At 44.6% G+C, this 144179-nt stretch overlaps 1 protein-coding gene across 1 annotated transcript; it reads right to left on the bottom strand.

Annotated features, from left to right (window-relative positions):
* Window positions 1-67156: 67156 nt before the first annotated feature.
* PYM1 (PYM homolog 1, exon junction complex associated factor) lies at window positions 67157-100722 on the bottom strand. The gene is made up of 3 exons (XM_073613939.1): window positions 100555-100722; window positions 81327-81420; window positions 67157-70941 (listed from the first exon to the last, which is right to left on the bottom strand). Exons 1-3 carry the CDS (start codon window positions 100583-100585, stop codon window positions 70488-70490), a joined length of 579 nt encoding a protein of 192 aa, XP_073470040.1. The 5' UTR covers window positions 100586-100722; the 3' UTR covers window positions 67157-70487.
* Window positions 100723-144179: the final 43457 nt, after the last annotated feature.

Raw genomic sequence — 144179 nt, 5'->3', positions numbered from 1 at the left:
AAAGGAATTGTCAAAAACTGCCTCCTGTCTTTATTTTTGACACTTTTTTTGGTGAATTGGTAGGCCTACAATGTACCCCATACTGATTCACATAGGGAAGGGGCCAGGAGCTGGGGCCCCCTTGTTAAAGGGGGCTTCCAGATTTCGATAAGCCCCCTGCCCGCAGACCCCTACAACCACAGCCCAGGGTTGTCGGGTAGAGGCAGAGGCCCCCAGCCCCAAAGCATCCCACCACTATGTTGAGGGCAGGTGGTTCAGGAAGAGGTGGCACTCGCTCGTCCCCCCCTTTCCCGACCTGAATGCTCGGATAAGGGTCAGGTATGGATTTTGGGGGGGACCCCACGCCATTGTTTTAAACATTTTTGTATTGCCGGTAATGGTATTGTATTGCCTGCAATTTAAATGCCATTTTTTTTCTTAATAAATGTCAGTTTTGCTGCAGCAGGTTCTATACACTATACAGATGCACCACTTTACAGGCAGACTAAGGGGATGTCCCAGGCACTATATTTAAAGGAATTTTTCATTTTTATTGTTTCACTTTAAGCATCATTAACCAGTTACCAACCGGCCCATAGCCAAATGATGGCTGCAGCCGAGAACATCCGTGACCGCCGGGCATCACGAATCACGGTAAACGGCCGCTGATTGTCAAATGACGGAGCGATCACATGTAAACAAACCGGCGTCATTTCATGACGCCGGTTCCTCCCTTCCCTCTCTGTACCGATCGGTACAGAGGGGGAGGGATCAGATGGCAGGATATGGGCTGGATGTGTAGTGCCCACAGCGCTGCTCTGTGACAATTGCTGTCACATCCATGGATCCATCCATCCATCCATGCTCAGCCATCCCTCCATGCTCAGCAGTAACCTGCAATGCTCTGCAATACCCTGCAATGCCCTGCAATACTCTGCAATACCCTGAAATACTCTGCAATTCCCTGAAATACTCTGCAATTCCCTGAAATACTCTGCAATACCCTGAAATACCCTGCAATACCCCGCAATACCCCGCAATACTCTGCAATACCCCACAATACCCCACAATACCCCGCAATACTCTGCAACACCCCGCAATACTCTTCAATACCCCGCCATACTCTGCCATACCCAGCCATACTCTGCCATACCCAGCCATACTCTGCAATACTCGGTGATACCCAGCCATACTCTGCCATACCCAGCAATACCCAGCCATACTCTGCCATATCCAGCAATACCCAGCCATACTCTGCCATACCCAGCCATACTCTGCAATACTCGGTGATATCCAGCCATACTCTGCCATACCCAGCAATACCCAGCCATACTCTGCAATACTCAGTGATACCCAGCCATACTCTGCCATACCCAGCCATACTCGGCCATACCCAGCCATACTAGGCCATGCTCAGCCATACTCAGCCATGCTCAGCCATACTCAGCCATGCTCAGCCATGCTCTGCAATACTCGGTGATACCCAGCCATACTCTGCCATACCCAGCAATACCCAGCCATACTCTGCCATACCCAGCAATACCCAGCCATACTCTGCCATACTCTGCAATACCCAGCCATACTCTGCAATACTCGGTGATACCCAGCCATACTCTGCCATACCCAGCAATACCCAGCCATACTCTGCCATACTCTGCAATACCCAGCCATACTCTGCAATACTCAGTGATACCCAGCCATACTCTGCTATACCCAGCCATACCCAGCCATGCTCAGCCATACCCAGCCATACTCGGCCATACCCAGCCATACTCGGCCATACCCAGCCATACTCAGCCATGCTCAGCCATACTCGACTGTACTCAGCCTCTGTATGTGGCCATGCTGTGTAAAAGTCTCACACATGTGGTATCGCCATACTTGGGAGTAATAGCAGAATGTGTTTTGGGGTGTAATTTGTGGTATGCATATGCTGTGTGTGAGAAATAACCTGCTAATATGACAATTTTGTGAAAAAAAATAAATAAAAAAAAAATCTTGATTTTGCAAAGAATTGTGGGAAAAAATGACAACTTCAAAAAACTCATCATGCATCTTTCTAAATACCTTGGAAAGTCTTCTTTACAAAAAGGGGTCATTTGGGGGGTATTTGTACTTTTCTGGCATGTTAGGGTCTCAAGAAATTAGATAGGCCGTCAGTACATCAGGTGTGATCAATTTTCAGATATTGGCACCATAGCTTTTGGACTCTATAACTTTCACAAAGACCAAATAATATACACCGATTTGGGGTATTTTTACCAACGATATGTAGCGGTATAAATTTTGGCCAAAATATATGAAAAAAAATTACTAATTTGTAAAATTTTATAACAGAAATGAAGAAAAATGCATTTTTTTTTTACAGAATTTTCGGTCTTTTTTCTTTTATAGCGCAAAAAATAAAGAACCCAGCAGTGATTAAATACCCCCAAAAGAAAGCTCTATTTGTGTGAAAAAAAGGACACAAATTCCATATACGTGCAGTGTTGCATGACTAGTAATTGTCATTCAAAATGTGAGAGCACTGAAAGCTGAAATTTGGTCTGGTTATTAAGGGGGTTTAAGTGCCCAGTGGTCAAGTGGTTAAAATCACTGCTCCTGTAAAAAAGTTATTTAAAAAAAATAGTTTGCATCGATACATGTCCCCCTTGGCAGTTACCAGGCCCCCATACCCTTTTTATGGCCAATAACTTGCATACGATGTTCGAGAGTTTTGGCGCAAACCGAACCGGGGGGGTGTTCAGCCCAACTCTAATGGCCACTAGGTGGTGCTGAGGACCATAGAAAATAAATACTAATCCTTCGCTCCACCATACTATAATGTGGTATCTTCCAGAACCATGAAGTAACATTTGACCTATAGTTTTGCTAGACGAATAGCTATGTGAACTTTTCTTATACATACACTCCTAAATTTCTGTCTGAGCTTTGTGCTTAGAAAATGGCTCTACTAGGCCTGGAGGCAGAGTCTGTGTGGACATGCACAGTTAGAGCTCCGTTCCGTATGGGAGAAGAGCCGCTGTCAAACTCGGGGGTCCGTTTTTGTGGGAAAATATGGTTCTGGGAGGCGGCCGTTCTAAGTTAAAGAATCCCCTCACCTCACAGGGGAAAGCAGCTGTTAAAATGGCGCTGCCCCCCTCTTCATACACTGCCTCAGTGCGCACTCACAGGCACAAAATGACACAGCCTGACTCCCCAGCTGATTCAGAAAGTGAATTTTTCACCTCACGAGATACCTCACAGAATTTACAAATAGCTCCAGCTATACTCTAACAATTTGAACATATGTTGCATAAAGCCCTAAAACAAACCTCTGAGCAAATTACAACCAACCTTACTAGAGAAATAAGAGAATTAGGCAACCGCACAGCTGCACTAGAACTTAAAATGGATGATTTGGAAAATGCCACACAAGAACATAACACTGCTATGGAAAATCTCAGAGAGGAAAACCTAATGCTCCAAACTAAATTGGAAGACCAGGAGAATAGAGCCAGAAGGTCCAATCTACGCATCAGGGGAATTCCTGAATCGATCATTGACCTACAATCCACCATATCGGCTCTATGTCATGAACTGCAACCAGATATCCCAACTGAAAGATTGGAGTTTGACAGAATACACCAAGCCCTTACAGCAAAAAAATTGGACAGTCCGCCACGTGATATAATAGTGAAATTTCACCATTATCGCACAAAGGAACAGCTCTTATCATCAGCCAGAGATAAAAAAGACCTAAATTTTCAAGGTAACAACTACCAACTATTCGCTGATTTATCGCAGGTCACTATATCAAAAAGGCGAGCAATGGAACCCCTTCTCATGGAATTGCAACGTCAGAGCATCATTTATCAATGGGGCTTCCCATTCTCTGTACGCTTTGCTTACAATGGAACGAAATACATCTGTAGATCTAATGAAGAACTTCAACAAACGCTCATAGACTTGCACCTAATGGATTCCTCACCACGAATTACTTCAACACGTAGAAGATCACCATCCTTATCATCCGCAGGCAACTCCTCTCAATCCACCTTGAGAAATGGAAACCATCCATCCCATAAGAGAGGTCGCTTTGCATCTCCCCCTCAGGAAAGAGATGATTCTATGGACTGAAGGAAGTAATTTAAGCAGAGCTTACTGTTCATTCTTCATCCTGATAATAGCTTTCATCACAGATGCACAATGCACTCTTGCCTTGAAACTAGTAATCTACTAATATAAAAACTCTATTTTACATTTCCTTTATTTAATTACCGCATGATTTATAATTCTCATTTATCTTTTTAGTCACAGCTGAAGATAACTATCTTTAAATGTATTTTTATTATTTTTTAACATTTTTTTTTTGTTTTTTTTGCTCTAAAACTACGGTCAATATCCTAAAATTAGAATATAGAACATTGCACATATAGTGTAGAAAATTTAAAATACTTTAATCCTCCTCAAAAGATACTTACAGATGGTCTAAAAGTATTTCTAATTTTTAGTCTGACCACAAGATTTAATTGATTTACTTATTATAGTTCTCAATCTTTAGTTGATTTTTAGTTTAATATTAGGAATTCTAATATGCTGTTAATATCATAGGAGTTTTTCACTCCAAACCCTTCAGGTTGACCTATTGTTTTACCCTTATTACTAGTTTAGGGACCCATTAATCCTATTCTATCCTCCAGTTCCCTTCTTCATTATTACAGCCTGATACACACTTTACCATGGGATCTTGAAAATGCTTAGTAACATTCTCAAATTTCCCACTTCCCCGATTTTCCCCTCCTTAATTTTGTTGGATCCCGTTTCCAAAATGTATCCTAGATTGTGTGGTGTATTGTTAGGAACATCTTGGTCATGTTCTCATTGGAGGGCTCTTCTCCCAGGTACGGGAGATCCGTGTGCCCTATTCTGCCTCCCTCATTCTTCCACTTATAATATGTGGAAGTCTGACGGTTGCACTTTTTTCCCTGAGGGGGATCTCTATCCCTTCTCACGGGAAGTCTCTGTACATTTCTTTATAATATCTTATATAAGATATTCTTTAACCACTTCTGTTTTCTTTCTCTTTCTCACCTCAGCATTTTATTCCTCTTCTCACTCTTCAAGTCCACGTGGATTGACCCATTTAACCGGAACAACACGCTATTTGGTAAGTCTCACTTCTCCATTCGGTTACCATGGCACCACTAAACATTCTATCCCTGAATGTTCAGGGAATTAATATACCCCAGAAACGAACCAAGGCTTTTCGTACATTTCATGCCCGAAAGGCTCACATAGTTTTTTTACAAGAAACACACTTCACAAAAAATTCTACTCCTAAATTTATGTCCCATTTTTATCCACAAATTTTTACAGCCTCGGCTACCTCTAAACAAAGAGGTACTCTCATAGCCTTTCATCGTTCTACTCCATTTATTCTCCAATCTCAAATTAATGACCCAGAAGGACGCTACATAATATTTACAGGACAAATAATGGATAAACCAGTTACTGTCATCTCATACTATGCGCCTAACAAAAAACCAAACCCGTTCTTATCACACTTACTACAAGTTGTGAATGATCATAAAATAGGAACAGTTATTTTGTGTGGAGACTCCAATCAGGTCCTCCTTCCATTTCTGGATAAAACCCCTTACACTCCATCGAATAAAACATTCAAAATGTCTTTTTCCCAATTGTTATCCAAATATAACTTAGTAGACACATGGAGAGAGTGTAATCCCACAAAATGTAGATACACATATTACTCTCATCCCCATCAAACTTTAACACGGATTGATCATATATTCCTAACAATTGGCATGATTCCAGAAATACTTACAGCCGACATAATTCCTATCCCATGGTCTGACCATAACGCAGTACTCACTTCAATTAATTATATTATACCCAAAGGCCATGACCCCACATGGTATCTCCCAGATATTATGCTCAAACACTCAAACCACCGTCAAATCATCAAACAAGCCCTAAAAGAATATATATCATTTGAATGAAAAACCCTTTCGTCTGAGTTTAATAATGCCTTTATAGCCCATCAAGACAATCCATCGCCCATCACAAAATCTCAATTAGATAAAACCCGTACTGCATTTGACTTATTTTTAACTGAGTCAGTCGAAAAATCTTTTAAACGCTCTAAATACAACTATTTTATGAAATCCAATAAACTGGGTACTTACTTAGCACGTACACTTAACTCAATAAACAAACCCTTTAAACCAATTCGCTTAAAATTAGCGAAAGACATATACACAAGTAACCCTATCAAAATTGTCCAGAAATTCCACTCCCACTTAACCTCATTATATTCATCTTCTAACAATTTTGACTCAAATTCAGAAGATGCTTTCTTTTCTAGCATAAAATTACCAGAGCTTTTCCTAAATCAAAAGAATCTACTAGAAGAAAGCATCTGTCCAGAAGATGTCTCTAATACCATTAAAGAACTAAAGATAAATAAGAGACCAGGCCCGGATGGTTACTCTGCCTTATATTATAGAACTTTTATAGATACCCTATCACCTATGTTAGCTGATGCTTTTAATGCGTTACTAGAGGGAAAATCTTTTAGACAAGAATCACTAACTGCCATAGTTTGCATGATCCCCAAACCTCTCACTGATGACACCTCTTGCACAAATTACCGTCCAATATCCCTTTTGAATCTAGATATCAAAATTCTAGCAAAAATTTTAGCAAAAAGACTAAACAAGATCATAGGCAATCTAATCCACAGGGACCAAGTAGGCTTCATGCCAACACGCCAAGCTGGCGACAATGTACGTCGAGCAGTTTTATTAGCACAAATAGCTAAAGCACGCCATATTCCTTCTTGTTTCATTTCACTCGATATAAAAGAAGGCCTTTGATTCTGTATCATGGCCTTATCTACGCTACACATTACAAAAATGGGGTTTTGGACCCCACTTTTTGACATGGATTGAAGCATTTTACAACAAACCCAAAGTATATATCAAATATGCGGGTTACAAATCTAATTCTTTTAATATAGAAAGGGGAACACGCCAAGGATGTCCACTTTCCCCTCTTATTTGCCCTCCTAATAGAACCTTTAGCTCAACAAATTCGATCAGACTCGACTATCACTGGTATAGAAACCGCTGGATACCAACACAAATTATGTTTATTTGCAGATGACATTTTACTATTTCTGTCATCTCCACAAATTTCTGGACCCAATCTCTTGCCCATTCTCAATCATTTTGCGATGATTTCAGGTATCTCAATAAATCCTAAAAAATCCATAGCCCTGGATAGATCTCTCTCCAAAGTGGAATTGGACTTGGTAAAACATGCACTTCCATTTATTTGGGCTGAAAGGTCAATTCCCTATCTAGGAATTCACTTAACAGCCTCTCACCATGACCTCTTCTCAGCAAACTACCCCCCAATCCTGAAACAGATTACAAAACTCCTAAAGCAATGGACACATCTTCCATTATCATGGATCGGCAAAATTAACGCAGTAAGAATGACAATTCTGCCAAAACTGCTTTACTTATTTAGAGTTTTGCCAATCTCAATCCCTCCTCACTATTTAAGAATAATACAAAAAAGATCAACAACTTTTATCTGGGGCTCCATCAAACCCCGCATATCTTTACACACATTACACCTGCCAAAATTCAAGGGAGGCCTTGGCTTTCCAAACTTTGCAAACTATTACAGAGCAGCACACATTGCCAGCCTCTCTAAATACCATGCAACACAAGAATTACCCTTATGGGTATTAATAGAAGCTTCAGAATGCGACCCACTCTCTATTTCAAATCTATTATGGCTCCACTCCAAAGATCGGAAGAATCTACGTAATCCTATCACCAAATACTTTAAACACAAATTACAATCTCCTCATAACCCTCTTTTATCCTTCCTCAAAAACCCTGCTTTTTATCCAGCATGGGTCTCCCCTAAATCATTCAAAGCCTGGACCTCTTTAGACATTACTCGGCTAAATAAACTGATTTCTTCCACATCCTTCCTCACCTTTCCTACCCTCTGTATAAGCTACTACACTCCGAACTATTTAGATACCTTCAAATTAAAAATTTCTATTCACCTTTGGTAAGCACAAATACCTCCATGTCCCAAATCACTAATTTTGAATCAGTATGGCTAAAAGACCCCCACTCAAGAGGTATGATTTCTTCCATATATTCACAAATTTCAACGAATCCTGGCCTCGAAAAACCACCTTATTCCCGGAAATGGGAGGAGGACTTGGAAAAATCGTTGGATATGGCTGATTGGTCTAAAATCTGGACTGCAACTAAATCTTCTTCACCAAACATTCTGGCGGTAGAAACTAACTATAAGGTTCTAACTCGTTAGTACCTTGTACCCTCCAGGTTGGCCAGATTTGCGCCAACCCAAGCAGCTCAATGCTTTCGGGGGTGTTCAGATCCAGGCACTCATATGCATATATGGTGGTCCTGTCCGACGGTACAAACGTTTTGGGGAAAAATATTTGAAATTGCCTCCAGAATGTTTGAATTAAATTGCAACCAGATCCTGTCATAGCCTTACTCAACTTAAAACCAGATTGTCTCACACATAATCAATTTAAACTCTTTACTCAACTCCTCACTGCTGCAAAACAGACGATTGAAAAGGCATGGAGGTCTGCCAACTTGGAAATACCCGAGACCAAACACAGATTAAACACTTTCATGTCACATGCCAAAATGCTGGCAATAGAAAGAGACCAAATTCCTCTATTTGAAAAAACTTGGAACCCTTGGATTAAGTATCATTTATCGCCAATATTTGATAATTCAATTCTGAAACCGTGGTAGCTAAGGAAACTCTTCACCCCATTATTATAATAATATAGCGTTCTTAATATCAACAAAATCATGCCATATTACCTGGATCAATCATGTGGACTCTTTCTCTTCTATTTCTATCTTTCCTACTATTCTTTCCTTTCCTCTTTCTTACATCTTAAACTCATTTTTACTATATTTTACCTATGTAATGATTTAATAAAACAATATCTCCAAAGCTCTGGTCCAACAAATAAGACAATTTATTTTAACATAAAATCTCCTTCATTCCATTGGTCAGACAGTAACCAAATGTTATATGGAAGATATTGTATTGATTACCTGGTTGTAATGAATTAATAAGCCAATGAGTTGTACCAGTTTTCATTTCTGTCATATTATATTATTAGTACTTATTGTACCTAATTGTATTACGCTTTTATGCTCAACTAATAAAAACCTTTTTGACAAGGAGAAAATGGCTCTACTACAAAATTACTGCTGGATCATATCTCAGTGACTATGGAACCTAGGCAATACGAATTGTGACTAGACAATTCCCCTTTTCCTGTCATGGCCCTCCAGATTTTAGCATTTAGACACGTATACTTATTTGAATCCCTGATTATGAGCTAACGTTAAGAACAAGTACTGTATATTCATGTAAAATGCATCATTTTAGGTGTTTATTTATTTTTTTTTTTTTGGAAGTTCAAATGTATGTTGTCTGCATAAAATGATCATTTGTAGCTAAATATGGAATTAGAAAGTGAAGCAGATGCATGATTAGTCATCATACTGTACACTGACCACTTCTCCCTTTTCTTGGTATTTTCTGTCTAATTAGCTGTATTTCTGATGATTAGAAAAGCCTTTTAAATAGTCATATGTTATCATATGTTATCAAAGTTAGGTAGTCAGACCTTAGCACGTAGACAATTGCACATAGAATCTGGTGCAACCAGGGCCCTAGATCATTTTTTCCCCGGGGGGTTCATCCTTGGGTACCAAGAGGGCAATAATTAGCAAGCCTGCCAAGCTGTGACAAATTGTGGGTGTGGCACCCTCTGCTGCAGTCCTTTCTCACCACCAAACTTCTCCTGCAATGCAGGCCAAATGGGCCATTTCCTGCTGCCCCAAATAATAACCTCTAATTGTTCAAACTGCCCCCCCCCCCCCCCCCCCCCACTTTCACCTTGTCATTTGACAAGATTTGCAACAACAAAATGTGTCTGTGACCAAACTCTTAACAGTGGGAGGGGCTTAAGGAGTGTGGTTAAACAAAACCTGGACAGGGGTCAGCTGAGTGGAGAGCAGGCATTATTGGGGCAGAAGACAGGGGTCAGCTGGGTGGAGAGCAGGGGTTATCGGGGCAGAAGACTGGGGTCAGCTGGGTGGAGAGCAAGGGTTATCAGGGCAGAAGACAGGGGTCAGCTGGGTGGAGTGCAGGGGTTATCAGGGCAGAAGACAGGGGTCAGCTGGGTGGAGAGCAGGGGTTATCAGGGCAGAAGACTAGGCTCAGCTGGGTGGAGAGCAGAAGACAAGGGTCAGCTGGGTGGAGAGCAGGGGTTATCAGGGTAGAAGAAAGGGATCAGCTGGGTGAAGGACAGGAATCAGCATGGCAGAGAAGGGTTTACAGGGCAGGTTTACGGGGGTCATCAGGGCAGAGAAGTGGGGTTACAAGGGCAGAGGACAGGGATCAGCAGGACAGAGGATAGGGGGTCAGTAGAGCAGTGTAAAGGAGTCAGCAGGATGGAAGACAGGGGGTCAGAAGGGCACGGTACAGAGGGCAGCAGGGCAGAAGGCAGGGGGTCAGTAAGGCAGGGTACGAGGGTCAGTAGGGCAGGGTACAGGGGTCAGCAGGACGGGAGACAGGGGTCAGTAGGGCAGGGTACAGGGGTCAGCAGGATGGAAGAGAGTGGGTCAGTAGGGTAGGGTACAGGGGTCATCAGGACGGAAGGCAGGGGGTCAGTAGGGCGGGGTACAGGGGTCAGCAGGATGGAAGACAGGGGGTCACTAGGGCAGGGTACAGGGGGGTCAGCAGGATGGAAGACAAGGGATCAGTAGGACAGGATACAGGGGTTAGCAGGATGGAGGACAGGGGGTCAGTAAGGCAGAGTACAGGGGTCAGCAGGACCATTCTTGTATATATATAAAAAACATTCTTATATATAAAAGTGACACTACTGCCAGAATATGCAAGAGGTATCCAGTGTTATGTAGTTAACCACTGTAAACATGACATCTAATATACAGTGCTTACTTACTTAGCCCTGTGGTTCGCCATAAGATATACTTGAGCTGCGGTGACAAGGAGAAAGCCATGCCAAATGCATGTGGTGATGTACCCGATGCCAGGTGTGCAGATGGTGATGCACAACCATGGCGGGTGCAGGTGGTGGTAAACCCAATGGTGTGGGGACCTGGATTGGTGAAGTAAAAATCCTGTTGGAACAATACCAGGGACAGCGTTCAGCCTGTATCCGAATGCCGGCGCCCCGAGTGTGACGTCATCCACTCAAAAGTTGCGCCAGCCGGAGCAAAGTCAGCCTGGAGTTGGAACGCAAGTCTGCACCACCCTCTGCAGCCTCCCCAGCCACTGGGTAGCTTAAGCTGCCTCAGTTCCTCCCACAAACATCACCCTGCACTATACCGAGTCCTGGCATGCCCACACAATAAACGAACAGGCCGGAACTCACATTTATTATACTCAGCAAAATTGTGACTGTGCGGCTCCCGTCCCGGTCCCGAAAATGAAAGACTACAATAGCCTAGCTGCAGCACCATGGATGGAGGCTCTGGGGGGTTTAGACCCCCCTAACCCCCTTATCTACACCCCCTGGGTGCAACTCTGCATAGTAACCAATCAGCTTCTAGGTTTTATTGGCAAAGCTTAATTGAACAAGCTGAAGTTAAAAGCTGATTGGTACTATGCACAGCTGCACCAGATTCTGAGTTCACCAGTTTTAGTAAATCTCTCCCTATGTCTCTTATGATTGAAGGAAATAAATATGCTTTAGAGGGGCTCCTGAGCACTATGATGCTTAAAGCAGTTCACATTTACCAGTATCATAGTGGTTGTAAACACTTACATATACCCAAACAATTCCTCAATAAATGAATGAATGAATGATTTGTAAAGCGCTGCAAATGCGAACTGAATCGCCTCAAGGCGCTGGATGCATTCTCTGTAGTCAGCCTCTAGAAAAGGAAGGTCTTTAGTTTTTTCCTGAAGGCCTGGTGGTTTTCTTCCATGCGGATGTTGGTTGGGAGAGCATTCCATAGTCGAGGTCCTTGGACTGTGAAACGTCGTTCTCCCTTAGCTTTGTAGCGGTATTTGGGAACGATAAGGAGGTTTTGGTTAGCTGGTTAGACTGCGATTCGGTGTGTAGTGTTTTATTTTCTCCCGGAGATATAGTGGAGCGTTTCCTTGTATGCATTTGTGGGTGAGGCAGAGGGTCTTGAATGTGATCCGATTCTTCACGGTTAGCCAATGAAGGCGCTTTAGGGATGGGGAGATGGATTCCCAGGGTTTTTTTCCTGTTAACAGTCTTGCCGCTGTGTTTTGGATGAGTTGCAAGCGCGCAAGCTGATATTGTGGTAGTCCTACGTAGAGCGAATTTGCGTAGTCGAGTCGGGAATTGATGATTGTTCCCACAACTGCCGCTCTGTCCTCTTCTGGGATGAAGGGGGTGAGTCTGCGTAGCAGGCGGAGGAGATGGTGGGATCCGCTCACCACTGAGCCTATTTGTGCAACCATTGTCATTCCTGAGTCAAAGATGACTCCGAGACTCTTGGTTTTGGAGCTAGGAGAGATGGTCTGTCCGAGGATGGTGGGAGGTGTCCACGGAGTCTTTATTTTGGAATTTTTGTTAGCTTGCAGGAGAAGAAGTTCTGTTTTTGATCCGTTGAGTTTGAGGGAGCTAGTGGTCATCCAGTCATCTATTAAAGTGAGGCATTTCTGTAATTGCTGATGAAGGTCTTTTTGTCCGTTGATGCAAAGGTAGAGTTGGGTGTCGTCAGCGTATGAGTGGAAGCAGAGATCGGTTTTCCTGATGATATTGAGAAGTGGGTGGATGTAGATGTTAAATAGCACTGGTGACAGGGGTGAGCCCTGAGGGACTCCACAGGAGACTGCCCGAGTTTCCGAGGTGAATGTTCCTGGTTTCACTGTCTGGGAGCGATTCTCTAAGAAGGATGTAAATCATTTTAGAGCAGAATCTGTAGCTCCTGCAACTTCTGCGAGGTGGACAAGTAAAGTATTGTGGTCCACTGTATCGAATGCTGCGCTGAGGTCTAACAGTACCAGGAGACTCGGTTCTCCGTCATCTGCTGCTTCAAGGGCGTCGTCCCATATTTTGAGAAGTGCTGTTTCTGTGCCATGGCCTGGGCGGAAGCCTGATTGCAGAGGGTCCAGGAGTTGGTGAGTGTCCAGGTGGCGTTGTAGCTGTTGTACTACTGCTTTCTCTATAATCTTGGAGATGGTGTTGAGGCTTATTATTGGTCTGCGGCAGTTAGGGTCCTTAGGGTCGAGATTGGGTTTCTTTAGCAGGGGTTTGACAATGCCTTGCTTGAGGGAGGTTGGCACAGTCCCTTCTTTGAATGACTGATTTATGAGATGTGTTAGGGTAGGGGCCAAGATGTCGGAACATTCTTTGAACAGTTTGGTGGGGATGATGTCGTTCGGTGATGTGCTGTCTCGCAGGCTTCTGATGATGTTTTTAGTGGTGTCCGTAGTGATTGGGGACAAAAAGAAATTTGGTGGTTGAGTGATGTTCGTGTCGCTATCCTCTTTTTGCTTTGGTTGAGTGAGGTTGGTTGTTATTTTCTGATGAATTGCTTTCCGAATGTTGTCGATTTTGTCGATGAAGAAATCTGATAACTCGTTGCAGAATTCTTGAGTATCGTTTGCTGGGGGCTCTAAGCAGGTCGGGTTCATTGACTGAGCAACTATTTTGAAAAGTTCCCGCGGGCGGTTTAAAGCGGATGAGATGGTGTCTGAAAAATGCTCTTTTTTGGCTTTGAAGATTGCCTTGTGGTATTTCACAGTGAGTGCTTTGTAGTTAGCATGGTTTTCCTTGGTGGGGTTTCTTCTCCATGCTCTCTCAGCTCTTCTACGTTCTTGCTTGAGTAGGGTGAGAGTGCCATTAAACCAACTCGAGTTTTTTTTTGCGGACGAGTGTTCTGCGTTTTGGCGCCACTGAGTCTGCTGTTTGTAGTAAAACATTGTCTAGGGAGTTGAGTGTTTGTTCCGTTGAGAGGTTTGAGTTTAGCAAAAGAATTTTGCTTGATAATGTAGTTTTGAAGAGTTCAGAGTGTAGTTTCTTCTGAGATCTATTCCAATGTGTTGCTGTTGCGCGTTTCTGTTTTTGGAGGATGGTGTTAGTGGTGATTTTAAATTTGATAGCATGGTGGTCTGTCCATGGTAGTGGAGTGTTGTCAAATACGTTGATGTCCATATTCTGTTTGAAGATGAGATCTAAAGTGTGTCCTGAACCATGCGTGGGAGAATTTCAGTTGTCGAAGGCCAAGTTCTTCCATTTGGTTGACGCAGGCGGTTGCAATAGAGTCTTGGGCAGAGTTTGCCCACAGGTTAAAATCCCCAAGTACCAGAAGGTTTTTGGTTTTCAAGGTGTGCATCGAGAAGAATTCAGTGAGCGGAGTAAGGAGATTGGTCTTTGGTCCAGGTGGTCTGTAGCATAGTAGTATGTGAATGGTGTCTTGAGGTGTTGTTTGAAGATGCAGTGAAAGTGTTTCCATGAAGGGCACTGAGTTCTGTACGTTTGGTTTGGTGAACCCAAGGTGTGATTTGAAAATCACTGCTAGGCCTCCTCCTTTTTTTCCTATTCTATGCTCGGATAGGATACTGTAGTTCTCGGGCACCAATTCAGTTAGGATGGTTTTGCAGTCGGATGTTAGCCAGCTTTCTGTAATGAAGAGGCAGTCTATGTTGTTTTCGATGATGAAGTCGTAGATTTCCAGCCTGTGCTTGACTGCAGATCTGGTGTTGATCAGGGCGCATGCTAGTTGTTGCTGTTGGATCGGTGTCTCCCTGCATTTGATGGTTGATTGTGGGTTGGTCCTTAGTAATTGTTCTTTTTTTAGTCTTTTTTGAGTGGTGGTCGGTAAAGTTGCAGCGGTGTTTCTTAGCCTGTGAAGGGTGTCTGCTGTGTATTTAAAGTTGCACATGATGAGGAAGACGGCGTTTCTTGAAGGCAGGGTGTTCTGATGATGGTACTGATGTGGGGATGATACACTTGCAGGGGGATGGAGGGATCAGATGGCTGACCACTGCTTCCGGAGTGGTGAGGGTGACGGGCTGAGTGTTTGGAGCGGAGGTGCTAGAGGAGGTGGGGCTGCCTACCCCCCTCTTGTTGATCCAGAGGAAGGCGAAAAACCCCTAGCTGTGAATGCCAATAGTGCAGCAGAGGAAAAAATTCCTTCCTGACCCCTCCGAGGGGCGATTGGACTTGGCCCCTGGATCAACTGCTAAGTGCCACCAGTGGCTTACCTGTGCGGATGGTCCAGGAGACGAATGGAGGGGGAGCTGCGCTACTTACAGTAGGTGGTGCGGTAGCTGCTTCTCGAGCAATTTGAGATGGACTAGCCTCCGGTGAATATCTAGTGCCCCTGCGGTGAGGTCCAGTAGCGGGAGGGGTGATTCCAGGTGTGGAGGGGCACGGGGCTCTGTTGAACAGTGGGAGGAGGTATGGGTGGCTGGCTGCTGGAGCTAGGCCGCAGCCGTGGTCTGTCCCACCGAATCTAGCATCTAGAATGAGGTGATTTAGACCGCGGCTGCGGTGGTGACCGGGGGGGGCAGGATGGAGGGACCTAGGGGATGGTGGGTCCAACCGGGTGGAGACACGGCTGGGGGATAGTGGCCTCAGGAGGGGTTCCTAGGCTGCTGCACCGTTCGGCACTGGGTGTGCCAATATGGCCGCCGGCTGGGCCCGAGCCGCAGGCTGGCCGGCGGTGGGAGTACCAAGATGGCTGCCGGCTAGGCCCGAGCCGTGGGCTTTCCTATGTTGTTATCTGGACCGTCCGATGATGGTGGGCGGGTAAGTCTGGTGAGGATGGTCGAGCAGGAGAGGGGGGGTGCGGCCCTGCTGGGCGAGCGACTGGTCAGTTGAGGGAGGAAGCGGAGAGGAAGCGGTGAAAGTGCTGCCGGCTAGCCACCGCAGCTAGGCCGGAGCCGCGGAGTGTCATGGGCGGCCGGCCGGCTGGCTGGAGGCGGCATCCAGATGGGTCAGAGTGCGGATAGGAGGGGGAGGGGGTACCCGTGTATTGCTGCAGGGGAAGCTGGGCCGGAGCCGCGGAGTGTCCTGAGCGGCCGGCCAACTGGTAGAACGGGCGTCCGGGTGTGGGTCAGTGTCAGTGTGCGGATAGGAGAGGGGAGGGTCCCGGTGTGCTGCTGCAGGGGGAGTCCGGGGGAGACAGGGATGGATCCAAGGATGGGTGGCCGGATGGCTGGAGCTGGGTGGCCGGCGGCCGGAGCTGCTTCACAGAGCCGCTTGACGGAGGTCTGCTCTCCACAGTGTCAGCACTCAGACTGACAATCACTTTCGCAGAAAGAAAAGTCCATTCACCGTGATCCAAAGAAAAGTGCAGGAACAAATTTATCTTTCAAATAGTGCTTCACCACAAATCGTGCATGAGAAATACAAACTCACCAGAACTTTAAAATAAATATGGCTTGTAGCAATTGGATTCTTTCAACCAGCAACATATATGGAAGTGATGACTCTAAACCACAAAGTGTCTCCTTGGCAATGGTCAACCATAAAGACTCGGGAGAAACATATTGAGAATCATAGTGCAATATGTTTATTGCAGATAAGTAAAAACAGGTAAAACAATGCGCACTTACATTTTGGAGTGCTGTAAGTCAGCACCAACATGTACAGCTTTAGGTAAATGTGTTCGCCATCTCACCAAAACGCCCAATTACTACAAGGCATATTTATTTTAAAGTTCTGTTGAGTTTGTGTTTGTAGTTTTGCTGCAGCGGGTTCTATACACTATACAGATGCGCCACTTTACAGGCAGACTATGGGGACCCCCCAGGCACTATATTTAAAAGAATTTTTCATTTTTATTGTTTCACTTTAAGCATCATTAAAATAACTGCTCCTGTAAAAAAGATATCTAAAAAAAAAATAGTTTGCATTGATACATGTCCCCCTGGGCAGTTACCACCAGGCCCCCATACCCTATTTTATGGCCAATAACTTGCATATAAGCCTTCAAAATGGAGACTTTTGATTTTTCAAATTCAGGTCCTATAGACTTCAATGGGGTTCGGGTCCAAACTTTTGCGATGTTCGAGAGTTTTGGAGCAAACCGAACCGGGGGGGTTTCCGGCCCAACTCTAATGGCCACTAGGTGGTGCTGAGGATCATAGAAAATAAATACTGATCCTTCGCTCCACCATACTATAATGTGGTATCTTCCAGAACCATGAAGTAACATTTGACCTATAGTTTTGCTAGACGAATAGCTATGTGAACTTTTCTTATACAAACACTCCTAAATTTCTGTCTGAGCTTTGTGCTTAGAAAATTGCTCTACTGCAAAATCACTGCTGGATCATATCTCAGTGACTATGGGACTAAGGCAATACGAATTGTGACTAACCAATTCCCTTTTTCCTGCCTGCCATGGCCCTCCAGATTTTAGTATTTAGACACTTATTTGAATCCCTGATTATGAGCTAACTTTAAGAACAAGTACTGTATATTCATGTAAAATGCATCATTTTAGGTGTTTAGTTTTTTATTTGGAAGCTCAAATGTATGTTGTCTACATAAAATGATCATTTGTAGCTAAATATGGAATTAGAAAGTGAAGCAGATGATTAGTCGTCATACTGTACACTGACCACTTCTCCCTTTTCTTAGTATTTTCTGTCTGCTTAGCTGTATTTCTGATGATTAGAAAAGTCTTTTAAATAGCCATATGTTATCATATCTTATCAAAGTTAGGTAGTCAGACCTTAGCACGTAGACAATTGCACACAGAATCTGGTGCACCCAGGGCCGTAGATCATTTTTTCTCCTGCGGGGGGGTTCAACCTTGGGTACCAAGAGGGCAATAATTAGCGAGCCTGCCAAGCTGTGATAAATTGTGGGTGTGGCACCCTCTGCTGCAGTCCTTTCTCACCACCCAACTTCTCCTGCAATGCAGGCCAAATGGGCCAGTTCCTGCTGGCCCATTAATAACCTCTACTTTCTCAAACCTCCCCTCCACTTTCACCTTGTCAGTGGGTGGCTGCTGATGCAATAAATCAGAGTTCTCCTCTCCCTCTACGCTCATACCTCCCAACTTTTGAACTTTTGAACTTTTTGAAGCCCCTCCCACTGTTAAGAGTTTGGTCACAGACACATTTTGCTAAATAAAGAATAAGGCGCTATACAAGTTCATATAAAAAAACTTTCACAAAGAAAACACTGTATCAAACTCAAATGTGCACATTAATGAGAAAATAAGCAAGCATAAAGTCCATAAGTGAATAAATCCCAACACCAAAACGGAATGCTCTAAGATAAAACTTCTAGATCTTCCACCACGAGTGCTCAATATAAAGATGGCCACTCACCAGAGCTGTTTGACCCCTTTTTACAGGATGGTAAAGAAACACTTTGGGAAACCCAAATTGGTTCCACTAATGGCATGAATCCACTCCAATGGCCACTCTGGAAGGAACTAGAATGTAAAAAATTACTCCACAGGAGACACAGATGAAAGTCTCATAGTGTAGTAATTTTTAATTGAATAAAAACAGCAGCAATAATAACAGTTAGAGTCACATGCGATAGGGCCTGGCCTGGCACTAGGTGTAAACAGCGTGTGTGAGTCAACTGATCTCTGGGGGTAGCGTGCGTTCCACGTCTCACTCCGAAGGTGCAAAGCCTGGTGTGGTGTATCAAAAAATGGACCCGGAAATGACGGATCCTCCGCTCCGATATATGTTTCGCCATGAATGGCTCTTCAGGAAGTGATGTTGCGCCACTTCCTGCTTGCTTTTATGTGAATGGAAAGGCTGCTATTGGTGGGGCTCCTCCAAAATGGAGGAGAAGACAAAAACATAATACAGAACCTGCCTCTAGGGAGCGTCGATGCCCACACTGCACATAAATAGCTAACCTTACAAAGGGATTAATGAATAAACTAATACATACAATGTATTTGTGGTCAACCAACACCCAAACAGTGATAAATGGACTATTTGGGTGCATGGATGCAATATATAGCTGAGTAAGGTCAAATGGGTGTATTGAGGCTTGAAGGAAAAAATTAGGACAGCACCATCTAGTGGTGAATATCCAGATGATTGAAATAACTATGCCTCTAATCTTCTATATGAAGGAGACAATTAGGACAGAACCATCTAGTGGTGAAAATCCATATGGCCGAAATTGCCAATACAACCATGCCTATACTAACAGATCAAACATTTTTTTTTTTTTTTTTTTTTTAATATAATACACAAAGACAGTTTATATAATATCAATAAAAAAATTCTGAAATTAAACTAAAAAAATAGATATTAAGATAGAAACCCTGAGAAACCAGGGCTCTAATCTAAAAGAAACAATCTTGCTACAAACAAATATGTTAATGCAATCAATAATCGGTTAAAAAACATTTTGAATCAATATCGATGTTTAATCCCAAAGGCTGGAGAGATTGAAGTCTATATATCCACTGCGTTTCCATCTGCGACACTTTTTTGGTCATGTTCCTCTCCAATGCTGGTGAACCTTCTCAATGCCCCAGAACCTGAGTAAGGAGGGGTCCTTATTGTGCATCAACCTGAAGTGGTTGGATACACTGTGGTGTTTGAACAGATTTTTTTTTATATTATCTATGTGTTCTCCCACTCTTTTGGCCATGGTTCTAGAAAAAGAAAATTCCTTGTGGAAGCCTTAGAAATGACAATGACTAATAATTTCTTCTGGCATGCAGGGGATTTTTTTAACCAAATAAAAGGGGTGGCTATGGGGCTAAATATGCACCAAGTATTGCTAATATTTTCTTAAACAAGTGGGAGGAGGAATGTATTTTTTCTGACCAGTGGCCCCAAATTCAAATGTACCAAAGGTATATAGATGATATTTTCATTGTGTGGGAGGGTCCAAAGGAAGAGTTGGATGGTTTTCAAGTCTATACGAACAACAATAAATAATAAACCATATAAAGTTCACCAGTACCTGGCATCAATCGTGCATCCAGTTTTCAGATCTCGAGATCTTTAAGATGGGTTCTGGTTTGGGGACCCGGACCCATTTTAAAGAACCTGATCGGAATGGGTATATTTCCACCCGTAGTTGCCATCACCCCAACTGGGTGAGAGCAATCCCAAAGGGTCAATTCCTGAGAATCAGAAGGAATTGTGCGGGTGAGATTTCATGGCCCAAACCAATATGCTCATTGATAGATTCATAGAAAAGAGGTACAATAAAAGAAAATTGGAGATTACGAGAGAACAAGTTAGGCAAATTGATCGCCTTACCCTTTTGAGACCAAAAGCCAGGGACTCAGCAGGGGACCAATTCAACCTGGCATTTGTTTCAGGTTTTAATCTCCAATATAAAGAGGTGGAAAGGATAATTAAAACCTACTGGCCAATATTACAAAAAGACCAAAACCTTAGAAAGATCCTTCCCAACAAACCTAAATTTATTTATAGAAGAGCCCCAGGGTTACGCAATATGTTGGCCAAAAACGTCATCCGGCCCCCTAAGAAACCCCCCACTTTTTTGGACCGTACTGGGTTCTATAAATATAAGAGATGCAAAGCATGCAGAATTACTAGGGACAAAACTAGGAAAGCAACTAGCATTCCATCAGTGGTTACAGGTGGGGAATATGACATTAGGCAGTTCATCACCTGTGACACTAGATATGTTACTTGATATGCTCATGTGTCCATGCAATTTCCAATATGTTGGCAGGACCACTAGAACCATGGCCAAAAGAGTGGGAGAACATATAGATAATATAAAAAAAAAATCTGTTCAAACACCACAGTGTATCCAACCACTTCAGGTTGATGCACAATAAGGACCCCTCCTTACTCAGGTTCTGGGGCATTGATAGGGTTCGCCAGCATTGGAGAGGAACTGACATGACCAAAAAAGTGTCGCAGATGGAAAAGCAGTGGATATATAGACTTCAGTCTCTCCAGCCTTTGGGATTAAACATCGATATTGATTCAAAATGCTTTTTTAACTGATTATTGATTGCATTAACATATTTGTTTGTAGCAAGATTGTTTCTTTTAGATTAGAGCCCTGGTTTCTCAGGGTTTCTATCTTAATATCCATTTTTTAGTTTAATGTACTTTCAGAAGTTTTTTATTGATACTATATAAACTGTCTTTGTGCATTATATTTAAAAAAAAAAACAAAAAAACTTTTTTTGATCTGTTAGTATAGGCATGGTTGTTTTGGCAATTTCGGCCATATGGCTTTTCACCACTAGATGGTGCTGTCCTAATTGTCGCCTTCATATAGAAGATTAGAGGCATGGTTATTTCGATCATCTGGATATTCACCACTAGATGGTGCTGTCCTAATTGTCTCTTTCATATAGAAGATTAGCGGCATGGTCATTTCAATCATCTGGATATTCACCACTAGATGGTGCTGTCCTAATTTTTTCCTTCAAGCCTCAATACACCTATTTGACCTTACTCAGCTATATATTGCATCCATGCACTCAAATAGTCCATTTATCACTGTTTGGGTGTTGGTTGACCACAAATACATTGTATGTATTAGTTTATTCATTAATCCCTTTGTAAGGTTAGCTATTTATGTGCAGTGTGGGCATCGACGCTCCCTAGAGGCAGGTTCTGTATTATGTTTTTGTCTTCTCCTCCATTTTGGAGGAGCCCCACCAATAGCAGCCTTTCCATTCACATAAAAGCAAGCAGGAAGTGGTGCAACATCACTTCCTGAAGAGCCATATGTTGGAGTGGAGGATCTGTCATTTCTGGGTTCATTTTTTGATACACCAGACCAGGCTTTGCACCTTCGGAGTGAGACGTGGAATGCACGCTACCCCTAGGGATTAGTTGACTCACACACGCTGTTTACACCTAGTGGCAGGCCAGGCACTAACGCATGTGAGTGTAACTGTTATTATTATTGCTGCTATGAGACTTTCATTTGTGTCTCCTGTGGAGTCATTTTTTACATTCTAGCTCCTTCCTGAGTGGCCATTGGAGTGGATTCATGCCATTAGTGGAACCAATATGGGTTTCCCAAAGTGTTTCTTGACCATCCTGTAAAAAGGGGTCAAACAGCTCTGGTGAGTGGCCATCTTTATATTAAGTACTAGTGGTGGAAGATCTAGAAGTTTTATCTCAAAGCATTCCGTGTTGGTGTTTTGGGATTTATTCACTTATGGACTTTATGCTTTGTTTTCTTTGTGACAGTTTTTTTATATGAACATGTATAGCTCCTTATTCTTTATTTAGCAAAATATGTCTGTGACCAAGCTCTTAACAGTGGGAGAAGCTTAAGGAGTGTGGTTAAACAAAACCCAAACAGGGGTCAGCTGAGTGGAGAGCAGAGGTTATCAGGGCAGAAGACAGGGGTCAGCTGAGTGGAGAGCCAGCATTATCAGGTCAGAAGACAGGGGAAAGCCTAGTGGAGAGCAGGTGTTATCAGGGCAGAAGACTGGGGTCAGCTGGGAGGAGAGCAGGAAATATCAGGGTAGAAGACAGGGATCAGCTGGGTGAAAGACAGGAATCAGCGTGGCAAAGGAGAAGGGTCTGCGGGGCAGTTTAACGGGGGTCATCGGGGCAGAGAAGAGGGGTTACAAGGGCAGAGGATAGGGGGTCAGTAGGGCAGTGTAAAGGAGTCAGCAGGATGGAAGACAGGGGGTCAGTAGGGCACGGTACAGAGGTCAGCAGGGCAGGGTACGAGGGTCAGTAGGGCATGGTACAGGGGTCAGCAGGGCGGAAGGCAGGGGGTCAGTAGGGCCGGGTACAAGGGTCAGTAGGGCAGGGTACAGGGGTCAGCAAGACGGAAGACAGCGGGTCAGTAGGGCAGGGTACAGGGGTCAGCAAGATGGAAGACAAGGGGTCAATAGGACAGGATACAGGGGTCAGCAGGATGGAGGACAGGGGGTCAGTAGGGCAGGGTACAGGGGTCAGCAGGACCATTCTTGTATACAGGCATACCCCACTTTTAAGTATACAATGGGGTTTATTTACTAAAGTTGGAAAGTGCAAAATCAGGCTCACTTCTGCATAGAAACCAATGAGCTTCCAGGTTTTATTACCAAAGCTTAATTGAACAAGCTGGGGTTAGAAGCTCATTGGTTTCTATGCAGAAGTGAGCCTGATTTTGCACTTTCCAGCTTTAGTAAATAAACACCATTGTGTACTTACAAGTGGGGTATGCCTGTATATATAAAAAACATTCTTATATATAAAAGTGACACTACTGCCACAATATGCAAGAGGTATCCAGTGTTATGCAGTTAACCACTGTAAACATGACATCTAATATGCAGTGCTTACTTAGCCCTGTGGTTCGCCATAAGATATACTTGAGTTGCGGTGACAAGGAGAAAGCCATGCCAAATGTATGTGGTGATGTACCCGATGCCAGGTGTGCAGATGGTGATGCACAACCATGGCAGATGCAGGTGGTGGTAAACCCAATGGTGTGGAGACCTAGCTCGGTGAAGTAAAAATCCCGCTGGAACAATACCAGGGACAGTGCGCAGCCTGTATCCGAATGCCGGTGCCCCGAGTCCACTCGGAAGTTGCGCCGGTTGGAGCAAAGTCAGCCTGGAGTTGGAACGCAAGCCTGCACCACCCTCTGCAGCCTCCTCAGCCAATGGGTAGCTTAAGCTGCCTCAGTTCCTCCCACAGACATCACCCTGTACTATACCGAGTCTCGGCATGCTTGCACAATAAACAAACAGGCCAGAACTCACATTTATTATACTCAGCAAAATTGTGATTGTGCGGCTCCCGTCCTGGTCCCACAGATGAAAGGCTACAATAGCCTAGCTGCGGCGCCATGGACAAAAGCTCTGGGGGGTTTCGACACCCGCTAACCTCCCCTTATCTATGCCCCTGCGTGCAACTCTGCATAGTAACCAATCAGCTTCTAGGTTTTATTGGCAAAGCTTAATTGAACAAGATGACGTTAGACGCTGATTGGTACTATGCACAGCTGCACCAGATTCTGAGTGCACCAGTTTTAGTAAATCTCCCCCTATGTCTCTTATGATTGAAGGAAACAAATATGCTTTAGAGGGGCTCCTGAGCACTATGATGCTTAAAGCAGTTCACATTTACCAGTATTATAGTGGTTGTAAACACTTACATATACCCAAACAATTCCTCAATAAATCTTCAAAGAAAAGTCCATTCACCGTGATCCAAAGAAAAGTGCAGGAACAAATTTCTAATGAGCCAGTAGAGGAAAAGGACTTGGAACCCCTTGCACACTGGGGCGGGGGTGCGTTAGCGATCGCTGCTAGTTTTAGTGGCGCTTTACCGCTGTCATATCGGCTCTTTGGCACAGATAGTGGGGCACTTTTAACCCCCTAGAAGGGGTCAAGCGCTTTTAAAGTGGTGCCCATTCATTTCAATGGAGGTGATGCTGCTTGCAGGACTTTTTTTCCTGTCCTGCAAGTGCACCGTCCCAGTGTGAAAGCACTCGGGCTTTCACACTGGGCCTGCAAAAGAGGTAGTTTACAGGTGCTATCTTTAGCGCAAAATGCCTGTAAAGCGTCTCAGTGTGAAAGGGGTCTTAGTGCTGTTGATTGGGGCAAGTAGACGCTAAGTATGCTGACCATGAAAGTTAGAAATCCTTATCTACATTCTGATTCAGAGACTAAACTGGAGGATCATCATGACAGCCAGGTAACTATAACTGCAATGGCAGTCCCAAATTTATCTCATGACAGGTTTACACATATTTTTCTTTAACACCCTATTCCAGGAATATAAAAAAAAAAAAAAAAAAAATCGCCCTTGAGTTACCCAAAAGGACTGGCCAAATTTCGATCCATCTATGGCTGTTCCCGCTCGAGAGAAGTTTATCTAATGAGCAGATTGCAACAAAATAACAAGAGGTGTGTTTGTGCAACAAAATAACAAGAGGTGTGTTTGTGGGGGTCTGTGGGCAGGGGGCTTATCGGAATCTGGAAGGGGGCCCCAGATCCCCCCCCCTCTATGTGAATGAATATGGAGGTACATTGCACCCCTACTCATTCACCAAAAAAATTTTGTAAAGTATATAAAAATACATTTTTTGACAAGTTTTTGACAAGATTTTGACAAAAAAAAATCAAAAAAATTAAAAAATCAAAAAACATTTCAAGTATTTTTTAACCTACCCCCCCATGCGCCCCCATATGTAGAGCATCTGCTAGATATTCTATAGTTAAAAGCAAGCTTCTTAGGAGGATATATGACTATGGGGACTGTTATGATTCTTCTTATAGGCATGCTTCAGTTGCCACATTCAAAGTTCTCCAGATTTCCCTAACATCTGTACCATACACTGTCATATTGGATTTGCTCAATTCACCTCCTGCTGTCTGAACTTTGATCATACTGTACCTCCCTTGTCTTCTCCCACTAAATCCCTATTGAATTGTCAAACCCCAGTTCTACCAAGCTGCTACAGTGTTACATGCTGCTGCTGTTGGACCAAGACAGGGTTCCTGGTGGGACCCATGACACATCAAAAGAGACTGCAGCTAGAGTGACAAAGCAGAGGCTCATCAGGCTGGCAGAGGTAAGGCACCTGAGGACACTATGATACTTAACTGATGCTAAGAAGAAATCCACCTGATACTTCTCAGTTTGTGCTTTGCAATGCGCCACCTTCTCAGAGTATACAGAACGCTTGAAATGTAATAGTGACCAAGCCTTAGTACACCATTACAGACAAGGTCACAGCTTAGTAAGGTTCATGAAAAAAAGGGGAGAAACGTGTAAGAGGGGGACCACATTATTCACAGAATATTGTTCTAGAGTACTTCAAATTTTTATTTGCTTTAACTTTTATTTTGGAATGATTGTAATTTCCTGAACAAAAACCACATACACTTTTAGAAATTTGAGTGAGAAAAAAAATTTCTATCCTGCTCCTTGGAATGTTCTCATCACTTTAGTCAAAAACAAATGTTGATATGACCCCACTTAAGAAAATATATATATATATATATATATATATATATATATATATATATATATATATATATATATATATATATATATATATATATATATATATATATATATATATATATATATATATATATTTTTTTTTTTTTTTGTCAGTGATTCAAGCCAGTCAGGAACTATATTTTAGGGCATGATAGCCCATTTTTATTAAAAAAGGCAAATAAAAGTCCATAACAAAGTTTTCCCACGCAGGGGTTCTTCTCCAGTAAATCCACAAACAGAAAAATGCAGTACCTCTGCTCTTTATCCTGGTCACACAGACCACCGGATTCTTCAATGTGGACGGCTTTACTTTAGCACTGACAGCTTCGCTCTGACCTCAGGCCTCACGCTGTTTACTGCTTCTTGCAGTCACACACGTTCTGGCTGCCTCCTGCAGCCCCTCTGACTCCTGGAGACCCCCTGTCTCTCTTGGTGTGGAGCAGTCTCCAGCTGGGAGCCATGAGGTTTTCCCATAACCTCATTATAAGGGCTGTGCTCACCTGAGCACACACCCTGCTGGTCAGCTACAAAATCTGGACACAGGGTTGGAGATCCCGTCCCACCCAAGACACTAAGGAAACTCCAAACTACAGAGCCCCATGACGGAATACCAAAACCTGGCGAAGTGACGTCGGTGATACCGGAAACTGCTTCAACGTTTCACCCTCCCACAGGGCGTCATCAAGGACACCCTGTAGGAGGGTGAAACGTTGACGCAATTACTGGTATTACTGACGTCACTTCCAGTCCCGTGGAACGCACGCCAGGAACGGCGTTTTTACACTTACAACTCCATGTTTGAGGCTTGTTTGATCTTTTTTTTTTTTTTTTTTTTTTTATTTATTTTTTTTTTTTTTGTAATTACCCACTCCCTTGTACAGTAAAACCTTTTTTAATGATACTTCACTATGAGTTCCATTCTTCTTTACTTCTGGGTACCTGTTTTGTTCAGCTGAGCAACTTTATAAAGGAATCCTGGATCTGATGACTTGACACCATATCCACCATCCCAGGATATCATTATCAAGCTTATAGTGACCCACCAGACAAAGGCTGGGGGGCCTTTTCAATCTGGTGAGTGGGGATACATGAGGGGGTTTTGTGCACCTGAACATTTCTGAAGCATCTTTTATTATATTCACTTCACTTTGGATTGGAGCACCTATAGTCACTTTCCTTGGACTTTGTTCATCCATTGTTTTTTCACCTATTGTGTTTTGCGAACGCTATATTTATATTTATAAGTTCTGTATCGTCAGCCTACTCCCTCTGTTCTTGGGGTTCCTGAGCTCACATTTCTTTTCTTGTGCCCCCTGCCTTTCCTGCTACTTCCTTTCAACTCAGTTTCCAGATTCTGCAGGGAAACTACGCCTGATGAGGAACCACCTTTTCCCTCATTTGTACCCGTTTTCCCCATCACAATAGGTTTCTTAGGTTTGCCAACTCCTTTGCCGTTACCATTGACCACCAACTCCCCAGAGCTCAAAATCCATTTATCATATTCATTTGCCAAGAAATCATTAATTTTCATATCCAGGCCATTATTTACATTGACATTCAGTAATAAGTCACCATTTCTCCATTTACGGATACTGTCAGTTCTTTCTTGCTCAGGATTTGTTCGGACCAGGCCCAAGGGGGGATAACACACAGGTGAGCAGCTAGCCCTTATGGGACCTTCACAAGGCTTCACTTCACCTGTTGTCCAAATCTCTGTGGGCAGTTGTCCTAACAACTGACATTGAGCAACGCATGACCTATTTTCAGCAGTACCAATGTTTGCCAGATCGCACTTTTTCATGTCACAATTTTTGTTCCTCTCCATACTATATTTGAGAGTCTTCGGGTACCTCAACTTGTACCTCTTTGCAGGTGACAGAATCACTGCTTTTGCCATGTCCATATCCAGCCCTTCCTTCTTAGGAGGTCTAGCGGGTGAGGCAGTATCCGTGCCATTTACTAATCCCTGCTCAGCACCTCGGACCGCACTAGTAGACATGTCCATCACCACAAAAGGCGGAGAGCCTTCCAATGTCTCCATCAGCTCTCCAGAGCTCTTTCCGTACTGAACCGTATTTGTAAGCACCCTCACAGGGAACCGGGAGATCACTTGCCACACTATTAGAGAGCACCGTACCAAGCAGTTCCACTGGTGATTAATTTTACCCGGCACAGCTTATACTACCTGGCTCCACCCATTGGTGCCACGCAGCACCGCCACATCCGATTGTAATGGAGGCACCCAGGTATGAGGAATGTGCTTTCACCAGTTCAAGCAGTTCCGCAAGCATATCTGTAATTTCTACAAGCTCCACATCTATATGCAAAACCTTTTTAGGGACCCCTCCTTATCAGAGACATGGAGGGGCTCATTCACTGCAGCTTGAGAGGCCAAGACATTTAAAGAGGCCTCCACCTCACTGGAGGTATCTATCACAGCCTTATGCTTCTCTGGAACACTGTCAGATGCATGTCTCCCACTCATCCCCTCCAACTCAACAATGAGCCTCTGCAAGTCAACATTCGTTACATTGTCACCTTGACACTTGACATTCAGTGGCTGGGCTGTGGACAAAACATCTGCCATGCATATGCCCTGATCTGGTCCTTCCGACTGGAGGGAAACAACCTTTGCAGGAACCATCGCACCCTTAACCATCAGCTGCTCTGCAATCTCCCTGTCCGGCATAGCAGTTGTTGTATCCACACCCCTGTCGCTCAACATAGCCTTGTCCAGCATGGCTAGCAATTGCCCAACTGTCCCAATCCATTGTGCTTCCATTATGAGTGCTCTGCAGCACCTTATCACTTGCTCTAGGAGGCACCTGGGATTCTGCAGCACAAACAGTGCCTTTGTTCATTTTATATAAATCTCATTTTGACAACATGCTTTCACTCTTAGATAAAGCATCATCAATCAAGGCAGGCTGCCTGCAATACACCATTTTGGCCAGCTTGCCCTGGGGCGCTAACACAATCAGTTGTGTACTTTCAGCTTTGAATAGGAAAATAATTATGAATCCACGCAATGGGGGCAGGTAAAAAAGTGGTTCAGAACTGCTGCCTCCACAAATGCCATCACCACCGAAGTGGAAAAAGCTGAACTGAGAAGAAATTAGGTGTGGGTGCGGCGCTGTTCTGGTTTTATGGCAAAGTGTTATGACACTGTGATAACATGTTAAGGTCACCTCTGATAGGTGAGTGAAAGTGTAAAAATGCTGGTTGATAAAAATTCTTGAAAAACTCTATCCCAAAAAAAGAAGTAACCACCAAAAGTGATTTTACATAAAATATATGTATATGTAATTTGCTTCAGACAGTGGCTGATCCTATGCAACTCATTGTCTACCATGTGATGCTGTTATATCAAAATATGCCCATGTATTCATACCGTGCATTGATATAAAGTGCTAAGGTGAGTGGAAGGGAAAAGGAAGGGGGGGGGGGGGGGGGGGGAGGGAAAGGGGGGAGGGGGAAAAATGCAGTCAATGGTAAAGTGACTTGTGCTCAATATAACAAGTGTTAATCAGAAAAAACAATGTTGCTTTGGATAGTCTTAATTATAGTGCACAGGTGATAGTTATGCTTGAAAGCTTGTTCTTCTTGGTAAACAGTATTACTCAATACAAGCTTCTTATTCCAGTGCTTATTAGTGACAGTGCTTGATATTCGTGCTCTTACTGTGCAAACACTCACCAGATACTTTCACCCCTGCAGGGGTATTGAGCAGTCACAGTTTATGCCACTGTGCAGCAGTTCCTGGCAATCCCGGATCGTGTTATGTTAACATAAAAGAGAAGGGGTGCCCATAGCGTAACCCCATTTTGGAAAGTAGACACCCCAAGGAAATTGCTGAGAGGCATGTTGATCCCATTGAATATTCATTTTTTTTTTTTTTTTTTTTTGTCCCAAGTGATTGAATAATGACAAAAAAAAAAAAAAATTTACAAAAAGTTGTTACTATATGATATATTGCTCACACAGGCCATGGGCATATGTGGAATTGCACCCCAAAATACATTCAGCTGCTTCTCCTGAGTACGGAGATACCACATGTGTGGGACTTTTTGGGAGCCTAGCCGCGTACAGAGCCCCGAAAACCAACCACCGCCTTCAGGATTTCTAAGGGTGTAAATTTTTTTATTTCACTCCTCGCTACCTATCACAGTTTTGAAGGCCATAAAATGCCAAGATGGCACAAACCCCCACCAAATGACCCAATTTTGGAAAGTAGACACTCCAAGCTATATGCTGAGAGGCATGTTGAGTCCATGGAATATTTTATATTTTGACACAAGTTGCGGAAAATTGACAATTTTTTTTTTTTTTTTTTTTGCACAAAGTTGTCACTAAATGATATATTGCTCAAACATGCCATGGGCATATGTGGAATTACACCCCAAAATACATTCTGCTGCTTCTCCCGAGTACGGGGATACCACATGTGTGGGACTTTTTAGGAGCCTAGCCGCGTACGGGGCCTCGAAACCAAGCACCGCCTTCAGGATTTCTAAGGGCGTAAATTTTTTATTTCATTCCTCACTACCTATCACAGTTTTGAAGGCCGTAAAATGCCAAGATGGCACAACCCCCCCCCCCCCCCCCCCAAATGACCCCATTTTGGAAAGTAGACACCCCAAGCTATTTGCTGAGAGGCATGGTGAGTATTTTGCAGCTCTCATTTATTTTGAAAATGAAGAAAGACAAGAAGATTTTTTTTTTTTTTTTCAGTTTTCAAAACTTTGTGACAAAGTGAGGTCTGCAAAATTTGTTTTATTTTTATTTTTTTGCTTTCTTATCTTATTTTTAAACTGTTCCTTTTCATTTTTTTATTTTTTTTTTTTTTATTTCAGGGAATGTAAATATCCCCTATGATAGCAATAGGTAAGGACAAGTACTCTTTTAAAAAAAAAAAAAAAAACTGGGGTCTATTAGACCCTAGATCTCTCCTCTGCCCTCAAAGCATCTGACCACACAAGATCGGTGTGATAAAATGCTTCCCTAATGGCGCTGTTTACATCCGGCGAAATCTAAGTCGTGAAATGCTCGTAGCTTCAGGTTTCTTAGGCCATAGAGATGTTTGGAGCCACTCTGGTCTCTGATCAGCTCTATGGTCAGCTGGCTAAATCAACGGCTGCATTCTCAGGTTCCCTGTTGGGACAGGAGAGCCAGAGAAAAACATGGAAGACGGTGGGGGTGGGCATTCCCTCCCACTGCTTGTAAAAGCAGTCTAGAGGCTAATTAGCCACTAGGATTGCTTTTACATGAAAGCCGACCGCTGGCTGAAAAGAATGATACCAAGATGATACCTAAACCTGCAGGCATCATTCTGGTATAACCACTCAAAGTCCAGCAACACACCAGTATGTTGCTGGTCCTTGTTGGGCATATATTTTAAACTTTTTTTTTTTTTCATGCAGCCTGTGGGCTGAACGAAAAAAGATTGATCGGTGGGTATGCCCACCATTAGAATACATCCCTTCATCCACCCACCCACTTCTAATGATGGGCATACTAGAGATAGAGATTTATTCGAAGCATGGGGGCATCCTCCCGCAAAAGTTAGGAGCAAATCGCTCCTCCGCCCTCTGCTGCCCCCACGCTTCGGCATATATGCTGAAGTATGTAACTGTGGTGGTGAAATCACCTCCTACAGCGCTGGAGTCACGGCTTTATGTATCGTGGGAGCAAACACTGTTGCTGTCAAGATAAATAAATCCGCGCTGCAACTGAATGGTGTATCTGCTAAGCAAATGATGGTTAACAATAAAACAAAGTAACATTACAGTATAACAGTAAGACTTCCAATACCTGCAAAGCAAATACAAAAAAAACATATTAAAAAATAAAACATTTAATGCAACCTGTACCTAAAATATCTATATCTATATCAAAGCATGGGGGCATCCTCCCGCAAAAGGTAGGAGCAAATCGCTCCTCCACCCATTGCTGCCCCCACGCTTCGGCATATATGCTGAAGTATGGAACTGTGGTGGTGAAATCACCTCCGACAGCGCTGGAGTCACGGCTTTATGTATCGTGGGAGCAAATGCTGTTGCTGTCAAGATAAATAAATCCGCTCTGCAGTTGAATGCTTACCTGAAAACAAAAAAATGGTTACCAATAAAACACAGTAAACAGTAAAGTATAAAAAAATTGCATATCTGAAAAGCAAACATGGTAAAACATAATAGCACTAAAACATTGCAGAATAGAATACAGTAAAAAAGAGCAGAACAATAAAACGACAACTATTTTTGTTTATTTTTTTTACACTTTTTTTTTTTTTTTTTTTGCAACTATAACTTTTGTAACTGGTACCAGGTTCGGGTCTCTCAAAATAGGAGACCCTGTGTTAGTGTGCCTAGTCTGTGCAGTGCTGTACCCTATGCTAATACTCAACTAGTGAATGGTAGCATTCAAAACATTCACCAATGCATAGACCAGGATTGTCAGGACAGGAGGGACAATAATACCAGATGTCACGCCTATATCCACGCTTGCTGCAGACACGACATCTTCTTTGGGGGGCTCGTTGGGTAGGGTTACTCGGGAGGACATAAGGAAAATGCCTCTCACGATCTCTTCCTGGAATTTAAGGAAGGATCCAGTCCGTCCTGAAGCTCTGTATAGCACATGAGCGTTCAGCAAAGCCAATTGAAATAAATAAACAGACACTTTCTTGTACCAGCGTCTGGCCTTACGGGCAACTAGGCACGGCGCCAACAACTGGTCGTTGAGGTCCACCCCTCCCATATTTTGGTTATATTCGTGGACACAGAGGGGTTTCTCCACAACACCCATCGCCGTAGTAATTTGGACCGTCGTGTCTGCATGAAGGGAGGTTTATTATCCCTCCACTTCATAGCGAGCAAGTTATTACACTGCAAGCAGGCTCTCTCCCCCAGCCTAAGATGGGAATCTACAAGCCGCTGGGGAAAGCCCCGGCGATTAGGTCGCACGGTGCCACATGCTCCAATCTGTTGATCAAAAAGGTGACTAAAGTGGCACGCTCGTGTAATAATTGTCCACGTACAAGTGGTACCCCTTTCCGAATAAGGGTGACACCAAGTCCCACACAATCTTGCCAGCGCTTCCTATGTAGTCAGGGCAGTTTGTCGGCTATACGTGACTATCTTTGCCCTCGTAAACCATAAAACTACATGTATAGCCTGTGGCCCTGTCACAGAGCTTATACATCTTGACCCTGTATCTGGCGTGCTTGCTGGGAAGGTACTGTTTGAATGACAAGCGGCCAGAAAATTTAATCAGGGACTCATCAATGCAGACAACTTGATGGGGAGTAAACAAGTCTGCAAAACGTTGGTTGAAGTGGTTTACGAGGGGCCGAATTTTGTAGAGCCGATCGTATTCAGGGTCTCCACGAGGAAGACAGAGTTCATTGTTGTTGAAGTGCATGAACCGCAAAATCTGCTCGTATCGTGCCCTGGTCATGGAGGCAGAGAACAAGGGCATATGGTGAGTTGGGTCAGTGGACCAATATGACTGCAACTCACTCTTAAGTTATGCCCATGTTGAGGGAAAGGCCCAGAAAGAGCTTAAATTCGGAGACCGTAATTGGTCTCCAATCTCTGGCAAGGGAGGACTAGGGAATAGTGGCGATGTGTTGACCAGTGTATAAATTGCTTTGGTCCACAATAGATCTATAGAGATCTTCGGTGAAAAACGGCGAATAAAAATCCAGTGGCGTAAAATCAACTGTTTCCACGCGAATGCCAGGTTGGGCAGTGAATGGGGGAAGTACGGGTGCTGCAGAAGTGGTGGGTTCCCAATTCGGATTGGCGAATGCAGCAGGAAGGGCACTAAAGGCACGACGGGCCGGTGTTCGTCTTCTTGGTGGCAGCGGAACACTACTTGTGCTTGCCACCTTGCCAGATTGAACTGCATTTATGGGACTCGCCACGTCACCAAGTTTTACTGCAGTGCTGGATGTATGACCAGGGTGTACTAGGCCGCTGGTGCTTGCCAGTTCACCAGGAGTAGCGGCGCTAGTACTGCTCTGCTCCATACGAGGGACCTGCGGTTCTTGCACATCAAGGACAGAAGAAGTTCGGGGTCTGGTACGCCTGACCTTGGCAGGGACCACAACTCCGTCGTCAGAGCTATCTGTCATGGAGCCACTGTCCTATACAGGATCGTATTCTGAGCCTGAATCTGACAGATGTGTGACTTCCTCTTCACTATCTGTCATGCTCAAACGTGTAGGCCTCTTCACTAATGTACCTTCGATTTGCCATTTTGGGCTCTAAATTTAGTGGTACACTAGTGAGACTCACAGGCAAAAAAGCTCCTGACTGTCAGCGACTGTATCAAAACGCTACCAAAAAATTGTTAGTGATCACAGGGATCAGGCCTGACTCTGCGAACGCTGCAGTTATGTGTGTTTAGTGTTTTGTAAGTGACAGTGATCGATCTATACTGCACTTGGGTGGGCTGGGCTGAGGGGCAAAACGCAGGTGCTAGCAGGTATCTGGGCTGATCCCGTTAACACTGTTTTTGGGAACCCTAAACTGCTGGGGATGCTAGTATAGATCTGATCGGATCAGATATTGATCCGTTCAGATACTATAGCACTAAGGGAGGTGTATGCTGCGTGCATGGGTGTTAGCGGGACTGGCGCTAACCTGACGCTGCCTGGGGCGATGCAGACCTTATCTGACCCTAAAAACTTAACTAATATCACCGCCGGGCATTTAGGGGGTTAAACCTTTATTAGGTAATAAACGGCGGGTGCCCTAAAACTATATGGTGATCACTGGTGACAGGGTTAACTAGGGGGCAATCAAGGAGTTAAAACCTTTATTAGGTAGTATATGGGGGTCCTTGTCGCTATAAAATGCTGACGGCGAACCTATATACTTACCTCCCTAACTAGCGTCACCTGTGACACTAATACAGCGATCAGAAAAAGATTGCTTAGTGATACTGGTGACGGGGGGTGATCAAGGGGTTAACCTTTATTAGGGGGGTTAGGGGGTATCCTAGACCTAAAGGGGGCTAATACTAACTGCCCTACCACTTATAAATGTCACAAACTGACACCAATGCAAAAAAAAAACTGCTATTGGTGTCACTGTGACAGGGGGTACAGGGGGGTGATCGGGGGGTGAAAAGTGTGCCTCGTGTGTTCTACTGAAAGTGTAGTGTTTGGTGCACTTACTTGATGTCTTCTCTCCTCGGCGCCGGAACGAAAAGACCGGCTCGAGGAGAGATTACTTCACTTCCTCTGGGGGGGGGGTACGTTACTTTGCCTGCCCGTGCCATTCTCCTGACGTATATCGTCGTGAGGCGGTCACCAACTGGTTAACTACCCGGAAATTGACTGGAGTAATGGCACTGCTGGGACAGTTAAAGGGCAAAAATTTATAAGCCTATTACATGAAAATTTTATGTACTTAAAATAGGAACAATCAGCGCAAGCTAAAAAGTATAGGTTTTCACCAAGCCCATAAATCAAACTAAAAAAAACAAATTTAGTGCAGTGCAAATGATAAATATATAAAGTCCATATGTTAAAAGAGAAATCTCTTATGGTAAAGCCAGTCCTTCTATATGAAACAGTGATCCTCTCCACTCAAAAACATGTAGTATGCTTACCAGATAGAATGGACCTCTTAAGTTGCAGGAGGTCACACGAGCATGGGTTCCATACAAACTGGACGTAGCACGGCCCCTCTGGTTGTCCTCTGTGGTTACCGACAGGCAGCTCTTCAATACGGCAATGAAGCATCTAAGCCTGTCACTGACTGATCCTCAGAATGAGATGATGCCTGAATAGTAAAGGCATCCATTACCTGGCCACTTGTGCTCTGTAAATAGAGCACCTGAGACAGACTCAGCCCTCTCACCTCTGTCCTGTCTGGACAGAGATTTCTCTTTTAACATATGGACTTTATATATTTATCATCATTTGCGCTGCATGAAAATTTTATGGTCCAGTTTGAGGCCCCAACTAGGAATGACGCTCTGCTGGACATGGTAATCTCAAACCATGCAGAGCTTATTACCAATATTCATATAAAAGAACATCTGGGTAGCAGTGACCATAACATGATTTCATTTAATGTTAGCTGTAAGCAACACATACGGGTAAGATAAAACACTTAACTTTTAAGAGAGCAAATTTTTCAAGGATGAGGGCTGCTCTCCAGGACTTGGACTGGAAGGGAATATTGGCATCAATGGACACAGAACAGAAATGGAAATGTCATGGTTATGCAGTAATCTTTGTCTGTCAGCTTAACTCTCCTCCATGTGTCACCTTTAGAGGCCAGCCACCCTCACCTGACTGCTTATATAATCTTCCCTCAGCATAGCTCCACCTTAGCCTCTATTTAGGAACACTATATTAACCTGTGCATTGCAAGCCAACCTGGCTGATCAATCATTGTGTATTTAGCTTTGGTGTGCAACTTGCTGTGTCTCCTACTTCTGATTCCAGTTACCGATCTTGGCCTGTTCTCAACTATGCCTGTCTGCTTGTGACCCTGACCTTTGGCATGTTTTATTTATTTTATTTATTTCAGGTACTCGTATAGCGCCGTCAATTTACGCAGTGCTTTACATATACATTATACATTCACATCAGTCCCTACACCCTCAAGGAGCTTACAATCTAAGGTCCCTAACTCGCATTCATACATACTAGGGCCAATTTAGACAGGATCCAATTAACCTACCAGCATGTCTTTGGAGTGTGGGAGGAAACCGGAGTACCCGGAGGAAACCCACGCAGGCACAGGGAGAACACGCAAACTCCAGGCAGGTAGTGCCGTGGTTGGGATTCGAACCAGCGACCCTTTTTACTGCTAGGCGAGAGTGCTACCCACTACACCACTGTGCCGCCCGTTCTATGTTTATCCTTGTCTGCTAGTCGCCCCAACCTTTGGCTTATCCCTTTACTATCCTTGTTGTTCCAGCCTGCTGCTTCCTTCCTCTTTCTCCTGTAGTCTAGCGTGAGCGTGAGCTGTGAGACCCTGGGGGCCGCGACCTGGAGCCAGACTGCAGCGCAGTCCATCCTCACCACTAGAGGCTCTGGTGAACACCTGCTGGCTCTTAGATTCTGCACCCTGGGGAATCTATGCTCTAGCTCCCAGTGGGATCTGTGTTGGTGCTCCAGTAGACCTGCTTCCTGAACCTCCCAGAGTTCAATCCACAGCAGTCTGCCGTAGGGTCCACTACCTTTGCGGTGCTCTCCTGATCCAACGGTGTGCATCTGTCACCTGGCCTCAGGTGACCTGAGAATTTTTCAAAAAGACTGTATTCGAACTCACTGCAAAGTATATTCCCATGGGCAATACCTTTAAAAGGCTAAAAATAAAATAAAATGTGTTTCAAGGTCAAAGTTAAAATGGCTATAAATAATAAAAAAAAGCTTTTAAAAAATATAAAAATGAAGGAACGCTACCATCGTTTAAATGTTACAAAAATATAACAGAATATATAAAAAGGAAATCAAGGATGCAAAAATTCAAAACGAACAACAGATTGCAAAAGATAGGACAAACCCCCAAAAAGTCTTCAAATATATTAATACTAAAAAGGTCAGGTCTGAGCATGTAGGCCCTTTACAAAATAATCTAGGGTGAGTGACTGGGGACAAAGAGAAGGCAAATGTATTAAATAATTTCTTCAGTTCTGTGCATACAAAGGAGCATGGGGGAGCTCAAGTCCATAATGGGGGTGGTAGTGACACAGTCCCAAATGATCCACAAAGTGATATCATCCAGAAATATTTAGACAGACTAAAAGACCACAAAGACGAGTTCTTGTTGGAAAAAAAATCTTTTAAGTAACAGGCAGCATGGATTCAGGAAAGACAGAAGTTGTCAAACAAACCTGATTTATTTTTATGAGGAGGCAAGTAGAACCTTGTACAGAGGGGTGGCTGTTGACGTGGTGTACCTGGATTTTGCAAAAGCGTTTGACACAGTTCCCCACACACGGCTCATGTGTAAGGTAAAGTCTACAGGCTTAGAAAGATCAATTTGTAAATGGATAAAAAACTGGCCAAAAGACAGAATCCAGAGAGTAGTGGTTAATGACTCTTACTCTGAATGTTCTAAGCTTATCAGTGGTGTACCCCAAGGTTCAGTGCTGGGACCCTTACTTTTCAAATATCTTTTATAAATGATATAGGGTCAGGGGTTAAAAGTAACATTTCTGTCTTTGCAGATGACACTAAGCTATGCAGTGGAATAACGTCTCCAAGGATGTCACCAATTTATAACCCAACCTCAATGCACTGTCTAATTGGGCAACTAAGTGGCAAATTAGGTTTAATGTTGATAAATGTAAAGTTATGCACTTGGGGCTAAGAATATGCATGCATCATACATACTAAGGGGAGTACAACTGGGGGAATCAATGGTGGAGAAGGATCTGGTGGTTTTGGTAGATCATAAGTTCAATAATAGCACGCAATGCCAAGCTGCGGTTTCCAAAAGGGGGCGCAAAGTCCTTTTTTGTATAGAGGTATGGACTCCAAAGAGATATAATTTTTCCCCTGAACAAATCATTAGTAAGACCTTATCTGGAATATGTAGTTCAGTTTTGGGCACCAGTTCTCAAAAAGGATATCGGAACTGGAGAAAGTGCAGAGAAGGGCAACCAAACTGATAAGAGGCATGGAGGAGCTCAGCTATGAGGAAAGATTGGAGGAACTGAAAATATTCCTTCTTGAGAAGAGGTGATTAAGGGGATATGATCAACATGTACAAATACATAAGTGGTCCATATAGTGAACTTGGTTTTGAGTTATTCACTTTAAGGTCATCACAGAGGACAGGGCGGCACTCTTTACATCTAGAGGAAAAAAGATTTCATCTCCAAATACGGAAAGGTTTCTTCACAGTAAGAGCTGTGAAAATGTGGAATAGACTCCCTTCAGAGGTGGTTCTGGCCTGCTCAGTAGATTGTATAAAAAGGCCTGGATTTTTCCCTAAATGTACATAATATAACTGGGTACTAACATTTATAGGTAAAGTTGATCCAGGGAAAATTGCCTCTTGGGGGATCAGGAAGGAATTTTTTTTTTCCCTGCTTTAGCAAATTGGAGCATGCTTTGCTGGGGTTTTTCACCTTCCTCTGGATCAACTGTGGGTGAAGGATTGTGTATATAGGATTATATTTTTTAATTTTTTTTTTTTTTTTTTTTTGGTTGAAGTAGATGAACTTGTGTCTTTTTTCAACCTGACTAACGATGTAACTATGTAGCTAATGTGTGTTTTACCTTATACACTCTTGTCTTCCTTGGCTGAGAGTAGACAATGTTCTAAATATGTACATACAGTGGATATAAAGTCTACACACCCCTGTTAAAATGTCAGGTTTCTGTGATGTAAAAAAATGAGACAAAGATAAAAAATTTCCTGAATTTTTTCCACCTTTAATGTGACCTATAAACGGTACAACTCAATTGAAAAACAAGCTGAAATCTTTTAAGGGGGGGGGGTAAAAATAAAAAACTAAAATAATGTGGCTGCATAAGTGTGCACACCCTCTTATAACTGGGGATGTAGCTGTGCTCAGAATTAAGCATACATATTCAAACTCATGTCAAATAGAAGTCAGTACACACCTGCCATCATTTAAAGTGCATGTGATTAGCCAAATAATGCTCAGCTGTTCTGGTAGGTCTTTTGTGACATTTTTTTTTAGTCGCATCCTACAGCAAAAGCCATGGTCCGCAGAGAGCTTCCAAAGCATCAAAGGGATCTCATTGATAAAAGGTATAAAGGGTATGAAAAAATTTCCAAGGCATTAGATATACCATGGAACACAGTGAAGACAATCATCATCAAGTGGAGAGAAAATATGGCACAACAGTGACATTACCAAGAACTGGACATCCCTCCAAAATTGATGAAAGACAAGAAGAAAGCTGGTCAGGGAGGCTGCCAAGAGGCCTACAGCAACATTAGAGGAGCTGCAGGAATATCTGGCAAGTACTGGCTGTGTGGTACATGTGATAACAATCTCCCGTATTCTTCATATGTCTGGGCTATAGGGTAGAGTGCCAAGATGGAAGCCTTTTCTTACGAAGAAAAAACATCCAAGCCAGCTAAACTTTGCAAAAACACGTCTGAAGTCTCCCAAAAGCATGTGGGAAAATGTGTTATGGTCTGAGGAAACCAAGGTTGAACTTTTTGGACATAATTCCAAAAGATATGTTTGGTGCAAAAACAACACTGCACATCACCAAAAGAACACCATACCCACAGTGAAGCATGGGGGTGACAGCATCATGCTTTCGGGCTGTTTTTCTTCAGCTGGAACAGGGGCCTTAGTCAAGGTAGAGGGAATTATGAACAGTTCCAAATACCAGTCAATATTGGCACAAAACCTTCAGGCTTCTGCTAGAAAGCTGAACATGAAGAGGATCTTCATCTTTCAGCATGACAACGACCTGAATCTAATGAAAATCTGTGGGGTGATCTGAAGAGGGATGTGCACAGGAGATGCCCTCGCAGGCTGATGGATTTGGAGTGTTTTTGCAAAGAGTGGGCAAATATTGCCAAGTCAAGATGTGCCATGCTGATAGACTCATACCCAAAAAGACTGAGTGCTGTAAAAAAATCAAAAGGTGCTTCAACAAAGTATTAGTTTAAGGGTGTTCACACTTATGCAACCATATTATTTACTTTTTTATTTTTACTTCCCTCCACCTAAAAGATTTCAGTTTGTTGTTCAATTGAGTTGTACAGTTTAGGTCACATTAAAGGTGGAAAAAGTTCTGAAATGATCACAGAAACCTGACATTTTAACAGGGGTGTGTAGACTTTTTATATCCACTGTATATATGTTTTTTTTTTTTTTTTTTTTAATGAAACAGATAGTGACGATAATTGTCTTCTTCGGCTGAGGATAGACATTTAAAATGCCAGGGGGGGGTGTGGTCCGGATGTGAGCTGCGGTGGAAGGCAACAGGAGATCCGACCATCCTCCTGCACTATCCGTGCTTCTGATCACTGGTGAGTCTCACTTCTTATAGCCTGCCTCCCTCCATCCATCTATTCCCTGCTTTGTACCCAGTCCCGACCTCTCATTTGCAGCTGCATACTCACGGTGGCCATCTCCTGGCCTGAGCTGCCTAAATCCCCAGGCTCCTTGTATGCTGCAACCATCCCTATGCTGAGCTCCCACTCACTGGCTGGGTGACCTCTGCTGCATTGATTGTCACTGGTGAGGCTGCATTGATGGGCACTGATCAGGCTGCATTGATGAGCACTGGTGAGGCTGCATTGATCTGGCCCCCAAACAGACTGAGGGACAGTGAACTGGCCCCCTGTTTAAAAAGTTTGACTCCTGACTTAGAGTATAGTATTAGACAGTTAGGATATAATGTAGTTTGCCTATTGCATTTTTCATCTGCTTTCATGTGGAATGCCACACGTATTTGTAATTAAAAATGTATCTTTCCCAAGGCGTCTTTCAGGACAGCACCTGAGAGATAGCGACTCCACCCACCGGAACAGGAAACACCTTCTTCCTCCAAACTTTAAAGGGAGGCGCCTCCCCACCATACCTCAGTTTGTGTTTCCTCCGGCCTGGAGGGAACATCTTTTGAGGGGGAGTCAGGTTCTCTCAGGTGCTCCTGGGAGACGGGGCTTCCTTTCTTTTTTTCCTCCTTCAGGGACCCGCTGTCCTCCCGGCCTACCCAAGCCTCGGCAGCGGTAGCAAACGGGCTCCTCTTCCCCTCCTGGTGCTCGGTGAGAGCCGTAGACCCGGTGATCCGCGCGGTCACAGGGCGGCGGTGCGCGTGCGCCGCCGCCATGTTTTTTGACCGGCAGGCGCGGCGGAAGTGACATGGCGTGGTCGCTGGGTCAGCAGAAGCGTCATTTCCGGCGTGGATGCAAGGGGGGAGGAGGGAGGACAGGAACTGGCGCCTACTTCCGCTTCCGGTCCGGTGCAGATGCACTATGGGAGTCCGGAAGCGGCTTATAAAGCCACAAGTGAGGAGCTGCACACCAGAGATGGAGGACTCAGCGTCTGCAGCGGTGGGGACAGGCACAGGCGCCAGTAAAGCTCAGGTAGGAGCAGCAGTTTAAGTCTGCCTTTCTTCCTTTTCCTGGGTTTGGTCTATTTTTCTTTTTTCTTACCCCCTAGTGGCAAGGAGCCTGTCTGGGCACTAGAGGCTGACTGGTTTCTTCTTAGTGCACCTGTGGGTGATTCTTGTATAGCTGAGACCGGGTCTCACTAAAAGGTCCCCTGGTTTTTTTCCCTTTTTTGTTTTTTCTCTCACAGGCTAAAAGCTCTGACCCCAAAAAGATGTCCTTCTTGCAGGGCCAAAATGGGAGAAAATTGGAAAAAAGTCTTATGCAGTACATGCATCACTTCTTTAGTTAAGGAGGAATCAGCTTCGGTTTGTGATGACCTGGTTGCCTCTGTAAAGAAGGAACTATACGCCACGATTCAGACTTTTCGTGACTCTTTAGTTAATCCAGCTGCTAGTCAGCCATCCACTTCTGAGGCTTCCCAGGGTTCTATTTCTTTCCCCATGGTAGAAGCTTTACCTGAAGGCCCCTCTATCAGGGAAGAGCAGTCCCCTACTCCTTCCGTTAAAGATTCGGAGGAGGAGGGTGAGGAAGCGGAGGTGGCTCCTTCCAAATTTAAGCTTTCCCTAGAGGAGGTAGACGGACTCCTTAAGGCTATCCATGTTACACTTGGCTTAAGTGAGGAAAAGGAGTTATCTCTTCATGATCGCATGTATGCAGGGTTAAATGAGCCTAAGGGGCGAACATTTCCGGTTCATTCGGTCATTTCTGACGCCATTACTAAGGAATGGCAAGATCCAGAGAAAAAGCCCTTTTTTTCCAGAGCCCACAAAAGGCGATTCCCTTTTGAGGAGGACCCTTCTGTGGTGTGGAATAAGGTGCCCAGGTTGGATGCGGCCTTTTCACAGGTCTCAAGATCCACAGACCTGTCTTTTGAAGACATGGGTGTTCTAAGGGATCCAATGGACAAACGCATGGATCTTTTGCTCAAGAGATCATGGCAATCCATCATGAGCATTTTAAAACCAGCAATGGCCACAACCTGTGTGGCCAGGAATCTGGAATACTGGGTGAACCAACTTAGATCTCATATAGTGGCAGATTCCCCCAAGCAGGAGATCTTAGATTCCTTTCCTACCCTGATTTCTGCGGTTGCTTATATTGCTGATGCTTTGGCTGAAGCTATCAAAATGTCAGCTAGGTCTGCAGCTTTAGCAAATGCTGCGAGAAGAGCTTTATGGCTAAAAACCTGGCCAGGTGATACAGCTTCAAAGAGTAAACTTTGTGGTATTCCCTTTTCAGGTGACCTTCTTTTTGGCCCTGATCTAGATAATATCCTAGACAGAACTGCAGATAAGAAGTCCTTTCCGGTCAAAAAGAAAAAGCAGACCCCAAAACGTCTTTTTCGACCTCAAAAAACTCAACAGCAACAGCAGGAAAATAAGTTTCAGGGCAGGAGAAAAAATTGGTCCGCGCAAAAGGCGAAGGGCAAAGGCGGAATTCTCTTCCGTCCTCCACAGGCCGAAAACTCACTATGACTCATCTCTGCGGGTCGGCGGAAGATTACGAGAGTTTCTTCCGCAGTGGTCAGTGATAACTACAAGTCAGTTTGTTCTGACCACTCTCTCGCAGGGTTATACTCTCGAGTTTTCCAGAAGCCCCCCAAGAAGGTTTCTGGTAACAAATGCTCCTCGAGATCCAATAAGGGCCCTGGCCATGAAATCCTCTCTGGAGGAACTGATGCAACAGGGTGTAGTAATCCCGGTGCCACCAGAGGAATGGCACGAGGGTTTCTATTCACATGTCTTCCTGGTAAAAAAACCAACAGGAAGATTTCGTTTAATTCTAAATTTAAAGCCACTAAACAGAGCCATCAAATACAGAAGGTTCAAGATGGACTCAATTTTCACCACCAGAAATCTTCTGACTCCAGGTTGTTTCATGGTGTCAGTGGATCTAAAGGATGCATACCTGCATATTCCAATCTCATCCCAGTCCCAGAGGTTTCTCAGGTTGGCGGTAAGGTTGGAAGGCAGAATTCAGCATCTGCAATTCAGAGCCCTCCCCTTCGGGCTATCATCCGCACCCCGGATTTTTACCAAGGTAATGGCAGAAGCCCTAGCTCCGCTGCGTCTTCAGGGAATCGCAGTAATTCCTTACTTAGACGATCTGCTATTTTTCGCCCCCTCAAGAGAGGAGTTGAGGAGCAATTTAAGCAGAGCATGCAGCCATCTGGAGTCTCTAGGTTGGATCCTAAATCTCCAAAAATCTTCCCTGGAACCATCTCAGGAGATTCGGTTTCTAGGGTATATAATAAATTCGGTAAGCCAAAGAATTTTTCTTCCTTCAGAGAAGAAAGGAAAAATCCAGGATACAGTGTCTTTTTTTGCAGACCAACCAGCAGCTGACGGTAAGGTTGGTCATGTCAGCCCTGGGTGTTCTGACTTCGTCAATGCCAGCTGTTCAGTGGGCAAGACTGCACTTCAGACATCTGCAGGCTTTTCTTCTGAGATCTTGGGATCACAATTTGGAATCCCTAGATTCAGAGGTAAGAGTTCCAACCCAAGTGAAGAGGTCACTATGGTGGTGGAAAAGGCAGGATATCCTATCGGAGGGGTTAGTCTGGGCCTTTCCAATCGGAAAAAGGCTGACAACCGATGCCAGTTCCTGGGGTTGGGGAGCCCACCTAGAAAAGGGTTTCACTCAGGGAAACTGGTCCAGGAAAGAGGCGACCAAGTCCTCAAACTGGAGAGAGCTCAAGGCGATCGACTTGGCTCTGAAGTCATTTGCTCACGGGCTTCGGGCCCAGCATGTTCAAATACTAACAGACAATGCCACGGCCGTGGCTTACATAAACAGGCAGGGAGGTACAAGGAGCAAATCGCTGCAAGTACTAGCCATGAGCATTCTCCGTTGGGCAGAAGGACACCTGCTGTCTTTATCAGCAGTCCACCTAAGGGGATCCCTGAACAGGGTAGCGGATTTCCTGAGCAGAAACCCCATTCGGGAAGCAGAATGGTCGCTGAACCCAGAGGTTTTCGCCATGATTGTCGAGAAGTGGGGGCTGCCAGAGGTGGACCTGTTCGCCTCAAAGGAGAATGCCTTGGTTCCGCAATTTTTTTCCCTAAGCAATCACGACGGGTCACTAGGAACAGATGCCTTGGCGTATCCATGGAGATTCCATCTCTGCTACGCTTTCCCCCCCATTCCAGTTAATTCCCTTAGTATTAAAGATTCAAGGGGAAACAGTACCGGTTATCCTAATCACGCCTTTTTGGCCAAGAAGGGCTTGGTTTTCAACCGTTCTGAAAATGGCGGTCAGGCCTTGTTGGCATCTGCCCCTCAGGCACGATTTACTATTTCAGGGGCCAGTAAATCACCCAGAGGTAGCCACTTTGGCGCTCACAGCCTGGTATCTGAAGAGCAGCTCTTAAGGAGCAAAGGTTTTTCCAACCGGTTAATCTCTACGCTATTATCCAGTAGGAAAAGGGTGACTAGAAATATCTATTCCAAGGTCTGGAAGGTTTACAATACATGGTGTAATTCATCTGACCATGACCCAGGGAGTCTTGTTTCCATTCTGGAATTTTTGCAGGTTGGCGCTGACAAGGGACTAGCAGTTAGTACCTTGAAGGTGCAGGTAGCTGCGATAGCAGTATTCCTAGAAAAATCGGTGGCCTCAGATCCGTTGGTAACCAGATTTTTCAGATCCCTTACGAGATCCAGACCAGCACCACTTAAGTTGTTTCCAAAATGGGATCTGTCGATAGTCCTCCAGGCTCTAACAAGGAGTCCTTTTGAACCTTTGGAAGAAGCGCCACTCAGATATCTCACTTTTAAGTCTGTGTTTCTGATTGCCATGGTCTCTGCACGCAGGATCAGTGAGCTTAATGCTTTATCAGTGAAGGAACCCTATTTATCTATCTTCCCAGATAGGGTTATACTTAGAACAGATCAGAAATTCTTACCAAAGGTAGCTTCAGTACAAAATCGTGTTCAGGACATTGTGCTTCCGACCTTCTGCCCCAACCCAGTAGGGGAGAAGGAGACTTGTTTTCACATGTTGGATGTTAGAGTTTTGTTATGTTACTTGGAAAGGACAAAGCTCTTTAGACGTTCAGATTCTCTGTTTGTGCTATTTTCGGGCAACAGGAAAGGTTGCCAGGCTTCTAAAATCTCTTTAGCAAGGTGGCTGAAGTTAGCCATTTCAGAGGCTTATTCGCATGCAGGTGTGTCTCCTCCAGCAGGAATTTCTGCACACTCAACAAGAGCATTAGCGGCCACTTGGGCAGAGAGAGCTGGTGCCACCCCTGAACAAATCTGCAAGGCGGCAACATGGTCGAGTTTTCACACTTTCGTGAAACATTACAGGCTGGACCTCACATCTGCTAATGATCAGGCGTTTGGCAGAAAGGTCCTGCAAGCTGTTGTCCCGCCCTAAGGGGGTAAGTCTCTGTTATCCTCTCAGGTGCTGTCCTGAAAGACGCCTTGGGAAAAACCAAGTTAGACTTACCGGTAACTTGTTTTCCAGAAGTCTTTCAGGACAGCAACATCCCGCCCTATTGTATTGTATATACTATGCTGTGACTAACGTATGTGTTTATGTGTTCCAGCCGGGGCCGGAGGTCTTCTCTACTACAACTGAGGTATGGTGGGGAGGCGCCTCCCTTTAAAGTTTGGAGGAAGAAGGTGTTTCCTGTTCCGGTGGGTGGAGTCGCTATCTCTCAGGTGCTGTCCTGAAAGACTTCTGGAAAACAAGTTACCGGTAAGTCTAACTTGGTTTTTCCTTTACCCTTCCCTATCCACTTTTTGCCAGGACATCCACTCTCAGGCATGAGAGCATGTTTTTCCTTTGCACACTCCAAGGATGTAGTCTCCTTGGCAGGGGGAGAATGTAGCACCCTTGTCCTAAAACAGGGCTACAGGTAAATTTAGCTATGCTGGGTGGTAGCTAGCTGGCTGCTATGCATGCTGGGAGAAGGTATTTATTTTGGATCAGGTAATCTAGGTCTTCTCCACCCAGGCTGGTGGGTGTGTGAGAAACAGCTCCTGGCTGCTAGGACTGAAGCCTTGGGCCTATCCAGGAGCTGCTAGGTGTGTTTGAGGCCTATTCAGGTGTTCAAGATTCCGTAGAGGAGAGCCTGCTCAACACCTGGAAACAATGCTGAGAGGGATGGAGTTCTAGAGAAGTACCAGAGGTGGATCTTCATGGACTGGGGACCCATGAGGTGGCTGGGAGAGCTTCAAGCAAGAACTTATCCAAGAGAATTCAGTATGATGCTGTGAGTAAAGTTCAGTTACTATAGGAGACAGTCTATTCTACAAAGTACAGATGTGCTGGTTCAGCTTAAAGGCTCTTTTTCCTATACTGCTGTCTGTCTTATCTCACCTTTTTGTCTAAGGAGTATGCCTGTCTGCTGATCGTTACTATTTTTGACTAAGGGTGTCCTGTGCTCCATCCACTCTCTCCCACATTTTCCTGATTGTGAAAAATAAACTTCTCCTTGTTCAAGCATAAAAGTGACTGGCGCCCATCTTTCTATCTTGTACATCACCCAATATGCCTAGTAACCTGCACCCTGAGGAGAAATGTCGGCCCTCCCTGTTTCTGGGGGTCACCATCAGGCCCCTGGAAATGTGGGGTAGATGCTACACTTGTCAAAGCTTAATTGAACAAACTGAAGTTTGAAGCCGATACGCACAGCGGTAAATACGCACAGCTGCACCTGATTCTGTTTGCTCCAGTTTTAGTAAATCCTCCCTAGCGTGTAGCTGCACTTTTTGCAAAGTTGCTGAATTTCTGGAATTCAGATTTAAAAAAATTTGGGGGGGGGGGGGGGGGGAGGAGATTAAAAAAAAATGTATTGGTGTATGGCCAGCATTACAGCGTTATAATTAAAGAAGCTATATATTCAGTGAAATATTAAAACTCAATAATAGTGGAAAATAGTGCAAAATAACTATTCAGATAATAAGTAATACTCAATAATTCAGTTAGCCTACTAGTGGGCTTAACGTGATTGCTGCCAACACCTCTCAGAGTGTATCCACATGCGACTCTTTAATACTATACTTTAAAACAAATTCAAGTGTAGCGCAACCAAAAATAATAACAATAACAATAATAATAATGAATCAAGTCCTCATAATAAGAAGAATGTAGACCCCGCTACAGAGTCAAACACTCATGATGATCTCTCTTGGGACACCCCGGGAACATAAGTTCTCCTCCTGGTATCTCTAGGTAGAGCAGGTCTCCCCTTGTGATCTCAGTCAGTCATGTGTGGCCATATAATGACAAAGGCAAACCATAGTGCTCTCTGCTATTGACATTTTATTAAAACTTAACATAGGGTTTTAAAATACTCACATAAATGTGTCAAACAAGCATATCATCAACTTTGATGTGAATGGAAAAAAATAGATTTGATTTATATCATATAATTTTTTACATTATGTTATACAGTAACTTTTGTTCCCGGGGGGTCCCAAGAGATCATCAGGCGTATATGACTCTGTAGCGGGGTCTACATTTGGAGAGTTGAGGAGGAGGTCGGTGTAGCCCAGGAACGCCAGGAGGGAGGTTTTTCCCATGGTATCCTGAGTGATATAACAAAAGGCGTGCAGGACTCTGTAGTAAGGTCAACTCTTGAAGGTGGTCAGGCATATTCCAGCTAGAGGTGATGGTCACTAAAGTCACTGGTGGAATTTTCTTATTATGAAGACTTCATTATTTTTGGCTTGCGCTATACTTGAATTTGTGTTAAATTACAGCGTTACAACCTTAGAGGTACAGAAAACCAAAGGGACTGCTATTTTGGTGTGCATATGCTGAAATTGCAAGCAGAATTGCCAATGGTGTATATACAGAAAGGGATCTTCTAGTACTGTAGCCAGTCCTCAAGCAATCTGTGAACACGCTGCCCTGGCACACCCAAAATTGTCCAGTGGGGAACACAATTCAGTTTGAGTAAATACTGGACCTCCATAGCCATGACACCAGCTCTGGGTTCCATATAGACTGCTATACCAGTGCTAATAAATCTTTGTGCAACAATATGTTTCACCCTCTCCACCCACTGACTTGCCAAATTCTCATGCCAAGAAAGGGCTCGTACTTCCTCTATTGCTCATGACAGAACCACCTAATGTGGCTGGGCCTTGATGGTAATATAAGTTGCCAGAGAGGTCTTTAGCACCATTGAGTGTTAGGCCCCTTTCACACTGGGGTGGTTTGCAGGCGTTATTGCGTTAAAAATAGCGCCTGCAAACCGCCCCTAAACAGCCTCCGCTGTTTGTTCAGTGTGAAAGCCCAAGGGCTTTCACACTGAAGCAGTGTGCTGGCAGGAGAAGAAAAAATCTCCTGTCAGCCGCATCTTTGGAGCGGTGAAGGAGCGGTGTATTCACCGCTCCTGCCCACTGAAATCAATGGGACAGCGTGGCTATACTGCAGTAATACCGTGGCTATAGCCGCGCTATACGAGGGGTTTTAACCCTTTTTCGGCCGCCAGCGGGGGGTTAAAACTGCACCGCTAGCGGCCGAATACCTTCAACTATGTAGTGCAAGGGCCTGCCTGATTGCATACAAATTGAAAGTGTTTGGGTCTGACCACATATATGGTTTTGGTAAATCCAAAGGAAAATTGTACAAGAAAATTATATAATGTATGGCAAACCTTAGTCTTAAAAGAAAGCGAGCAGCAAGTTGCCCCTCTTAATTGCCATGTGTTTTTCAGAGACTTACCTTGAGAAACATGCTATAAATCCAGTATTTAGAAGGCATGCCCTTCAATTACACACCATTTTGGATGTTGTTTAAGAATTGTTAATGAAGCAAATGATAAAGAGAGAGTTTTCCAAATGATTACAATTGTAATACACATGACAGATTAGTTGTCTTCCTCTAAGAGTAACCACATCCGTATGGCAGCAGGGTGATGAAACCACAATATGTCAACACACTTGAATAAAATAGCCAACATCAGAAACCTGGAATTTAAAAGCTGTGCAAATGATTCAGAAGTCTACAGACACAGAGGTACATCAGCCAATTTACAGCAGTGTGATGTTTCATAATAGTGGCCTATGCGTCACTAAGTTCACTGGTATTGCACTGCTGAATAATGCCTGCTGTCCCTCTATCAAATGAATAGTAGAGAATTTTTTGGTCCGGTTGGTGAAACCAACACCCTTAGCTAAAAACACCTCATCCCAATAAGTATGAATACAAAGCAGAGGGGGAAGCGGACATTAGGGGGATTTTTGCGGTGTCTAATATCAGGTCCCTAGGGGCGTGGGTAGGGATCTGGCCGGGTGATTCTTGGGTTTAAAGTTTGTACAGGGTAAGTGAGTTGTGTAGGCAACTGGGTTCATACTTATATTTATACTTTTGTACTGAACTCTTTATTGTATTGTTTCAATCGTTTGTTGTAACTTTCTTTCTTTTCATTTATCTAGTGGTCTCAGTAGAAATTAAGTCCTTTGCACATCCCCTGAGGAAGCTATAAAAGCGAAACATGTAGGGTTAATGTGCAATTTGCCTTGCTGCGACTTACTACTCACCTGTAAATGATTTATAACCACCAATTGTTTTTATAACCTTTCACTGTTTTGCAACATTATGTCCAATTTTTAACTATGTTATGTTAATAAAAAATTGTATTTTATTTATAATACAGTAGTTGTGTACTTTTATATTAGACACCGCAAAAATACCCCTAATGTCCGCTTCCCCCTCTGCTTTGTAATCAAATGAATAGTACTTCTTTCCTCAGAATTTATTCCACAGAATGCCTGCTTTTATGAGCACAAGTGTCTTCAAATTTTCAGTGCATGTGAGTGAGTGCAAGCAGGGTCACAGTACATACACTGTGCAATCAACAATATACTTTATAGCTGCACTCTTATGTTCATGTTAAGCAGCAGGGATGCATAGAATGCGGACAACTGGGCACCTTTTAAATGGGGTTCTCTGACAAATATAGAGGAGTGATACATACATACTGAGATTTGACCTGGATTAGGCTTCAGAAATAAGTTATCAGCTGATTTTTTTTTTTTTTTTTTTTTTTTTTTTTTTTTATGTAAATCTCCAGTCTGAACCTTTGGTGGAAGGATTGGAAACTGTCTGTTTTTAATGCTCCCTTTTTTGTCCCCTTGCTTCCTGTCCTTGTGACAACATGGCAATGGGACACAAATCAAAGGAAAAGTTCCAAAAGAGACACTGTGTAGCAGGGAAACTCCAACGGTTTTATTGCCGTCTGCATTCTCAGGGGAAAGTGGGCGCAAATCTCCTAAACAAAACATGAGACAAAAAACATGCAGAAGTTTTGACCCTACCCCGCCGTATCTAAAATGATTTAAAGTTTTTAAATTAAAATAAAATTTGCATGCCTCTTGTACCATAAACCTGTTTTATATGAAGTAGAAAGGCAACAAGAATGTTGATCTCCTGCAGTGCTGATGCCAGACAACATGCCGCTGAGCAGAAAGGAATTTTGACCTACCTATAAATTCTATATCTTGGAATATAATACACGACTGGATATTCATAGATCTTGGGTTATAGGCAGTTACCTTAAAGGGGTGGTAAAGGCAGAAGGGCTTTTATCTTAATGCATTATATGCATTAGGAGGGCTAAGCCCTCCTAATACTTACCTGAGCCCCATCTCTATTCAGCGATGTTGCACGAGACACTCGGCTGCCCGGGACTCTGCTCCTCATTAGCTGAGACAGCAGCGATGCGCCATTAGCTCCCGCTGCTGTCAATCAAAGTCAGTGAGCCAATGAGGAGAGAGGGGTGGGGCCTAGTCCAGGCTCTGTGTCTGACACACAGAGTTGCAGCTTCGTTGGGGTGCCCCCATAGCAAGCTCATTTCTGTGAGGGCACTCATCAGGAGGGAGGAGCCAGGAGAGCCGAAGAGGGACCTGAGAAGAGAAGGATCCGGGCTGCTCTGTGCAAAACCACTGCACAGAGCAGGTACGTATAACATGTTTGTTATTTATAAGAAAAAAAATGGGACTTTACAATCACATTAAGGTAATTAGACACTGGCAAAGATTTTGGACACACCCCATCGGGCATACCTCTATAACCCTATACCAGTCTGTTTCTCAAGCAAAGCAGAGTAAAACAAGAACATAGGTGCAGGTGCCCTGTACAGTACTCAAAAAAATTAAATTTACAGGTAAGTCATAATTTTATCTTCATCATACAGTACACAGGTTACATTTTCATAGGCCCTGGGATGTTCCCAAGCAATCAATTAGAGGGCAACAACAAGGCAAACAGAACTGTGCCAACAGGCCCAACAAAACAGACAAGGGTCAAAAAGACCAAATTCAGAGTGTTACTGAAAGAACATTGCGACCCAAAGCTGCATCTGCATAGGAACATCCATCCTAGAACTGAAAAAGGGTATGAACTAATGACCAGGTGGAGGCCTTACTAAGCTGAGCAACAGATGCTTGAAGTCAGAAGTGGTGGAGTGAGCACATAACATAAGGGTACCGGAGGTATGTTATTCTTTAGCACATAAGCTCTTACAATGTGTTTACCCATCTAGCAACAGTGGATGTGGAAGCAGGGTGTCCTTTTCAAACCCCTGTTGGTAAGACATAGATTTTGCTTTCTTGATAGAGGCTTTGGCTCTCCGATAGACCCTGATAGCACTGACTACATCCAAAAACGGACAGCAATTTCCTAAGGATGCTTAGGGGCAGGGCACAACAACAAAGGACATCTTTATTGGCGTGAAAGGCTGATACCATCTTAGGCAGAAAGGAGGGTCTTTGACAAAAGAACACTTTACATTTTGTAAAATATTACGAAGGGATAGCCACTATGAAGGTCAATTTGCATTAGAGATCACCTAAGGGAAGTTCCCTAATGGGTTCATAGGGTGGTTTCTGCAGGGCAGAGAAAACTAAACTGAGATCCCAAGGAAGAACAGGGTATTGCAATGGGGGTCTGCTCCATAAAACATCTTGGATGAAGGTTTTAACAAGAGAAAGGGAAGCCAAAGGTTTTTGGAATTGGATGGACAAGGTTGAAACCTGTCCCTTAAGACTACTTAGAACCAATTTTTGGTCAAGTTCTAACTGCAAGAAAGCCAGAATGTGAGTTTTTTTAAAGTAGCTTTTCTGCCTTTGAGTAATGTATAATTAACCTGTTGCCACCCTGTTCTGGGCCGCCGTCATATGACAGCAGCCCATTCACATAGGGCATGCGCGCGGGCGCGCAGCCCTGCACTGTCAGTGGCGGCGTGTCCCATGAGAGACAGCGCATCACCAACAGGGGTGAACAGCCATTGGACATGGCTGTTCACCATGTGATCGCCCGTGATTATGTCACGGCCGATCACAAATGGGTATTCCCCGCTTTAGACCGCGCATGGGCACGATTGGGAGTGCGTTGCGCGGTCATGTCAGTGGCGGCGTGTTCCCAGGAACACTGCTCATCATCAAGGGTAAACAGCCATTGGCCGGCGGCTGTTTACCATGTGATGGGCTGTGATCCATTCACAGCCGATCACTAAATGTAAACATAGACCGGTTACTAGCTGTTACCAGCTCTTCTCCCCTCACACGCCGTTTCCAGTGTGAGGAGAGAAGAGCCAGGAGCAGTGAGTTACCGATCTATGTCTGTATTGTAGTGTACTGCACCAACACCACAAAAGAGAACCTGTCACATCGCCGCTGCCGCCCCCCCCCCCCAATTACAGCTGTCACTCAACAGTCACATCAGTGCTTATAAAAGTGCACCTGTCACCCATCAGTGCCCACAAAGTGCAACTGTCATTGTCAGACTGCCGTCAGCGGTGCACCTGTCACCCATCAGTGACCATCATCAGTGACCCTCATCTGTCACCTGTCAGTCCCATAAAGTGCACCAGTCACCATCAGTGACTGTCCCCCATCACCTGTCACCCACCATTGACCATCACTCGTCACTTGTCACCCATCGCCCATCAGTGACCGTCATTTGTCACCCGTCGCACAGCCCATCAGACAAAATATCCAAAAGATTCTATACAAGTAAGTATGTGTTCCAGATCCTCTTCATGACTGATGAGAGCAGCGGGGAGTTCTCATCAGATTCAAATGCCAATTCCAATTGTGAATCAAATTCAGCATTTGAACCAATCGATAGTAGTGGATCGGCAAATGAATCAGAGGAAGAATGGATCCCTCCTAAAAGAGCACGGAGCTCTGGAAACCAGGCAGCCGCCAGCAATACACCCCAGGGTCAAATTCCCAGGCCCATTACTAGCGCTGCCGCCAGCGAAAGGCCACAAGAAATGCCCAGTACCAGTACTACCGCAGCATCCCGCCCAAATGCCAGCACAGAACTTCAAATCCCCCAACTGCCAGCACTGGAGTGCCACGTCCCCCAAGAGACAGGGCCGCTACACATCTTCCAGCTGGTCTTGCCAATCCAACATGGCTACCTTCCGACTCAGGATCAGCAAGAATTCCCCCTTTCACCGCACAGCCAGGTGTGCAGGCCAATACCCAAAATTTTTCTGAAATTGATTGTTTATTTATTTATTTTTGCCCAACACTTTGCTGCAACTCATCGTGGACTAGACCAATTTATATGCCCAGCAGCATATTGCCAACAACCCTCAATCATCATATTTGAGTGGAAGGATTTGACTCTGGAGGAGTTCAAAGTGTTTATGGGCCTCACCATAAACATGGGGCTTACAAAAAAAAAAATGAAGGACATGCCTATTGGTCCGCCAAACCCCATCCACCACATGCCCATTTATTCTTCCGTAATGTCCAGGTCCCGATATGAGATGATAATGCGCTTTCTTCATTTCAGTAACACCAGTGCCCTCCCCACAATCATCCAAATTACGATAAATTATATAAAATTCGCCCACTCATTAATTTCTTTTCCCAATGATTTGCAGAACTCTATGTCCCTGATAAGCATATATGTGTAGATGAATCCCTGGTACCCTTTTCAGGCCGGCTAGGAATAAAACAATACATTCCTAGCAAAAGGGCCAAATACGGAGTGAAATTTTATAAGCTTTGCGAGAGAATCACAGGATATCTGTATGCGTTCCACATATACGAAGGAAGAGATTCCCAGCTCCAGCCCTGAGTGCCCGGCCTACATGGGCACAACTGGTAAAATTGTATGGGACCTGGCATACCCACTGCTGAAGAAAGGCTACCACATATACCTGGATAACTTCTACACCAGCCTGCCCCTTTTCAAACACCTATACCTCGCAGAAATCCTGGCCTGTGGAACCTCCAGAAAGAATAGGAAGGGCTTCCCACAAGCCATTGGGAATAAGAAACTGCGAAGGGGAGAAAGAGCAACTTTGAGATGCAACGAAGTGCTGGCCTTGAGGTGGAAGGATACCAGGAATGTGTACATGATGTCCACTATCCATGATGACACTACAGTTGAAGTTCAGAGAAGAAGAGGTCCCATTGTAAAGCCAACATGTGTACAAGATTACAATATGTACATGGGGGGGGGTTCAATGACCAAATGCTTCAGCCCTACTTATCAATAAGGAGGTCCCGTTTCTGGTACAAAAAAGTAGCACTAATTCATTTGGCCATTTATAATGCCTACATAATTCACACCAAATCCACATAAAGCCCTGCCCACTTCCTAAAATTCATAGAAGAAGTTGTCACATCCCTCATCTACCATCAAAGACCCCCCCCCCCCCCCCCCCCAGAAAACCTTCGCTCTGATGCTGTTAGCCGACTTCATGGACGCCACTTTCTGGACCACATTCCACCATCTGAAGCAGGCCGAAGACACCAAAAAAGATGTCGAGTATGCAGCAAAAAAGGATTTTGAAGCGATACCAGCTACCATTGTCCCCAGTGTGCCTCCGAACCCGGCCTTTGCATTGGTGAATGCTTCAGACTATATCACACATCCCTAAAATATTAGCCCATATTCTTAACCATTTCCCCATTTTCATTATCTGTGCTGACCATTTCCAATGCTTCCTCAAATAACCATGCCACTGCCTTCCATGTGAACTGACCCTGGCCTGTTTTTTGATTATGCCTCTGCCAACCGTTTGGACTGCTTCCATGTGAACTGACCCTGGCCTGTTTTATCAACTACGCTTCTGCCCACCGCTTGGACTGCTTGCACGTGAACTGACCCTGGCCTGTTTTATGGACTATGCTTTTGCCTACCACTTGGACTGGTCTGTTGCCCTGCTACTGTAGTACACAGGGGTCTCACATGTGAGGGGCTCCAGAAATGTTTTTCCGGATGGAGAAAACAATTTTTTTTGTTGTCTCCGGGTTCTGTAATTTCCGGATTAGGGTCTGGAGTCCGGAGGCTTCATAGAGATTTGGGTGGGTCGAAGCCTCGACCCCTGTGCCCCTGTGCACGGGTCTTACCTGATTGCAGCCCTTAGCCTGCTGCTGACTTACTGCCGCCATCCCCCTGCCTGCAGCATAAACTGACCACACCTCTGCCTGCTACCTGGACTATGGAAATAATTAGCTATAGCAAGAGGCAGTATGTTTATGAAGGGCTGGAGAGCGGTACAATAATGAGTGCAGGCAGGCAATGGTGTACCAGGACCAATATTATGGCTGTGCTGGTTGTCTCCGCCTGGACAATTTCTATGGACAAATGATTTGGCTGTGCTGATGATATCCTTGTGCTGACTATAGACAATATTCCTGCCTGCTGCCTGGATAATTACTATTGTTGCTAAGAACATCCCTGCCTGCTGCCTGGACCAATTCTCTCCTCTGGTGAGACTACTAAAACCACAGATAATACTTTTTTTTTTTTTTTTTTTTTTACCCTTTTTTACCCTTTTCTCAATAGAATTTATTTTGGAGTGTAATTTTTGGTATGTAAATGCTATGTGTTAGAAATATAAGGGCCTTCAAAAATAATAGGTTGTCAGGAAATTAGATGTGTAATTTATACTTGTAGAATGCCTGAAGGTGCTACTTCAATGGTGGGCCTCTGTATGTGGTATCGCCATACTCAGGAGGAGTAGTAGAATGTATTTTGGAGTGTCATTTTTGCTATGTACATGCTATGTGTTGGAAATATCTTAAAAATGGACAACTTTGTGGGAAAAAATTTTTTTACAAAAACTTCTGGAAAAAAAATGAACCGTTCAAAAAACTCATTATGCCTCATAGATTATACCTTGGGGTGTCTGCTTTCCAAAATGGGGCAATTTTGTGGGTATTTGTACTTTCATGGCTTGTTAGTGTCTCAAGAAATGAGATAGGTCTTCAGTACATCAGGTGTGATCAATTTTTAATGATTGGCGCCATAGCTTGTAGACTCTATAACTTTCACAAAGACCAAATAATATACATTAATTAGGGTTATTTTTACCAAAGATATGTAGCCGTATAAGTTTTGGCCAAAATTTATGAAGAAATATTACTAATTTGCAAAATTTTATGACAGAAACAAAGTAAAATGCATTTTTTCACCAAATTTTCAGTCTTTTTTTTATCTATAGCACAATAATAAAAAAAACACAAGTGATTCTGTCATAAATCAGATGTGACCAGAACTGTGTGACTGCGACAGAGTGAACCAGACATAAATAAGTGAAAGTAAGTTTAAGGAAAATGCATATGTGAACACACCACAAATACAAGTGAACAACCAAACAATCAGTGATATAAAACCAACCAGCATATGTAGCAAGAGGGAGTACCAGAATTGTAGTCAAGCCAGGCCGGGGTCATAAACACGGAATCAGTAGCTGGGAAGGGAGATAAACAGGACAAGAGAGGATGGATGGATGACAGGAGGGACGGGTCAGGTACAAGGCTCAGAGTCCAGAGTCCAGGGTTCAGGTAACGGACAGGAAACAGGATCAACAGGTTCCACGAATCAGGCTTCAGGTACAGGATCAGGGTAACAGGATGCAGATCAGGACTCAAGGACAATACCAGGGCAACATAAGTGTGCAATTGCCGGGTATTTATACTGCAGCTCTGCTAATTAATGTCAGGTGAAAAACTGTCTGCAGAGGGGAATACCTGCTCCATACTGCCAGGATCCATCCGCTGGTGGACGCCAGTACTGCGGCCCAAAGATGACATAACATTAACAGGGAAAAGCTCTCCTGACAGTTCCAAACTGCCAGGAGACACCTGCTGGTGGACCTCAGCACTGCATGCCAAATAACAGATATTACCAGCGGATGGAACATTTCCTGACAGTACCCCCCCTCAAAGGAGCTGCCTCCGGACACTCCAACTGGTTGTAATTGTCCATAGTCTATGGCATCAAGCAGAATAACAAATGGGGGTACGTCAGGCTGGGCCACAGGCACTTCAGGCTGGGCATCAGGTACCTCAGGGCAGACAGCGGGCTCCGGGTCATCGAGCTGGGCAGCAGGCTCATCGGACTGGACAGCGGGTACCGAGACATCAGACCAGGCAGCAGGTACTGGACCTTCAGACTGGACAGCGGACACAGGCATTGGTACAACAGGCTGGGCAGCAGACGGTGGTACCTCAGGCTGGGCAGCAGCAGGTGGCACCTCAGGCTGGGCAGCGGGCGTGGGCACTTCAAGCTCGGAAGCGGGCGTGGGCACTTCAAGCTCGGCAGCGGGCTCATCAGGCTGGAGAGTGGGCACATCAAGCTGGAGAGCAGGCACTGGCACTTCTGGCTGGAACACTGGCACTGAGACGTCAGGCTGGGAGGCAGGCACCGAGACGTCAGGCTGGGAGGCAGGCACCGAGACGTCAGGCTGGGAGGCAGGCACCGAGACGTCAGGCTGGGAGGCAGGCACCGAGACGTCAGGCTGGGAGGCAGGCACCGAGACGTCAGGCTGGGAGGCAGGCACCGAGACGTCAGGCTGGGAGGCAGGCACCGAGACGTCAGGCTGGAAGGCAGGCACCGAGACGTCAGGCTGGAAGGCAGGCACCGAGACGTCAGGCTGGAAGGCAGGCACCGAGACGTCAGGCTGGAAGGCAGGCACCGAGACGTCAGGCTGGAAGGCAGGCACCGAGACGTCAGGCTGGAAGGCAGGCACCGAGACGTCAGGCTGGAAGGCAGGCACGAGACATCAGGCTGGAAGGCAGGCACGAGACGTCAGGCTGGAAGGCAGGCACCGAGACGTCAGGCTGGAAGGCAGGCACCGAGACGTCAGGCTGGAAGGCAGGCACCGAGACGTCAGGCTGGAAGGCAGGCACCGAGACGTCAGGCTGGAAGGCAGGCACCGAGACGTCAGGCTGGAAGGCAGGCACCGATACATCAGGCTGGAAGGCGGGCACAGAGACATCAGGCTGGAAGGCAGACACTGGGATGTCAGACTGGGTTGGATTAGCTGGTGCGGAGGCAGGTTGGGTTACTGGCAGGATCGTCTTGGTTGGAAAAAACTTTCGTTTTTTCTTTGGCTTAGCCACTGAAGCTCTGTAGGTGAGGGGTGCAGCAGACTGGAGAGAAGGATTGGGATATGGTAGAGAAAAGGTAACACTAGCTGGAGGAAGTTCCTGTGGGTTTGCAGGCAGCAGGGAAGAGGCATGTGGGTTGACTGCAGGATAGGTACAGGGAGCAGAGACTGGATATGAGTATTTGGTTGGCAGCAGCGTATACTGAGCTGCAACTGCGGCTGACATGGGTGATAGGGAAACATAGATTTGGGTAGGCTGGTGTTTGGTGGCAGAGGTGGTTTGCTTGGCTGGAGCTGCTTGCATCATGTCAGACCATGCTGAAAGTATAGGTTGTACAAACTGTGCCTTTAACCCTCCCTGTCTAACAAAAGACTGAGCAGACACAATGCACTCAGCAATCACCTGTGGGGAACAGGCTGAGCAGTGCTCACAAAAATCGGCTGGATCATCTTCAAAAAGCCACACTAGGGATACAACCTGATTCAAATCAAAAGGAGGAGTGAAATCATCACGCCCCTCTGGAATACAGGGCAGGGCCAGCTCAGTACAGATCTTGATCAAAGGCTGCACCTCCCCAAACAATATATAACTCTGATCGACCAGGGAGTGAGCCAATCGTATAGTGGTAAACAACTGGTCACTAGACCATCCTTTCAAAGCCTGGCGGCAATAATCACCACTTTCAGATGCCAGCAGAGAAAAATAAATAACCTCATCGGCATTCATGTTTGCAACCAACTGAATCAAAATGGATCCCCTGTGAAGCCACTTCTGGTCAGGGATGGCCCTGGTATTCTGTCATAAACCAGATGTGACCAGAACTGTGTGACTGCGATAGAGTGAACCAGACATAAATAGGTGAAAGTAAGTTTATTTAAGGAAAATGCATATGTGAACACACCACAAATACAAGTGAACAACCAAACAATCAGTGATATAAAACCAACCAGCATATGTAGCAAGAGGGAGTACCAGAATCGTAGTCAAGCCAGGCCGGGGTCATAAACACGGAATCAGTAGCTGGGAAGGGAGATAAACAGGACAAGAGAGGATGGATGGATGACAGGAGGGACAGGTCAGGTACAAGGCTCAGAGTCCAGAGTCCAGGTAACGGACAGGAAACAGGATCAACAGGTTCCACGAATCAGGCTTCAGGTACAGGTTTAGACTACAGGATCAGGGTAACAGGATGCAGATCAGGGCTCAAGGACAATACCAGGGCAACATAAGTGTGCAATTGCCGGGTATTTATACTGCAGCTCTGCTAATTAACGTCAGGTGACACCTGTCTGCAGAGGGGAATACCTGCTCCATACTGCCAGGATCCATCCGCTGGTGGACGCCAGTACTGCGGCTCAAAGATGACATAACATTAACAGGGAAAAGCTCTCCTGACTGTTCCAAACTGCCAGGAGACACCTGCTGGTGGACCTCAGTACTGCATGCCAAATAACAGATATTACCAGCGGATGGAACATTTCCTGACAGATTCAATACCACCAAAAGAAAGCTCTATTTGTGTGAAAAAAAAAGGATGCAAATTTCATTTGGGTACAGTGATGCATGACTGAGTAATTGTCAATCAAAGTATGAGAGCGCTGAAAATTGGTCAGGCCAGGAAGGGGGTCAAAGTGCCCTGTAGGCAAGTGGTTAACAGAGTCAGCCATACCCTTTGTTCTTCAAGACCTGGGTTCATGGCTTCAACAGCTATGCCATTGAAGCAAGTGACTGAGAAGCAGAATGCAGCGGGGGGGGCTTTGAGATAGCAGGTCTGGTCTGTTTGGAAGAGGACAGTGATTGCCTAGAAGAAGGTCTCTTAGTACCCAGATGGGCATGGTGAGACAAAGAAACATCAAGTGCAACTATACCATGTCTCTTAAAGGGAGTGCTCCTAATCTCTGCTTTTTTACCTCTATAAAAGACACCTGTCCAAAGAAGCAATCAATCAGATTTCAATCTCTCCACCATGGCCAAGACCAAAGAGCTGTCCAAGGATGTCAGGGACAAGATTTTAGGCCTACATAAGGAATGGGCTACAAGACCATCGCCAAGCATGGGTGACAACAGTTGGTGTGATTATTTGCAAATGGATGAAACACAAAATAATTGTCAATCTCCCTTGGTCTGGGGCTCCATTCAAGATATCACCTTGTGGATTTTCAATGATCATGAGAATGGTGGGGAATTAGCCGAGAACTACACGGGAGAATCTTGTCAATGATCTCAAGGCAGCTGGGACTATAGTCACCAAGAAAACAATTGGTAACACATTACGCTGTGAAGGAATGAAATACTGCAGCGCTCGCCAGGTCGCCCTGCTCAAGAAAGCACATGTACAGGATGTCTGAAGTTTGCTAATGAACATCTGAACGATTCAGAGGAGAACTGGGTGAAAGTGTTGTGGTCAGATGAGACTAAAATTTTGCTTTTTGGCATCAACTCAACATGTTTGGAGGAGGAGGAATGCTGCCTATGACCCCAAGAACACCATCCCCACCATCAAACTTGGAGGTGGAAACATTATGCTTTGGGGGTTTTTTCTGCTAAGGGGACAGGACAACTTCACAAATATTGAATGAGAACCTCCTTCCTTCAGCCAAGGCATTGAAAATAGGTCATGGATGGGTATTCCAGCATGACAAGGACCCAAAACACATGGCCAAAGCAAAAAAGGCGTGGCTAAAGAAGAAGCACATTAAGGTCCTGGAGTGGCCTAGCTAGTCTCCAGACCTTATTCCCATAGAAAATATGTGGCGGGAGCTGAAGGTTCGAGTTACCAAACTTCAGCCTCGAAAAGGAGTGGCAAAAAATCCTTCCTGAGATGTGTGCAAACCTGGTGGCCAACTACAAGAAACGTCTGACCTCTGTGATTGCCAACAAGGGTTTCCCCACCAAGTACTAAGTCATGTTTTGCGAAGGGGTCAAATACTTTTTGTATTCATTAAAATGCAAATCAATTTTTACGTTTTTTGAAATGCGTTTTTCTGGAATTTTTTGTTATTATTCTGTCTCTGACTGTTAAAATAAATATACCATTAAAATTATAGACTGATCATTAATTTGTTAGTGGGCAAACATACAAAATCAGCAGGGGATTAAATACTTTTTTCCTTCACTTTAGATATTGATGTTAAAGCAGGTCCTGCTCACGTACAAGGGAATTATCATCACCTTGATATACGAGTGCTTTTTAACCTTGTATCACCTGAGACTAAGCTCTGAAAGGTGGAATTTTTACAGCCAAGCTTGAAAATGTAAATACTGCATAGTGAATAAAGTCAAGCACATTTCCAGTTTCCTGACAATTTTAGTGTAAAAAACAAATACTATTCAGATACTAGGTTTTAATTTTGCTATAAGGCTACAGTAAAAGGTATGCTAGCTAGATTAACCTATCCCTGTATGGGGCCTGGCTTCACCCATCAAGGTGGGCATACCTACTGTGCATCAGACTCTGGGGTCTGGACTGTGATCAGTATGAGTAAAAAACATTTTAAAAATGCCCTGGTTGTCAATTGAAATAAAAAATGCTCCTGCATAGATGGTCAGTGAGAGTAAAAACTGCCCCTGTGTCAGTGGAAAATAATGCTGCCCAATCACTTGTGTCCATGGAATTAGTAGAGCCCCCCGTATAGGTTTCAGTGGAGTAGTAAAATTTCCTCCTATACCCCATCCAGCACCTGTGCCAGTGGGAACAGTAAAGGCCCCCTAGTATTGGTGTCAGTTGTAGTGATAAAAAACCCCTACAACATTAGTGTCAGTGGTCACTTTATCAGCACAAGCTCCATGTCCTTTGCTGCTCCTTTTGACATCACTTACAGGACTATAAAGGCATTATTGGGCGAGTGATCAATCACAATTATTGCCAGGTGATGGAAATTGGAGTTCCAGTGACCAGCATCCCCTCCGGCTTGAGGGGCCTTCTTCATTGTGGGAGCCAGTTTATGGCAACAAGTAGGCTGTAATTTGGGAACCACTTTGCATGAAGATGCAAGGAAAAAAAGTACTTATGGTGGACATTCACAGAAATGTATGCAACTCCCAGACTGGATGAAAAGTCTAATCTGAATAGCTATGCCAGGGGTTTGGGGTGGGGGAGTCTTTAATTTTCGGTATATAACTATACCACACACTGTAATTCAGAAACTGTGTTACCCTTCATTAGCTGCCACTTAGGGAAGAATGCCTCCAAAGGAAAGAAACTAAATCCACTGAACATGACTGATCTCTATGAAATCACAGCATCAACATAGACACTCACAAGGAAATATTTATAATGAACTCAAGGACTGAAAAGCGTCTGCATCAAATAATGCAGGGGTTAATTTACTAACACCGGAGAGTGCAGAATCTGGTGCACCTCTGCATAGAAACCAATCAGCATCCAGGTTTTTTTAGTCAAAGCTTAATTGAACAAGCTGAAGTTAGAAGTGGATTGGCTACCATGCATCGCTGCATCAGATTTTGCACTCTCCAGTTTTAATAAATCAACCCTGCTATGTTAACCTTTGAGGACAACAGAGCTCTAGTAGCCTCCCTGGCGGTTTTCCCGAGTGTGACTCGGGGTTAAAATTCAGGACCATTAGCGGTAACCCCGAGCCACACTCGGGATTACATCGCAGGATCCTGGTGTGGCTTTACTTACCTTGTCCCCGGGATCCTGCGATGTCCCCCGCGCTGTCTGCGGGCTCCGTCCTCCTCCGAAGCCTCTCCTTGCCAGGCTCCGTTCCCTGCGAGCGTTGCGACGCACGGGGGCGGAGCCTGGCGGCAAATTAAAAAAAAGTAAAAATCATAACACATACAGCACTGTAATCTTAATTATTTCACATCCCTTTTGTCCCCAGTGCTTTGGCCCTTGCCCTGCATGCAGTTTTATGTGATATATACTGTTCTTTCTGCCTGGAAACTGGAGATTGTCCATAGCAACCAAAAAGTGTCCCTTTACGTCAAAAGTGGCTTTAGACCAGCTAGAAAACAGCGATAGTAAATTAGAACACTTGCAGAATTGAGCGATAGTGAATCGTGGGGAAATTTATTTTATTACTATTTATTTTTATTTTTTTTAATTATTTATTTTTAATTATTATATTATAATTTATGTTTTTGTGTTTCAAACTTTATCATACCCGGGATATCTACTAGACTCTTGTTTGGACAGATTTAAGTGTGTTATTGTTAAGAATTAACGCCAAATTTAAGTTAAGAATTAAAACGCCAAATTTCCATGCAAAATAATTGTACCGCTTTCAGCACCTAAAATCCGAAATAATCATACCGCCAGGGAGGTTAACTTAGCGGTTTTAATTTTCCTGAATTTGTATTTACCTTAAGTGCACAACCGCAAAAAAGCCCAGCTTCAGCATAGGTTCACATTGATGCGATTTCACATGTCAAATTAGCGGCTACTGCCGGCAATGGCACTGTCCAAATCGGTGCGGTGCCGACTTTGCGGAGCTACACCACTTCCCAAAAGTAGTTTTTGTACTTTTGGTGACTTAGGGTGCGATTTCAATAGACATCTGTGCAGGAACCCGCATAGATGTATCTGAAATCACCCCCCCCCCCCCCCACGAAATCGGACTGACATGTGTTCAGCTGAACTCGCACGATTTCTAACCCACTCCAATGTGAACCTAGGCTCAGACATATTCTTTTATATTGTTTTAGATAGAGTGGGGAAGGCTTAGACATAAAAGGAAGGAAAGGAAAACAACAACCTGGTGTAGTACAAATGGGTTTATTAAAGCTGAATTCTAAGCAGCCATAAAAAGACACAAATTATTTCAGTTCTGTAATCACTAATACCTCATTGAATGTGTTTTTAAAATACAAGCAGTGGAAGTGCCTCAATTTGACCTGGTATCAGCCACTTCCCGTCCTTGTACAGCAGGGCTGGACTGTAAGAGAAGAAACACCACAAAGAGCTAATCGGTTCATTTTCTGACAGGAAGCATGCTGGTTAGAAGAGAAAGCTGAGTCACAAAAATAAGCTCACCACTGTGCTGCTTCTTTACTGTTCAGTTGCAGGATGGGGCACGTCCAGGATGACCTGGGCTCAGAAGACGTGGGGTCAAATGATGCTGGCCAACAGACTGAGGGCATTTTGTGGCAGAAAAAAAAAAAGTACTGTAAGAAATCACTGGATTGAAGGCAAACATTGCAGTTAAAGTGTATTTTGCTACATTATCTTTTATGGGATTTTTTTTGGTGTTTATTTTGGCTGGAGTTCAGCATTAAACAAACATCAAACTGCACCCACAAGTGTAGGCGGTTACAGCACCCATCTATTATCCAGTAGAGGCCTTCTGCTTGTGATCTATGGTGGGATTCGCAACTAAAAAGTTCAGAGGGACTGATTTTAGCTGAAGAACAAGGCCTCCCTAAAATGTATATTAATAGTATCCCAAAAATACACTGCACATTGACGGGCTGCTAACTTGGAAGTGGAAATTCTTATGCACTGTTTTTCAGTGGGTCGTTGTTCTTCAGCCAGTCCCAACCTTTCAACCTGCAAACCCCACTACTGGCCAAGATAAGCAAGCTTTTCACATGCAGAAAGCTTTGGCTGGGCTACTGACAGGATCTGCAGACCTTTCACACCTATGAGTACATTGTAAGAAATTTTGTTTCGTAAACCCCTTTAAAATAACAAGCTCATTGCAATCCTCTCTTTCTTTAACATTTATATTGGTAGCGGTTTCTACCAGCTTTGAACCACAATACCCACGTTTCCATCGCATAAGCATCAGTGTGTTTTCAGACATACAAAAAAATTGCCAAACTAAGTTATTGGCTTCTAAGCCATTCTAAACATTCCACTAAGGCCCCTTTGGCACTGGGCGCTTTTGAGGCGTTAGCAGTGTGTTTTTGAAGGTCAAGTGACTCAAAAGAACCATTTTGAGGTGCTTTTGTGCGCTTCCCATTCATTTCAATGGAGTTTTCTGTAGCACTCCAAAGATGCTGCTTGCAGGAGTTTTTTCACCGCCCGCCCCGGTGTGAAAGCATTTATTGATTTTAATGGAAATTGGTTTTCATGAGCTTTTCAGGCACTTTTTTTTTTAGCACAAAAGCACCTCAGTGTAAGGCCCCTTGCACACTGGGGCGGTGGGGGCGTCGGCGGTAAAACGGCGCTATTTTTAGCGCCGCTTTACCGTCGTTTTAGCGGCGGTATTCGGCCGCTAGCGGTGCGGTTTTAACCCCCGCTGGCGGACGAAAAAGGGTTAAAATTGCTCGCATAGCGCCGCTACAGCGGCGGTATAGCCGCGCTGCCCCATTGATTTCAATGGGCAGGAGCGATGAATACACCACTCCAAAGTGCACTGCTTCAGTGTGAAAGCCGTCTGGCTTTCACACTGGAGAAACAGAAGCGGCAGTTTTAGGTCGGTTTGCAGGCGCTATTTTTAGCGCAATAATGCCTGCAAACCGCCCCAGTGTGAAAGGGGCTTTAAAGGGGTCTAAATGTAACACTGGAGACTTTGTTATTTTATTGTAATTCTTCCCCACTGAATCTAAAAGCCAGGTATTTTAGATGTCTTGATCTGCATGCTTGATCCTGTTAACAGACCCCATGGTAGTACAGTCATAAGCGGGCATGATAGCCAGTCAGAGATGGCACCTTCCAAACTTATGACAGGTCTACTAGGGTGCTGTAATATGTATCTTCTTCCTAAACATAATGGTTGTACCAAAGCTGATAGCTCTGTATTCTAAACTATAATAAATAATTAGAGTCTCTAGTGTTATTTCCTACAATGTGCAACTTCAAGACAACCGAATTATGGTGCAAAAATTTCTGTTTATTACACCTTCTATTTTATTACAAAAAGTAGTAACAAACAGTACAATATAGGAGTTTAAATAAACGTGATGGTGTAGTCTTTTCACAAGGAAAATGTATACAGAGAGGAGACTGGAAAACAGGAATATAGTGGCTGCAGAGGCTTCTTAAGTCACTGACATAGTATATGTACACACCTTACCTTACCGGTTCAATGGACATGGCCACTGTTTTCCATTTGTTTGGTGATGTAAAAGTGGCTCCCATATTCCCCTGATGTTGCTCACAGCTGCTTCTCTGCAGGTGACCAGTATATACCTATCTGAACTGGTACATTATACTATCTTCAGAAAACAACAAGACATTATTTCATGTACTTGAACATGAATAGACAACAGTTTTCATTTGACATTTTCACACTGAACGTGATCAATCATCAACATTTCAGTGTGGCTCAAGTCAGCTTGGGCTGGTCTGCTCTTGGCAAATCACAGATGTAATTTAAGCTATAGTGTCATCTTATAGGAAACACAGAATGATGGTGTCCTGGAGTATCATAGAGACAGAATAATGGTGCTTAAAACAGACCTCAACTTTCTCCTACAGTATCCCAAGACACTACTGATCCCCAGCAAAGTCTCTTGTTCTACCCCACCTTAAACTCTGAATGGAACATTGTGCTTGATTTTATGTTACCTGACTGCTATTAAAGGGAAACCACGGTGTATTTTCAGTGAGTACACATTAAGGGGGAGATTTACTGAAACGGGTGCACACAGATTCTGGTGCAACTTTGCATAGTAACCAATGGGCTTCTAGGTTTTATTGTCAAAGCTTAATTGAACAAGCTAAAGATAGAAGCTGATTGGTTACTGTGTGCACCAGTTTTAGTAAATCCCCCTCTATATGTCATCATTACTATTTTTACCTAAACATAATTGTTTATTCAAGTATCACATTTTTACTTGCATGCACATTTTAAATTTTATACAAAAACACAAGAACATTCTCCCTCTAGTGGTCACCTGTATGCACTTTTTTGATAGCATGGAAAACTGTTAAAAGCCCCATTTTTTTTTCTTTTACGATCCCAGATAGGAAGATGTATTACCTGCATTTGTCCTGGTTGCAAATGTCACAGGGACAGAAAGTAATAGAAAATTAAAATGCTTCAGTTGCACACTCAGCCCTATGTGGTGTGAAGAGCCATGTGTTTAAATTTTTGTACTAAGGTGCTGATTTTAGTGCAAAATACCTGCTTGTCCCCCACTGTACTTATACTGTCTGTCATCTGGTTTTAATGCTCATATTGAATAGAGTAGATTGTTGGAGTGCAGGTATCCAGATTTTCCTTGTTTGACATTGTGCAGTACTCAAGCTGGGTTTGCACCCGACTGTAGGAGCTCACACCTGGAGCAGCGATATAGAGCTTTTTACATTTTTGTACTTGCGGCAAGCTGCATGGCAGCCCATACTAGTGAATTGAAGAGCATCCAGAGTACAGATTCACCTGCACAGCCAAGTTTAACAGGTATGCAAGGATGGGTGCAAGGTTACCGCCGACACATAGTTTGTGCATTCAGGTCCATGCACCCATCCCTGTGTACCTGTCAAACTCAGCTGCTGTGCAGACGAGTCCTTACAGCCAATGTACTTCCATATAGCAACACGGGCTGCCTGCACGTAGCTTGTCATAAGCACAAAAATATAAAACACACAGCTTATCCAGCTTTACCAGGCTGAGCACCCATATGAATTTTACAGCTGCCAGAGACCTTGAAGGGGATTTTACTACTTTTGGAGAGATTTTCCTCTCCCTTTCTGTTAAGCCTTTTAAAGAGAAATTAAAAAGAAATCTGCCCAAAGAAACAACAAAACATGGCTAAAAAACAGACATGGGTTTTAAACATTTCCTACTAACCAAAAAAAAAAAAAAAAAAAGATTTTAAGTTTAATTTATAGAGAATCTTTTGTTTCAAGCAGACCTAACCCACTTGCAGAGAAAGCAATAATGAAGCACAGTCACTGTGCAGTACAACCAAGTAGAAAGCAGAGCTTGCATGTGTAATAAGAAAATATAGCTGCCCATGTAAAAAATAATTACAAGGTACACATAGAAACAAGGGTTTTTAACAAATCATCAGCATAATCACACTGACATACATATCTAAAAACACTGTTAAAAAAAAAAAAAGACTATAGTTTCCCTTTAAATTTTGAATTGCAACTAATCTACATACAATTCCATGCAATTAATCATTTACTAGACCAAGATGGGTTTCCTCAGTAATACGTAGCAGGTGGTAGGAAATGTCTCCCTTAAAAAGCAAAATACTTTAGTGGTCTTAATTCTTATAGCTCTGCCCCTGCACTCATAAATTGATTCACTACAAGAACACCCTGGCAGCCTAGATGTCCTAACATTTCATTGTAGTCCTGAGACCAATTACATACATCCTCCTCCAAGTTGTCAGTTTAATTTAAATGAAAAGATTTGGTATTTTATGATGCCAAATCTCCTACCAAGTTGTTATACAAACAGTAATATACTGTAATTTTGTACGTCAAAATTCACCCTTGGTATTGCTTTATACTGTAAATATGCATGCTGTTCATAATGTACCACTGTCTAGTTAGCCTAAGTGGGTCTGACTATTTTATAGCTGCAAACCATTTACTTGGCTTATTTTTTAAAACTGCAGCTGTTATAAGTTAACCTTCATAACACGTTACACCCATATTCAGGGTGTAACATGTTATGTATGCACCGGCCCCTGAACCTTTTTCCCAGTGTCTGCTGCCACAATTCAAAAAAAAGACACGTCCAGGCGGGAATGGAAAACTACAAGGTCCAGCAGCCTTTGCGGCTGTTGGCTTGTAGCTTTCAATGCACTGTGGTAGTTCATTGAGTCTTCCTGACAGAATGTAACGGCTTCCTCATACACTGAAAGATCTGCAGGAGACCTGCATGGCATGAGCGATCTGCTAATTGGTGGTGCAATGCTTTACAGGCCCCCAAAACAAAAAATAATAAATGCCTTTTTTTTTACCCGCAAAAAAATGTGCATGTATTATTTTTTGTGACAAGGTAAACTTATCCTTTAAGTGGCAGAGGTCTAAAAACTGATGGCAAATAATAAGATCCCAATGATCAGATGTCCTGTGGGCAATCTAAAAAAATTATCTCCTGGACAATTCTCACATTTTATCCTAGAAAAACTACAATGAAACAAGTGAACAAGAAATAAAATAAACAGAAAATGCCAAACACGTCCCCAGGAGATCTAGCCCACAATAAACGCCTTCTGCTATTACTTATTTGAAGCCTTCTACAAGTCCAGTTCTAGGTCTTCAATTTCCTCCTCTAATGCTTTCCTCCTGGACAGCTTGTCTAACTGCTCTTTGGATGGCTGTTTAATCTCTCCACAGTCTATTTTTTGCTGTAGGTCCTCCACCTGTCGAAGCTTCTTACGGAGATTCTTGAGTTTCTTTGCCTTCTCAGCTGCTGGGTTCTCGTTGGCCGTTTTGTCCTTTGCTTCTGTTGTTTCTGAAATGTTAACCTTCTCCAGTTCCTGCCTGGCCTCTTCCACTGGCTCCCGCTCACCTTTATCTTGTTTTCTTTTCTGACTGCGCTTCATATTCCTTTTGGCTGTCTTAGAAAGGGCGGTTTCTGTTTCTGGTTTTGTGGACTGCTGTGTCTTGTTAGCAGGGGGCTCTTGATGGCTCAGGCCTGGAGGAAGTGAAGGCTTGCTTTTGAAAAATTTGACATATTTGTTTTCATAACTGTAGGGGGAGAGATAAAAAATAGTTTGTTTAAATGCAGGACAAACAGTTTTACAAAAAATGGCGTAGGCACAAAATTTTCTGTGACCATTTTTTTAAAAGATTTTCATAAACTTGAAGAGACCTGAATGGAAAAAAAAAACGACAGTGATAGTAAGGCTTCGTTTTTGTTTTTATTAAAATAACTAATATGTCAGCCTTACCTGCTCTGTGTAGTGGTTTTGCACAGATCAGCTCTGATCCTCCTCTTCTCGGGTCCCTCACTGGCTCCTCCCCTCCAATGAGTGCCTCAATAGCAAACCGCTTGCTATAGGGGCACTCACGCATGCTCGCTGCTGAGCTCCACGCTGTGTCTCCATAAGACACACAGAATGGGGCTAAGCCCTACCCCCCCGCTCCCTCGTCACTGGCCATGATTGACAGCAGTGGAAGCCAATGGCTCCTGTATCTGTGCGAGCCTTGGCTCTCATGCACATCGCTGGATCAAGATTGGGCTCATGCAGGTATTAAGGGGGGGCTGCGGGTGGGAGCTGCATGTAGATTTACCTTACTGCAGAGAATACAATAATGTAAAAAAATCTTCTGCCTTTACAACCACTTTAAGGCCTTGTGTTTACACAGAACTGCTGTGCCCCCAATACAAATGCAAAATCAGCTTAGAAAGAGTTTAAATGCAGCTCAGGAGGTCAGAAGCACCTTTGAAGGAGACGCTTCCTAAACTGCTCTGATATGCAAGCTGAATCTGCCGATCAACACAAACTGTAACAGACAGACTGGGTACACACAGGCCAAATATTGGCCAAAAATGGTTGGTTCAGCAGGAATTGGCGACTTTTGGCCGTCTGTAGAGCTCCCTGTCAGATAGAAGCCGATCTCACAATTGGCTTCTGTCGAATGAGCATGTTGGAAAACTAGCATCCGATCATTGCTTGCAGCAGCCAATGGTTGCGAGTGTTGATCAGTATGTTCTGACGGGGGACGACAGTATCCCTGTCAAGACACAATAGCTTAGCAGAAGAGATCGCCCCACTAACACTGCTTGTGTTAGTACGGCAGTCTATAAAGTTTTTTTTTTTCATTCAGCCCGCTGGGTGTTTACCCAGCTTAAGGCTACCTTAGAGGGGGGCACATTTCCATGGTCAGTAAGTTGCAAATATAATACATAAAAGAATACAGAATGTGGTGTATCTAGCATACTTGACACAGAGCAGTTTTTTTTTTTTTAACACACCCCCACCCTGTAAGAAAAAATGGTTTCAGTAACAAACATTAAATTGGTTGTTTCTGTTGTGGTCCCATAGATTGGTGGCTAATGGGAGAAAGATCCCTTATATTAACTGCTTCTCTACCAGGCACAGTATATATACACGTCGCGGTAGGGAAGCAGTGGAACTGGGATCATGGTTGAAGCTACAACCATGATCCCTGGTATCATTTTTTTTTCAAGCAGGTGATTCTCCTTCATGTAAATGTAATCCGAGCGGCTAGGCAGCCACTGGAATACTTTTACAGGTGGCAAAAGGGTTCCCACCCCTTCTTGTCCCCGCTGGCTTTGCTGAACGATCGGGAAGCCAAGCAACCATGCGGCCGGCGGCATCCAGCTCTGGAAAGTGAGAGGAACTGAAGTTGTTCCTCACATTGTGTGACGTCAGAACCTGGAAGGGATGACTATTTTACCACGTCCGGTTCCGGCTCTTGGTCACTGGCCACATATCTGCTGATCGGCTGATGGCTGCCTGGGAGCTGGGGGGGGTACCGCTGCCAGCCTGGGTGGAAGGGGGGGGTCCTTCTCCCAGCGACCGCGGAGGGGAAGAGAGAGAGAGTCACCCGGATGATCAGAGCACAGCGCAGGGAACACAGTGATAACAGCTTTCATTTCACATTGCCGTGTTCCCCGCCGCTAGCTGCCAGATAAAGCCCCGCCCCTTGGTCCTGGGACTTTGATAGACAGATCACCTGTCCAATCCCGGGACGGGTGATCTGTCAATCAAAGCTCCCTGGCCAGGGGGCGGGGCTGTACACGTTGTTGAGCGGCGGGAACACAGCAATTGAAATTAAAGCTGTTATCACTGTGTTCCCCGCGCTGTGCTCTGATCATCCAGGCGGCTCTCCTGTTCCTCTCCTCCCCTGCACAGGTAGGCTGCATTGGTGGGCACAGGCGGCCTGCATTGGTGGGCATGGATAAAGTTTATTTTTATAACTTAATTCTGCATAAAACATTTAAGTATCATTTCATGAGATAACCTATGAGGGCGTGTTTAGGGGCCAGGTTGGAAGGGGCAACTGGTGGCGAGTAACCCTTGAGGCCTGGCTAGTAGCTCAGGACTTGAAATTTTGAGCCCTGGTCTGATAGACCCCCATCTCTCCATAAAGAGTACTTGTCATTGCTATTGCTGTCACAAGGGATGTTTACATTCCTTTGACAGCAATAAAAGAAACTGTGTAAATAAAAACATTTTTAAAGCGCCCCTGTCCTCACATGCAGTAGCGAACGCACACGTCAATCCCACACGCATATGTAAACAGTGATTGCACCACACATTTGAGGTATCACCACGAACATCAGAGCGAGAGCAATTCCAACAACAGAGCCCCCTGTGTAAATCTAAACTGATAACCTGCAGAGGCTTTTAATGCGTCACCTGTGGATAAATTAAAGTACTATAGTTTGTCACCATTCCATGAGCGTGCGCAATTTTAAAGCATGGCACGTTTGGTATCTATTTACTCGGTGCAACATCATCTTTTATATTTTACAAAAAAATTGTATTATTTTGTGTTTATGTTCACTTTAATTAAAGTGTATTTTTCCCCAAAAAATTGCGTTTGAAAAACTGCTGCGCAAATATCGTAAGACATAAAACGCACCCACCATTTTATTCTCTAGGGCCTTTGCTTAAAATATAATATTTGGGGGTTAGGAGTAATTTTATAGCAAAAAAATATAAAATAATACATTTTACACGTAGGAGAGACGTGTCAGAATAGGCTTGGGAAGCAAGTGGTTAATGGTTTGTGGTAGATAGACACACACATTATTGACCACTGGGAAAACTGCCTCCTTACACACAACCAAAAAGATAATTGAGATGAGTGGTTACGGTGAGGTAGAAACTCTTCATTGTTCAGGGAACCCCTTAGCAGCCAATGGAGGAACCCCACCGAACTCTGGGTAAAAAAAACCCTAGACTATACTCAGTGGATTCCACGTTACATGAATATTCCTACACTCTAATCTTTTACAAATTTATAGAAAAGTTGGAATTTGATCAGAAACAAGTTAACCACTTCAGCCCCAGAAGATTTGACCCCCTTCCTGACCAGAGCACTTTTTGCGATTCGGCACTGCGCCGCTTAAACTGACAATTGCGCTGTCGTACGACGTTGTACCCAAACAAAATTGACGCTTGCTTCCCACAAATATAGCTTTCTTTTGGTGGTATTTTTTGATCACCTTTTATTTTTTGCGCTATAAACAAAAAAGAGCGTCAATTTTGGAAAAAAAAAGGCAATATTTTTTACTTTTTGCTATAATAAATATCCCCCAAAATACAGAAAAACACAAATTTTTTCCTCAGTTTAGGCCGATATGTATTCTTCTACATATTTTTGGTAAAAAAAAAAATTAAAATCGCAATAAGCGTATATTGATTGGTTTGCGCAAAAGTTATAGCATCTACAAAATAGGGGATAGTTTTATGGCATTTTATTATTATTTTTTTTTTATTAGTAATGGCGGCGATCTGCGATTTTTTTCGTGACTGCGACATTATGGCAGACACATCGGATACCTTTGACACTATTTTGGGACCACTGTCATTTATACAGCGATCAGTGCTATAAAAATGCACTGATTACTGTGCGACACTGGCAGGGAAGGGGTTAATCACTAGGGGGCGATAAAGGGGTTAAGTGTGTCCTAGGGAGTGATTCCAACTGTGTGTGGGGGGGGGGGGGGCTACCTAGGACATGACAGCAATCACTGCTCCTGATCACAGGGAGCAGTGATCTCTGTCATGACACGAGGCAGAACGGAGAAATGCCTTGTTTATATCGGCACTTCCCCGTTCCACCTCTCCACACCGCAATCGCAGGCCGCCGGAGAACATTGAGTTCCCAGGACCCGAGGGCATGCTCCCGCGGCTTGCGGCGCCCGTAAGGTGGCAAATTTAAAGGGACGTACCTGTACGCCCATTTGCCTGCCTGTGCCGACGTACATGTGTGCGGCAGTCGGCAAGCAGTTAAACTTTATTCAGGATTGGACCGTTATCACAACCTATATCATGCCAACTGCATTAAAAGCAACTCATATTATGTTGTAGAGTCCTGTGTGTCCAATGAATAATTCATTTATTGTGAGAGCTATACGTTTTAAACTGGCTATACATGGATCGAAATTCAGCCGGTTCCTTCCACCCGTGGAAGAAAAGAAAATTGTATAACCTATGGCTTGCCTTAGCTGTACTATTTAATGTAGTATATTCTTCCCACCTCACATTTCCCCCCCTGGTTCCAATCTTGTTTTTTGAAAAGGCAAGCAGACTCCAAGAGCTCGAGCATCTAATCAACTCACTGACCTCTAATAAATGTCTACACACCTTTTGATCTATAGTTTAACAAATGTTCTTATTCGTGCCTGGCATTTACCACTAGAATGACATCTACTATCAGACACCAGACACACAGATATTGAAATATTGTATGCGGTCTTTTTGGAGTCCTAACACCAAACCCAGTAGCAAACCACCAGTGATTTATCACATAATTTAAAAGAAACTGCATTATAATGTGACCAATGTCCTCTGCTCCAACCTCCTTATCACTAGAACAACATATAAGGATTATGGACAGAAGGAGAAGCTAGTATTTGAGTTGTGCAATGTCTGAAAGCTGCAGGTAACTTTCAGACACCTGGGAACATCAATTGTGATCAATCCAGTACAAGTGACATTCCAAGTTTCAAACAGCTTTTCTGGTCCATAAAAATATTTGGGTGGCAGGGTTACCACCAGACCACATGCAAACTCTATAAGTCCACTTGGGCATTATAAGTGGATCAAAATGTATAGGCTTTCAACTTAAAGTAGAACTAAACTCCTTAATACACTCACCTCCATCTTCGAGCGATGCAGCCGTTACACGACTCGCTGGCCGTGGTCATCCTCTCCCCGGGTGACAAGTTTTCAGCCTCTTGACAGGCCGGTGGGGGACGACATCATCCCACACATCAAAGGGAAGGTCCTAGTTAATGGTACCCCCCCCATACTAGGTTTATCCATAACATTCGCCCCGTATCTATTTTTGTATCTTTATGTACCAGTCCAATAGCATTGACGCTAATGTACATACATTTTAATGAGGGTGACTCGGATCACACAATATACTCTTTGCCAATTATATTATTTTTGTGCTTTTTGCATACCCCTGTTTTGTCTCAAATACTTGATGGCCAAAGGAGATCGTTCATTTTAGATTTATATTCCCCAGGTAAATATTATGTGTTATCTACCACTCTGTAATTTACTGTATGGTAAATCTTCTTCCTATATACTTCCAGCACCGCCATTGTCACTTTAATTGGTTTCCCCAAACCACCGGGTTGTACCACCTATCTCGGGGAGACCACTATCTTTCATAGGGCTTGTCCCATGGACCACCACGGAGGGGGGGAAATTTTACAAAAATTGTCTATTTTTTGTATGTTCATCTTTTGATATATTTTATATACATCTGTATTGTGATATTCCTTTTTCATGTATATTTAATAGAACCTCTAGCTCCTGAAGAAGCGTTCCACAACGTGAAACATGTTGAGCATATAGAGAGCATCCCAAGTGGACTACCAGTACCTGCAACTCCACATAATTCCAGCTCTACATGCATAACTACTATCTTCTGGGAAAGTTTTTCTTTTCCGTATAAATTTGAATGCTGGAGTTTATAAACCATAAGCAAGAGCTACAAATGTTTAATGCAGGATAAGATCCACTTGGCATAAGTAACAAGATTTTACATTTGGCTTGTATTTGTTTTTAAATCTTTATGTCTTTTTCTGTACCATTTAATAAAATTAAAATAAACTATCCCTACGTTTTTATAGTTTAAATACTCATGTGCCTCTAAAGTCCCATCTCTTTAGTGTTCATATTGCATCATCCCACACATGTGCAGGGCAGTCAGTCATTCCAGCATAGCTGGAGTGCACACTAAGCCGCACACGTGCAGTCAAGTGCACATTCAATAGAAAACTGCAAACAGGCAGGTAAGTGTGTATTACTGCAGAAGAGACATACAGTGCCTTGCAAAAGTATTCACCCTCTTGGCATTTTTCGTGTTTTGTTCCATTACAGCCTTTAGTTCAATAGTTTTTTTTAACTTGAATTATATGTGATGGATCAGAACACAATAGTCTAAGCTGGTGAAGTAAAACTAGAAAAATATATACATAAAACTATTTTTCAGAAATAAAAAACTGATAATTGGCATGTGCATATGTATTCACCCCCTTTGTTATGAAGCCCATAAAAAGCTCTGGTGCAACCAATTACCTTCACATAATTAGTGAAATGATGTCCACCTGTGTGCAATCTAATGCCCCGTATACGGTCGGACATTGATTCGACATTCCGAAAACAAAATCCTAGGATTTTTTCCGACGGATGTTGGCTCAAACTTGTCTTGCATACACACGGTCACACAAAGTTATCGGAAAATCCGATCATTCTGAACGCGGTGACGTAAAACACGTACGTCGGGACTATAAACGGGGCAGTAGCTTTGATCTCTATTTATTCTGAGCATGCGTGGCACTTTGTGCGTCGGATTTGTGTACACACGATCGGAAATTCCGACAACGGATTTTGTTGTCGGAAAATTTTATAGCCTGCTCTCAAACTTTGTGTGTCGGAAAATACGATGGAAAATGTGTGATGGAGCCTACACACGGTCGGAATTTCCGACAACAAGGTCCTATCACACGTTTTCCGTCGGAAAATCCAACCGTGTGTATGGAGCATAAGTGTCACATGATCTGTCATTACATATACAAACCTTTTTGAAAGGCCCCAGAGGCTGCAACACCTAAGCAAGAGGCACCACTAACCAAACACTGCCATGAAAACCAAGAAACTCTCCAAACAAGTAAGGGACAATGTTGTTGAGTCAGGGTTAGGTTATAAAAAATATCCAAATCTTTGCTGATCCCTAGGAGCACCATCAAATCTATCATAACCAAATGGAAAGAACATGGCACAACAGCAATCATAACGATCCCCCTGAGAAACACACGTGATTAACCCTGTGTCGTCACATGTAGGGGAGGGGCCAGGACGGTGGAGGAGCTCAGATACATGCTTGTTTGTACAAGCTGCTGACACATACAAGTTTGGAAGTCGTTTGGAGAGGAATTCTATGCTTAATGCTTTTATAGTTTGGTGTGCTGGAAGCACCTAAAACGTGTGAGTACCCTGATGTTATGTTTTCTAAATAATTTTTTAAACTAGCGATAATGCACTATCCAGCCTCTTTCTTGTTTTAAAATTGAGGACAACTTCTCTGGATTTTCCTGTGGGATCTTGCTGAGCCAGTTTCACTTAGAGCCCAGGAGTGGTTCAACTGCTTATGTGGACCAAACATAAGTGTGCGGTCACACTGTTGGAGGTGAGCGCATTCACACCCTCTTCTGATCAGGATTATCATCACTAGAGTCACTTTTTGGACAGCAACACGTATAATACCCCAATTTTCAATTTCCCTTTTGTATCTGTGGATTGATGAAAATTGGGAGAAAAAAAAATCTCTTTCTGGACATTTGATATGAAGGAATACTACTAAATTTCTTTCACTGTGAGCTTGCTTGTTACACAAAAAAAAAATTGTGATAGTTACATTTTTTTAGCAATATTTTCATTGTGGGTACCAGGTTTTGACAGAAACTGACTCCCACTTTTGTTTGGATCGTCTAGGCAATCCGAGCGAAAGTTCAATACCCCACCGTTGCCCTTGACATGTCACTGAATGGCACTGAAAAAGCAAAAAATGTTTTTTGCTGTTGCTCGCTTTCACTGAAAGCTTAGATGTGAATGGAACCTGAAGGTCATCAGTGTCTGATTTTGAACAGTGGGCTCAAAGAAGAAGACATCACTGTGGAAAGTAAAACAATTATAAAATGCATAATCGACAAGCAATATTGCTTCTGGAATGATGAGACAAAACAAGAGCTTTCTGACATGTCCCATCAGCTCTATGTTAGGAGACAAAAAATGTTTTCAAAGAATACCGTACCTACTGTGAAACACGGAGGAATAATCGGTTATGTTTTCAGGCAGCTTTGCAGTATCTAGCACAGTGTGCCTTGAATCTGTGCTGGGCAAAAGGAAATCTGAAGACTGTCAAGAAGTTCTGAAGTGAAATGTACTGCCCAATGTCAGAAAATTCTGTCTCACAGGTCATGGGTCCTCCAACAGGATGACCTAATGCACACAGCTAAAAATACCCACAAATTACTATCTCCAACTCTATCCACTTTTAGGCAATCCCTGAAAACCAGAGAAATCTATCCTGCCTCCACCTAACAACTATACTTTCATTTTCTTCATCAGCTCATCTCCCACAGTTATTACCTTTTGTATCACTTGACCCTCCCTTCTAGATTGTAAGCTCTAATGAGCAGGGCCCTCTGACTCCTCCTGTATTGAATTGTATTGTAACTGTACTGTTTGTGTTAACGTTGTAAAGCGCTGCACAAACTGTTAGCGCTATATAATTCCTGTATAATAATAATAACAAAAAAAGTTGGACTATTCTGAAGTGGTCTTTTGTGGGACCTGATCTGAATTCTATCAGACAACTATGGAAGGAGCTAAAAAATGCAGTCTGGAGAAGGCACCCTTCAACCCTGAGACAGCTGGCTCAGTCTCATACTGGGACAAACTACCAGTTGGCAGGTGTATAAGGGCTCTTTCACACGGAGGATCCGTATGTCCGTTTTTCATCCTTCCGTTTTCGGATGAAAAACAGACATACATGTATCCCTATGGAGCGTCAGATGTCAGCGGTGACATGTCCGCTGACATCCGACCCGCTCCGATCCGAAAAGTGTAACGGAGGAAAACCCTACTTTTCCATACGTTTTCGGGATCGGATGACGACGGACTCTACGGTCCGTCATCATCCGATCCCCCCATAGGGGAGAGCGGCGCTCTGACAGGTCCATCGCTGCACAGTGTGCAGCGATGGACCTGTCATCTTCCTGCTCAGCGGGGATCGGCGGAGCGATCCCCACTGAACAAGCGGGTGTTCACGGGGCGGATCATCACTGATCCGCCCCGTGTGAAAGAGCCTTAAGTCTTGGTGAGAGCTATAGAAATCACTTGTTTGCAGTGATTGCCTCTAAAGGTTGTGCAACAAAATATTAGGTTAAAGGGACCCATCATTTTTGTCCATGTCATTTTTTTATTTGTTTTATTATTTACAATATTTTGCTGAATCAAAAATCAAAAGCAATGTCTGTTTTTATAAATATAGGATAAAGAACAATGGATGCAAATTACTTGGTCAATTTCAAGTTATTTCAGAGATAAGAAAATTGTACGTGAATTTATGGAAGGATATCAACATATTTGATCACATCTGTATTAAAAAAAAAAATGTATTATTTATTTATGTATTAATTTATGTGTTGATAATCATACACAGTGGTTTAGCAAACTGTCATTCAGTCAGGGTACATCTAATTTGAAATAACCCATTGTTTTTCACGGCATGGCCAAAGCACAAGTTCACACAGTTTTAAATTCTCCTTTATTTCATTGTCCACCCATTACATAAATAGGAAAAAATGTGTGCATAAAAATGAAGGTGTAAAACCCATTAATGTACAGAAAAACTCAGCTTCCATTAACATCACTTTTTCGTCTGTTTCTGTTTTTGCAAAAAGAAGAAAAATGAAGACTCAGTTTAAACAAAACGGACCTGCATGAAAGCGGACGAAAAACTCAAAACGGACGACGTTTAATAGACAGATGAAAAACAGACGGAACGCCCATGTGAAAGGGAATGAGTGGCTTTTTTTTATATTACTGCAGAATACATCACAGAAGATCACTGGAGCCATTTTGCCCAATGTGGTAATTTTATAAATGTATCCTGCCCACAGAACACGCACTCATGGGAGTGACAACCGACTGTCAGCTGTCAGATGGAAGCGATCCGGAAGCTGTGCAGCTGCTGGATCACTTTCATCTGACAGTAAGTTTGTTAGATTTACACACACTCTCGGAGGATGGAGTCACCAGGAGTGGGTGTAAAACTCCCCGCCAGCAATGGCAGTATAAGGGTTAAAGCCTTCTACAACAAGCTACATTTTGAATTAAAATAATACTTACACAGGAACCTCTTCTTGAGGCACATAGCCATCCTTCACTTTCCGCTGTTTCCGCCATGTACCATCCGGACGCTGAGTGGCCGCTATGTATTTTCCTACAAAAGAAAAGCAACACAAGCACAAAATAGTAACTATATTTATCATGATCACATTTTTATATTGCATGAGCGCACTCTTATCAATAGCTTTTGTTTTGTATCCATAAACATTTCTAATAGCACAGAGCATGGCAGGCCCGTGTCTTCTCTAATATCGCTGAACTGCCCCCTCCCCCCTGTCTTATTCACACAAAACATGAAGCGTGACCGCTCTGGACAAAGGGCGGGATTTTTTAAGTTAAGAAGTGGGTGATTGGTTGCTAAGCAGCGGGGCGGCCCCAGCAATCAATCACCCACCTTTAACATGAAAAGTCACGCCCTTTGTCCAGAGCGGCCGCGCTTCATGTCTTCTCTGAATAAAGTAGGGCTCTGTGGGGAGGGAGTGCTGTTCTGTAAAGGACAGGGGTTTGAAATCAAGAGAGGACTGTGATTGGGGGGGGGTATGTGACTGTGCATAAAAATTAATAAAATGTATTTTGACATTTCAATAAAGTTGAAAGAAAAAAAAAAAGCACAAAGTGTGATGTGTGTGTGTGTGTGTGTGTGTGTGTGTGTGTGGGGTGGCTTGTGATGTGGAGGATATCATGTGCAGTCGTGGCACCAATATGACATTCAGACCTCCGCTGGAAGAGAAATTTTCCGACCGGAACCCCGTTAATTTTAATTCAGTACCCCTGTTTTACTGGGGACACGTGGCACTGATAGGTACTGTGGGCATGTGTGTTTGTGTGTGGGCACTGCGTTTGTTTTCACACAGTCACGCTGCAGCCGGAAGTCGCTCTCCCTCCTCACACGCGGTCTCTGTGTGAGGAGGGAGAGCCGGCGATGAGAGATGATCTCATATGTTTACATATGAGATCATCTTTCATTGGACACTCAGATCGAGTGCTAAATGGCCGCTGTGAACACAGATTTCCCCCAATGCGTATCTGCGGTGGTGCGCAGGAAGGATGTAAACAGGAGGACGTCCAGGGACGCCCTCCTGGCAATTGAGCCCTGCGTTGTAGACGTCTTTTTTCTATAGCACAGGTGCGAGGTGGTTAAACAGAAGCAGCTTCCTTGGCTGTAAAGGATAGAAGGATTTAATTCTGCTTTAAGGTTGTCAGCAGATCGGCCTCTAAAAACAAAATGCCTAAAATGGAGAGCAACGGAGTATGTGCAAAGCAGGGGAGACAGTTTATTATTGGATTTTACACAGTGTAGACACTTATTTTTAATGTTTTACATAGCTATACCTGCCAACTAGGCCAGCCTGAAGTCATCTAGCAGGACTTAATTTTCTGACTAAAGTTCCACTTTAAAGAGCAATTTTTTTTTTCATCGAAAAGGATGAAGTCAGTAGCTACAAATGCAGTAGCTGCTGACCTTTAGACCCCATTCACACCTGTGTGATTCTGCTGTATCGCTTAAATTATTTTTTTTGCATGATGTTTTGGTGCATTTTTGGAGCGGCACCATTCATTTTGAATGGGCCTCCCTCCGCTCCAAACACACACCTAAGAAGCTCATGTACTTTTGGCACTGAGCCAGGCACGTTGGCGTTGTGTTTTTTGCTGTGAATTTTGTGCGTTTTGTCACATGTCCCACTGTTTGCTGCGATTCTGGAATCGCAGGCAGATTCACATGATCCTACCGATGATTCCAGTGCGCTCAGGTGTGAACGTGGGCCTAAAAAATGTGGTAATAGTCTCTGGAGGCTTTCTAGAAGTTCATACTCCAAATCTGAAACGGAGTGTGGTCTCTCCAAAGTTCTCATACTAAGAATTTTATAGGCATCCTCACCTAGGAGTACATTTTTATTTAAAATTTTTTGGCAGTGGCAGTACTCTTCAGTAATCTGGTACTGGCTTACACTAGTACTTGTGCGGGCTGATAATCAAGGCACTGCTTCTGGCTGGTGTTCTGGACACCGGCTCCGACTGGCACGGTTATGGGCTGTCTATCAGGAGACTGGCTCTGACTGGCAAATGCACTGGTTGGTGATCAGGATACTGGTACTAGTACGATGGGAACAGAATAATCCATAGGGTATTTTTATGGTACCAATAAAATTCAAAATGATGCGATTTTTGAAAAAGCTATACTTCTATAAATTCACAGACCTCTCTTTACCCAGCGAGTTACCAAAAGTTATCATATGTCACCACAAGTGAGTGCTGCCAACGAAATGTTCTAATTAACTCGCTGACAAATGAATGTAGGTCAAATTAAAAAACCCATCAATTTGTCACACCCATCTTAACTTAATTAAAATGTACAAAATACAGGTTTTAAAAATTCACATCCACAGATGGTAACTGAATAACTTTTTTCCCATCACTTCCAAACCACAAATGCAAATGGACCATTGCATGCAACAAGAAAAAAAAAAAAAAAAAACCACAACATTAAAAAGAAACTAGTTATTACTATTTTTCACAATATTTATATGATGTTGATGTAAACACCCGACTTATAGCCTGAGTGACAAATAAAGGATATTTATAATTCAAGTGGAGACCGTTTTAGTGCTGGCATTGGTTCTGCTGCTGATTACAGTAAGTCAAACCTGTCATAACTGATCATATAAAGATAAGGAACACAAACGTGGGGATCCTGGGGGAGGGGGGTTTCCTGCTTTCAATACTATATTAGGTAATGATTACATCACACACCATATTTAGTACTGGACCTAATAAAGTCATATACTCAATGATTTAAGCAGGGAAACCAACCAGTCACCCATCCCACATTACCTGCGTTTACCCAGCAATGTACCAAAAATTCCAGCTAGTGTGTGGGAAGGCAGATGATAAAGCTTGCGCTACTTGTTTGTACATACTGGTCAAGGTTTGAGAACTATGGAAACCTACGCTTGAAATGCTGTCCCATTGAGCCATTTTTTCCTTCACCTTCGGTTCCGGGGACTGACATATGTTGGATTTATTTTCTGTGACACTCACAGCTACCACCAGCACAGTAACCAAGCACAGATCTTCCCAACAAGGGCAGAGCAATAAAAACCTAAAAAAGTTACTACAGAAAAAAAAAAAAAAAAAAACCTGATGTTTCCCACGTGTGTTAAGGCTCCATTCACACCTCAGCGTTTTGTAACTTGAAGCTCCAAAACGCTGGAGGAGAAAAAAAAAATCAATTATTCTCCATGGAGATGGTTCACCTCTCCACTCAAAATCACCTGAAACTTAAAAAAGTTCTGGAGCCTTTTTTGTAGCTCAATTCGGGTGTTTTTCTTCTTTTTACACTGGTGACCTTTTGACCTGTACAAAATCTTGGCAAAATCGCACAACTTTTTGCCTGAAAACGATAAGCTCAGGTTTGAATGCAGCCTAACGTTATTAATCATATAACTTGAAGTTGAATTAACTTCAGACTTATAATTAAAGTGCTTGTTAAAGGGGTTAAGGCAGTGCACACAAGCACTGCCAGCCCCTCTGCTAGGATAACCCGTAGTATATACTGTATGCCGTTTTGTAAAATTCATCTTCCAAATACCTTATTTCTTCTCCCCGATCAGTGGTCACGTGACCGCCTGTCGCTCTCTTCCTCCGATGTATGCACTAGGGAGGGAGGGGCCGAGATCTCCCTCTGACATTTGCCAGGCAGTCACGTGACTTCCCTCTGTAGTACATACATCAGAGGAGGAGAGCGACGGGCGGTCACTTGACCACTGATCGGGGAGAAGAAATAAGGTATTTAGAAGATGAATTTTACAAAACGGCATACAGTCTACACTACATGTTATCCTAGCAGAGGGGCTGGCAGTGCTTGTGTGCAGTAATGTTTGCACTGCTCGGAACGATGCCAGAAGGGGAGGGGCGGCTCACACAAAGAGCTGACAGACAGGGAGGGGAGGGGGTAGAAGGACAGAGGAGGACACAGGAGAGCAGAGAATGACGGAGGCAAGTAAACTGACCACAATGTCATGATTAACCGTGGTCAGTTTACAGGGAGGCGGACATAGCCAGGCAGGATCAGCCAGGTATTTTAGGTGATATGGGGGGTTTAAAGGTACAGGATTTATTTTTTTTAGGGTAACAAAACGCTTTCAGTCTCAGTTGTTTTTTTTTAACTAACAAACCTGTTATACTTACCTGCTCTTTTTTAACTAACAAACCTGTTATACTTCCCTGCTCTGTGCAATGGCATTGTGCATACAGCCTCGCAGCTATATATCTGAAGTGTAAGATTTAAGGTAGGGGTGCTCAACCCGTGGCGTGCGGACTCCTTTGATGTGGCCGCGACCTCAAATCAGAGAAGTGCATGCCTATGATCTGGGATGGCGGGTCGGTAAGTCCAGATTGTGATCATCGGGTTGCTGACCCGCCATCCCAAACCAGCAGAGTGCATGGAGCTGGTTCCGGCAGTAGAGTAAGGAGGTGGTCGTGGAGGAAACAGGAGCGATGCTTACTCAGGCAGAGCAATACCAATTGTGCTTTGCCTGGGACCTTTCTAGTAGCTCGGAGAGCAATGCCAGCAGAAGCTGGATGAGGAACAGAAGGTCAGTTTATTAAACATCACATAATTTTGCATTTTCGCAAAGGGCATATTAGCACCTATAAAAGGGTTAGTAACTATGAGGCTGCTTTCACACAGATTTTTGGGTGCAGCGCAGTGCACATGCGGGTTAGCTTAGCTACACTGAGCCACAAGCTTCTAATTATTTCCTGCGTGTTTGATGAGCTTTCTGAAAGCGCACCAAAACTCCTAAATTCAGAAATTATGGAGCGCTTTCAGAAAATGCACCACATCCAGAAGATATAATAGAAGTCTATGGCAAAGAGCAGCTAACCCGCAAGAAAGCCGTGGGTGCAGTGCAGGTAAACTGCAGCATATCATTGTGAAAACAGCCTTCTAGTGGCTCAAGACAGTAAGGACTTGTGTGTGTTTGTGGGGCGGTAAAGCTGAGGCGTGTTTTTTAACACACCCCCACAAACACTGGTGTAGCATCACAGGTCGCAATGGCAACCCTGCCCATGCTCCAGGGGGGCCCATGCGGCCTCCCTGTCACATTCTGTTTTACAATTGGCTAAGGAGGGGCGGCATATACAGGTACTGAACCTTTCCATTTTCCTCTTGCAACCGCTGAAATAGACAAAGAGTCCTTGTAAAAGGTAAACGAAGTCAGTGTTCGCACCAGTGTCATCCACCTTTTCTTTATGTGATTGTGATTAAACAGGAGGTAAACATCCAACAGGGATTGGTCCCACAGAAAAGGATTACCCTGGTTGTTGTTTAAAACCTTTATTTTGCTATTCAAAATAAAACATTTTTAATTCAAAACCATTTCATTGTGGCCTGTGATCAGTTACCAAAACACTTAAGCTTCATGTACACGGGAAGTTTCAACCTCTCCTCAACACTGGAACATCACAGCTAGTAATCCACGTTTAAAAACATGTGTTTAGCAGCATTTACAAGCCACGTTTGCGTTCAGGAACGTTTACCTCAGGAGACCCTGCCAAATGATTAGCAAGCACAAAAAACAAGTATTAACTATTTCAGCCATTCTGTGAGAGAATAGTGTGAGTAGCAGCTGAGAAAGCAGTGTGCTTGTAGTTAGCTGTTATTTTTTGGTTGGTTTGTTAACCTCCCTGGTAGGTATTCCCGAGTCTGGCTCAGGGTGGAATTTCAGAACCGAAAGCGGTAACCCCGAGCCGGACTCGGGATCGCATCGCAGGATCCAGGAAGAGCTTACTTACCTTGTCCCCTGGATCCTGCGATGTCTCCCCGCAGTGTGAGCGGCTGTGTCTCCACTCAATTCATCACGGAGCCGAGCTTCGTTCCCGAGACGGAGAACGGCGCCAAATTCAAAAAGTGAAACACACAATACATACAGTATCCTGTAATCTTACAGATTACATTACTGTATGAAACTATTTCACATGTCCCTTTCACTTTTGTCCCTAGTGGTTTGTCCAGTACCCTGCATGCAGTTTTATATCAAATACTGTTCTTTCTGCCTGGAAACTGGAGATTGTCCATAGCAACCAAAACCGTCCCTTTACATCAAAAGGGGTTTTAGACCAGCTAGAAAACAGCGATAATAAATTAGAATCACTCGCAGAACTGAGTGATAGTGATTTGTGGGGAGATCCGTCATCAAACACTGAAAAGTAATGACAGAGACAATTCTGCAACTGAGCAAATTTCAGTGTTTTTGATTTGATTACATTATTGAATAATTTTTATTATTATATTATTATTTGGTATAATTATTTATAGTTATTATATTATAATTTATGATTTTGTGTTTCAAACTTTATCATACCCGGAATTAGAGCTGCACGATTCTGGCTAAAATGAGAATCACAATTTTTTTTCTTAGAAGATAGATCACGATTCTCGTGGCGTAACATCATCTTTCACATTAAACCAAAAAAAAAATTGGGCTAACTTTACTGTTTCACTTTTTTTTTTATTCATTGAAGTGTATTTTTTCCCAAAAAATTGCATTTGAAAGACCGCTGGGCAAATACAGTGTGACATAAAATATTGCAGCAATTGCCATTTTATTCCCTAGGGTATCTGCTAAAATATATTTATAATGTTTGGGGGTTCCAAGTAATTTTCTAGCAAAAAATATTGATTTTAACTTAAGAAAGAAGTGTCAGAAAAAGATTTAGACTTTAAGTGGTTAAACTTCCTGCATTTACGTTGTTGAAAACTTGGCAGACTGCCCTGATTATTTATTTACACAGAAGTTCCATCCCTTTGATCTAAGAAGGAAGCTTAGTTACAGTGTTTCAAGTTAAAAGACTTGGCAGACTGCCGGTGTTCTGCCGAGAAAGTTCCCCTCGGCGGATAAGGACCCCCCTCTACTGCACAGGCGCAGAGCTTGCGCAGTAGGAGCAGGCGAAAATAGCCGAAGCCGAATACAATAGAAATCAGCTGTACACGGCACCTGTAAGAGGGCCCCTCGCCACGCTTCGGGTACGGCCTCGCTTGGCACTTTTTTATTCTCCCTCTAGGTCCACTTGGATGGTGGGGCTTCAACCTGGACCCAGGGCGCAGTTGCCGTGTACAGCTGATTGAAGTTTTTCATCTTTGGCTATTTTCGGTGGCTCCTAGTCGTTCGTACTGCGCAATCGCTGCACCTGCGCAGTACAGGGGGGTCCTTATCTGCCGGGGAACTTTCTCGGCAAGACATCAGGATGCTTTCTTTTGACAGCTGAGTGAGCAGATAAAGTCACGTTTTTAACCGATTAATTGTGCAGCTCTACCCGAGATGTCTACTAGACTCTGGTTTGGACAGATTTAAAGAGGAGTTCCACCCGAGGTCCAGTCAAAAAAAAAAAAAAAAATTAAAAGTCAGCAGCTACAAATACTGCAGCTGCTGACTTTTAATTGGACACTTACCTGTCCCAGGGTCCAGCGATGCGGGGGATCGAAGCCCCGCTCGTCTCCCCATCCATTCAGTGGTGCCGGCATTGCAACTGTGGGCGCCGGGCTGTGGCTTCACAGCCTGGCACCCACTGCGCATGCGCGAGCGACGGCACGCGCCGTGATTGGCCGCTCAGTCACCTGGGACCTGTAATGGGTCCCAGATGATTGACAGGAGGGAGGGAGCAGAGCGGAGCCCTTCCTGTGTCGAGGGGGAAGTGATGTCACCAGCCCAGGCACTGGAAGAGGCAGACTACGAGGGACCACCTAGCAACAGGCATTTAGTGGTAAGTTAAAAAAAATATATATCCAAATGTTTTTTGGAGTTTTTTTTTTTTAGGATTTTTCATGTTTTTTTTTTTTTTGGGTGGAATCCCACTTTAAGTGAGTTATTCCTAAGAATTACAGGCCTACAATATAAAATGCCAAATTTCCATGCAAAATAATGGTACCGCTTTCAGCATCAAAAATCTGAAATAATCATACCACCAGGGAGGTTAATATGGATCCCATGATGAGCATGTGAGGAAATGCTCCTGATGTTGCTTTTGCTGAGGCTCCAGAGACGTAGAAAATTGCGTGAGAGGACCAGAGTTAGTCTCTACTGGACACATCCATTTATGGCTCAACGCATGTCCACAGGGTACTTTTCTAATATGTATGTTCAGCTGCGTAATTACCCAGAGAAATTTTTTAATTGTACATGCATGTCAATTGCCACCTTTGACATTCTCTTGGAAAAGGTTAGACCCGTCTAGTTTGCATGGACACCAACATGAGGAAAAGCGTGCCACCAGAGAAACGTCTGTTGGTGACTCAGGTATGTGTATATTTTTATCAATCTCTCTCTCTGTATATTTCTCTCCTTCTCTCTCTATAATCCTTTTTTCTCTCTCTCATATATATCCATCCATCTCTCTCTCTCATAAATATATCCATCAAGTAATGCAAGTTGTGTATTGTACAGCATAATTGGCGGATGATGGGAATATCACATGGTATATCAAGCTTGCACAGTGATAATTGAGTTTTTGGTGTGTTTTTAGCATTTTCCAGGCTCAAAAGTAATGGATAAAATGTTTCCCTTTAAAAACGCTACTAGACGAAAATGCGCCTAAACACGGGTAGAAGCGTTTGAAATGCCTCTAAACACAGCTTCTGAACGCATTTTTTTGGGGTTCCAAAAAAAGCCTCTCAACGCAACTGCCTAGAAACGACTATAAACGAACCTGTGTACATGTGCTTATAACAGAGGAGAGTTCAAGTGGAAGTAAACCCTGATGGGTTTTACTTCCTCTTTATTTCCATGCAAAGTTAAAGCATAATGGGCTACTATGCCTCGCATTATGTTTCACTTACCTGAAACCGAAGCCTGCGATGTCACCGCTGTCCCCACTAGCAGTGAGCGTCCATCTTCACCCCTCTTCCTTCCGGGGCCGCAAACTCCGGCTCTGTGACTGGCCGGAGTCACCCGGGCTCTGTGACTGGCCGGAGTCACGGGGGAGCCATTACGGCATGACCCCCTTTAGAAACGGTCCTTTCTAAAGATGCACATGCTCCATAGACATCGTCGCACGGCTTTATTGTAATTATCTCCTAAACTGTGGAGGTTTAGGAGATATTTCCAACACCTACAGGTGTACAGGGTGTGCAACCACTTTCAGGAGCAGTTGATAAAAATGCCCAACTGCTCCTAAATGTTTACCAGCAGCAGTGTACATGAGGCCTTAATTGACCCGCGCTCTTCAAAGGCTTGAGCACCCCTGATCGAAGGCATTGCTGCCTCTGACTGCTAGTCTCGGAAGATGAGGAAAAATTACTGGAGATTATACAGAAACTTCTTTGCTGCTCATTGTTCTCCATGGTGGAGGGTCTGACTCTGTCGCTATATCAAGATTGACACGTCCACACAAATACTGTTCAGAACAAGGATGGTCTTTTATAGATTTAGAAATCATGTATTTTATATTTATTTACTAAAATTATAGATTTCAGAAAACAGTTGAGCAAGATTTCTATTTCTTAATGAGTTTCCACAGTTTTTTTTTCCCCTTTTAATATTATTATTTTTTTTTATTACCACCTGAACACTCTTTAATTGCACCCAGCCAGGAAAAACAAGGTATTAGTATATAAATACTAATACATTTGATACTTCAGCCAAAACATTTTCAAAAAGCTTGAAGGATGTAAATATAAGGCTCCGTTCTCACCATGGAGTTCTGGATCGCGAACGGAATCAACACCATTCTGCCAGCGATCCTGAATCGCCACAAAAGGCAGGACGCGCTTGCGTTCTGTTACTTTCAATGGCGTCTCAATCGCGGCGTGATTTTGCCACAATCGTCGCCTGAAGAATTGCAGTAAAATTGCGCAAACAGAATCGGGGGACACTTGTTGCCCAAAAGAAGTTCCAGAACTTCTGCCCACGATCGGGAATGCCATGGTGTGAACAGAGCCTAAGAAAAAAACAACAAAAAGAGTTTAAGAGCGGGCTTACACCAGGTGCAGCCCAGTGCACTTTTAATCTGCACAGTGTTTTCAATGTATTCCAATGGCCCTAGTTCACACCAGTGCAGTCAAGAAACGTAAAACATGCTGCATTTTTTCTGTAGGGAGTGCATCAAAATGTATCAAAAATGCACTGGAATGCACATGTAATGAACTGAAAGGAAGAAAATTAGAAAGGAAAAAATGTATCACAAACACACAAGAATGTATCAAAAACACGCATGCAGAAATGGATTCGGAACACAGGAATTGTGGTGTGAACTGACCCCCTTAGTGAATCTGCACTTTGCCCATGCAGGAAAAAGCAACAAATTCCCTTTGATAGCAGCTTCTCCAGGAGACAAAAGAGAAGCTACAGTATATACGTCTGGATATAGGGTAGCATGACCCACTCTGCTACCTTCCACATGACAGCACTGCTGCTACCCAGCCATCCACTGATGTTACATGTTAACTGCAACTTGAAGCTTACACAGGCACTCATTTTGCTTCCTGCAGACAAAGGAAGGTAACTACATAAAAAGAGCAGATTGCTTTAATTCTAGCCTATGTTACCTTCCCCTTGCAGTCCCCTGAGATATCAATGACATATCCTATGAGGCTACCGGCTTCCAACAGTGCCAGGAAAATGCATCATCAGGAGTGGGCCAGCTGTAGGAATCAGGAAGAGACAGTTGGCTCCCTGATGATGTCATAGAGGAAGGCACAGGGTGGGACCTACAGGAGGACAGGGGAGAGACAGAAGGGGCCAAATTTGGATTCTCTGGGCTTATGAAATTATATATAAATAAAATAATTATATTCTCAGCATAAAAACAGCAGCAAAGGTAAAGGGCACATGAACTGAATTTGTTTGTGGGAAGAGTGAAGTTCCTCTCTGATGTTCTCCAGTTTCTTCAATGTCAAATCAACATGCTGGAAATGTGTTCTTGACCAAGGTGTGTACAACTGCAGTGTAGATAAAAGGTCTCCCTATGTTGTCTAGCTAGGTGCCTATATCATAAAACTGCCTGCATAGGAATACTAACACTTTTGTAGGTACGGTAGTTTCTATATACAGTATAGTAAAGCCATGTCACAAAACGCTACATGATTAAAAACACCTTTAGCAAAGCAGCACTTCCTATCTTTTGAACGTATCAAGTTCTAGGTAAAGATAGTACTGTAGTGTCTCACAGATCAGATTCCAGGTCACTGAAGCTGCTGCTACAAATTACAAGGGTCACATCATTTATTTACCATGTTTTCCAGTGCTCTTTTATATCAATAAACACATGGTGATGGAAGCACCTTAGAGAGGAGGCTTCGCAGGAAAAATTCCTTGCATGGAAGGAGCCCACAGAAGAAAAGTATTAGGTCTCATGCACATTAGAAAGCTAAAAAGTGCTGTAAAAATGTTTTAGCATTGTTTACCAGCGTTTAGCGGTGTTTAAGCTACGTTTAGTATCTGCAGCATTAAGGAGTGGGGCCGCCGGACACAGATAGCTGGTTGTTGAGGAGCAGGCCGAGAAGCTGGTTGCTGCATCCTTAACAACAGATGAGTCATCAGCTGTCAGCGGGCTTCCCCACTGACAACTGAATGTAAAAAAAAAAAAAAAAAACATTGCCAGCAATACAAACATGTGAAATAAATGGCGTGGGGGTCTCCCCCAAATCCATACCAGAACCTTTGGGTCGAGGAATGGATTCTAAGGGGAACCCCACGTGAAAAAAAAAAAACGGTCATCATCAGTGAGGTGGTAGCTCTGGCTGTTGTAGACTGGACGTTCTTGGAGTTTGGAGGTAAATGGGATCTAGGAGACTGGTCTTAGGTTGTCAAGATTGGTGGGGTCCAGCATGTTTTGTTTTGTTTTTTAAGCATAGGGTGAAGAGTGCATATTTAAGAGGTTTGGGAAGGATGCCATTATATAGGGAGATATTGACGATGTGAGCTGGAGTGTGTAGGATTGAGCAAGAGGGCGACCATAGTAGTTATGAAGGAATGGGGTCCAGAGGGCAGGTGGTTAGGTGGGCATTAGCGAAAGTTTAGCAACTTCCTCTATAGTGAAAGGAAAAAGCAGCAGAAGTACTGACTGGAGGTGGACATGGAATGTTAGGTGGGCAGTGAGTGACTTAGAGGGCAAAGGAGGCCAAAGTAGAATGTTAAAGATAGAAGAGAGTTGACGTGGAATGCATGAGAGGGTGTGAATGAGTGATAAAATAGATAGAGCTGCACGATTCTGGCTAAAATGAGAATCACAATTTTTTTGCTTAGAATAAAGATCACGATTCTCGCAGTGTAACATCATCTTTCACATTATACAAAAAAATTGGTCTAACTTTACTGTTTAGTTTTTTTTTTTTTTAATTCATTGAAGTGTATTTTTTCCCCAAAAATTGCATTTGAAAGATCGCTGCGCAAATACAGTGTGACATAAAATATTGCAACGATCGCCATTTTATTCCCTAGGGTCTCTGCTAAAAATGTTTGGGGGTTCTAAGTAATTTTCTAGCAAAAAATACCAATTTTAACTTTGTAAGAAACAGGTGTCAGAAAACGGTTTAGTCTTTAAAGCGTTTAACACAAAAAAAAAAAAAAACAGATACTCTTCCTTTAAAGCATGTTATTCAGCACAGTGCTTGCGCTGTGTCATTAGGCCCCCGTATATCGTAAAAAACCTGGCTGATTCTGCCTGACTATACCCTCCCCTCTACAAACAGACCACGATAATCAGGGCTGCCAAGCACTGACATTGTGGTCCGTTTATGTGATTCCGTCAGTCGCAGCCCTGCTTTCTGCAGCTCTCCCTGTGTCTGTGTCCTCCCCTCCCCCCGCTCCTCTGGTATCTGCTATGAAATCTTCTTATTCCCTCTGTACCTTAACAGCATGTGTTCCTGTGCCTGTTTAATGTAAAAAACTAACAATCTGTACCTTGTATGAGCGAGGCTCCAGGCATTCAGCTGATTGTCAGCTCTCTCTCTCTCCCCTTCCTCCCTGGCTGATGTCAGCGGGAGGGCTTGGCCCTGCCCACTGCAGCTGTGAGCCAGAGAGAGGAGGAGGAGAGGAATCAGCTGTGTGCCCGGAGCGGAGCTTATATCAGTGGATTTTTTTTTACAGAACATAGGCACAGGGACACATGTGATTAAGGTACAGAGGGGATAAGAAAATTTCACAGAAGTGAGTTAGCAACCCTCATGTCAAACCAAAGTTCATTCCTTTGATCTAAGAACTAAAAGTTACTATGTTTATAGTTATTTACCAGTGTGGACAATGTTGTGAAAAACATGACAGGCTGCCCGTTTTTTTTTCTTTTGACAGCTGAGTGAGCAGAGAACTCTCTACACTTGTTGCATGAATGAATCGGGAAATTCTGCATATCGTGTGAGGTGTTGAATCAAGATCACGATTTTTTAACAATTAATCGTGCAGCTTAAAAATAGGTCTGTTTGGCAGTGCAAAGGCAGAAATTGTAATCTTGGAGGGCAGGTTTATACAGGGTGAAGTCTTGCTGGCATTTAGTTTGTCATTGACGCTCAAGACTGTGACTATGTCGTTTGTGACTTTTGGTGTTGTCTGTTTGCCAAGGTTGTAGGGGTTGGGACCTGATTCTGTGTTTAGTGAGGGAAGCGTGTCTAATGGGAGGGTGACAGTGAACTGTTGTAGAAAGAAGTGTCCAGGTTGGGGCAGGACATTGGTGAGATTATTTTGTCACAGAGGCTGCCTGTTGCAGAATAGAGTTAACAACTTCCCAACCGGCTCACATAAATATACGGCAGCAGGTTGTCTCTCCTGCACGAATCGCCATATATGAACGGCGGCTCCTTTAAGAGCCATAGCAGGCGCGCCCGCTGCACCGGCGGGGGACCCGATGCGCGTGGCTGGCGGGTGCGATTGCTGCCAGCCACCCGCTATTGCAGGCACAAGAGCCAGAACGGGATTTGTGTATGTAAACACACAAATCCCTGTTCTGACAGGGGAGGAGAGACAGATAGTCTGTTTCTACTAAGTAGGAACAGCGATCTGGCTCCTCCTCTATTCAGTCCCATCCCCTCACAGTAAAGCCTCATACACACGGTACGATTGTTGACAGGGGATTGTCTGTTGACAGACGGTTGTCCTAAAATCTTACCGTTAGTACGCTCCTTTTGACAATTGTTGTCCAGATTTCCGCCAACAAATGTTGGATGACAGGCTAGTAAATTTTTGGTGGACAACGGTTTGACGTCAGATTTTCGTATGGTCAGTACACAAATCCGTCACACAAAAGTCGAAAGTACAAACATGCATGCTCGGAATCAATGCTCACGAAACAAGAAATTAGCAGAAGGGACCCAAAGGGTGGTGCTCAAGAGCTGAAATACCTCGTAGTACGTCACCACGTTCGTGTTTGTTGCACGACAATTGTGTACTGTTAGAATGCAAGACAAGATCCTGGCACACACCCTTTTGACAAAAATCCAACACTCGGTTGGCCAACAATTGTACCGTGTGTACGAGGCTTTATAAAATCCCACCTAGGGAACACACTTAACCCCTTGATCGCCCCCCAGGGTTAACCCCTTCCCTGCCAGTGACATTTACAAAGTAATCAGTGCATTTTTATAGTACTGATTCCTGTATAGATGTCAATGGTCCTACAAAAGTGTCAAGTGTTCAATGCAATGTCGCAGTCCAGCTAAAAAAATTTAAAAAAAAAACACATATTACGATTTTTTTTTTACCAAAAATATGTAGAAGTATACATATTGGCATAAACTGATGAAGACATTTTTTTTATATTTATTATAGCAAAAAGTAAAAAATAGTGTTTTTTTTCAAAATTGTCGCTCTCTTTTGTTAATATCGCAAGAAATAAAAACCACAAAGATGAGCAAATACCACCAAAAGAAAGCTCTATTTGTGGGAAAAAAGACGTCAATTTTGTTTGGGTACAACGTCGCACGACCACGCAATTGTCAGTTAAAGCTACGCAGTGCCGTATTGCAAAAAAATGGCCTGGTCATTAAGGGGGCAAATCCTTCCGGGGCTGAAGTAGTTAAAGTGGCAAAGGTTTCTATGGGTATCTGTTTTTTCTCTTGAATGTATAGGAGTTCGAAGATAGAAAGAAATTGAAGCTAATTAGGTAGTAGTCAGAGAGAAGAAAAGGATTATTGGAGAGTTTAAAAGAAGTGCAGAGGTGGGAGAATACAAGATGAAGGGAGTTGCCATTAGCACGAGTAGATGTGTGTCCATTTTGTTGGGTCAAAAGGGGGAGGTTAGGCTGAGAAGTTTACAGGTAGCTGGAGTGGGAGCATTTGCAGGGATGTTGAAGTTACCAAGAATAATTGGGGGAATTTCAGAGGAGAAAAAGTAGTGTGGCAAGGCAGAAACGTCATCACGGAAGCTTGATATTGGTCCAGGAGGCTGATAGAGCACTGCAATCCTCAGAGAAACTGGAGAAAATAGATGAATACAGTGAGCTTCAAAAGAGGAGAGGGAGGACTTTAGAAGGTACACAATTTTCACGATAGCCAATCACATGGATTCAGATTTATTATGTTATCTTTGGTAAAACTCCTACCCCACAAAAGGTATAAGTACATTACAAGGCTGGAAGTACTCAACACAAAGATGTCTTACATATATTTTATCACGTTTTGTGTTTTGCCTATTGACAACCAAAGATAACTTAATAAACTTGATTGGAAATTGTAAATCTTTAAAATTCTAAACATTTGTAAATACATATTTGTTGTATGTGGCAGGGATAATGATACAAAGATGGCTTTGGCCAGTGTAAGGAAACTGTACAAATACACCATTTACTAAACGGAGAGACAGTGAGGAAGGTGAGGGGAGAACCTGAAAGGTTTCCGACTCCACCTCCCACCCTCATCTACTGGGTCTAGGTGATTAAATCCAGTGGAAGCCACCATGGGAGAAAGTAGCTGGAGAGGCAGAGTCAGATTCTTGAAGCCAAGTTTCAGTAACAGTGAGTAGGGTAAAGGAGTGCTTTATAAAAAAAGGTCATAGGACAGAGGTTGTTAGACTGAGTTGGCATTCCAAAGGACACATTAGAAGGGGTGGCTGGTTCTGGAAAAAAAAAGAAAATTAAATTAGAGTGTGTGGACTGCAGCTGCTGCCAGAGTGAGAGGAGTGCTAGTTAAATAGTGGAGGGCCAAGATTAGGGGATATATTCTCAAAAGTTAGGAGAAGCAAAAGTATGAGGGAGGTAATATATGTGTGTGATTCATATGAGGGGATATGCCCCAGTGCCCTGGAGGTTTTGTCAGCATGTGGGCTAAGAATTAGCAGGAGGTGATGCATGCAGTAAAAGGGAGGGGTTTGAACTGAAATAAGGGTGATACATATAAGCTGTAGAGTGGAGAAAAGGGTTGAAGGAAACAGAACACAACTGGGAGAAGGAAAGGTAGGGAGTGCATGTTACAAGGTGGAGAGATTAGAAAGCAGACTGGGAAAGAAAGATGAAAAGCAGGATGGAGAAACATTGGATACCTGAAGTCTGTTGTTTTGCAAAGCAGTTTGTTGGCGATTTTTCTTTTTGTGCCTTAGCTCAAAGCATATTTTCACCCACCCCACCATTTTTATTAAACCCCTACTTACCTATTGGTGAGTTCAGCACAGTTCAGATACTCATCCACCCAGCAGATCCTGTGTTGTCCAGCTGAGATCTTCTGGTAGTGTATGGTCCCGCGCCACCATGTTTTGATGGGACATCAAGGAGAGGCTGTCGGCTGTCCTGGGCTCAGCCGATGCGCCTCCTGCATAAAAGGCTTTGCCTCCTGGGATATGTGAAATGCCTATCCCAGGAGGCAAAGGGAGGACAGTGCACCTTATTTGTCTAGGCGAATAACAAACAGGGGGGCTGGACAATTTATAAAAGAAATAGGTGAATAAAGAAAAAAAAAAAAAAAACACTATCCATACAGAGAACCGGAGGAGGGATGGAAAGGAGGGATCATGTTTTAGAGAGTAGATCTGCTCGAAGTGCAATTCTAAAGTGCCCTTGGTACTTCAAAGTAGTATCTGAATAAACAAACATATGCCATAAGGGAGGCGTGCACAGGGAATAAACATACGCCATAAGGGGGGCGTGCGCAGGGAATAAACATACGCCATAAGGGGGGTGTGCGCAGGGAATAAACATACGCCATAAGGGGGGCGTGCGCAGGGAATAAACATACGCCATAAGGGGGGCGTGCGCAGGGAATAAACATACGCCATAAGGGGGGCGTGCGCAGGGAATAAACATACGCCATAAGGGGGGCGTGCGCAGGGAATAAACATACGCCATAAGGGGGGCGTGCGCAGGGAATAAATATACGCCATAAGGGGGGCGTGTGCAGGGAATAAATATACGCCATAAGGGGGGCGTGCGCAGGGAATAAACATACGCCGTAAGGGTGGCGTGCGCAGGGAATAAACATACACCGTAAGGGGGGCGTGCGCAGGGAATAAACATACACCGTAAGGCGGGCGTGCGCAGGGAATAAACATACGCCGTAAGGGGGGCGTGTGCAAGGAATAAACATACGCAATAAGGGGGCGTGCGCAGGGAATTAACATACGCGATAAGGGGGCGTGCGCAGGGAATAAACATACGCGATAAGGGGGCGTGCGCAGGGAATAAACATACGCGATAAGGGGGCGTTCGCAGGAAATAAACATATGCGATAAGGGAGGTGTGCGCAAGGAATAAACATACGCGATAAGGGGGCGTGCGTGGGGAATAAACATACGCGATAAGGGGGGCGTGCGCAGGGAATAATCATATATGATAAGGGGGGCGTGCACAGGTAATAATCATATGTGATAAGGGGGGGCGTGCGCAGGGAATAATCATATGTGATAAGGGGGGGGGGGGGGGCGTGCGCAGGAAATAATCATACATGATAAGGGGGGCGTGCACAGGTAATAATCATATTTGATAAGGGGGGGCGTGCTCAGGGAATAATCATATTTGATAAGGGGGGGCGTGCTCAGGGAATAATCATATGTGATAAGGGGGGGGCGTGCGCAGGGAATAATCATACGTGATAAGGGGGGGGCGTGCGCAGGGAATAATCATACGTGATAAGGGGGGCGTGTGCAGGGAATAATCATACGTGATAACAGGGTATAAACATAACCTGATAAGGGGGGGGGCGTGCTTAGGGAATAAACATACATGATAAAGGGGGGCGTGCTTAGGGAACAAACATAACCCGATAAGGGGGTGTGCGCAGGAAATAAACATACGAGATGAGGGGAGCGTGCACAGGGAACAAACATAACCCGATAAGGGGGTGTGCGCAGGAAATAAACATACGAGATGAGGGGAGCGTGCACAGGGAACAAACATAACCCGATAAGGGGGTGTGCGCAGGAAATAAACATACGAGATGAGGGGAGCGTGCACAGGGAACAAACATAACCCGATAAGGAGGATGTGCGCAGAGAACATACACGATAAGGGGGGGCGTGCTTAGGGAACAAATATAACCCGATAAGGGGGGTGTGCGCAGGGAATAAACATACATGACATCACCACCTATCGATCATGCTTGCCTATTCTCTACCACGTGATGCTGATGAGTTCTCCACACACGTGTCTTGTTTGATGCATATTTATTTTGGTTTACGTGAGTCACTTCATCTACATGGAATATTTGCTTTGCAGCAAGCAGGATTTTAATCACTTCACAAGCCATGAGTCTCAGTATATATATATATTTGTACATATTAATAATAATGCTAGCCTCTGTAAATGACGGCTCTGTCACCAAGGGCCTCGTTTTTTAATGCAGAAAACGCAGTACAAACCCATGTGCAAGAAAAATGAATGTACTCCAATGAGCATAGTTCACACCATTGCAGCGCTCTCATGTGCATTTAAAACCAATACATCACGTTGTATTTTTCTGCGCCATAACACACACAAATACGTGTAAATGCAACGTAATGAAGGAAATAAATTGATATAAATAAAATATACCAAAAATGCATGTAAACACACTGCAAACACATGTGCAGAAAAGCAGAGTGAGTGCAGAGTGTGGTATAAATCGGATCCAATGAGGGGGAGGACTAGGTGTCAGTGTGTACAGTGAATGGAGCTGGATGCTGCCACCATACACCACACTACGATCAGGGGATGCTCTGAACACAGTACACACTTATACACCGATAGAAACACATTGAAAAAAAGAAGCCTTCCGGTGAGTTAGCAGTCAGTGATGTGTACAGCACACACCATTGCCGTCTAGCAGCCCTCCACTCACCGGATTCATCGGTCACATAGGGAGTGGCCATCTTGGTCCTCTCAACACGTTCACTTCCGCCGCCGCCGCCGGTGTAACGTGAAAGCGAGCATGCGGGAATGCCTGCCTGCGTACCCGCTCCCGTGCGCGTCCCCGCTGCTCAAAGTGAGTACCGCGCATGTGCGCCCGTCCTGCAGGAGGTGTAGCTGGTCACGTGGTGCGGAGTAGCGCCAGTCAATTAGGAGTGCCTCTGTTTAGTGCGGTTGTTTTGAGACCTGACTTCACCATTCGTCACCGTGTCTGTATCATAACAAGGGTTTAATATGTCATTTTTAGGTTTGGATAATATGGGCAATGGTCTCCTGTCTCCACAGGATCACTTTAACAAAAAAAAACATTTGCAAAAGAAGTGTTAGTTTACTTACCTTTCCAGCAGCCTGTGTAAGGAAAAGCCTCCGCTTCTCTGCTTCCCTTTCCAGCAGCCTGTGTAAGGAAAAGCCTCCGCTTCTCTGCAAGCATGATGTTGGCATAGTTGCCAACATTCTCAAAACATTTTTAGGGACACTTTTTTTTTTTTATGAAGGCGGAGTATTATTTTAATAAGGGTGGGGCATTCATGTGTAGGCGTGGCCTATTAGGAGAGAAAGACTGCGGCTAACAATGGGTGTGGTTTTAATTACGCTAAATATTGGGTGTGGCTTAAAAAGGGTGTGGTTAAATAGAGTCTGAGATGCCTTACATCAGGGGTGTCAAACTCAAATTCATCGGGGGCCGCATCAGCAGTATGGTTGCCCTCGAAGGGCCGGTTATATCTGTAGGACTATGTATATACTCAGAGTGCAGGGTTTAGGAATGCGCTACATACAGAGTGCAGGGGTCAGGAGTGCGCTACATACAGAGTGCAGGGGTCAGGAGGGTGCTAAGTACAGAGTGAAGGAGTCAGGAGTGGGCTACATAAAGAGTGGAGGGGTCAGGATTGCGCTACGTACAGAGTGCAGGGGTCAGGAATGGGCTACGTAAAGAGTGGAGGGGTCAGGATTGCGCTACGTACCGAGTGCAGGGGTCAGGATTGCACTACGTACAGAGTGCAGGGGTCAGGAATGCACTACGTACAGAGTGCAGGGGTCAGGAATGCACTACGTACAGCGTGCAGGGGTCAGGAATGCGCTACGTACAGAGTGCAGGGGTCAGGATTGCACTACGTACAGAGTGCAGGGGTCAGGAATGCACTACGTACAGAGTGCAGGGGTCAGGAATGCGCTACGTACAGAGTGCAGGGGTCAGGATTGCACTACGTACAGAGTGCAGGGGTCAGGAATGCACTACGTACAGAGTGCAGGGGTCAGGAATACGCTACGTACAGAGTGCATTGGTCAGGAATGCGCTACGTACAGAGTGCAGGGGTCAGGAATGCACTACGTACAGAATGCAGGGGTCAGGAATGCGCTACGTACAGAGTGCAGGGGTCAGGAATGCGCTATGTACACAGTGCAGGGGTCAAGAATGCGCTCCCTCACTTTGTATTTTGCTATAGTTAGTAGTTTCCTGTTTATTGGGCTATATATGGTACCTCCCTCTGTGGGCGGATCTCTGTGTTTAGTATCAGTACTCAGTTTTGCTATGTTTTTTTTCACCATCACTTATAAGCAGCACACACTTCATCAACACAAGTGCTTAAAAAGCCCTCAGGACGCAGCCCGCTGGATGGGGGAAAAAAAAAACAGAGCTGTCAGCAATCTCTGCCACTATGCAAAAAATGTCACTATGCAAGAAAAATGTCACTATGCACGAAAAACGTCACTATGCAAAAAGCCGGCGTCGCTGGAGGGACTGGGGAGGCGAGAGAGCAGAGGCGGGGTGGAGGCCGTACAGGGCGGAGGCGGAGACAGGGCGGCATCGTTGGCTGAGGGAGGCGGAGGCAGAGACAGAGTGGCATTGTTGGCTGAGACAAAGCTGAGGGAGGCGGGGTGGAGATGGAGACAGGGTGGAGGCGGAGACAGAGCGGCATCTTTGGCTGAGACAAAGCTCAGGGAGGCGGGGGTGGAGGCGGGGGTGGAGGCGGAGACAGCACGAAGGGGGAGATGTTTACTTGTTCTCATGGAGACTGACCGCCTGCGCCGCTCGCGAGGGGGGGGGTGTTTTTTCGTTGCCTGGGATACCTGGCAGAGGGCCACATGACAAGGCCTGGCGAGCCGGATTGGGCCCGTGGGCCTTGTGTTTGCCACCTGTGCCTTACATAGTGGAGAATGGTGTATTATATAGGGAAAGAGAGGGATGGAGGGAGAGAGAAAGGGAGATGGAGAGTGGAAAAAAGAGTGAGGGAAAAAGGGACAGAGAAAAAGGGAGGGGGGAGAAAGAAATGGAGGGAGAAAGAAAGAGGAATGGAGGGAGAAAGGAAAAAAAAGAAAGGGAGGGAGAAGGAAAGAGAGAAAGAAAAGGGGATAGAGGAAGGGAGAGAAAAAATGAAAGAGGGATAGATAAAGAAGGAGGTAGAGAGAGAGAAAGAAAGAGGGATCAAGGGAGGGAAAAGAAATAAAAAGGATAAAGAGGGAGGGAGAAATAAATGGAGATGGAGGGAGAAAGAAAGAAAGAGGGATGGAAGGAGGGAGAGAAAGAAAGAAAAAGGAAGGAAATAAAGAGGGATAGAGAAATAAAAAGAGAAGGTAAGAAAGAAAGAGGGATAGAAAAAGAGGGAGAGATAAAGAAAAAGGGATGCAGGGAGAAAGAAATGGAGGAAGAGAGAAAGGAAGAAAAAGAGAGAGAGGAGCTCCATGCCACAACACTGGGAGCCCTGACAGAATTAAAATTAGACTTGAGAAACTTAACATTAATAAATCACCGGGACAAGATGGCTTGCATCCAAGGGTACTTAGGGAACTCAGTCAAGTGATTACCAGACCATTGTTCCTAATTTTTACAGTCTACTGACTGGAATGGTACCAGCTGATTGGAAAAAAGCCAATGTAGCACCAATATTTAAAAAGGGCCCAAAATACATCCCTGGGAATTACAGACCAGTTAGCCTAACATCAATATTATGTAAACTATAAGGGACTATATAAAAGATTTTAGTAATGAGAACGGTATCATTAGCAGTAATCAGCATCGTTTCATGAAGAATCGTTCTTGCCAAACCAATCTACTAACCTTCTATGAGGAGGTGAGTTGCCATCTAGATAAAGGAAGGCCCGTAGACGTGGTGTATCTGGATTTTGCAAAAGCATTTGGCACAGTTCCCCATAAACGTTTCCTGTACAAAATAAGGTCCATTGGCATGGACCATAGGGTGAATACATGGATTGAAAACTGGCTACAAGGGCGAGTTCAGAGGGTGGTGATAAATGGGGAGTACTTGGAATGGTCAAGGGTGGTTAGTGGGGTCCCCCAGGGTTCTGTGCTGGGACCAGTCCTATTTAATTTGCTCATAAACGACCTGGAGGATGGGATAAACAGATCAATCTCTGTATTTGCAGACGATACTAAGCTAAGCAGGGCAATAACTTCTCCGCAGGATGTGGAAACCTTGCAAAAAGACCTGAACAAATTAATGGGGTGAGCAACTACATGGCAAATGAGGTTCAATGTAGAAAAATGTAAAATAATGCATTTGGGTGGCAAAAATATGATGGCAATCTATACACTAGGGGGAGAACCGATATGGACATACAAGGTTCCAAAGTCTCAATATATCCAGATTTCTCGGCTGCTGTCTAAAAACAGAGGGCAAAATTCACAGAAGTAAAAAAGAATACGTGCGATCCCACTAGTCTACTCCATGTTGTACCCAGCTAAGTTATGTGTGGTAGCAGATGGATCAGTGCATTTTTTTGAATCTCCAAATATGGCTGCCTCCTGGCTCGACCGGCATGAAAGACACCTGCGTGGAACTGACCGAGGGCATGCATCTGACTGAAAAATGCTAAGTATCCGGCAACGTATGAATCCTTTTGCTCACCTTGCTAGTTAAGGAGCTCTTAGAAAGGCACAATTGTTTTACATTGTCACCTCTCAGTACCTATTGTTTAACCTTGTGCTTTGACTCCAAAGACACTGGGTCCTGGCCCTCAATACTACCCCTCTACTAGTCCTACGGGGCACTTACCAAAGTTTAATGGTTGGTCTATCTGAGTTTAGGTTTGCTGAACCTATTGTTGTCATGGACAGACTGTTTTTTATTTTTTTTCATGTTTTTTCTATTTCCCAGCCCTGGTTGGGTGGGTTTTATTTTTGCAGGTACATATATTATGTAAGTCTATGTTATGTCTCTATCGTCCGGACTGAATTGCCTGAGACTGAAGATGGTCAATACTGTTTACAACTTATCTTCCCAGGTAACATTTGTGAATGGGCACAGTGGTTCACTTCTCAAGATCAAGATACCTCTTGGCGTGTGCGCCCCTTTTTGCATCCCCCCGCCCTAATGAGTAAACGGTTGGAAACAATTCTATCCTGGAATATTAGGGGCTTGCGTGACCCTACAAAGAGGATTGCCTTATTTACTTTCCTTTCACAGCAAGACCCCACCATTATATGTTTGCAAGAATCCCATCTTACCAGAGACTCCACACACTTACTACATATGTCTAAATACCCTGTGCAATATCATTCTGTGCATACCAACTACTCCAGAGGAGTTAGTATTCTTGTTGCCAGATCTGCTGCATTTACTAAACAAGATGTGCAAGTGGACTCTGAGGGCAGATTTATCTTTCTTATGGGGGTATGGGAATCTCAAGCCTGTGTTATTGCTAATATATATGTGCCTCCACCCTTTACATTGACGGTGTTGCAATGTTTGGCTAGATTTTTAGCTAAACACCCTCACATACCGGTATATGTTCTCGGTGACCTTAATAGTGTAATGGATTCTTCCCTTGACATACATAGGAAATATTGTCCTCAGGGCCCTAGGGAATGTACTCCACTAGCCAGGTTTATGGGTGAGATAGGATTAGTAGACCTATGGAGGTGTAAATTTCCCCTGCGAGCCCAGTACTCCTGTCATTCACTGACACACTCTGCACTGTCTCGTATAGACTACTCCTCGAAGGTGTCTTACCCTGTAGAGCAGCGGTTCTCAACCTGGGGGTCGCGACCCCCTGGGGGGTCGATTGCCCATTCTCCAGGGGGTCGCGAATGCTGGCCGAGACAGACCCGAAGTTACTGCCTGAGTCCGTCCGTCTCGGCCAGCGAGATGTCACTTCCTGGAGAGGAGGGACTACACGGAAGTGACGTTCCGTCGCCGCCATCTTGGTACTCTCGTCCGCAGTAAGGCTTAGACTTAGAAGTCGGCAAGCGGACATCTTTGTACACCCACCGAAATCCACTTGCTGCGGACGAGTGTACCAAGAGGGAGGCAACGAAACTTGCTGAAGAAGAAGAACACCTGTGACTTCTGGTAAGTCAGACACACAGGAAAAGCTGACAAGACAACATTTTTTTTATTATTTTATTATGGAGATATATATATATATATATATATATATATATATATATATATATTGATGGGCACAGTGGCTGCATTTGATGGCACAGTTGCAGCGTTTTAATGGGGGTTTTTTTCTGATTGTTTTAGTTTGTTTGCGCCCCCACCACTGATTTATATATAAACGTTGCGGTTGATTCCTCAAAAGTGGTTATTCCGTGCCAGTGCTAGATACACAAAGTGTATAGCTTCCAAACATGTATCTAGCACTGGCACGGAATAACTACTTTTGAGGAACCAACTGGGACGTATATATATATATATATATATATATATATACGACGTATATATATAAGAACACCTGTGACTTCTGGTAAGTCAGACACACAGGAAAAGCTGACAAGACAACATTTTTTTTATTATGGAGATATATATATATATATATATATATATATATATATATATATATATATATATATATATATATATCTCCATAATAAAAAAAATGTTGTCTTGTCAGCTTTTCCTGTGTGTCTGACTTACCAGAAGTCACAGGTGTTCTTATATATATACGTCGTATATATATATATACGTCCCAGTTGGTTCCTCAAAAGTAGTTATTCCGTGCCAGTGCTAGATACATGTTTGGAAGCTATACACTTTGTGTATCTAGCACCGGCACGGAATAACCACTTTTGAGGAATCAACCGCAACGTTTATATATAAATCAGTGGTGGGGGGGGGGGGGGGGGGAAACTGAAACAATCAGAAAAAAACCCCCATTAAAACGCTGCAACTGTGCCATCAAATGCAGCCACTGTGCCCATCAATTGTCGCCACTGTGCCAGCAAACGCCGCCACTGTGCCATCAAATGCAGCCATTGTGCCCATCAATTGTCGCCACTGTGCCAGCAAACGCCGCCACTGTGGCATCAAATGCAGCCACTGTGCCCATCAATTGTCGCCACTGTGCCAGCAAACGCTTCCACTGTGCCATCAAACGCAGGAACTGTGCCCTTTAATTGTTGCCACTGTGCCAAACGCAGCCACTGTGCCCATTAATTGTCGCCACTGTGCCAGCAAACGTCGCCACTGTGCCCATCAATTGTCGCCACTGTGCCATCAAACACAGCCACTGTGCCCAACAATTGTCGCCACTGTGCCAGCAAATGCCGCCACTGTGCCATCAAACGCAGCCACTGTGCCCTTTAATTGTTGCCACTGTGCCAAGGGCAGCCACTGTGCCCATCAATTGTCGCCACTGTGCCAGCAAACGTTGCCACTGTGCCAGCAAACGTTGCCACTGTGCCATCAAACGCAGCTACTGTGCCATCAAATGCAGCCACTGACCCCTTTAATTGTTGCCACTGTGCCAAACGCAGCCACTGTGCCCATAAATTGTCGCCATGGTGCCAGCAAACGTTGCCACCTGTGCCATCAAACGCAGCCACTGTGCCCTTTAATTGTTACCACTGTGCCAAACGCAGCCACTGTGCCAGCAAACGTCCCACTGTGCAGCCACTGTGCCCATCAATTGTTGCCACTGTGCCAGCAAACGCCGCCACTGTGCCAGCAAACGCGACCAGCAAAAATAATTTTACTGTTAGGGGTCCCCACAACTTGGGAAATTTTATCAAGGGGTCACGGCACTAGGAAGGTTGAGAACCACTGCTGTAGAGGATCTGACACTATTCCTGTAATCTATCACTTTACCCCAGCTTCAGGAATCAGATAGGCAGCTCTTAAACGCTCCCCTTACTATTGAGGAACTGCATATTGCACTAGCTTCATTCCCAAACTGAAAGGCCCCAGGTAATGACGGATTACCCATAGAACTATACAAAGAAATTTGCAGGAGTACTCCTGCCGGAGCTACTTCATACATTAACAGAGGCGCTTAGCACAGATTCCTTGCCGAGATCCATGTATGAAGCGGTGGTGGTAGTTATTTTAAAACCCAGGAAAGAACCTGATAAACCTGAGTCATACAGACCTATATCATTGCTAAATACAGATCTAAAAATCCTTACTAAGGTCATTGCCATGAGACTCTCAAAAGTGGTATCTAAATTAGTCCACCCGGACCAGTCCGGCTTCATACCAAATAGATCTACGGCAAACAATCTCCGGCGCCTTTATCTCAATATGCAAATACCCACTGATAATCAAGGACAGAAAGCTATCCTCTCACTTGATGCCGCTAAGGCGTTCGATAGTGTTGAATGGGAAGACTTGTGGAAAATATTAGAAAAATTTAATCTGGGGGATAGTATAATTTCTTGGATCAAATTATTATACAAGGCCCCTAAGGCCTGTATTAGGATAAATAATACCTATCGCCTTCCTTTGAACTTCACAGGGGAAACAGACAAGGATGTCCCCTTTCTCCATTACTCTTCGCTCTAGCCATAGAACCTCTGGCAGCAGCCATAAGAGGGAATCCAGACATAGTGGGATTTCAACGGGGTGAAATAGAAGACAAATTGGCACTATATGCTGATGACGCACTTTTATTTCTGGGTGACACCTCTACCTCCCTGATCAAACTTATGGAATTAATACACACATTTGGAACCTTATCCAGGCTCAAAATAAATTGGGATAAATCCACATTACTACCCTTAGACCCACTAACAGGGCCCCTACCTCAGATTGCTGAACAGATCAAAATAGTTGATAAGTTCAAATATCTAGGTATAATCATACACCCTAACCTAGACTATTATATTAAGCTTAATATAGACCCATTACTTAAACAATTTCAGGAAAAAAACACCAGCTGGATTAAATTGCCACTATCCGTAGTCGGCAGATGCAATTTGATAAAGATCATCTGGAATCCGCAGATACTGTATGCACTCCACAATGCCCCCATCTGGATCCCTGTTCACATATTTAAGAGATGTAACACCATCTACCGTGCATTAATATGGATGAAACAGGTTCCAAGAATAAAATTAGAGACCTTACAAGAGGCAAAGGACTCGGGGGGATTGGCGGTACCAAATCCGTTTCTTTACTTTATAGCAGCTCAGATGCAACATTTGACGGGCTGGCTCTGCCCTGAGTCCTCTGACCCCATTCGAAATATTGTGTGCACTCAGGTGTCGTGTGGTGAACTTGTGGAGTGCATAGAGGCAGGTGAACTGGGAGCACTGACTCAATACCCCACACTACTGCTTATAGATAAAGTATGGAACAAAACAAAACAACATTTGCTGTACACGGGTTACACAAAATGGTCACGTATCTGGAATAACAGAAACTACCTAGAACTGAACAAATTGGAAAACTTCTCCAATTGGTTAACAAGGGGAGTGAAATATATCCCACAACTATATTGTGGGGGTATATTTCACGATTTCCAATCACTTCACGCAGAATTTAACTTACCAAATACCTCATTTTTCCAATACCTGCAACTTAGGCATGCTATAGTGGCACAGGCTACAATATCCACTTGGGAACAATCCAGGTCCCCAGTGATTACACAACTGATCTTATCTTCATCCCGGGAGGGACAAATTTCCTCTCTATTCTCTTCTGGGTCATGTGTCCAAAGCGATGGCTCTGAGTGGTAGAACTGGATGGGGAGTTGACATAGAGTGTATCTCGGATGAGGAATGGACTACCATATTAGATAATGTACTTAAAGTATCACTGTCCTCCTCCATTTAAAAACTTACTCAATTATTTATTATACATCGCACCTATCGCACACCTGAGAGACTACACAAATGGCACAGGAGAAATGATCTGTTGTGCCTTGTAGATAATGGTACACTTATTCATATGCTATGGAAATGCCTGAAACTGCATAGGTACTGGGCTTAAGTGATTAACACCATTAATAGCATCTGGAATCTTATGGGGCGTACACACGGTCGGACTTTTCAGCTACAAAAGTCCGACAGCCTGTCCGACAGACTTTCGATGGACTTTCGACGGACTTGCGGCGGACTTTCTAACGAACAGACTTGCCTACACACGATCACACAAAAGTCAGTCGAATTCTTACGTGATGACGTACACCGGACTAAAATAAGGAAGTTGATAGCCAGTAGCCAATAGCTGCCCTAGCGTGGGTTTTTGTCCGTCAAACTAGCATACAGACGAGCGGATTTTTCGACCGGACTCGAGTCCATCGGAAAGATTTGAAGCATGTTTCAAATCTAAAGTCCGTCGGATTTGAGGCTGAAAAAGTCCGTTGAAAGTCCGGAGAAGCCCACACACGATCGGATTACCAGCCAGCTTTAGTCCGTCAGCGTCCGTTGGACTTTTGTAGACGAAAAGTCCGACCGTGTGTACGCGGCATTAGACTCACTACAGACCCTAAACTTTGTCTGTTGGGTTGGTTGGATGAGGAACAATACACACCCGATACATATATTGCCATTCTTAGAACTTTATTCCTAGCTAGGAAAATTATAACGGCCCCCACACACACAGAATGGATTACGTCCGTTAATGATTCTCTTATTAGAGAACAACTTACTTACAAACATCGAGGAAGCCCACAAAAATTTGAATCTATCTGGGATCCCTGGTTAGATACCCCAGGACTGGCTCCACTACGCCTGGTTCAAAATGGAATCCTAGGCGGTAGAACGACATCAATAAATACACCAAATTAGTTTATAATACTGAGAGGAAGTCTACGGTAGAGAAATATCGCAAGAATGTTAGGACCTGCAAAAGTTTAAATGTTTAGGTTGTGTTATACCCAATGGGTATTGTTTGTTATAGAGCATACGTACCGCTCCCTGCTGATTAAGGGTTAGCGGTACCACACTCCACTCAATGGCCCCCCTTTTTTGGGACCGAGAGAGGAGAGGGATAGCATCCTATTAAGAGGACATATATGTTATTTAAAAAGAATGAAGAAATAAATTCACAAATGCCTTATTATACATACGTATCTTTTATTTCTGATATGAAGTTACAAAGCATATTATTATATGAGCAACATAATGTACAGGCACGTATGGTCAGATAATTGTGTTTATTATGTGTCCTAAAGTACTACTGAAAAGCTTTTTGTATATTTTTGCTCTTGTTTTTTCTTTTTTTTTCTTTTCAATAAAAATTATCTGATTTAAAAAAAAAAAAAGGGGATCACCTCCAGAGATAAAATGATAATTCTCCCACTCTACAAGACTCTGGTCCGGCCGCACCTAGAGTATGCTGTCCAGTTCTGGGCACCAGTCCTCAGGAAGAATGTACTGGAAATGGAGCGAGTACAAAGACGGGCAACAAAGCTAATAAAGGGTCTGGAGGATCTTAGTTATGAGGAAAGGTTGCGAGCACTGAACTTATTCTCTCTGGAGAAGAGACGCTTGAGAGGGGATATGATTTCAATATACAAATACCGTACTGGTGACCCTACAATAGAAATAAAACTTTTTCGCAGAAGAGAGTTTAACAAGACTCGTGGCCACTCATTAAAATTAGAAGAAAAGAGGTTTAATGTTAAACTACATAGAGGGTTCTTTACTGTAAGAGTGGCAAGGATGTGGAATTCCCTTCCGCAGGCGGTGGTCTCAGCGGGGAGCATCGATAGCTTCAAGAAACTATTAGATAAGCACCTGAATGACCGCAACATACAGGGATATACAATGTAATACTGACACATAATCACACATAGGTTGGACTTGATGGACTTGTGTCTTTTTTCAACCTCACCTACTATGTAACTATGTAACTATGACAGCGCACCCGTTGGCTGGGACATGGTGCAGCCTGCCTCCCGCTATCTCCTCAGCCAATAGGTAGCTGCAGTTTGCTCTTACATCCCTCCCAGAATCTCCTAAATCCCAAGCCCACCCAACTTCCTCTGTGGGTGGGCCAGAATGACATGGAGACCATCCGCACGCCACACCAGGAGGTGGAAGAGTGGTGCAGCGTTTTTATGGGGGATCAGACCCCCTGGCACAGTCCGCCCCTGCCTGTGACAAAGCCTATTATCCGAGATTCTGCCTGGGCCATGCTCAGGCCGGAATATGGGTCTGAATTCTTTGAATGTCCCGGGCAAATCGGAACTGTTGGCAACTATGTGTTGGTTGAATAGAATGCTTTCTACCCCGACCAACCGATGCTGTTCCTGCCACTGCCTCCTGCATCTTGTGATGATGTATAAACCAGCAGAAAAAAACCACAGCAGCCGTTGGAGGGGTGCAGGCTGCAGTATATTTCAAGCATTCAGCAGGGTCACTTTAAATTCACTGTGAAGTATTTCCCTGACTGTACAGTTGGAGAGATTTTCTTATTTTTTCCTGTCAAAGAGTCATAATATAAAGTGGGAGGAAATTGTGTTGTGAGTTCATTTATAAAATGAAGGGGCCAATAAATTATATATTTACTGGCCCCTTCCTCTGCTCTCCATCTTAAAGCGAACTCCCACAGCACCTCCCTGTGACAGGAGGATATTCTGGCTTTTAGCTGCTGCAGGGGGAAGCTACTGGGGATCAGTTTCAGTAAATCCTGCCCCCCCCGCTGCCCCTCCTGTCTAGGTTCCCCTTCCTTCTGCTTGTCAGCTGCCTGGATCCCCTGTTGAACTGATGGTGCCCAGGCATTGTACAGGGGAACCAGTGGTTCCTCCCTTATCGGCGGCCCTGTATCCCATAGTATCTTGATACCTTCAAGCAGTGATTCCTGTACTGACTCTATGAGAGCCCCATCAGAGTCTCATGTCTGTGTCCCCATCAGAGCCTCCTCTCATCACCTCTGTAGTTCAGAAGGCAGGCTCTGTGAAATGTGTGACACAGCAGTGCCTACTCACAGGATATAGTGAATACATGTTGGAAAGGTGCAGTGTGGTATGGTAGGCAGTAAACACTCACAATTTGCAAACAATGTTGTATTGAAACAGTGGGTCAATAACACAAACAGGCCCAGTGGGAAGCTCACCCGTCCAGTGCCACTTACAACTATGCAACGAATTGACAGCAAGCAGAGGATCAGGGGATGATAATAGCATTTGCCATGAGGAGCAAACTGCAGCCTGGCTGACCCAACCCAAAGCAAGGCAAAATCCTTTTTATAGTTTTGGATAGCGTGGAGAGGGATTAGAACACCTGTCAGGTTTTTATTGCTGTCTGTGTCCACGTTAGGGAGATTCACTCTCTATTTGTCCTGTTTACCGCTATAACTGAGGCTGAAAGTGAAAGAAAATTCCACCAAGAACAGGAATAAAGGGGAAATCTTCCATCTTGTTTTAGCTATGGGACAAGAAGTGAGGGGAAACTTCCATAATGGGACACAGATGGCAAAAAAATAAATAAATAATAAAAAAAACTGAATGGGTTATAACTCTCCTTTACTCTATCCAAAATGTTTTAAAAAAAGCCTTTAAAGTGTTACTAAACCCAGGACCCTGCATTCACTATATCTCGTCTCCCACAGCACGCAGAACATGGAAATGCAATTATTTTAGTAATGATAAACTGCTAAATACCGTATTTATCGGCGTATAACACGCGCCGGCGTATAACACGCACCCCAAGTTTAGGAGAGAATTTTAAGGAAAAAAACTTTTAGGAGGGAAGTTTAAGGAAAAGAAACTTACATTAAAATGCCCATCAATGCAGCCTCATCAGTGTTCATCTGCAGCCTTTTCAGTGTCATTGCAGCCTTTTCAGTGTCAGTGCAGCCTTGTCAGTGCAGCTTTGCCCCAGTGCAGCCTTGTCAATGCAGCCTTGTCCCCAGTGCAGCCTTGTCAGTGCAGCCTTGTCCCCAGTGCAGCCTTGTCAGTGCAGCCTTGTCCCCAGTGCAGCCTTGTCAATGCAGCCTTGTCCCCAGTGCAGCCTTATTAATGCAGCCTTGTCCCCAGTGCAGCCTTATCAATGCAGCCTTGTCCCCAGTGCAGCCTTATCAATGCAGCCTTGTCCCCAGTGCAGCCTTGTCCCTGCAGCCTTGTCCCCAGTGCAGCCTAGTGTCCATGCCTCCTGCCGCTGCCGCCGCCGCCATACACATAGAAGTAGTTTTAAATATGGCGCCGCGGAGTTCGGAGAGACTCGGCGCCGGCGGAAGTGAACGAACGCCGCCGAGATACACATAGCCGAGGGTTCTCGGCTCTTTCCGGCGCCGCTCACAGTCCCGCCCAGTCCCGCCCGATGATGGACATAACACAGGTCCAATGGCGGGACTGGGCGTGACAGTGAGCGGCGCCGGAAAGAGCCGAATACACCCGACTATGTGTATCTCGGCTCTGTGATTTCGGCGGCGCTCGTTCAGCACCGCCGAGTCCTTCCGAAGTCCGCGGCGCCATATTTGAAACTACTCGCTATGTAAATGTCGGCGGCGATCGCCGACATTCACATAGCGATAGCAGGGATCGGCGTATAACACGCACCCACGACTTTCCCCTGATTTTAAGGGGAAAAAAGTGCGTGTTATACGCCGATAAATACGGTACCTTTTCTCATCAGCAGTATATAGCAGTCTTGAGACTTCTATCAGTGTTCAGCCAAGCACCGGTTAAAGCTTGTATGATGAGTTTTCTGATTGTCCTATGGGACTGAAAGACCCCTGACCCTCTGTCTGGACAGTGCTGATTGGTCCTGTGCTGATCACATGAGCCCTCCCAAGAAAAAAAAACCTCTCTAGCAATACACACAAAACTGAGCATGTACAGCCTGACTCAATAGACTCTGTTATCAGGAAAGAGGGGAGGATCAGAGAAGACAGTATCAAACAGCCTTTTTACACAATGCGGAGAATTAACCCCTTAGGTTCCACAGTGAGTATAACAAGCATGCTTTACTGCATATACAGACTGATTTTACTGTTGTGGGTTTAGTAACACTGTAAGTGATATGAAAGCTTCAGATTTTTTTTTTCATTAAAATAATTAACTTACCTGCCAAACCTGATCTGTGCAGTGGTTTTGCACAGAGCAACCCAGATCCTCCTCTTCTCGGGTCCCTCGCCGGCACTCCTGGTCCCTCCCTCCTGCTGAGTACCGCCGGCGCAAGCAGCTTGCTATGGGGGGGGGCACCCAGGCAGGCTCACTCCCGAGCCGCTACTCTGCATGTCCATTCAAACATAGAGCCATGGCTCTGCCCCGCCTTCCCCTCTCCTTGGCTCACTGGCTGAGATTGACAGCAGCAGGAGCCAATGTCTCAGCCAATGAGGAGGGAGAGTCCCCAGATAGCAGAGGCTCTCGTGCACAGCACTGGGGGGAGGATCTTACTCAGGTAAGTATTGGGGGAGATAGGAGGGACTGCTTCACAGAGAAGGTTTATTTACCTTCATGCATAGAATACATGAAGGTAAAAAACATTCAGCCTTTAGGACCATGTTTAGTTCTACTTTAACTAAACCCTAATTTTATGTTTAATTTTAAAATATAATTTTTATTGTAAAGAATCCCAGAGACTTTGTGAAAGGCAATGAGATGTACATGTACCACAAATAACTGATAAGACCAAAAGAAAGTCATGTGATATAACTGACAGTACACTGGAAATGACCGCATTACAGAGCATCTTTATTCATACATGCTAAGGTCAGGTGGAAGTTTAAGGCAATGTGCACAAAGAAGGAAAATGAAACCTATGTACTGTAGTGGTACATGTTAGTGTAGTCAATGATCACTCTGGATTCTAGAGATTTAGTGTAAAAGAACAGAAGTGGGTTATGGAAATGAGACTGAATGGAAGAAGATAGGGACTGAGAAGGAGGGTTTGAGGAAAGGGGAAGTGGGAATTAGGGATTAGGGAAAGCCTGCAGCATACAAATGGGATGTAAAGGGGTAGGACCAGAGTCAATAAGTGATGACACTTGATGGAGACACAGTGGGGTTAGCATAAGGGGAAAAGACTTAAAGCAGAGTTCCACCCAAAAGTGGAACTTCCGCTTTAGGCCTCCTCTCCGGTACCTGTTTGCAAAACTGAGTTTTTGGGGAGGAGATACCTGAATTTGACAGGTACCTGCTCCCACTTCCGTTCCAGTCGCTTAGGCGATCGGAAGCAGAAGCACTCCCTCCTGAAGTCTTCTGGGACATATGACAGGTCCTAGAAGACTTCGGAGCCAGTTACAGACCGCTGCGCCAATCGTGCATGCACAGTGGGCACCCGGCTGTGAAGCCGCAAACTGGCACCTGGATGCCCATAGTAAAGATGCCGGTGCTGCCGAGGGAGGACAAGGGGAGAACACGGCTGTGGTGAGAGGCTGTTTATTAAAAGTCAGCAGCTATACTTTTTAAGCTGCTGACTTTCAATAAACAACCAAATGATTGGAACTCTACTTTAAATTGATTGTAAACGATCACCTTGTAAAACAACCCATTCAGTTTAAAATACAGTAAAACCTTGGTTTGAGAGTAACTTTGTTTGAGAGCGTTTTGCAAGACAAGCAAAATGTTTTAATAAATTTTGCCTTGATATACAAGCGATGTCTTGATATAAGAGTAGCGTCATGCCACAGCGGAGTATAAAAAAGAAGAGAGGAGCCTCTAAGCGTAGTAATATGGAATATGGTTAAATTTAATGAACGTACAACATTTAGCAACTTATTGCTACACTTAGAGATGCCTCTCTTCTCTTTTATACCCTGTAAAACAAATACTTTGATATACAAGTGTTTTGGATTACAAGCATGTTTCTGGAACGAATTATGCTCGCAAACCAAGGTTTTACTGTAGAAATAAAAGACAAAGCATTTTAAATACTTGTTTCCTTTTTTTTATAAGTGATCACATATCCTATGTTCTAAACTGCAGAAGATCTGAGGGGAGGAGAAGCAGCATTACATTGATCTTCCCAGTGACAGGCTGTACAGGGGAGGCATTTCAGGACAAGTCTGATCATTGTAGGAGAGCAGGCTGAGTTCACAGCATAGCTAGAGAACTGACCATGGTGTGTTCTCCTGCTTAGTCTGGTCAGTTTTTATTAGGAAAGTAGAGGAACTGGCAGGAACACCGGGGATTTCACACAAAGGAAGAAATACAAAGAGAATAGGATACTTTCTTATACAGGTACATGGTACAGTAGGCACTTACCAGGAATATGACGTTTTGGGGTAACAAATGCTTTAAGCCTGTAAGGCTGGGTTCACATATATGCAGCCACGGTTTCAGTGCAGCAGTCCGGTGCGTTTCTGTTTACCGATTCAGGTGCAAATTTTTACCTGAAATCGCACCTGAACTGAACCCAAAAATGCACAGGACCCTTTTTAAAACTGCACTGCGACCAGGGAACCAGCTCCATTGAAAGCTGATCTGATTCACATGTTATGCGCATTGGATTCGCTTAAAACGCATATAAATCTCATATATGTGAACCAAGCCTAAAAGAGAGCTGTATTCTGGAGTGAAGTGAAAGTCGGGCCAATAATAACAGTTTTTTATTGAATTTGTTTTCTTGGTGGTGAATAGAGGCCATAAGGGTTTCTATGTGCATTGCCTTGTTGATGCAGGCAAACCATTGTGACATATTGGGGAGGTGTAGTTTGTTTTCGTAGAATCAGAATATATGCTCTCTAGCAGCATTTATTAGTAGCTGAATTACCAAGAAATGTTTATATCTTTTTGAGGGAGAGATGCTTGATATTAAAAAATTAGAGAGGCTCAAATGTGAAAGGGATTTCAGTTTGCTTAAAGCTTATCATATCCATGGAATTCCCGAAGGGGGCACACCCAAAAGATATGGAGAAGGGTACCTCTCCAAGAATGTCTTTGCCAACAGAGTGAGGACCTTTGAGGGTATATTTTGTGTTGAAAATATGGAGTTTTGTACCTACAAATGTGAGGAATTTGTATCCCAATTCCTGAACCCTACTGGAAATTGAGGATTTATGTGCCAGTAACAAAACACGGTCTATCTGATTCTGCGTTAGAGAACAATTTTGTTCTTTTCCCCATGCTCATATATAAGTGGGAGGGTAGTGGGTATTCAGTTTGACTAATGAATAGTGGGCAATAGAGAGTGTCGATGAGGAGAAGTCGCTAGGCAGACTTTTTTGAAATTTATTGTGTCTCTATATAGTTGGTTGGTAGATGGTATGGAGTAAAGTCATCTAAGAATGATCAAAACTGAGTTATTAGAAGGGGATAGGAATCAAGAGCTCCGTTTTTTTGAAAAGTATATGATCCAGGATGAGCCAGTTTGGTCTAAATTCAGTAAAGAGGGATTGGAGTGGGGGGCGTGGCTTAGCTATGGTAGCGTGAGGACGCATCGCCGGGAGCTCTGCACTGGAACGGGCCGTGAATCACCCGTAGCACCGAACAGCTTAGCCATCCCTTCATGCCAGGGGGCCGCAAGCACCCACCGGCCACTGAGGAACGGAGGGGGCCTGAAATATCACACTACTTTCTGAGGCAACAGCAGGTTTCCTCGCCGGCGGGATGGAGCAAGATGGCGCCGCCTCGAGTCAGCACGGCGGGCGCTGCATCCACAAGTAAGAAGGGCGCGCCTGCAATCACCTCCGCAGCGGAGGAGGACTTTCCCCCACTACCGCACAGAACACCCTCACCTATCTTGTCCCCGGCCCTTGTGACTGCTGACACCCAGTTGCCCCCAGATAGCATAGGGGACCTGAGCGGCCTGGTCGAGGGCTCGCTGCGAGATATAGTGTCAGGCCTCCCCACCAAACAGGACTTGAACGCCATGGCTGCTTCAATTGTCAATGCACTAACCAGAGAACTGCACGACCTAAAGCAGCAGGTAGACGTTGTCGAGGAGAGAGTGACCACGATTGAGGCCTCCCAAACAACCACAGAAGCACGCCTCACTACACCGGTGTCGGAGCACGGGGCCTTCCGCCGCCATCTTGTCGATGTCCAGTTACGCCTTGATGACGGTGAGAACAGGAGCAGGCGGAACAATTTGCGCCTCAGGGGGATCCCGGAGGCCACCATGGGCCCAGACCTCCGATCCACGGTTGTCGCCATTCTAAATCAGGTCCTGGGCAAACCACCGACTGCAGACCTGGAACTGGACAGGGTGCATCGCATCCCAGGCCCCAGGCCCCCGCCCTCCACACAGAGATCATCGTCCGAGCTGGACTTTCCCCGTGATGTGTTATGTAGGGTGCATTTTTTCACCATTAAGGAAGACATTCTTCGCCTTGCCTGGGAAAAGGGCCCAATAGATTTTGACGGGGCTCCCATCAGGATCTTCCCAGACATCTCCAGACAAACACGTGTCATGCGTGGGCTCATGCGACCCTTACTGGAAATTATCCGCGAGGCTGATGCCACTTACCGATGGGGCCACCCCTTCCATCTTATAATTAAGAAGCAAGGAGCGGAATTCTACCTCCGCACGCCGGCCCAACTTCCTGCCCTCTTTCATTTCATTTCCAGACCAGTGATTGAGGTGCCCAACTGGTTTGACTATTTGCTCTCCCAGGATCCACAAGGCCCAGCACCCCTCAGACAACAGAGGGTTCGGCGCTCAAGATCTCGCCCGCCAAACCGAGAAGTCAGAAGAGCCCATCCAACATCTTCCGAGGACTAAACGCTCGTTACCATACGGATTTCGGTAAGACTTTCAGTACCTCTTGTGAACAGTTATCCCGCACCTTCCCCCCTCTATGGTGATCCTCCCAGGAACATTACAACTCACGCACCAGGACCCTTTTTTCATTAATGAGACTGGCCTTATCGGTCGCTCCACTATTCTCTACTGCTTTGCAAGGTCACCAGGAACTCCTTTTTCACCAGCTACCATTTTTATTTTTGTTTCCCTGAAGGTGCCCCCCTTTTTATATGGTTTAGTTCTCTATTGTGGACAGGGTTGGGGGGAGGGGGGACAAATTATAAATGTTGTATTCTTGGTTCGGGCTAGATCTCATGCATTCCATCCATATATATATGATGTGAACGATGATGCTGAAGATGGGGTGCATGTTTTCACGATTCACATCTGGCTTTGTTGCCTTGGCGCTCTGACAGTCAGGCGGTGGGGATCTCCACCTAGACAGGTCTAAGAGAAGGGCGAGCTGACTCAGGGGCTCCTCTGTCCTCGGCCGCCCCTGCAGTGCGTTAACGCCAGGAGGTCATAGATGATCGAGGTTTACATGGTTGCACTTACTTGCCTTAAACGCAGTGGCGTTTCTGAATGTTATGCCCAGATTGGTGGCATATATCACTTTACTTACGATGGTTAATATGTTGTTTTCTCAATGTATCTGATTCTGAAGGCCCCCCACCCAGTGCATCTCCCATCCGCTACCAAATATATATATTTTTTAATATTGCTTTTCTTGCTACCATACGTTATAGCAATAACTATTTTGTTGCGCACCTTGCAGCATTGACCACCCCCCTTTAGGGCGACCTCCCGGTTGCTGCACTTCTCTTTTTGTGTCACAGCCGGGAGCTCACAGAGTAGTTATTTGACTAACTTAGATTCCTCCCACCCTCTTCCCCCCCTTTTCTCCCCCCCTTCCTTACCATCTTCTCCTCTTCCCTACCCTGTCCCCTCCTTCCCTGTCCCCCCCCCTCTTGCCTGATGCTGTCGCCCTCCAGTTGGGCGGGAACGTGAACTAAAAGTGATTGTCCTCCTGGTCCTGTCAACAATTCTCAGCGCCGCGACAGTCACAATGGCTCTCCTAAAGGTGACCTCCCTCAATGTACGGGGTCTCAATGTGCCGGAAAGGCGTTCCCAGCTTCTAGCTGACCTACGCAGAACTAAAACTCAAATTGCCTTCCTACAGGAAACCCACTTTCATGGTGAGCATATTCCTAAACTGACTAACAATCTGTTCCCGACGGCATACCACAGTATCTCACCTATCTCCAAATCTAAGGGGGTTAGCATAATAGTGGCAAAATCTGGGCGTTCGGGGTGCAGCAGGCGGACCCCCAGGGCCGCTTTCTCTTGATTAAGGGAAAGGTGTTTGACATTCAGGTCACTTTTGCTAATATCTACTTCCCCAATACCGATCACGCACAGTTCCTGCGCGGACTGATACCCAAACTGCTTGAGTTCACAGAGGGGATGCTCATCCTTGGGGGTGATATGAACTTTGCGATGGATCCCCTGTTGGATACCTCGCGGGGCTCCTCCCATCTCTCCTACGCCAGCCTTAAACGACTGAAATCTGACCTTCACTCACTTCGTTTGATAGACCCTTGGCGCCTCTTCCACCCCAAGGACAGGGACTACTCCTACTTCTCACAAGTACATCATTCGTACTCGAGACTAGATTATCTGCTCCTGTCCCATAAGGACCTGCCAAGGGTTGTAGACTCATCCATAGATATCATCTCCTTTTCGGACCATGCCCCAATACACTTGACGCTTCAAATGGGACCAATGACTAAATCCCCACCTTCGTGGAGATTGAACGAGTCATTGCTACATCTGCGGAGACCCGCGCTGAGATCCAAGCCAAACTACAGGAATACTTTACACTTAATGAAGCCTCGGTCCCCAACCCCTTGGTGATGTGGGAGGCGCATAAGCCAGTTATCAGGGGCATCCTGATTAGCATTGGGGCACGTCTCAAGAGGGAAAGAATCCGTAGAACTGAAGAGCTCCTCCTTCAGATTAAGACCCTAGAATGTACACACAAGGCTAGCCTAGCCCGCTCCGTGTACCAGGAGTTACTTAAAGCACGCGAAGAGCTTCGCTCGCTTTTATTGCATAAAATAAAAGAGAGGTTAGCATGGTCACGTCGCACGATGTACGAATTCTCTAACAAACCTGGCTCTCTTCTAGCCAGAGCTCTACGCGGCCCCCGCACCAAAACTTACATCCCCCACATTCTGTCCCCTTCGGGTCGGAAGGTCTCTACCTCAACAGAAATGGCGGAGGAATTCCGTTCATTCTACAGTGGTCTCTATAACTTAGACAAGCCCCCTTCTGATGCCCTCAATCCCACTGGGGGACCCACCCCACACGAATATTTAGCCTCCTCTGGCATGCCATCCCTATCGGCAGATACCGTGGAGGAGATGGAGGACCCCATTACGGTGGAGGAGCTGGGGGTAGCATTGGCTAGTTCCAAACCAAAGAAAGCGCCTGGCCCTGATGGCCTTACTCCAATCTATTTCAAAACCTTCTTTGAGACGCTTTCTAAACCGCTAGTGGCTGCACTTAACTCGATCACGAAAGGTAACTCCTTCCCCGTAGATTCCCTCAGGGCCTACATATCTCTCATCCCTAAAGAGGGAAAGGACCTACTTCGGTGTGGGAACTATCGACCGATAGCTTTACTAAACACCGACTTGAAACTATTTGCCAAGATCTTGGTGAACAGATTGCTCCCACACATACCAAACCTAATTCACCAAGACCAAGCGGGCTTTGTCCCCCAACGGGAACCTCGTGACAACACAATTAGGGTGCTTAACCTTATACATGCCGCAAGGACCACGCAACGACCCCTTCTCCTGCTGTCAACAGACGCGGAGAAGGCTTTCGACCGTGTTGACTGGACATTTGTTAGGGCTACTCTCGAACACATTGGTCTCCGTGCATCGATGCTCAGCTGGATTTTGTCACTCTACTCCAACCCCACAGCAGCGGTTAGGGTTAATGAAACCAGGTCGGGTTATTTCAACATTCGGAATGGTACCCGACAGGGTTGTCCCTTGTCCCCTCTAATCTTTATACTTACCTTGGAACCCCTGCTTTGTAAGATACGGGCCAACCCTCATGTTGAGGGCTTCCGCAAAACATCTGGAGCCCATAAGGTCGCCGCTTTCGCAGATGACCTCATCTTCTTCTTGGCTGACCCCATTGCCTCGCTCCCCGCTTTGCTTCATTCCCTAAGGGAGTACGGGGCCTTGTCACTTTTTAAAATAAACATGTCTAAATCCTCCATGCTTAATATCACACTGGGCTCGCAACATATCCGACAATTGCGCCTGAAATACCAGTTTCACTGGGCAACTGATACCATTCCTTACCTAGGAGTGGCTATCACCTCAGACCCTGCCGACCTTTACCAAGCGAATTTTGCCACTCTGCTACACAGACTCAAAACAGACCTGCAGCACTGGCACTCCCTCACTTTAACGTGGTTTGGACGCTGTAATGCCATCAAGATGACAGCTCTCCCAAGGATACTCTATCTACTGCAGGCCCTTCCCATACATCTTCCACCCTCTTTCTTCAAGCGAACTGATGCACTTTTCCGAGAATTTGTCTGGTCACACAGGCAGCCACGCACCAAATTACAACTACTCTATATGGCAAAACGTAGGGGAGGGGTGGGACTTCCAGACGTGAGGGCATACTACAGGGCTACACATCTCACCAGATTAATAGACTGGTACTGTCATTCAGAGGCCAAACAATTGGTTACTATGGAGATGGAGGACTCCGGTGGTACGGCCAAGAGTTGGCCGTGGCTCTCCACCCCGATCCCGAAGCCCATTGCCGATCACCCAACTCTGGGAAACACATTGAGAGTCGCCAGAGAAACCTTTCGCAAAACCCTGATATCACCCATTCCCTCTCCCATGGTGCCGATTCTAGGCAACCCGGATTTCTTGCCGGGCTGCCAGGGTCCAATTTATAGATCCCTGTCAGAAGGAAATAGATGGCCACACCTGCACGACTTCCTGGATTCCGATGGCCGGATCAGAGCGGCCACGGGGATGGAGGATCTGGATCCGAGGTTGGACTTCTTGAGCGGTCTCCAACTGCGTAACTTTATACGCCAAAGCGTTCGTGTTCTAGGTCCCCCACGCCCACTTACAGAGTTGGAACGTATCTGTCACCGCAGAGAGCCCGTACGCCACTCTCTATCCTTGATCTACCTTTCTCTGATTGCCCCGGCTGAGGGTTTTGTACCCCCCTTCTTTACTAAGTGGGAGACAGAATTGGGAGCTCATTTTGATGAAGCACAAAGGGAAAAGATCTTACATTTCGCCCAAAAATCTTCTCTGGCCACAAGGGTCCAGGAGACATGCTACAAAATTGTGACCAGATGGTACAGAGTACCATCCACTCTTCACCGGTTCCTCCCGCAGGTCCCAGATCTATGTTGGCGTTGTGGAGCAGGAGAGGGAACAATGTTGCACATTTTCTGGCATTGTCCCAAGATCAAACCTTTCTGGCTAGAGGTGACTGACACGATCGAGCACTTGACGGGTGTCACCCTGGGGGGAGACCCCGGGGCCTGTTTGCTGCACCTCTCTAAAAGCCCAATTAAGAAGTATAAAGCATCCCTCACTATTCAATTACTTAACGCGGCTAAGGCCAAGGCCTCTATTTTGGAGATCGGAAACCCCACCAACGAAGGTCCAGTGGTATGCCAGGGTTAACGAACTGCGTGACATGGAAGATCTTACGGCCACCCTACATGACAGGGAGGAAACCTTTCGGGAGACTTGGCGTTCCTGGCAACACTTCATCTATTCCGAGGCCTACCTCCGGGAGGTGACTTAGCGTGGACATTCCCCGGTACGGGGGCCCCGCCTAACTGGGGGGCGGCACCGCCACCTTTTTTCCCTACCCCTTTTCCATGCCCTTCCCCCTCTTTCTTCCCCTTCTACTCCCCCTTTCTTCTCTCTCCTCCCTCGTCCCTCCCCCCTTATTGTTTTCCGAGTCTATACATCTCCCCCTTCCCTCTCCCTCCCTCTCCTCCTGTGTTTTCACACAACCCCCTATACTCTTCCGGCTTAGGGAAGATCTGATCAGATATATTGTATATCATGGACTACATTACATTATGGTAGTTACCCTTTGCCGGACTCTACTGACCGGTAGGGAATATCTCCACTTCTGGTTAGTGAAGAGCTTCTTTCCTAGTTTTTTTTTTTTTTTTTTCTTTGTTTTTTGGTTTACCTTACTATATGTCGATAAAGGACAATTACGCGAGTCACCAGTTTATACAAGGCATATCACAGGAATTGCTTGTAAATAGAGTACTAAGATAGTCATTACATTTGACCCTCCCATCCAAACAGGCTCTGCCTTGACCATACAGATTGTTTAATTAAGAAGAATGTATATGTGTTACATCTTTGTTGACAACAGTTTCTGTTAAAGGCTTCTCCTTATTTCTGTTTTACATTATACACAAAATGTCATAGATCTTGATAACATGTACATCAAACTGTAACTTGCACTATTGAAAATAAAGGAATTAAAAAAAAAAAAAAAGAGGGATTGGAGTGTCCAGGGGGAAATATCAGAGAGCCCAAAATGGGGGTCAGGGAAGAGGGGAGAGAGGAGAGTTATGAACTGCGAAAAAGTTTACTTGCTGTTGTCCAATTGGGGGCAATCAAGGGGTGTCGCTTAAAGTGATATTAAATTCTTGACTTTTTTTTATTAAAAAAACAAACATGTTATACTTACCTGCTCTGTGAAGTGGTTTTGCACAGAGCAGCCCAGATCCTTCTCTTCTCGAGTCCCTCGATGGCTCTCCTGGCCCCTCCCTCCTGCCCAGTGTCCCCACATCAATCAGCTTGCTATGGGGGCTCCCGAGCTGAGTCGCAACACCGTGTGTCAGACACGGAGCCAAGGCCACGGCCTGGTCACCTCTCTCTCATCATTGGCTCACTAACTTTGATTGACAGCAGCCAATGGCCCCCTGCTGCTGTCTCAGCCAATGAGGAGGGAGAGTCCTGGACAGCCGAGTCTCTTGTGCAACATCGCTGGATCGAGATGGGGCTCAGGTAAGTATTAGGAGGGCTTAATGCATACAATGCATTAAGATAAAAAAAACCTTCTGACTTTACAACCACTTTATGTTCAGTTGGGAATGGTCCGCCTATCCATGGTAGACCCTTCAGGGGAGTGGGGGTAAAATTTTGTTCCTACTTAGGCCAGATTTTGTGCGAGTGTGATGTGCACCAGTCAATTACTCTAGCCCAGGGTTCCTCCAAATGTTATTAGGAGTTCCTTGAGCAATGAGCAATTTCTGCCCCTCAAATAATTTTCAACTGACACAATTGATCTTTTTAGTTATCTGTAAGAGGGTAATTCTTTCCAATGACCACAAGTGTCAGAAACATTTTTCCCACTGACCATCACACCAATGTATCATGAGTTATAGATATAGTCATTTTTAGCAGGGATTCCCTGATATTGGAAAGTTATTTAAAGGGTTCCTCTGTGTTAAAAAGGTCAAGAAAGGCTGCTCTAGCCAGATGGGCAGCTTCATAATATCTAACTAAAATCCTAACCGACCCTTGGATTTTAGTAAGCTGAAGATTTGGAAGTCGATTCTAGCCTTCTTTCCGGCCCACAGGATGTAGAAAAAGGGTAAAATGAACATTCCGTGAGATGTGTGGAGGAGTGGCAATGGGTATGCTTTGAAGAAGGTAGGACAGTCTGGGGCTAACCTTATTGTTTACCAAACACTTTGCAAAACATGTAATCGTTTTTTGGTATATATTTTTAATTCCTAAATACTTAAAGTGACACTAAATATTCTGACTCCAATAGTTGTAATAGTGACTATCCCTTCCTGAGACTTCTATGCCTGGCCTGTATATAGCAGAGACACCCACCACAGACAATCTTTGAACACTGGAAATCCACAAATGTCTTTACTGCATGCAAAAAGCTATGGAGAAAAAAAATTAGGCCGCGTACACACGACCGGACTTTCCGGCAGAAAAGGTCACACAGAATCATTCCATCGGATATTCCAATCGTGTGTGGGCTTCATCTGACTTTTTCTTTCTAAAATTCTGAAAGACCTAGAAATAGAACATGTTTTAAATCTTTCTGACGGAATCAATTCCTATCGGGAAAACAGAAAATAATAAATAAAATGTAATACAAAAAAAAATCACAAGGTGGCAGCATAATAAAAATACCAATTAACTAGGAAACCAACGCAGGCTGTATACACAAATACAACTAGATTTTCTATGTACTGTGGGGGTAGCACACTAAATAATATCCTTATTCTCCAAAAATAATCGATACACATCAACTAATTAATGGCCCTGTAATATATTTGTCATGAAATTGTGTCTTACTGTGTTTTTCTGCTTCTTTGTAATACCTTCCATGAACTCCCCAACATCTGCCCCCCCCCCCCCCCCCCATCTCTGTTCGTTTGGAATGAGTAGTGTACCTTAGTTGTGGTCATATGTACCGTTCTATGTACACTACAAATCCCATAGTCCCCAATCCATCTCAAACATGAACTAGAAAGGGTGGCTACTTTACTACATACAGTAAGACCAATGAGAATGAACATAGCTACTAGGGATGAGGCAATGGTTTGACCCAAACCTGTTCGGTAGGAGTATCATATATATGAGTGGTATTTCTTCCCACTGCTGTGACTATATTCTAAGGAAGCAGTGGGTGCTTGCACCTGCCATATCCTTAGGGACCGCTGACATCACAAGGAATCCCCACCACATAAGCAAATGGGTGGGGATACTAGTGATATCACTGGCCATATGAGCTTTGATGTCACCACCAAGTATGGTCCCGATGTTCTAAAGTTAGACTCGAACATCGGGTTTTTGTTTGTTCACAAACTAACCGAACATATGGGGCGTTTGCGTCAAATTCGAGCGCCGCGGAGCGCCCCATAATGCACTGCGAGATCGCAGTGCATTGACGGCTGCTGATTGGCCAAAACATATATACAGTGTTATATAGTTCATTCAGTGTAGACTATAAATACAGTGCAGTCAGTGTAGAATATATATACCGTGCAGGCAGTGTAGTATATATATATATATATATATATATATATATATATATATAGTGCAGGGTATATAGTGCAGTCCAGAGTATATAATACAGTGTATTCAAGTGTTTAAGGAGAACCCTAAGACAGAATACAGAACAAAAACGGCATGGGATCCCCCCCGAAATCCATACCAGGCCCTTTGGGTCTGGCATAGATTTTAAGGGGAATTCCATGCCAATTATGTTTTTTAAACAGCGTGGGGTTCCCTCCAAAATCCATACCAGGCCCTTTGGGTCTGGCATAGATTTTAAGGGGAACTCCACGGCAATATTTTTTTAAAAATTGGCATGGGGTCCCCCCCAATATCCACACCAGACCCTTATCCGGGCAAGCAGCCTGGCAGGCCAGGAAGGGGGGGGGACAAGCGAGCCCCCCCCCCCGAACCATACCAGGCCGCTTGCCCTCAACATAGGGAACACTTTTTTTTTTAATAAAGGAATTGTCAAAAACTGTCTCTTGTGGTTTTTCCTTTTTGACACTTTTTTGGTGAATGGGTACCCCTACCCATTCACATAGGGGGGGTGGGATCTGGGGGCCCCCTTGTTAAAGTGGGCTTCTAGATTCGGATAAGCCTCCACCCGCAAACCCCGACAACCAATGGCCGTAGGTGTAATATAGCCACCCCCCCTTGGTGCATTCCTAATGTGTCCTACAATGCTACGTGTTTGCACTCCAGCTAACTTCTTCCAGCTGTAAGACCAGCCATTTCCTTCCTATTTCAGTTGTTTGAAATCTTGGTGCCAATTAAAAATCCCAGGGCACTAAGGCCTTATGCACACGAGACGCCGGTGCAAACTCTGCTAAACACATGTTTTTAAAAGCTGAAACCGGTGTTTAGAAACTCCCGTTTTGCCTCGTTTGCATGCCGCGTTTAGCAGCGTTTTACCGCGTCTAGAAGCATCTGCAGAGCAGAGAATGACATTTTGCAACCCAACTTTGGGGCCCCGTATCTCGGGGCCACTTGGTGCTAGGAACCCCAAATTTGGTGTGCTAACAAAGTGGAACTAGCACTACAACCTAGCACCAAGTGGCACCGAGACACGGGGCCCAAAAGTTGGCTTGCATGTTATAGTGTTAGTCCACATGTGTTAGCACACCAAATTTGGGGTTCCTAGCACCAAGTGGCCCCGAGATATGGGGCCCCAAATTCGGGTCGCAAAATGTCAAGCACTTTTCTGCAGCAGAGAATGACATTTTATGACCCGACTTTGGGGCCCCGTATCTCGGGGCCACTTGGTGCTAGGAACCCCAAATTTAGATATGTTGTAGTGCTAGTTCCACTGTGTTTGCACACCAAATTGGGGTTCCTAGCACTAAGTGCCCCCAAGATATGGGGCCCCAAAGTTGGGTCATAAAATGTTCCTTTAAAAACACTTATAAAGCCACGTTTAGCCGTGTTTGGCGTCTGAAACGTGGAAAACTTTTGCGTCTGAACTCATTTTTTTGCTTCTGGAAAAACGAGGTTAAACGCAACTGCCTAAAAACGCCAAAAAACGAGACTGTATACATGGACACATAGGATAACATTGAATGGGTTCAGGGGCAGTTGAAAAAAGTGTCCAACTGCCTCTGAACGCTCGTTTAACAGTGTCTCGTGTGCACGAGGCCTAATTCATCTTGATACATTTTTTTTTTTTTTTAGTTTGAATTATTGTGATCATTTATTGTAACCACTAGATGGAGCTAGCTTTAAAGAAAAAGAAATCACCACTCTATTGGAATGTATTTTATGTTTATCTACGGTAGTTACATGTCAGCAGTTGTATAAGTGCCAACTCTTGCAAGAGTTATGCCGCGTACACACGAGCGGACTTTACGGCGGACTTTGCCCGGCGGACTGGATTTCGTCGGACAATTCGATGTGTGTGGGCTCCAGCGGACTTTGTTTTCTCAAAAGTTGGACGGACTTATGCCGCGTACACACGGTCGGACTTTCCGGCATACTTGGTCCGGCGGACCAGAGTGTGCCGGACAATCCGCCCGTGTGTGGGCGCCGGCGGACTTTTCCGGCGGACTTTTTCCCAAAAGCCCGCCGGACCTAGATTTGAAGAAAGTTTTAAATCTTTCCGCCGGACTCAGTTTCGGGCGGAAAGTCCGCTCGTGTGTGTGCTGGTCCGACGGAAAGCCCGCTCGTGTGTATGCTGGTCCGACAGACCAGATACGACACGGGGGCAGGGTATTGCATCTCGCGCTCGCTGCAATAAGAAAAACAAATTTTCCTATTGCGGCGAGCGCGGGGCATACCAGGCCCTTAGGTCTGGTATGGATTATAAAGGGAACCCCCTACGCCGAAAAAACGGCGTGGGGTCCCCCCTAAAATCCATACCAGACCCCGATCCGAGCACGCAGCCTGGCCGGTCAGGAAAGGGGGTGGGGACGAGCGAGCGCCCCCCCCTCCTGAACCGTACCAGGCCACATGCCCTCAACATGGGGGGTGGGTGCTTTGGGGGAGGGGGGCCGCCCTGCGGGCCCCCCCCACCCCAAAGCACCTTGTCCCCATGTTGATGAGGACAAGGGCCTCTTCCCGACAACCCTGGCCGTTGGTTGTCGGGGTCTGCGGGCGGGGGCTTATCGGAATCTGGGAGCCCCCTTTAATAAGGGGGCCCCCAGATCCCGGCCCCCCACCCTATGTGAATGAGTATGGGGTACATGGTACCCCTACCCATTCACCTAGGGAAAAAGTGTAAGTAATAAAACACACTACACAGGTTTTTAAAATATTTTATTAAACAGCTCCGGGGGGATCTTCCTCCGGTTTTGGGGGTCTTCTTCCGGCTTCGGGGGTCCCTCCGCTTCATCTTCTCCCGGCGTCCGGTTGGTTCTTCTCCGCTCTCTTCTCTCCAGTTCTTCGGCCGGCTCCTCTGCTGTCTTCAGGTAGCTCTCTTGCCAGCAGAGGTCCGGACTTCTTGTCTTCTTCTCTTCTCCAGATGTTGACACGACGCTCTCTCCGGCTGGACTGCTCTCCGAGGGCTGCGTTGTGACTTATATAGGCGGAGACCCCGCCCCCTTTTGATGTCACAGTCCCTGGGCATGCTGGGACTGTGCCGTTTTAGGGGGCGTGGTCACTGGGTGATGTTGACCACGCCCCCTAAAACGTCACAGTCCCAGCATGCCCAGGGACTGTGACATCAAAAGGGGGCGGGGTCTCCGCCTATATAAGTCACAACGCAGCCCTCGGAGAGCAGTCCAGCCGGAGAGAGCGTCGTGTCAACATCTGGAGAAGAGAAGAAGACAAGAAGTCCGGACCTCTGCTGGCAAGAGAGCTACCTGAAGACAGCAGAGGAGCCGGCCGAAGAACTGGAGAGAAGAGAGCGGAGAAGAACCAACCGGACGCCGGGAGAAGATGAAGCGGAGGGACCCCCGAAGCCGGAAGAAGACCCCCGAAACCGGAGGAAGATCCCCCCGGAGCTGTTTAATAAAATATTTTAAAAACCTGTGTAGTGTTTTATTACTTACACTTTTTCCCTAGGTGAATGGGTAGGGGTACCATGTACCCCATACTCATTCACATAGGGTGGGGGGCCGGGATCTGGGGGCCCCCTTATTAAAGGGGGCTCCCAGATTCCGATAAGCCCCCGCCCGCAGACCCCGACAACCAACGGCCAGGGTTGTCGGGAAGAGGCCCTTGTCCTCATCAACATGGGGACAAGGTGCTTTGGGGTGGGGGGGCCCGCAGGGCGGCCCCCCTCCCCCAAAGCACCCACCCCCCATGTTGAGGGCATGTGGCCTGGTACGGTTCAGGAGGGGGGGGCGCTCGCTCGTCCCCACCCCCTTTCCTGACCGGCCAGGCTGCGTGCTCGGATCGGGGTCTGGTATGGATTTTAGGGGGGACCCCACGCCGTTTTTTCGGCGTAGGGGGTTCCCTTTATAATCCATACCAGACCTAAGGGCCTGGTATGCCCCGCGACGGGGCTCGCAAGGTGTCAATCTCGCCGATAAAAGCGGCAAGATTGACATCCTTTTCTAGTCCCGTCGCACCTGAGTCACGTTCAAAATGAACGGACTTGTCCGTGTGTGGGCAAGTCCGTTCATTCTGAAAGTCCGCCGGAACTCCGGCGAAAGTCCGTCGGAAAGACGGGCGGACTTAGCCCGCCGGAAAGTCCGGGCGTGTGTGGGCAAGTCCGTCCGTTTTAAAGTCCGGCGCACCTGGCGGACAAAGTCCGTCGGAAAGTGTGCCGGACCAAGTAGGATAGAAAGTCCGACCGTGTGTACGCGGCATTAGATTTGAAACTTGTTTAAAATTTATCCGTTGAAATCGAGTCCGGTCGAAAAGTCCGCCGTCTGTATGCTAGTTCGACGGACAAAAAGCCACGCTAGGGCAGCTATTGGCTACTGGCTATGAACTTCCTTGTTTTAGTCCGGTCGTACGTCATCACGTACGAATTCGACGGACTTTGGTGGATTGTGTGTAGGCAAGTCCGTTCATTCACAAAGTCCGTCGGAAAGTACGTCGAAAAGTCCGCCGGGCAAAGTCCGCCGTAAAGTCCGCTCGTGTGTACGCGGCATTAGGATGTTGCATTTATCTAAATCACCCCCTTATTTCCTGTTAGTGTTCGGGCTCATAGGTATTCTTGTCAAATGCTGCATTTGACCTGCTTTGTATACAGTTCAAAGGCACCTTAATAAGACAAGCTGCGTCCAAAGAAACACAGCACAACATAAAGCAGATCAGGGATTATGCTGAACTGTTTTTGACGTGTGTTCTAAACACACATCAGAGAAAAACAATGCCTGCTGACATGAACCCTTCTTCCTTCTTCGGCATGGACAGATAACTGGAGCTTTGCTCCTCATGGATAATGACCTTCAGTGATCTGTCTGAAGATGGCCAAACATGAGTCAAAATTTGGTTTTATGTTGAATTTCAATGCAGGTGTGACTGCTCCTGCTTGACAGAAGTCGAAGCTTCTGACGAAACAGGCTTGGAAATTTTTCCTCGATCAGCGCCTGCAGGCAGTGGGTCGCATCCACTGATCAGTGTATTCTGACAGCGGAGGAGTCCCCCTGTCAGAATACAATGGCAAAGTGGGGAGCATAGTTGCCAACTGTCCCGGATTTCTCGGGACATTCCCGGGACTTAGACGCCATTCCCGAATTTGTGGTGTCCCGGTAAATGTCCCGAAAAATCCGGTTCTTCACGATTTTCGCCGCCACCGCCGCTAGAGGCCGCCATTTTAACGAAGATCAGGAAGACGGCTGGGGGGGCTAGACGGAGCTCCTGCGTCGCTGCCCACCCTCTGCCCCGCTCCGCCTCGCCCCGCCTACCCCCGCCCCGCTGCCAGTCTGTTATGGAAAGGGGCGGGGGTTCTAGCCATTCAGCCGGCGGACACCTCTGAGGTAGGGGGGGCGCACCGCTCTGGGAATCTGATGTAGGGGGGGCTCCACTGGGGACACCTGATGCAAGGGGGCTCCGCCGGGGACACCTGATGTGAGGGGGGGCTCCACTGGGGACACCTAATGTGAGGGGGGGCTCCACCGGGGACACCTAATGTGAGGGGGGGCTCCACTGGGGACACCTGATGTGAGGGGGGCTCCGCTGGGGGCACCTGATGTGAGGGGGGCTCCGCTGGGGGCACCTGATGTGAGGGGGGGCTCCGCCGGGGACTCCTGATGTGAGGGGGGGCTCCGCCGGGGACTCCTGATGTGAGGGGGGGCTCCGCCGGGGACTCCTGATGTGAGGGGGAGCTCCGCTGGGGATTACTGATGTGAGGGGGGGCTCCGCCGGAGACTCCTGATGTGAGGGGGGCTCCGCCGGGGACTCCTGATGTGAGGGGGAGCTCCGCCGGGGACTCTTGATGTGAGGGGGAGCTCCGCCGGGGACTCCTGATGTGAGGGGGGGCTCCGCCGGGGACTCCTGATGTGAGGGGGGGCTCCGCTGGGGACTCCTGATGTGAGGGGGGGCTTCGCCGGGGACTCCTGATGTGAGGGGGGCTCCGCCGGGGACTCCTGGTGTGAGGGGGGCTCTGCCAGGGACTCCTGGTGTGAGGGGGGGCTCCTCCGGGGATTCCTGATGTGAGGGGGGGCTCCGCTGGGGACTCCTGATGTGAGGGGGAGCTCCGCCGGGGACTCCTGGTGTGAGGGGGGGCTCCGCCGGGGACTCCTGATGTGAGGGGGGGCTACGCTGGGGACTCCTGGTGTGAGGGGGGGCTCCGTCGGGGACTCTTGGTGTGAGGGGGGCTCCGCAGGGGACTCCTGGTGTGAGGGGGGGCTCCTCTGGGGACATCTGATGTAAGGGGGGCTCCGCTGGGGGCACCTGATGCAAGGATGGACTCTGCTGGGACATCTGACGCAAGGACGGACGGCTGGTGGCAGGCGACGTGGCTAGTGACACACTCAGGGATCCCACTGATTCTGCATTATGGTGAGTTGAATGATTTAATTTTATATTACAATGTAATAATAGAAATAATGCACTTCAATCATCCTGACACCATAACAACCATGGTGCCGGGATGATTGAAGTGCTAACACCAGGTGTTTGGAGTATCTTTATCTGCTGATTGTTAAACTTTCTAGAATACACATATTCCGCACCGCACTTGCATATTTTTCCTAAGCCACGCCTACAAACAAATGCCCCGCTCTCTAATTATTGTATGGCTCCGCCTACAGCCACAAACGTGTCCCACATTTTTTTTTTACAATGTTGGCAACTATGGGGGAGGATTCCTCCATCCACCTCGCTTGTGTGGATTGTGGAATGTGTTTCATTCAGGAATCCAAAATGTTGTGTTGTTACCAGAACAGTAATAGAGGGCAAATCTTCCAATGGGGACACTAGTTTTAATTAAAACCAAGAATTCTGTCACTTCCTGCTTTAGCTATGGGATAGGAAATTATGATAAATCTCCCCAATGGGACAAAGATTGCCAAAAAAAAAACCAGTCAGGAGTTATAACCCTTCCTTACTGTATCCAAAATGACAAAAAAATAAGTTTTGCCTATAGTTCTACTTTAAAGTGATTGTAAAGTCTTGGTTTGTTTTTAGTTAAACATAACAAACATGTTATACTTACCTGCTCTGTTTAATGGTTTTGCCAGAGCAGCCCAGATCCTCCTCTTCTCAGGTCCCTCTTTAGTGCCCCTGGCCCCTCCTTCAGTTGAGTGCCCCCACAGCAAGCAGCTTGCTATGGAGGCACCCAAGCTGGATCGAGAGGGGGCTCAGGTAAGTGTTAGGAGGGCTGAGGGGGGTTGCTGCACATAGAAAGTTTTTTATCCTAAGGCATTGAATGCATTAAGATAAAAAACCTTCTGACTTTACAACCACGTTAAGGTATAAAACTTTTTGCTTTTTTAACCAGTTTAACCTGATGCGGACCGCCCTATGCACATTTACTGCGGCAGGGCGGTCACTCTGTGCAGAATCACGTACAGGTACATGATTCTGCACTTCCAGGTCTGGGGGCGCCTACGCGCGCCGCGGGCGACACGCTCCCGCTGTGACTGGACACAGCAGGAGCCAATCAGCAGGTCCGACGGACGCGATGTCCGCCGGGATCCGCTGTTCATTCCAGGCACAAGGCAGATTACAGTTCTCTGGCAAGGGAAGGCAGTGATCTTGTGTTTTAGCTAAGCAGGAACACAGATCTCTGCCTTCTCACAGTACAAGCACCCCCACACAGTTAGAAAGAACTCCCTAGGAACCCATTTAACCCTTTGATCGCCCCTGATGGTTAATTCCTTCCCTGCCAGTGTCATTAGTACAGTGACAGTGCATATTTTTTAGCACTGATCACTCTGTTAGTGTCACTGGTCCCCAAAAAGTGTCAAAAGTGTCAGTTAGGTATCCCATTTGTCCGCTGCAATATTGCAGTCCTGCTATAAGTCGCTGATCGTCGCCGTTACTAGTAAAGAAATTAAAAAATAAATAAAAATTCCAAAAATATATCCCATTAGTTTGTAGACGCTATAACTTTTGCGCAAACCAATCAATATACGTTTGATGGTATTACCAAAAATATGTAGCAGAATGCATATTGGCCTAAATTGATGAAAAAATTAGATTTTTTTAAAAAATATTTTATTGGGTATGTTTTATAGCAGAAAGTAAAAAATATTGTTTTATTTTCAAAATTGTCAGTCTTTTTTTGTTTATAGCGCAAAAAATAAAAACTGCAGAAGTGATCAAATACCACCAAAAGAAAGCTCTATTTGTGGGAAAAAAGGGACATAAATTTTATTTTGGTGCAGTGTCACACAACCGTGCATTAAAGTAATGCATTGCCATATCGCAAAAAATTGCCTGGTCATGAAGGGGGGTAAACCTTCCGGAGCTCAAGTGGTTAATCTCATGAACTGTAGAAGCATTACCTATGTAAAATTTTGAGTATCATAGTTTGTCACTGCTTCAGGGGTGCTTGCAACTTTGGGAGCTGACAAAAACCTGCTACCTCTCCTGACCTCCTGGTGCAACCATCACCTGAGGATTCCACTGGATGTGGGAAAGACTGGGGTACATTGGTGTTAGGAGGAACTGCTTTGCGTTTTACTGCGGAGCTCTTCTGTAGGTGCCCAGCCAAACTTTTGGTCCATACTAGTGTTGGTGGGCGATAAAAGGAGAGGGTATCATTATGCCATTCTCGCTGCCTGGGAACAGCAGTGGTAGGTGGAGTAGTCCTTAATTGGGGACACACCACTCACAAGGGGGCTGGTGGTTCCTTATGAACATAGTATCAACATGATCTATAAAATTGGGCCTGTATATCAACTTTTATGATCTATTTATTTCTTTTATACAATTTATTTCACCATTGAATGAATATCTGTATGTGCAGAAGTTTTTTTTAGCGATTTATATAAATATGCTATAAAGGATCATGTTTATCTATAAACTTGAATGCTGCACTCCTGTTTTACACTCTCTCTCTCTCTCTCTCTCTCATATCCTTTCTCCCCCACCACTCTCTTTTATTCCCTCTCACTTTCTCCCTTTCTTTATCTCCCATTCTGTCCCATTCTGTCCCTCTATTGCACTCTTCTCCCCCCTGCTCACTCTGCCCTGAGGGTGTGATAATTGCTCATTTGCTGCCCATGTATTGTCACAATTGCCCATTTTTTGCTCAGTCTTGTCAAGTCAGCGACCATATTACTATATACAGTATCCCCTGCAGGCCTGTCACTAATAAACCACAGCACTCCTAACCCTATATTTGTCTGTGGAGCTCTGCTAATAAACAGTTGCTGCCAATTCTGCATGGCATGCTGCGTATACCACTGTTTACCTCTTCCCTTTCCATACCCCTCACCCCATCACAATCCCAGCCTCACCAGCTTTGGAAAGTTCCTAGGTATGCTAATCTTCAAAATATGTACTATTCATTTTCAACTTAGTGTTATCTTCTATGGTGCTTTTGCTTTTAAAATAACTTGAGTTTCAGGATTGGCGACAATACCCCTAGCACCCTCACAGCACTTGCAAAAAACAATGGTTGGAGCCCTGTGTATAACCATGTTCTTGTTACATCATTCTTTATCAGGCAAAAGATTGTTAATGTGATAAGTTACAGTCATATGTACAATTTATTTCAGTGATTTCCAGTCTAATGTCATTCAGTATTCATCTGTAATGTGCAGACTGGTCATATCATCCTTCTTTTGAAACATGTAGCGTGATGAATGATGACTGCGTTTCATCCAACCCACGGTAGCTTATCACAGGGATCCCTTTCAGAGACTGAGGTATGCAAATAGGCTATACGTCACAGCAGCTGTTTGTAGCTGATTTAGCACTTCTCTTTTTCCACAAGTAGCAGTTCATTTTTCTCTCACATAAAAACAGTGATCCTCTTCTTATTCCTTACTATGATAATAGGAAGTGTCTCCGTTTTTATTTTGGATCAGTGACCTACTAAACTAGTTAAGAAAATATAGGCACTTTTCAGGAATTGTTGTCAGTATTCAATGCAGTTATATACAGCAGCCTCACTGATTTGCATAGTTCCTCCACCTATCCAATCAAGACAAATGTATGCAAAACTTAGCAGTCAGCAGACAGAGTAAGAGAAAGCCATACAAGTGGGGGAGTTCCAAAGGATGGAAGGGGCTCTGGAGAAGTCATGGATGTGAGCATGGGTGGAAGCAACGAGGGCGCTAGAGAGCAGGAGGTCTTAGGAGAAGCAAAGAGAATAGTTTGGGTGATATTTTGAAATGAGTTTGATGATATAGCTGGGGTAAAGAGTTGTGGATGGCTTTGTAAGTTGTTAAGAGGGAGTTGCAATAGTCGAACTGAGAGATAACAAGTGAGTGAATGAAAGTGGGTTGGGAGCCCTTCATTGCAGGATTTACAATAAGAATTTTCCCCAGAGTTGGGCTCTAAAGTACATCAAAATGGAAAAAACATTATGAGGGGATTTTGAGAGAGTGGTGAGGGATTTGAATACTTGTCATGTTTTATATTTCAATATTTTATTGAACAGATCTGATAACAAAAGAGATAACACTTAAACAAAGCCAATTCTCAGGTCGTCATCATAGCCAGACACCGGTAAATAATGTATGAACAGCAAAAATAAGCAAAATCCAGCATCAGCAAAAAAGGCATACATTAGGCATGAAATGGTCTCAGGTTAATATCCAAAAGTTAAATGTACTATCCATCATTGTCAAGAAATAAAACAAAAAGACGATATCCTGAGCAATAATGGGTCCGAAAGTAAATGTTTCCTGTCGGCAACCAGGAATACAGCTATATATGATGGAGGACAGGAACAAAGGCATTGTACAGGGGAACAGAGGGGGAGAATGGGTGGGAGGAAAATAACAGGTAAGGAATAGCGGGGAGACCCCCGACACTAATCCCTGAGACTATCATTGGGCGCACAACTGTATAAGGCCCTAAAGACAACCAAATATATATTAAATGTAGATAACAAAGGAAGGGAAAAAAAGGAAAAGAAGGCTTGTCATGTTTTATTGCTGTTTGTGTCCCAGTGAAGAAGATTAACTAAATTTCTTAGAGAAAATCCCAAATTCTGAGTTGCCACCAATAAAATCATTATTTTGGAAAGTAAAGGGAAATCTCCCAAAAAGAACACAGTTGAAAAGAAAGCCTGAAAGGGGGTTTAACCTTCCGCTACCTTATCCAAAATGAAAAAAAAATTTTTCTTTCTATAGTTATAGTTTAATTGGTGGTTCCATGGTTGGTACCTGACTCATTAGTGCCTTGGCCTTGCTCGCTAAATCTAATAGCATGGCAGCGACTGATGCAGACCGGAAGCCCCCTAAGTCTTCTCCTTGGCTGAGCCATTATGAAATCTGCTAGGCCTCCTTTATACTCTGTGCCAAACCCTTGTACTCTATAAGCAGCAAGATCTGCAGCTCTGCCGGGCCTCTAACTTTGTGGTAATGCAATGCTTTAGGACCAACAAGTACATAATTGTTGTTGCAGATCCAGTGCACCAGCCAAGGTACCCAGGTGTAGTGGTGCTGGTAAATGATGAAACAAATAGGAAGGGGGGCTTATTACCAATCTTGATAAGTTTGATAAAGGACCAAACGAGCAAGAATGTTTGGGTAGCACTTCAAAAATGCATGAAAACACATAAAATATATGTATCTCTGTTCTATTATAAAAAATGTCTTTGTTTTTATAACCAGAATACCGACACATATTAAAAATTATACTAATCCAGCATCCTTCATTTTGTCTAGAGTAAATTGAAACAAAAAATACCAAAATGCATTCTTTTATATCCATATATATCTGATATATCCATTTGAGAATGTTCACACAATAATTTGTGTGAAGATTCGCTTCAATTATTCAATCATGTGCAGAATAAGTAAAAAGGGATTTTCTTTCCATATGATAGGATAATTGAAGTGGAATGTTCAAGCTATTTCTTTTGTGAACATCCTCCATATTCTTTAGTAAATCAACCTCATTGTGTTTAAACTGTAAAACTGCTTTGATTTGCAGCTATGGTGGAACTTTTATATAGTACGTTCTAAAGTGGGGGTCTGCAGCCCCCCAGCCTTGCTGACCCCCGTTTGAAGTGCTTCCCCCCTACCTGCACAGTGAGAGGGCGAAACAACACGCCTAGTGTACTGAACTGATCGAAAAACAAACACACAGCGCTGCTACTTCCACTTCACTAATCCTCTTAAGAAACACCTGGCTGACACCTGCTGCAGGTTCTAGTAAGACCGTATCATGATGAAAAAGGCGTCATTATGGTAATATCCACAAACAAATCTTCTTTATTCCTAAGAAACAATGCATAAAAGTTACATAAAAGGCCTATGCGTTTTAGCCGTTAGGCCTTAATCATGGCTAACTATAAACAACTTTACTTTATATAAAATATAGATAGAAAAACAATACAAAAGTCTGCTAGCAAATACACTAATACACAGAATAAAATAAATAAAATATCAAGCTGTAAGAAAGGTTTATTTAAGGTGCAAATCAACATCCCAGTGGTAATTGAGACCGTGTGCTGCACAGGTTCGAAGTTTTTAAATCTGTAGTCTTTCTATTCTACAGAAAAACAAAAGATGACATTTGACTATTGTGTACGCTTCTGAAGTGCTTAGACACATATTTTTGGCATTCATATTTACCTCCTCATAATACTGTTCCCCTACCTTTGTACGCAAGGGGCGGGTAGTGCAACCCACATATTGCACATGACAACTGGTACATTGAATTACATATATCACATAAGTAGTCCCACAATTTATATATTGTTTAAAAGGATGCTGTTCTCCTGTGGTGGGAGAGGGGACTGTTTTGGTAACTTTACGTACATGGCAGTACTTATAAGTATTAAGGTCACAATGAAAAGATCCAAAATAATGCATACAGGTGTCATTGTTTGAACTGTGACTAGAAAAATACCAAGGCGATAGAAGCGAGGCTAGAATAGGTAGCCTACAACTAGAAAAACAAATGCCTCTAGATAAAATAGAATGTAATTCAGAGTAAAATGAAGGAAGATTCCCCTTTATTATTTTACCTATTTAGTTGTATTCCGCTGAATAAGGGGTCACAAAGGTCACACCTGAATCTTTTTGATGACCTTTTATCTTAATTTTGTGACTATCACTCAGTGATTCTGTTCTTTGTGTAGCTTAGGCAATCTGGTAAGCCCTCTGGATGGACCATTTAGACCCCATTCACACAGGGACGACTTGTCAGGCGACCTAGTCGCCTGACAAGTCGCCTCCCGTTCTGTACTATGGAGCCGTTCTAAGGGGAGCGACGCAAGTCGCTCCGACTTAGAAAAAGGTTCCTGTACGACTTCGGGGGCAACTTGGGGCGACTTGCATAGACTTCTATGCAGAAGTCGTTTTGCAAGTCGCCCGGGCAGTCGTTTGCAGGTCGCCTCGCTGAGGCGACCTGCAAGTCGTGTTGCCCCTGTGTGAATGGGGTCTTAGGGTATCCTCCCTGTTTTAATCTCATCGTTATATTGTTACACTCTGAGAGGTAATTAGCCTCTCCTGGCTCCAATAAATTCACCTGTGATAATCCAGTAGTCTCCCATTTGATATTAAACAGCAATAAGGAAAAAAATATTATATAAAGTCAATGCATCTTTTATTTATACAAAAATTATTAAAAAAGAAAAGACCTTTGTTATGACATCATAATACATTCACTAAAAGGTGACCCTAACACACCACAATACCCATAAACCCACTGGGTTGGTAAAGAAATGTTTTTCAGTGGATTTTATGCATGGTTCCTTAGAGATAAAGAAGATTTTTTTTGTGGATATTACTGTAGTGTCGTCTTTCCTTTGGACATTCATCCATCCTTTTCCTGACGCTGCTGATCCCTGCACACTGCCCTACTGACCCCTTTCCCTTGCTCTACTGACCCCTGTCCTCTACCCTATTGACCCCTGTTCTCCACCCTGCTGACCTTTTCCTTTGCTATGCTGACTCCTGTCTTCTGCCCTTCTGGCCCCTGTTCTCCACCCTGCTAACCCCTATCCTATGTCCTGCTCATTCTTGTACGCTGTCCTGCTGAACCCTTTCCTTTGCTGACATCTGTCCTCTACTGACCCCTGTTCTCCATCCTGCTCCCCTCTTTCCTTTGCTGTGCTGTCCCCTGTCCTTTGCCCTGCTGACCCCATCTTCTGCCCTGCTGGCCTCTGTCCTCCACCCCGCTGACCCCTTTCCTTTGCTCTTCTGACCCACATCTTCTGCCATACTGACTCCCTTTCTCCTCCTTGCTGACCCCTTTCCTTTACTGTGCTGAGCCCTGTCCTCTGACCTCCTCTGCCCTGCTGATCCATGTTCTCTGCCCTGCTGACCCCAATACACTGCACTACTGACCCTTTCTGTTGCCCTGCTGACCCCTGCCCACTGTCCTACCCTGCCCTCCACCCTGCTGGCCGCTGCCGTCCACCCTGCTGACCCCTGTCCTCTACCCTGCTGACTCCTGTTCTCCATCCTGCTGACTTCTGTCCCCTACACTGCTGACCTCTGATGACTCGGCACTGCCCTACATACTAATGACCCCTGTATACTGCCCTACATACTACTGACCTCTGGACACTGGCCTACAAACGAATGACCCCCTGACACTGCCCTACAGACTACTGATCAGTAGACACCGCTCTACATATTAATGACCCTTGGACACTGTCCTACATACTACTAATCCCACTATACTACCCTACATACTACTGATCCCAGTATACTGCCCTACATACTACTGACCCCCGGACACTGACCAACATACTAATGACCCCTGGACACTACCCTACATACTACCGAACCCCTGGACACCGCTCTACAGATTACTTACACTGGCCAGAGCTCAACCCAGCCAGTTAGGCCAGAACTCAGTGTAGACAGCCAGGCCAGAATTGAGGCCAGCGAGGCCTGAAACAAGTTAAGCAAGTCAGCCTGCAGTGCCAGTTGTTCTGCCTTCAGAGACTCCTGCATTAGACTTGGTGACCAATTATTCTCAAGACATGAACAAAAATTGTGAATGAACGTAAATGCCAAGTTTGTCACTGAAGCTAACTTTTATGGTAGGATTAGTTTCTATTTTTATAATGCCATTTGTTTTATTATATTTTCCTATGTTTTTTTCATGCCGTCCTTAGTTTTTATTGGGGCCTTGTTAGTTGATTTCTTTCTTTTTTTTTTTTAAACACTGCACCCTGGTGATTTTCGATCTCTTCTATGTCGTTTAGGTAGTCCTTTACCTTTCAAAGGATGCCTACCCCTATTCTAAGGTGATTATCCAATCCAGTTGGAGTTGTTTGTAAGTCAGATGTTTGTAACCTGGGGACCGCCTGTATATGTTAAAATTTCTTCTTTCATGTTTTTTCACATTACTCTTAACGAAACGAAGGCCCTGGAGCCACATGTTTTTAAATAGGTTTTGTTATTCTGCTTATAAAAACAAATAGCATTTTTTTTTTAAAGAATACAGATGCATACATTTATATGCTTTTTCATAGTCACTCAAAACATCTTGTTTGAAATGTCCCATATGCATATTATACTTGAAAGTGGGGTCTCTTTTAAATGAGATTGTATTTTTTTATATTTGTTTGCCAGTTTTAACAAGCATCAGTTACCCAGGAGAAAAATTGTCTAACAAGCGTTATTAACCTCAAGTCAAGTCAAAGTCAAGTGATTGCCAGACCGTTGTTCCTAATTTTTACAGATAGTCTACTGACTAGAATGATACCAGCTGATTGGAGAAAAGCCAGTGTAGCACCAATATTTAAAAAGGGCCCAAAATACATCCTTGGGAATTACAGACCAGTTAGCCTAACATCAATAGTATGTAAACTCTTGGAGGGGATGATAAGGGACTTTATACAAGATTTTAGTAATAAGAACGGTATCATTAGCAGTAATCAGCATGGATTCATGAAGAATCGTTCTTGCCAAACCAATCTATTAACCTTCTATGAGGAGGTGAGTTGCCATCTAGATAAAGGAAGGCCCGTAGACGTGGTGTATCTGGATTTTGCAAAAGCATTTGACACAGTTCCCCATAAACGTTTACTGTACAAAATAAGGTCCGTTGGCATGGACCATAGGGTGAGTACATGGATTGAAAACTGGCTACAAGGGCGAGTTCAGAGGATGGTGATAAATGGGGAGTACTCGGAATGATCAGGGGTGGGTAGTGAGGTTCCCCAGGGTTCTGTGCTGGGACCAATCCTATTTAATTTGTTCATAAACGACCTGGAGGATGGGATAAACAGTTCAATCTCTGTATTTGCAGACAATAATAAGCTAAGCAGGGCAATAACTTCTCCGCAGGATGTGGAAACCTTGCAAAAAGACCTGAACAAATTAATGGGGTGGGCGACTACATGGCAAATGAGGTTCAATGTAGAAAAATGTAAAATAATGCATTTGGGTGGCAAAAATATGAATGCAATCTATACACTGGGGGGAGAACTTCTGGGGGAATCTAGGATGGAAAAGGACCTGGGGGTCCTAGTAGATGATAGGCTCAGCAGTGGCATGCAATGCCAAGCTGCTGCTAACAAAGCAAACAGAATATTGGCATGCATTAAAAGGGGGATCAACGCCAGAGATAAAACGATAATTCTCCCACTCTACAAGGCTCTGGTCCGGCCGCACCTAGTGTATGCTGTCCAGTTCTGGGCACCAGTCCTCA

Source organism: Aquarana catesbeiana, linkage group LG02 (assembly GCF_042186555.1).
Source record: "Aquarana catesbeiana isolate 2022-GZ linkage group LG02, ASM4218655v1, whole genome shotgun sequence".
NCBI lineage: Eukaryota > Metazoa > Chordata > Amphibia > Anura > Ranidae > Aquarana > Aquarana catesbeiana.
This window is presented reverse-complemented; position numbering and strand designations above follow the sequence as displayed.

Excerpts from the sequence above, each read along its gene's own strand:
- PYM1 (XM_073613939.1), bottom strand. The coding sequence starts at position 100,585 with ATGGCCACTCCCTATGTGACCGATGAATCCG. Across the intron at positions 81,421-100,554 it reads CTATGTGACCGATGAATCCG|GAAAATACATAGCGGCCACT; the intron begins GTGAGTGGAGGG and ends TTTCTTTTGTAG. Across the intron at positions 70,942-81,326 it reads CCTCAAGAAGAGGTTCCTGT|TTATGAAAACAAATATGTCA; the intron begins GTAAGTATTATT and ends CTCCCCCTACAG.